This window comes from Lonchura striata, chromosome 9 (assembly GCF_050655825.1).
Source record: "Lonchura striata isolate lonStrDom1 chromosome 9, ASM5065582v1, whole genome shotgun sequence".
NCBI lineage: Eukaryota > Metazoa > Chordata > Aves > Passeriformes > Estrildidae > Lonchura > Lonchura striata.
Window position 1 is genome coordinate 31,020,217 of NC_140711.1, and position 121,896 is coordinate 31,142,112.

Consider the following 121,896-nt stretch of genomic DNA (forward strand, 5'->3'; position numbering starts at 1 on the left):
GGTGTAAATACTGATTGTATTTGAGCATTTTAAAGTCATTTGGGGGTAAACCTATCAACAAAGGAGATAAGGGTTTTTTGAGCCCCAGGTTAGGCTCAGTCTGATGTCAGTAGTTTGCAGTCTCAATAGCCTCCAAATCTCTTGCAATCCTTAAACACAAAGGCACGTTTTCTGATTGTTTTACAAGGGCTGCTGCTGTTTCTGGCTGGTCCAGGCTGAAGGGGTCATTGTGAGTGGCCTCTGATTGTGTCACCAGCCTAAGGACTGCTCCACCTCGGGGGCCGCAGCTGCCGGGCGGATCAAGGTGAGCCTGGGAGCGAACGGAGTCTTGCAACACGGGCCCTGCAGATAACCCCAGCAAACGGCACCACTGACTGATGAGCTCCGAGCGGGCAGGTAAGGCTGGTGGGTCTGTGAGCCGCTCCGTGTTGTCAGGCAGGGCAGGCAGGAATGCCGGTGTGACCCTCGGGGGTTTGGGTGAGGGCTGCGTGTTGTCACAGGCTGCCAGGACACAGGGCTGTGTCCCTGCGGGCTCCTCACTCCCTGGAAGCCCCTGGAACCCCCTGCTCGGGCTCCTGGGGGCCTCTCTGCAGGCCACAGTGAAATATGAGCACCCCATTTCCATTTCTGTGCACTCGTTTTGTCTTTAATAGTCCCCTTAAGGGGACACCACTGTCCACCAGCGTAGTGACCTCCCCTGGTGGCACCAAACTGCTCCCAGCAAAAAACACCCAGACCAGTCCTGTCATGGGAGAAGTATTGGCTTGTCATGTGCCAGAAAAAACAGGGTAAAAACGACTTCAAATACAAATTGGTTCTGTGGGTGCTCCATCACTTCACAAGGCTGAGGGACCTGCAGCAGACTCCCAGAGACAGGTCCTGCAGGTGGAGACTGACCTGGCTGAATGGAAGCAGAGCACTGTGCAGTCAGGAGCTGCTCCATACTGAGTGGGGAAGAAAACACAAGGCACTTTATTTACAATAAGCATATTTCCCAGGATAGAGTTGAATTCCACTTGTTTGTCCCGCTTGCAAACAGCCAACAAGATCCCTGATCCTAGGAGCTGTTCCAGTTAATCCTCCTAACACTGCCCTTTATTTTATTCTTGACTGCTCAAGCAGAGATGAACTTTGAGGCTCTCTCAGTATCACTGAGACAGATGTGGCATTTTAACACTGTCAGCAAGACAAAATGTCAGGATGGCCAGAGTTTCAGTTTTCCTCCTTGAAGGATTTTTGGCTGGTTTTCCCCCAGCAGCAAAGCCTGTAGGCTGCTTCCCCTGCCAGCAGATCCTTTCTGGGTAATGGTGAACTACAGTTAAAACTCGATGCACCAGCACAGATGGCATCCGGGCACAAATGTCTGTCAAAAACCAGTTTATCAAAATCACTGGACATTCTAATTCTGTTCTCCAGAGTGCTGACAGCAAACTTGATAGCATCAGCAAATTTTGGGTTTACACCCTGGTGTTCAAGGCACTAATACAAATACAAACCATAGACAAAGCTCTGGTATGTCCTTCAGTTTCATGGCAAACTATTGACACATCAGAAGTTTTAAACCAGGTTATTTATCTTCTAGGTGTTTTCCCAGGCTGTTTGATGAAGTGCTGTAGTGTTCAGCCAGGGCTGTGTGCTCTGAGGTGACTGACTAATGCAAATAGATAGCTAAGAGTCGGTTTTGATTTCAGTGTTAACAAGTGCCTTGGAACCTGTCTTTGTTCAGTAAACAACATATTTCATAGTTTACATCAGGTTGAATTCTTCTGCAAATATAAACAAATACATTCATCGAACAAGAAAGTAACCTCTGTGGCACTCATGGCTGCAGTGACTAATCAATTAAGAAGTCTTTTTATTGTTGACCATTTAAATCAAAGCCCTGTAGTGCAGGGCACGTAAAGCAAGAAAGGTTTGGTGTCTGCACAGCCTGGAGAAGTGTTTGGAAGAGGTTTCGGATCCTGTGATTCCTGGGATCTGGAAGGAATGTGTCAGTTCTCTGTGTCATGAGCTCAGTCTGCACTGTCATTGCTTAAATCATGATTTTAGAGCTGCTGTTAATCTTCCTGATGACAGATTCCTGTGGAAAGGCTGGGGGCTGAGCAGGGAGGGTCCCTGTTCCTCCCCCTGGGGAGGGGGCTGCCTGCTGCTGCTGCCAAGCCTCCAGCAGGCTGGGCAGGGCTTGGCACACGGGCACTCGTGGGCAGCGTGTGGGCTGTGCTGCCTGCCGGGTTCACACCTGGCAGCACCTGGAGCTGTAAACAGCCCCGAGCTGAGTCACCTGGAGCGGCAGCCAGGGCCTTTCCTGCCACCCAGGACTGGAGGCATGGCAGAGCTGGGACACCTGGCAAGGTGTGGTGCTGACTCAGCTCTGGCGGCTGCAGCCACATCTCACCATTTCCTGAGCAGTGAGCACGATGAATCAGTAGCAACCGAGAAAACCCCACGACTCCAGCTGCTGAGTGTCCTTCTGCCACGCCAGGAGAACAGCGAGCTCCACAGCCTGCAGCCAGCTGGGAGGGCTTGGGAGGGGCAGTGGCACACGGGGGCATGAGAGGATGTCCCAGCACTCTGCTGAACGTGCCCTGCGGCTTTGGGTAGCGCTGACTGGGAAAAGGGAGCCAAAGGCACCTGGAACATTGAAAACCTCGGTAAGTGGTAGTGTTGCCTCTGTACTGTGGCTGTACCAGGAGTCTGCAAGCAGCCAGCCTGGCTTCTTACTACAGTTACTTCACTTCTAAAATAGCATACTGGTAGCAAAAGTACAATTTCAAAGTAAAGTTTGGTGTAGATAAAGACCAAGCCACCGTTCCTACTCCTACTTACCGTATGGAGAAGCCACTCACTGACTGTTACAGCTCTGCCAATGACTGAGCTCACAGCACAATGAAACTGTAAATAGTGCTTCAGCGTTGACAGTATTTAAACATTTAACTCACCGAGCCTGCTGTGAGTACACTTTCTCAGCATTAGGAAACCTATTGCTTAATTAATGTTTTATGGCAGTTTTGCATATATAAAGCACTATATATGAATGCTGAGTATGATTCAGTTGTCAGTAGCTGAACATGAATTACATTTCACACAGGGTTTGGGAGAAGAAATTCCATAACATTAGGCAAAATGGCTCATGCATTCCCAGTAATTCTACATAAAATCTATTCATAGTGCCCATTGACTGAAAACAATATATGGGATTCTTTTCGTTGAACTACTTAATTCAGCAGATAGCCACTGCTGCTTCATAGTTCATGGATGAGAATGTAAGAGAGCAGCTGAGGCATCCAGCTGAATTCGATTCATGACAAAGGAACGTTTCAGAGGACAGAGGGGACACTGTCCACTGCACCCACAGCACAGCCAGGGAGTGCAAGTGACCACTGGGAGCTGAGCAGTAAAACCCGAGAGCTGATCCTGGCCTGGGGCTGATCCTGGGGCTGATCCCAGCCTGGGGCTGATCCTGTCCTGGGGCTGATCCTGGGGCTGATCCCGGCCTGGGGCTGATCCTGGCCTGGGGCTGATCCTGGGGCTGATCCCGGCCTGGGGCTGATCCTGGGGCTGATCCAGGAGCTGATCCTGGCTGATCCTGGAGCTGATCCTGGCCTGGGGCTGATCCTGGGGCTGATCCTGGCCTGGGGCTGATCCTGACCTGGGGCTGATCCTGGGGCTGATCCTGGCCTGGGGCTGATCCTGGGGCTGATCCTGGCCTGGGGCTGATCCTGGCCTGGGGCTGATCCTGGGGCTGATCCCGGCCTGGGGCTGATCCTGGGGCTGATCCCGGCCTGGGGCTGATCCTGGGGCTGATCCCGGCCTGGGGCTGATCCTGTTCCAGAGCTGATCCTGTTCCAGAGCTGATCCTGTCCTAGGGCTGATCCTGTCCCAGAGCTGATCCTGCTCCTGCTCCTTCTCCTACCCCTGCTCCTGCCCAGGAGCTCATGGGGACTCCTGCTCCAGCAGCATTTGGGGTATTTGGTATTTAACCAAACCACTCTGCAGATTTTCCCCATCCCCAGCCTGGGTCTGAGACCTCTGAGGGACAGCACCCACCCGGCCATGGCCTTGGAGAGGGCAAAACTCCTGAGCCACGCTGGAGGGAGCTGAACCCTGGAGAATTAAATCGTGGTTCTCCTCAGTTAGTTATTTCTTGTGCCTGTCTGCAAGTGATCTTGGGGTGCAAAGGAAGTAGACAGCAAGGAATGAAGCATCACTGTTTCTCCTGGCAGAGGAACAACTGAGTTTAAGGATGTCACATATATTTATATGTTTATAAACCGTAGTATTGTATATTTATATACACAAATTTTGAGTATATCTTTAAATATATAAATACAGATTATGTGTTTTTATATGTAATACATGCTACACATACATTTGTCTTTAATAAAATACACCTATTCCACATTAAAAATAGATCTAAAATTCTGTATTCTCTACAGTTTTTGCTATTCTGCCCTGGGAATTACAGGCACCATTCCCCCCACTTTACTTCCCAGGGATTCTGTGACCTGAGCCCACCACCCACAGTTCAGCCCACAGCCAGGCTGGCTGCCTCCTCCCACAAATCCTCTTTTTCTTTCTTTCTTAGATTTTCTGTTCCTGCTAAAATTGTTATTCCAGTTTCCAGCTCTTCCTAAATGACTTGCAGAAGGCAGTGACAGGTTGCAATTTGAAATCCACTTAGCGGGGTTTTTCTGTAAATAATCCTGGTGACAGGCTTTCCTGCCCTCCCTGCCTGTCATTAGGCAGGGCTGCAGGGGCTGGCTTCGGCTGGGACACAGAGAGGGGATTTTCAGCCACTGCAGCCAGAACAGAAACAACAGAACTGCTGTCTGGAGCCAGCTGAAAAGCAGTTGGATTGCTTAGATACCACGAATATCTACTAATTAATGCTTGAACTGACATTTCAGTATTGTCTTTGAGTAACTTGCTCTGTGAAAAGTTGTAATTTTATTCATATACTTTTTAACAATAATCTATTAGATATGATGAAGCTCTTTTTTGTTAGTGCTTATGTTAATGCATTCCAAGAGCAGGGATGGGGCAGCCACAGCTTCTCTGGGCAACCTGTGCCAGGGTGCAGCCCCTGCCAGGGAAGAATTGCTGCCCTGCCCATCTTTGGGAACTCGGAGAGGACAGCCCAAGGCCCGGCATGGCCTGGCACAGCATGGCACGGCCTGGCACAGCACAGCACAGCCTGGCAGGAGCTGTACAGAGCTCTCAGGGTCCCTCACTGCCCGCCCAGGGAGGTGAGGAGCTGCCAGGGTCCCTCAGTGCCCACCCAAGGCGAGGAGGAGCTCTGGGCAGGTGGCATCCCTGCTGAGCACTCCCTGGTGCCAGGGTGAGCAGGGATGGGCACGGGGATTTGCATTTGATGCCGTTGTGGGAGGAACCATCTCAGTAAAAGCTGGTTTTCCGCTGGGATTCGTGCATGTATTCTGCCTGCAGTGTCGAGCCCCGGTGAAGGTGGGTCTGCAGGCCAGAGCCACGTCCAGCAGTGCACAGGAGCCATTTCTCCCTCAGAGCTTCCCTGCCTGTGCCCGGGCTGGGTGTGCCCCTCGGACGGTGCCACGCAGCCCTGCGGAGCCCAGAGCTGCTGCCAGGCTGTCCCTGGGCAGGGGCACCAGCCCTGAGGGCCTGGCTGTGCACACCAGACCCCAAACCCGCCGTGGGGCGAGCCCGGGGCCCTTCTGTCCTCCCGACTCGGGCTGTGGCCGGGGCAGCGGTGCCCTGTGGCGGGACCCTGCCCTGGGTGCCCTCGGGTGGCCCTGCCCGGGGTGACCCTCAGGATGCTGAGGCATCAGGATGGCCCTGCCCGCAGTGCTCTGTGGCAAAGCCCTGCCCTGGGTGGCCCTCAGGATGGCCCTGCCCTGAATTGCCCCTCAGGATGGCCCTGCCCTGGTGCCCTGTGGCACCCCAGGGCCAGAGCCCTCCCCGGGCATCGGGAGCTCACTGCCAGCAGCAGCAGCAGCAGCCCCCGGGGCAGGGATCTGCCCCAGCCCCTGGACAGGGATCTGCCCCAGACCCTGGACAGGGATCTGCCCCATCCCCTGGGCAGGGATCTGCCCCATCCCCGGGACAGGGATCTGCTCCAGCCCCTGGGCAGGGATCTGCCCCATCCCCTGGGCAGGGATCTGCAGCAGCCCTTGGGCAGGGATCTGCCCCAGCCCCTGGGCAGGGATCTGCAGCAGCCCCCGGGACAGGGATCTGCAGCAGCCCCGGGACAGGGATCTGCCCCATCCCCTGGGCAGGGATCTGCCCCAGCCCCTGGACAGGGATCTGCCCCATCCCCTGGGCAGGGATCTGCCCCATCCCCGGGACAGGGATCTGCCCCATCCCCTGGCTAGGGATCTGCCCCATCCCCGGGACAGGGATCTGCCCCAGACCCTGGACAGGGATCTGCCCCATCCCCTGGGCAGGGATCTGCCCCAGCCCCTGGACAGGGATCTGCCCCAGCCCCTGGGCAGGGATCTGCAGCAGCCCCGGGACAGGGATCTGCCCCATCCCCTGGGCAGGGATCTGCAGCAGCCCCTGGGCAGGGATCTGCCCCATCCCCCGGGACAGGGATCTGCCCCATCCCCCGGGACAGGGATCTGCCCCAGCCCGAGGACAGGGATCTGCAGCAGCCCCGGGACAGGGATCTGCCCCAGCCCCTGGGCAGGGATCTGCCCCAGCCTGAGGACAGGGATCTGCAGCAGCCCCGGGACAGGGATCTGCCCCATCCCCTGGGCAGGGATCTGCCCCAGCCCGAGGACAGGGATCTGCAGCAGCCCCGGGACAGGGATCTGCCCCAGCCCCCAGCCGTGTTCCAGCAGAGATAACAGCACTCAGCAGAGCTGCTCTTCAGGCCGAGCCTTTCTGCTTGAATGTTCTCCCTAGATCCAGCCCCTGTGTTCTCCCTAGATCCATCCCTTGTGTTCTCCCTAGATCCAGCCCCTGTGTTCTCCCTAGATCCAGCCCCTGTGATCTGCCTAGATCCATCCCTTGTGTTCTCCCTAGATCCAGCCCCTGTGTTCTGCCTAGATCCATCCCCTGTGTTCTCCCTAGATCCATCCCTTGTGTTCTGCCTAGATCCATCCCCTGTGTTCTCCCTAGATCCATCCCCTGTGTTCTCCCTAGATCCATCCCCTGTGTTCTCCCTAGATCCATCCCCTGTGTTCTGCCTAGATCCATCCCTTGTGTTCTGCCTAGATCCAGCCCCTGTGTTCTGCCTAGATCCATCCCCTGTGTTCTCCCTAGATCCAGCCCCTGCCCTGCAGAGGTGCTGCCAAGCCCGTGACATTTTACTGCACATGGCTCCGCTGTGCCACTGCCCTTCCCAAGCCAAGTTCAATCTTTTCCCCTGAGTGCTTTTGAGAGGAGCTTTCAGCAGCTGCAGTGAGCTGGTGAGCACTGCAGAGCAGTGTTAGCTCTGGCCTGCCCAAACCATGCACGGCACACATTTGCGCTGCTGTGTCCCTTCACGCTGAAGCAGTCTGGGAAAATTAATTTATTTTGCTTCTTATTGATTCGTTTGAAAGGTTTTTACTTACACTGTGCTCTGTGAGAGATATAAAGCCAATCATTTTGAAAAACTAATGGGATTTTCCAAATTGTAACGGACACATTTGTTGCCATCCTATTTAAGAACAATTTGCCTCACATCAAATTGTCCAAGTAATCGGTGCATGCAGCACATTCACTTGGAGATGTTTATTATTCTGGAGGGGAGACAGGGAAATAAAAAAATAACCTCCTGTTGCCTCTTAATTGCTCATTTCCTGCTCGAGACAGCAAATGCCATTTGGCTGCTGTAGGAGAGATAAATGGGTGGGCCAGGTTCTGCCTGCACCGAGGAGCCCGAGCTTTGTTCATTTGTACAGAACCAAGTGGAAAAATAATCATTAGGAAAGCAAGCCAGAGGCAGCATTACTTTCTTAAGCAAGGAATAAATGCAGATTCTTTCCTCTTAATGCATTAACGTTCCAGAGCCACCTATGGTGGCCCTCATTGATTCAATTCCCTGTGTTGCTGCTGAGCACAGCAAGCTGTGTTAGATCAGTGGTACCGTGGAATCGTGGGGCTGGAAGGGACCCAGAGGATCATCAGGCCCAGCTGCTGGCTGCCTGTGGGGTGCACCCTCGCTGTGGGGTGGCTGGCGTGGTGCTCTCTGGCAGGGCAGCTCTAGCAGCCTACGTGCAGCCTCCGAGCATTTTTAGCACAGCAATGCCGTGAGTGTATTTTTGTTTGTGTTATAAAATCTCTGCCTTTAATTTGAGTCTGGAATGGGTTTTAGTTCAGTTATATTTAAAAATGAAACAGAACAAGACCCCACAAACAAGCTGCTGCTCCTCACTCAGAAATGGTAGTCAGGGAATCAAAAATGAGGGTCCAGTTTTAAACAACATTCAATACCCTGAACTAAGGAGCTTAACCTGCTGAGTTTAACAGAAAGATCATTACAGTAATTAGATCACAGCTTCCACCTGTAAGGGGAACATGAGAGGCTTCAGGTGTGCCTGAGCTGGCAGACAGGTGTGAGTTAGGACACAGTGACAGCAGCCTGGAGCTCCAGAGGGGGACAAATTTCACCAGCCGAGATAACCCAGCACGGAGCAGCTTCCTGAAAACTGGAAGGGGCCTCCTGTCCCTCCCGGGTTTGTGACACCAGAGAGTTTTTCCCTGTGGGAGGGCAGGGATGCTGGAGAAGTGCTCTGGTTTGTGGTATGGGGAAGGTCAGGCTGGAAACCCTCAGTGATTTCTTCTGGGTTTGCATTCCTTGAGTGCAAACTCAGAGTCCACAGCAAGCAGGAGTGCAGCCCAGGGTGCCTGGGCTAGCAGAGCAGCAGTGACATGCCCAGCCATGGCTGCAAGGTACAGAGCCCAGTGTCTGCTGCAGAGGTAAGGCCCTGAACAGCCCATCCTGGCGGGCAGGGCTCCTCAGCCTTGCTCCATCTTGTGCAAGAGGTGACGAATGACGTCCTGGGCCAGGAGGGGAGAAAGCATGATTGAACCAGCAACAAATCCTCGAGGTACTGAGGCAGAAGAGACACTGAAATCCAAGGAATATCTGAGCACCAGCCTGGTTTGTGTGGCAAGGGCCTTAAAGCCCATCCAGTCCCAGCCCCTGCCATGGGCATGAACACCTCCCACTGTCCCAAGCTGCTCCAAGCCCTGTCCAGCCTGGCCTTGGGCACTGCCAGGGACCCAGGGGCAGCCCCAGCTGCTCTGGGCACCCTGTGCCAGGGCCTGCCCACCCTGCCAGGGAACAATTCCTGCCCAGTATCCTGTCTATCCCTGCCCTCTGGCAGTGGAAGCCATTCCCTGTGTCCTGCCCCTCCATCCCATGTCCCAAGTCCCTCTGCAGCTCTCCTGGAAGGGGCTCAGAGGTCTCGCTGGCACCTTCTGGTGGGGCAGCACAGGAGGTGATGGCAGGGATGGATGGCCCTGGGCAGACCCGCTGCACGGTCCCCAGCCCCACTGTCCCTGTCATACTGCGCGCGGGGCCCCCAGCAGCATCCCCCCCCCCAACCCCGAGCATCCCCGTGTTCCGTTCTGACCCGTTCCCATCCCTCCCATTTCCATCCCGTTCCCGTTCCCATCCCGTTCCCATCCCGTTCCCATCCCGCTCCCGTTCCCAGCCTGTTCCCGTTCCCATCCCGCTCCCATCCCGCTCCCATCCCGTTCCCATCCCGTTCGCATCCCACTCCCATCCCGTTTCCATCCTGCTCCCAGCCAGTTCCCAGCCCGTTCCCATTCCCATCCTGTTCCCGTTCCCATTCCCATCCTGTTCCCGTTCCCATCCCGCTCCCATCCCGCTCCCATCCCGTTCCCATCCCGTTCCCATCCCGTTCCCATCCCGCTCCCGTTCCCATCCCGCTCCCGTCGCTCCGCTCCCGCCCCGCCGCCTCCCGGCGCTCTCCCGGCCGGGAAGGAGCTGCGGGCGCCACCTGCCGCTGCCGGGGCCGGCGGAGCGGGGCCGGGCCGGTGCCGCGGGGCTCGGGGCTAAACCCCGGGCACAGGGACTGCCACCCCCCGGGACCCCTCCTCGCGTCCCACGGGCGGGGGCAGCCGGGTGTTGTCACAGCGGACTCCGAAACCCGGGGCTCCTCTCCCAGTCCCGGTGAATGCTACAAGCGGGCACGTTCCTTCCTTCTCCCTGAGGATTTCTCTGCAGATGGCAGGAGCGGCCAGGGCAGAGCGTGTCGGGACCGCGCCTGGCCGCTGCCACGAGCGGAGGCCCCGCAGGAGCCACGGACCCCTGGGCTGGGGGTGACACCGGGGACCCTGCTCCGCTCCGGCCGCGGATCCGCGGCCGTGGCACCGTGCCCCTGGCCCGGCCGGAGAGACCCCACGGCGCCCGTGCCCATGGCGGCACCCCCGGGCTGCCCTGGCTCCGTGGAGCGGAGGTGGGAAGGATGGGAGCGGGGTTTGGTGGGATTGGGAAGGATGGGAGCGGGGTTTGGTGGGATTGGGAAGGATGGGAGCGGGGTTTGGTGGGATTGGGAGCGGGGTTTGGTGGGATTTTGGGAAGGATGGGAGCAGGGTTTGGTGGGATTGGGAAGGATGGGAGCGGGGTTTGGTGAGATTGGGAAGGATGGGAGCGGGGTCTGATGGGGTTTGGTGGGATTGGGAGCGGGGTTTGGTGGGATTTGGGAAGGATGGGAGCGGGGTTTGATTGGATTTTGGGAAGGATGGGAGCAGGGTTTGGTGGGATTGGGAAGGATGGGAGCGGGGTTTGATGGGGTTTGGGAAGGATGGGAGCAGGGTTTGGTGGGATTGGGAAGGATGGGAGCGGGGTTTGGTGGGATTGGGAAGGATGGGAGCGGGGCCGGGCGAGGGGCAGCAGAGCCGTGGGGACACGGAGCTGCCAGCACAGCGCTGAACCAACAGCCTGGCAAATGCCAGGGCCCCGCAGAGCCAGGTGCGGGCGCTGGGCTCCATCGGGAGCGGTCCCGCTCCATCCCCGCGGGCCCCTGGGCTCAGCCCACGCCCTCGCGTGTCTGTGCAGGATGTGACAAGCACCGCTTCGGCTGCCGGCTGGTTTTTCTCCCCCCACACCACGCGAGCATCCCTCGGAGCCCGGCCGCTGCTGCCTCGCCGTGGCTCTTCGCCAAACCTTACTCACCGCACGCTGCAAGACTTTTATATTTAGCCGGTGCAGAGACAATACCACCAACTTAAAAATAGGTATAAAAGAGGCTGCAGCTCTCATGAGCGGCTCCGGGGCGCACGGCAGGGGCCGTGGCCGTGGGCAGCCGCCGGGCAGGGCAGCGCGGTGTGGTACCAGCAGCACGGAGCGGTGCCCCCGGCAAGGCCAAAGCCGCCCGTGCCCTCGCCCGTCGGGGTGGCAGCGAGCCGTGCTGGGCGCTGGGGATCCGCCCGGCAGCCCGGTGCGAAGGGAGCCCCGTCTCCCCACGGGCCCCCTCGGGTCCCGGGCGGCTCCCGGGGCCGCCGGCGGAGCCTGCGCCGCGCTGTCACCATGGAGATGCCGGCGGCTCCGGTGCGCCTTCGGGGAAATGCGGAGCGGAAAGGCTGCTCTGCAGCAAAACTGCTAGCGGTAACTGTTATTTCTGTTTAAATCGCTATTTTCATTCTTCTTGTTCTTTGTAGATACCGGATATCCATCCCAGTGCTGCTCTGACCGGGCTCTGCAGGAGCCCTGCTCTGCCCTACACAGACCCACGGAGACAGGGCTGGCTCCCCTGCAGCATGGCACACGGGCAGCCTGTGCCAGGGGCAGACTCGCCTCAGCTGTGCCTGTCCCTCCCAGCCCCTCGTCCCTGGGCAGCTCTGCAGTGCCAGCCCTGTCCTTGTCCCTGGGGCAGCTCTGCAGTGCCAGCCCTGTCCTTGTCCCTGGGGCAGCTCTACAGTGCCAGCCCTGTCCCTCCCAGCCTGGGCAGCTCTGCAGTGCCAGCCCTGTCCCTCCCAGCCCCTCATCCCTGGGCAGCTCTGCATGCCAGCCCTGTCCCTCCCAGCCTGGGCAGCTCTGCATGCCAGCCCTGTCCCTCCCAGCCTGGGCAGCTCTGCAGTGCCAGCCCTGTCCCTCCCAGCCTGGGCAGCTCTGCAGTGCCAGCCCTGTCCTTGTCCCTGGGGCAGCTCTACAGTGCCAGCCCTGTCCCTCCCAGCCTGGGCAGCTCTGCAGTGCCAGCCCTGTCCTTGTCCCTGGGGCAGCTCTACAGTGCCAGCCCTGTCCCTCCCAGCCCCTCGTCCCTGGGCAGCTCTGCAGTGCCAGCCCTGTCCTTGTCCCTGGGGCAGCTCTACAGTGCCAGCCCTGTCCCTCCCAGCCTGGGCAGCTCTGCAGTGCCAGCCCTGTCCCTCCCAGCCCCTCATCCCTGGGCAGCTCTGCAGTGCCAGCCCTGTCCCTCCCAGCCCCTCGTCCCTGGGCAGCTCTGCAGTGCCAGCCCTCGCAGGCTCCACGAGGGCTGCTCAGGAGGGCAGGCATCCGGGGCCGAGAGCTCCTTCAGGCTTTGCACGTGGCTGTGCCTCCCATAAAGGGGCTGAATCTCCACAACAGGTTTCACAGCAATCACCTCTTTTTGGAACATTCTGTCAGGGGCTTTCACACCCCTCCCTCAGGCAGCCCAGTGCAAGGTGTTCGGCTGAGGGAGTTCACCGGGGGATTCACGCAGATCTCGGGTGCCATCAGACCTACCCACTGCTGTACTGCACTACATCTTCCAACCCGTGGCACGTTTGGCTGCAGCGGCTGCAGGAGGGAGCACCCCACCCTGTGCAGTGCTAAGCAGTGAAAATCTGAGTCAGGGCGAGAGCAGCTCCATGGAACAGTGGCACATGTCATTCTCTGCCCACGCTTTGAGGGAGATAATGCTGCCTTGAATTGTCCAACAGTTCCTGGGCTGCTCCTGAGATTCTGAGGGAATGAGAGTGCAAGTGGCACTCACAAAATAACCTGTGGATCCCACAGCTCCCTTACTGCAAAAGACAGATCAGCTTTGGAAGGCACAGGCCCATCAGAAACAGGAAGCCCAACTGTTGCCAAGCATCTGTGAGTGGTGGGCAGAGGCAGAAGGCACTCACAGTACCTGAGGCCCGGGAGCCCAGGGATGCATCAGCGTTCCCACAGGGAGTAAAACATCTCCACACTAAACAATGCTTTGTCATGAATTTGTAAATTGATTTCTGATGCGTTGTTTAGGAGCTCACATCATAAGACCATCATTCTTGTAGTGGGATTAGGAGATTGTTAAAATCAGGAGGAGCAATACATCATCTTTCCAAAAATAAAACACCTCATGATTTTAACGTGACTTCTTGTTACTGACACACGTGAGCAGCCCGTGGTACCAGAGCCTCTCCCTTCCCCTGCCGAGGTTCTCCCGGAATGTGGCATTTCCCTGCTCCATGCCAGTGGGTTCCTTCCACATGGGATGCCTGTCTGCTGAGCGTGCTGAGCTGCTCGAGCTCCAACTGCACTTCCCGAGCGACGGCTCCTCCTCAGCCCGCTCCTCCCTCCTGCTTTGGGGTGCTCATCCTCGTGCTGCACACGAGCGTTCTTCCCTGGTGCCCCCACGCTCCCAGGGCTTCTCCCCTCTGCTGCCACACGAGCTGGTGCCCACAGCCCTGCCAGGCCGAGGCTTGCAGCCCCTCTGTGCTGGGCTCTGCCAGCCAGGAGAGCAGAGGTCCGAGGTGCCAAGGCTGGCAAGGGCTGGGAGCTGCCAGCACCGTGCCCAGCCCATCCCGGGGAGCGCAGGGTGCTGCTCGTGGCGTATGAAATCCAGCACCAAGCTTTCATTCCAGCCCATGCGCTTTCCTGGCAGAGCTGCTGCTTCTGTGATGTCCAGCTGGAGAGCAGCAAAATCCAGGAGGTTTCGAAGCAGGAGAGACACAAAGCCTTCAGTTGTGCTAAGGGGGACTTGCCTAAACCAGCAGTGGGTTTGTGTCTGTGCAGGTGACACAGAACTGCTTTGACACCTCCTTGCTTCAGCTCCTTACAGCTGTGACATATTTTCCCTGGGTTTTTATAAATACCAAGTGCAGAACACACAGTGGTTGTAGAGAACTGGCTCTAGCAGCAAATCTCCCCTAATGATTTCAGCTCCCGTGGGAAGAGGGATTCTTATCCTCAATGCATTTGTCAAAGAAGCTTTGCTAAGATATAAAAATAAGCTATTTTTTTTTTCTTTTTAAATGGTACTAATCAGCTTAACACCGTGAAAGACACCGTGGAGAAGTTGCTTTGTAATTTCAGAAAACCTTGGAATCCTGACCTCCCTGTGCAATTACTCCAGGGTGCTGTCCCAAAGCTGTGTGTCAGCACTGGGAGCAGGAGGAGATGCAGAGGGACACATCGTCCTTCCCAATCCCTGCCAGGCATTCCCTGGGGGGGGGCCAATGCACCTGGGATGGCCGTGGGGACCCCAAGGTAGCATCCAACGTCCTGAGGTGTCCCCCCAGCACTGGGGGGTCCATCAGAGCTGACCTCACATCACAGCCAAGGGAAATGCTCCACTGCTGCCTTTGGGGCTTCTCCAGAAAAAGTTTTATGGTGAAGGCACATCAGTGCAAGAAGGGATGTGTCCTGGTCTTGGACTGTTTGATGCCGGTATAAACAGATAATCTGTTTCATTTAAGGAAAGTTTGCCCACAATTGTTCCTTCCTGAGGTCTGGACAGGAGCTTCTGTGTGCTCCCAGCTCCTGCCAGGGTCACAGCGTGGATCCTGTCCTTCAGCTGCAGTGTGGCTCTGGGAACAGCCTGGGCACTGCAGCAGCTCCTTGGTGGCCAGCAGAGAAACTCAAATAAAGCTGCAGATAAATATGGATATTGCAACGGATCAGCACCCGCCCCCGTCCTGTGCTGCTCCAGCCCTTCCACGTGCATTCCTGGCTCCTGGAGTATTTATAACCCCTGGAAACGTGCATCTCTGGGAAAGCAGGAGGCTGGTGCCAGCCCCTCACTGGTGGGCAGGGCTGGGGGCAGCAGGGCTCAGGCCTGAGCCCACAGCCCACTCGGGAACAGCTCTCCCGGAGTGTGAAGCCACATTTCCAGGAAAAGGGATCCTGCTGCACGCGTCTGGGAAGCATGAGGTGCAGGAGCAATTTCAGAGATGGATTTCAGGCCACAGGCAGTGCATGCCCCAGCAGAGCTGAGATGCAGCAGCTCAAAGACATATGGAAGGGAAGGGAAGGGAGAAAAAAGAAAGAGAGAAGTAAACCCAGCAAGATTCCTCCTTCCTTAGGAGGTTAAAAATGCAGTCTTTGGAGGCCCAGGGATGCTGATTAACTTGCACAGGCAGATAAAGACCTTGACATCAATTAAATACTACTGATGAGGTGAGGTCAATAGTAATTATAACCTGCTCATATCTTCACACATTAGAGACATGTTTAATCTTTTTATTGAAAAGCTTTTTACTGAAATTAAGTAGTATGATAATTTCCTGCAGTGTCCTGTTTCTGATTAAGTAGGTGGAAAGACAGTGGATTGCACTTCATCACCTCTGCTTCTGTTACATTTCTTCTGCTAAAGAAACACCTTTAGGGCTTGTTTGGTGTTTTGGCTGTTAGTTTTTTTATACAGCCTTTTAAGTGGCTTTGGAAAGGGAGCTCACACTGATATCAATATTTACACCCTTTCCAACAGGAGCCTCGGAGCCGGTGGCCGCGGCCGTAGGAGCCGTCCCCGGTGCCTGCCGGGGCAACCCCCGCGGTGCTCGGCCGCTCCGTGTCCCCGGGCACCGCGGGAGCGCCGCGGCTCGGAGCGGCGTGTCCGGGAGCTGCAGAGGGAGCTCTGCCCGCACCTGCACCCGCCTGGCACCTGCACCTGCCAGGCACCTCACACTTCTGCCCCGCACCTCTCACCTGCCTGGCACCTCACACTTCTGCCCCGCACCTCACACTTCTGTCCTGCACCTCTCACCTGCCCTGCACCTCTCACCTGTGCAGCGGCAGGAGCCATCACGAGCATCGCTGCTCTTGCTGCAGGCACAGGAGAGTCGGGGCTGTGCTGTGCCCAGGCTTGGGACCACGGCAGGGCTGTCTGCCACCTCTGGCCTTGTGGCATCATCCCGGGGCTGCTGGCCATGAGCAGGGTCCCTGCTCCCACAGGATGGAGCTCCTCTGCCCACCACGAGCTCCTGCAGCTGCTGCAGCAGCCGCAGCTCACACGCCCCGGGCTGGGGCTGGCAGCCTCTTGGCACCCCTGGCACCCACACACAGGATGGGCTAATGCAGTTTTTGGATCGTGTTCCTTTAATGGTCACTTGGCACCGAGAGAAATGTATTGGACTTGTCAGGAAGAGTTTCTATTGCAGTTAAGTGGCTTTCACAGACAGTGGATGCAGTTAGTGCTTCTGACTCAGTGCTTTGCTCCTCCACACTCCCACATGCTTTGGGGTGCCCCCACCATTCCTTGCCACTCTTCTGTCCTGATGGCACCATCCCCTGGGCCCGGGGGCAGCTGGGGGACAAGCAGATCCTAAAGGCACCAGGGCTCAGCTACAGCAGTGACCAGAGGAACTGAAACACTTGTGGTGGCTTTGGTGACCCTTAGGGGCAGGGAGAGCCCAGCTGGGCTCAGGGCATCCTGCAGAGGAAAATGGCAGTGCCAGAGCCTCATGCCCTCTCAGAGGTGTCACTGCCACCTGCCCAAAAAAGCACCTCATTCAACCGGATCCATGAGAGCAGCTCTACAGGTTTGGAGTCGATGAAAATGAGTGCCACACTTTAATCCCGTTCAAAGCAGAGCCCTTGTAAACCACTGGAGCCTGACACACCTCTCCAGGGGTTATGTAAAGTAACTGTTCACAGCACGAGCTGACAAATATCATGTACAGTAGCGAACAATTACACAGCACTGAAACATGACTCATTTGCAGTGACTCCATGTGGCTGCTGCTACCCTTACGATGGTGGGAAAGAAGAGCAGGAGCCTCTGGAGAGCCCCAGGCCGGCGTGTCCCTGTGCCCATGGTGGCTCTGGGGCACGCAGCCCTGCCCAGCCCCAGGGACCCAGAGCTGGGCTGCGGCCAGCCTGTCACCCGTGCTGCGGGGAGAGGGGAGCTGGGCTGCTGCTGGGAGCACCCTGCCTCCAAAATGCATCTGGGAGCTCCTGCTGGGCCCCTGTGGGGCAGAGCCCAGCCAGCGGGTCGGTCACCCGCTCTGCAGCCCGGCTGTGTGCCCGCAGGTGGGCAGGCAGGGCTGCTGCTGGCTGCATTGCCCAACCTGCAGAGAGCTCCTGGGCTTTGCTGTGCACATCCTGCCGTGGCTGAACTGCAGTTTATCCTAGTCTGAGAGGCAAATTCTTCTGTTTGCTATTTTAAACAGTTCAGCCAAAGAGGCAAAGTCCAGAATGCAGCCCCTCAGCTCTTGGCGCTGGGTGCTGGCGGGGACATCAGGGCAGAATGGCTCTGGCTCCTCTTTCCTTCTGGAGGTTTCCCACCAGTGGGAACCCACTGATTCATCTGGATCCCGAGTCTGGTGGGTACAGGGGCTTCACAGCAGGGGACAAAGGCCTCATCTCTGCACTGCCAGGGCATTGCGTTTTCTGCCTGCCATCTTTTACAGGAAAGTATCAGGAATTTGTGTAAGCCTTAGAGTGTTAGGGACATGTGCACACACACAGTTACACACCCCCCCCTTAGATCCATCTGTGTAGCTGATGGTGTATTTTTAGATGTGGTGTAAGTTGATCCTGTTCATGAGCTCTGGTCAGTGTGAATTGATCAAGAAAAGGAACTACTGAAATTTGTGTTTCTGTACATTCAATAGAGGGGATTAATATCAGAGGGTTTCCTTTGGACTCCTGTCCTGCCTGAGGGCAAAAGCAGGTGAAAGCCAGGGCCAGCTGCGGTGCCAGCCTGTGCACAGCAGGAGCTGCAGTGCTTTAGGAGACGCTCCTGGCTGACCTGCAGGGCTGGCTCTATTTCGGGTGCAGGTAGCTATACTTAGGGCTGAGTCATCCCTGCCACTATCACTTACAGGAGAGTTTTAATGAGCACAGCCGCTGGCCAGAGCCGGTGGCGGGGGCTCGGGGCCGCGCTGGAGCCTCTGCGGCGGCGGCAGCAGCCGCGGCTGGCCCGGGTACGGCCCCAGCCCTGCCCCGGTCCTGGGCACAGCCCTGGGCACAGCCCTGCCCCAGCCCCAGCCCTGCCCTTGTCCCCGGCTGAGCCCGGTGTGGGACAGGGGCTGAATTGCAGCTGGCAGCTCTGGGGGTGCTGCTGCTGCCCAGCTCCATCCCTGCTGTGGGCAGGGCAGGAGCCCACAGCGGTTCTAAAGGCAACGTCCCTCTGTGGAGCCATTCCTTGATGTCACCATCAAGGTGACAAGCTCTCTGGCAAGCTACAGAGGGCTGCTAAATCCAGCCAAAAATCAGCTCTGCTTCTCTAGGCACATGCAGTAAGGGCAGCTGCTGTCCCCCATTTCCTGGGAATGGGGCTCACTGGGATTCACTGGGATTCACTGGGATTCACTGGGGCTCCCTGGGGCTCGCTGCTGTTGAACCTCTCGGCCTCAGCAGCCCAGTGCTGACCCCGCAGCCAGAGCAGCTCTCGGAGCACGCAGGCAGGAACGTGCCCAGGGCTGTGGCAGTGCTGGATCCCGCTGCTGTGGCACCAGCCCTGCCAGCACGCAGCACCCAGAAATGTTTTCCTTGCAGATTTATCCCCATGCAGAAAAGGAAGGGTAGAAAACATTTTTGTTGAATCACAGCCAAAGAGACAAGTCAGCTCCTCCATCTGCTCCCTGCGAGGTTTGGCTGTGGATTTGCCTCTGCGGGTCTCTCTGGACCTGCTCTCGCCCCGTGTTCTACAGGACACCGGACACCTGACACACAGGACACTGTGGAACAGGTTTCTTCTGATTTTTCACTGTTCTCAGCTGTCTCTATCGAGTGACACTTTGTCCAGAGTCTGAAGGAGAAGAAACAAGCCAGAAACAAAGGAATATATTGGTGAAAAGCTGTTCTGATGGTAGTGAGAGATGGCTTGAAAACCCAGAGTTTTATTCTGAGTAGAGTCCCTCAAGTAATATCTGAATATTGGCATAATTTGTTTTTAAAAGTGTTTAACTTTATTTTTAGTGTGTCAATGTCAAGGTGAATGACAGATTTTCAGTCTTCCCTTGGCTCCTCCTGCTCTGTGCTCTAAGCTCAAATCTCCCCTCCACACCCTCCGAGGGACCAGGAGCCCTCCATGGGAGAGGAGGAGGAAGAGGAAGAGGAGGAAGAGGAGGGTAGTGCACCCTCCGAGGCCAGGAGGTGATCGAGGGGGGGTGGTGGGAAGGGGTGACCAGAGGTAAAGGGATGGGGGTGGTCGAGGTGATGAGACTGGCAGGGCAGGGGAGGAAGCAAACCTCCCAGCTCCCGCCCTTCCCCAAAGGACTTTGTTTTAAAACAAGTAGTCTTTTAAAAATCTAGGGCAAGTCAGCCTCCTGCCAAAATTAGTCTTTGTGCAGGAGCATGAGAAGGAATTTTAATGGGTAGCTGGTATGTGGGGATGAGGGGAATGACTGCTTTTACTATCTAAATGCTGTTTAAATAAGGCTGTAACATCAAACAGCTTTGCCACGCTCGCAGCTCTGTTTTACAGGAAGCATCACTGCCACCGCTCACAAATACACAAGAATGTTAAACAACAACTTTTTATTTGTGCCAAACGTGTCCTGACACATTGCTGAGGAGGAGGAGAGCTGCAGTGCCGAGGGAGCTCGGGCAGCGCCCGGCCCTGCTCCCCTGGCCCGGCTGCTGCTCCTGCCTTGGGGACTGCTGCAAACCCTGCAGGGCCACTTCCCTCTTGGGCCAGCCAGGAGGAGCAGGGAGAGGAGAAACCCGTCCTGTGCACCCACCTGGGGCCTGTGCAGAGCCCACAGCAGGGATGGGCATAGTGATGGGCCAGTAATACCAGACAAATAAAGGATTTGCCCTCTACAGTGGGAAGCTTTATTATCTTCAGTGTACAACTGAACTACTCAGGTGTTGTTACTGAGGATATTAAAACTCAATAGTCTGCTAAGAATTGAACTTCTGTGGAGTCTTAAAAGTACACTTTAATTCTGAAATTAGCAATAGCATAATATTTGTATAAAAACTGTGTTATAATCCCCAAGAGCTTCTCCCACCTGGGTCCCAGAGAGACCAAGCGAGCAAATCCTCATCCTTGGTGCCAGGGCTGTGCCCCAAGCCTCTGGCACGTGCATTTGGGATGCTTGGCTGCGTGCAGGAGCATCCCTTCCCCTCCTCTGCCAGTCCCTGGGGTCTGTTCGGGTGGTACCAAGGCTGGGTGCTCTGCACAGCTCCCCCACACCCCTGCCTGGCACTGACACTGTCCCAGCGCCCTGAGCCAGCCCTGGCTCCACGGCTGGGTCACTTCTCAGTCACTGTCTTGGATAAAAATCAGTTCCCCACAAAAGGCCATTATCCACAGGGGAAGGAAGGGCATTGGTGACCAAGCAGCCTGGCTTCCACGGGGAAATCTCTGCCAGCACACGCCTGAATGCCAGCACAGCACGGAGCACAGCCCTGCCACCCACCCGGACCCAGCCTGGCCGTGGGCACTTCCAGGGCAGGGGCAGCACAACCTCCTGAGAATCCCGTGCCAGGCTTAGAGCAGCTCTTCAGAGAAGTTAGGACAGGTTTTGGTTAAGAATCGAGCTGGAGCGAGGCGCTCAGCCTGAGGGGAGTCCCTGGGAGCAGCAGTTTGATGGATTTCAGCCTGCCCAGGTCACTGCCCCACTCAGGGAGGGTGTGGGGCAGATCCATAAACCGAAGGGAGAAGTCCTCTATGAATTATTAACATCAACAGCTCTGCTGTTCCTTGGCTGTGGGGGAATGCCAAGAAGGGTAAGTGGTGTTTCCTGCACTTTAAATGAGCACATTTCTGATCATCACTCAGGGATGCAAGGGTGCTCCCGCAGGCAGGCAGCATTCCCTCGGGACCCTGGCAGTGGGTTTCCTGCTGGGAGGCTCTGCCTGGCTCTCCTTTGGGATCTCCAGCTGGCACGGGGGCTGCAGGACACAGGGCTGGTGGCTGTGGCAGCCGTGGGTCACCCCCGAGAGCACAGTGTGGGGCGTGTGCCCCGGGGGACATAACCACAGCTAGCACCCCACTGTCCTCTCGGAGCCTCACAGGCACTGCTGCTGCTGCTGGTGACACCCATGGGCACCCACAGCCAGCTGCCACGGAGCTGGGCAGCCCTGGGTGCTGCTGAGGCTGGCACAGACACAGCTCAGCCCCGGCTGTTCCTGCGGTGGTTTGGAGAACCCCAGAGGCTGGGTAACCCCTCAGGATGTGATGGTTTGGGTAATCCCCAGGGGTTGGGTACCCCTCAGGATGTGATGGTTTGGGTAACCCCACAGCCTGTGATGGTTTGGGTAACCCCCAGAGGCTGGGTAACCCCACAGCCTGTGATGGTTTGGGTAACCCCCAGAGGCTGGGTAACCCCTCAGGATGTGATGGTTTGGGTAACCCCCAGAGGCTGGGTAACCCCACAGCCTGTGATGGTTTGGGTAATCCCCAGGGGCTGGGTAACCCCTCAGAACGTGTCCCCAGTGCTCTCTGGGCCCTGCCCAGCTCCAGCCCTTCCCCAGCTCAGCTCCATCCCAGCTCCGTTCCCGGCAGCTCCCAGCGGAGCCAGGGCCCGGTGCTGCCAGCAGAAACCCGAGCTGCACACTCTGAAAACCCCAATTATTTAATTATTTACCTCTTCCACCCGCTGCTTCTTGCCACAGGCTGGGCTTTGCTGTAAATTCAAGTTTAGAAGCAAATATCCCCCAGGTCTTTGCGCTGCCTCACCCCCCCCCAGGGTCACAAAGTGCCTTTGCCCACCTGGGCCAGGGCTAAAGGAAGCCTTTGTCATTGGGCTCGATGGCCCTGGAGGCCTTTTGCAACATAAATGATTCCATGATTTTGTGGAACCAGAGATAAATGCACAGCCAGCTCAGATTCTGAATCTGGTGCTCAGACACAACCAGCCCGAGCAGGGCCCTGCCTTGGAGCATTTGAAGCTTTATGTGCTGGGGAAGATGAGGCTTCGGGCCTCAGCAGGTTTCGGAGTGGAAAGGAAATTTTGAAAAGGCATGGAACAGCATGATTTGTTGAAGATGGGATTCATTTACTGCTAAGAAAATATAATTTTAATGGAATAATTTTAATGGTGAACCATTTGCATGAAGGGCAAAGATAAATCAAGAAGAAGAAAATGAAGAGAAAAGTACGTAAATCTTAAATCAGGTGAAATCAGTGAAGTACCAATACATACCCACAGCCACCCCACAGGATGAGGAGGGAACAGAAGGAAACTGCTCGTGGTGTGCATCTGGGGCAGCTGCAGGCAGCCAGATGAGACGATGGCATGGAAACAGCCCAGCAAAAACCTGGAATGCCCAGTGGCAGGGCGGGCACGGCTAACAGAGGGCTCCACGCTGCAGTGGGGTTTGGAACGTTGGGTTTGAGCTGTTTGGGAGGAACAGCCCCTCATCCTGAGGGAAAGCGAGGCACAGCCATTGCCAGGGGGAAAAGGCACTTTCTGCAGGACACATCCAGCTCTCGTGTGTACAGGGAGAGGGGCTGGAAGCAGGTTCACGTCTGGCTGAATTCTGGGAGTGGGAGAAGGCTTGGAGTGGGTGGGAATGGGCAGCAAGCCAGCCTGCTGCCCCTGCAAGTGCCCAGGTGTGAGCCTGGTCGGTGCCTCCTGCGGGCACGCTGACCCCAGGCATCACAGTATGGAATGGCTTGGGCTGGAACAGACCCTAAATGCCAGCCAGTGCCACCCCTGCCCTGGCAGGGACACCTCCACTGCCCCAGTGTCCAGCCTGGCCCTGGGCACTGCCAGGGATCCAGGGGCAGCCACAGCTGCTCCGGGCACCTGTGCCAGGCCTGCCACCCTGCCAGGGAACACTTTCTTCTCATATCTGATCTCTGTGTACCTGCCCTCAGCCTAAAGCCATTCCCCCCTGTTCTGCCTCCACACCTCCACATGCCTCCTTTGTCTTTGAAGGCTAAGCATCACTCATTATTCGCTTATTTTGATTCTCATTTAGTGCCTGCTTCCTCTCAAGGTTTTGAATTGCTACATATATTTTGCAAGCCTTTTATTACCTATTTTTAAAGACATATCACTGCCGGAAGAATCTCCTGGAAGCGTGAATTAACAACACAAAAGGCAGAAGGAGTGTTTCATAATGCTACTGGGGCGGCTCCAACACGAGTTGCTCGGTGCAGTGGGGCAGCACCAGCAACGCTGGGGCCGCGCTTTTGCTGCCGCTAAAAACAGTTGCAACTTCAAACCCAAATATATTTTTGTTAATTAAAATTATAGACAAATAAGAGGATTTTTTTGCTCTTCAATTAAAGCAGCTACATAATCTGAGCATAAATAAAAGGTAGCACTGTCCCTGCAGATGTTGCACTCAGCTTTCAGTTGTGTTTACAAAAGAATTGAACTTAACAATATTAAAATCACAGCACAAATAAGCATTTTCACATCTGCCCTTGGAACACACCATAATTCACAGCCACACACCCAGCAATAAGTCCTGTGCCTTCGGAGCATTTGAAATGGCTGTGCCAGGCAGCCGGGCTCCAGACAGCCCCAGGAGTGCCCCGTGTCCCTCCTCAGCCACAGAGAGGAGCCAGGCCAGGGAAGGCTCCCGAGCCCTGCTGGGCTCCCACGGGCGCTGCCAGGGCTGGGGCTGGGGCCTCGCTGCCCAGCGTGGCTGGGGGCAGAGCAGAGGACGCTCCGCAGCCCTGGCACGGCTGGCAGCCGCCAGAGCAGCCCTGCAGCTCCCCAGCCCCGGGCACCGGGCTCCCCACGCCAGGGCTCCCTGCTGCCAAAGAGGGCCAGGTCTGCTCGGACCCTGCTCAGGAGCTCCTTCATCCCGTGGTACATCAGCCGGCTCAAAGGTGCACATGGACAGACTGACAGACAGCCAAGGGACAGACTGACAGCCAGTGTACAGACTGACAGCCAAGGGACAGACTGACAGCAAATGGACAGACAGACAGCCAAGGGACAGACTGACAACCGCCCACCTGTGGGTCATGAATAGGAAAGAACATCACCCCATGAGCTGCAGGAAGCAAGCACAGCTCATGAATGGGAATTGGTGCTAGCGTGGATCTGGGAAGTGTTAAGCTCTAAATAACTGTTTACTTCAAACTTTGTGGTGTCTTAAGAGAATAATTTGTAGTTAGAAGATTCCCAAGCATGCCCAGGGGGAAAGGAGGTTACAGGCATGACCACAAAATCAGAACAGGTTTAATCTCATTTGCTAGTCCAAGATTGCGCAGCATGAGGGAAGGTGGAACTTCTAGTGGTCAGAGTAGAGAGATAATGAGCTGGATCTTGTCCCTAATAATCACAACCCATCGTTGCCAGCGATTATTAATTACCAGCCCAAAGGCCGGAGCCGCAGTTGCATTCTCCCCACATATTGGATGGATTGGAAATTCCAGGTGAGTGGCTCAGGGAAAGGCCTCCTCAGCTGCGCCCAGCCCTGAGGCTGGTGGATAATCACAGGGATCACCTTGGCCCCTGGCGCTGGTGGGCTGATGGCCTTCCATAACCACATCCCAGAAGGGCTCCGTTGGGGCCAGGCTCTGGCGGCTCCAGCCCTCACCCTGCCTGTGGATCTGCCGGGTGCCCATCCCAGGCTCTCCCAGGTGGGACACCAGCCCGCGGCTCTGGCGCGCTCCAGGTAAGGAGGAGGCGAGGGAGCAGGCAGGACCCCGGTGGGATTTTGCCAGGGCTCCAAGCGCCCCGTGCCAAACGCAGCGAGGCTGGGAAAGCCAGCGGGAGCCCTGCGGGGGCAGCGAGGCTCAGGGGCAGCCCCAGCGCTGGCCGAGACAGCCGGGAGCGCCGCGGGCTCACAGAGCGGGCTGGCACCTGCGCCGGCGGAGCCGCGGGGCGCGGAAAGCGCGCCTGGGGCAGCTGCCAGCGCCGAGCCCGCCGCGGCTGGGGCCGCCGAGCCGGGCCGGGCCGAGCCGAGCCCAGCCGGGCCGGGCCGAGCCGAGCCGAGCCGGGCCGGGCCGAGCCGAGCCGGGCCGAGCCGAGCCGGGCCGGGCCGAGAGGAGCCGGGCCGGGCCGAGCCGAGCCGAGCCGAGCCGAGCCGAGCCCGGCCCCGCGGCACCAGCCGGCTCCTGCACCGCTCCCTCCGGCCGGGCCAGGCCCAGCGAGCCCCGCAGGGAGCTCGGGGCAGAATGGGGGCTCGGGGCCAGCCGCAAGGTCCCGCTCGCAGCGCGGCTCTCCTGGCCTGGCTGGACCGGCGCTGTCCCCACCTCTGTCCCCGGCTCTGTCCCGCTGTCCCCAGCGCTGTCCCCGGCTCTGTCCCGCTGTCCCCCGCTCTGTCCCGGCTCTGTCCCGCTGTCCCCAGCGCTGTCCCCGGCTCTGTCCCGCTGTCCCCCGCTCTGTCCCGCTGTCCCCCGCTCTGTCCCCGGCTCTGTCCCGCTGTCCCCCGCTCTGTCCCGCTGTCCCCCGCTCTGTCCCCAGCTCTGTCCCGCTGTCCCCCGCTCTGTCCCGCTGTCCCCAGCTCTGTCCCTCTGTCCCCGGCTCTGTCCCGCTGTCCCCCGCTCTGTCCCGGCTCTGTCCCGCTGTCCCCCGCTCTGTCCCCGGCTCTGTCCCGCTGTCCCCCGCTCTGTCCCGGCTCTGTCCCGCTGTCCCCCGCTCTGTCCCGGCTCTGTCCCGCTGTCCCCTCGCAGTCGGCACCGACCGCGGCGCACACCCCGTGGAGGCTGCGCTGAGCCCGGCCTGGGGCTGCGCTCTGCTGGGGCTGCTCCGCACGGGCACCTCCGCTCGAACGGGAATTAGTGGAACACTTCGTTTTCTAACTGAACGCAACAAATTGACCACAAACGTTCGGAAAAGAACAAGATTTTTCAACACAGAGAAGCAGATTCAAAGAATATCCTATTTTTATGCTCCCTCTCCGTGTAATTCATCTGCCATTCCAAACAAGACGTGCCTCAGCTGAATGAAGCCTCAAATAATCACATAATAGGAGAAGTCATTTATTGTGAATCGGGCTCTTTCTGTGGTATATAAATAGTCGGTGCTGTTCCACAGGCTTTGTCAGTCAGGATTAATTAGCAATTGACCCTTGCTTGAGATTTTTTCACTACTTCTACATTTTTCATAGGGCTAAATGAGCTCTCCACATTGCTTTAAGAGGCTTCCTAAGCTGGAGCTTCATTTACCTCTAGGCTATAAATCAGTAGTTTAATTTATCACTAGGTTACATATCAGCAGTGAATAGTCAGGGTGGAATTGAGTTTATTATAAAGGTGTGCTGTTAGAAGACACGGTATTACACTGATTGAAACATGCTCTTCAATTTTCCATTAATGCCCAATCCTGAATATGACCACAGAGAACCACACTTTACAAACTTTACATTTAGCATCCTAATAAATAAGTTCAATAAATAGGGACTCTGCAGAGGAAGCCGTACATACAAACAGAAGCTGCTTAACAATGTCATCAAAAAATAACTACAGCTACTCTCATTTGTAACCAATCACTGGAATTGATAAGTAAAATATAAATATTTTACTCTTATGATGCAGACCAGAGGAACAAAGATGTGTTAAAAATCACCCTTAGGATTACATCGCACTTAATTTTGTACACTAAATTCATTATTCAGAGCATGCTTTTATACTGCTTTTAGCACAAAATCTTTTCAAATACATTTATTAAAAACATGAGAAATGAGTGAGACTGCCCATGTAGAATTTCATCTGTGCCTGATCACTAGCTCTTGTGTTACACAATGTTGCAGTCTGGCTAATTTTGGATGAACTATTCCACATTTGGAGAAGATCTATAGTAAAGGGCCGGATTTAGTCTGTAGTATAATGCAACATCTTGTTAATACAGTAATTTGTTTGTCAAAGTACAAAAAAAATTAATTCCCCCCAAGTATTGTTATATATATAATATATATATAATCCATTTGTATTATCCATTTAATAGTCACTGTTGTTGGGCCACGGCCCGTGTCACGTTCTGCAGGAGCAGGAGCTCCTGGCAGCCGAGGCAGGCACGTGGAGCACGTGTTCCCCGCCGGCCTCAAGGCTCAGCTGCTCCCTGCACGCCCATCTCGGGTTCCACGCGGTGCCAGCGCTCCCCGGCCTGCCAGGCCACGCCGGGCCCGTCCCCGCGGCGGGCACCGGGCACCGGGCACCGCCACCGGGCACCGGGCACCGCCGCCGGGCACCGGGCACCGGGCACCGGGCACCGCCACCGGGCACCGGGCACCGCCACCGGGCACCGGGCACCGCCGCCGGGCACGGCCCGGAGCCGTGGCCCCGCTCCCCACGCCCGGCGCCGGTGCCAGGGAGCCCTGGGCACCCAAGGGGCCAGCCCTGCCATCAACACCATCGCAATCCCAAAGCACAACCATGCACACACCAGCAAAGCCTACCTCGAGTAAAACACCGGCACTGAAAGAGGACTGAACCAAAAATGCCACCAAACTATCAAGTAATTATCAGCACTAGAAGTAGATGAAAAAAAAAAAAAACTGAAAATGGCAACTGCATCATGACTTTGATTTAAATCCTTGCGTACAACAGCGAGTGAGCAGAAAGCCTGGTCTATGGCTGAGCCTCAGAAGACAAGATACTGCTCTTATTTTTATTTCCTATTTTTAAAGACAGGCTGACTGAGAACATTTTCAAACGTGGGAGACTAAGTCATTAAACCAGATGCACTTGGATTGCTCTCCTCCTTTAGGGAATTTACTTCATTTTACTTTATCTGACAGAAGTCAGAAATAAATGAAACTACTGAAGGCAAGCTGAATTTTGACACATTATTTTCTATTAAAATTCTTCCACTGACTTAGTTAAGCTTTTCCTAAGACCAGAAAGTGAGGCTTTATCTAAAAAAGAATTTGAGACTGGTAGATTTCCCTCACACACTTGTAAGCCCTACAGTCTCCTACTGCCTCAAAGCGGAGGATTTTTTCGAACCGTTCCCAAATCTTCTGCATTCGTTCACAAACTGGTATCCCCGTTCTGTTTATACTCTGATAAAATATTGAGAGTCATGTCCTCGCTTTTGGACTGCACGTTGTGCTCGCTCCTTCTGGATGATTTCCTGGTGGCCCTGGAAAGGCGCCTTCGGAAGGTGTCACCTGCCAGGAAGTAAAGGATGGGGTCAACGCAGCTGTTGAGGCTGGCCAGGCCCCTCGTCACTTGGTAAGTGGCATAAACCTTATCGTTGAAGGCACACATATCTGGGGTTTGAAAATCCACCCTGGCCCTTAGATTTAAGGTCTTCATCACGTGGAAGGGAAGGTAAGACACTGCAAAAACCGTCAACACAATAATGACCAGGTAAATGGATTTTCTCCTGAGAGGAGTATTGTCCAAATCCTTGTAAATCAAAGCTTTCACGATGAGCCCATAGCAACCAAGAATCACTATGAAGGGGATGCAGAACATCAGCACGGTGGTGCACATGCTGTAAATGAAGTAACTTCTCAGGTAATCATCAGCTGTTGTGTCGTAGCACGTTGTGGTTTTATTTTTCCTTATCCCGGTTCCCGAGTAGAAGAGAATGGGAGAAATCGCGGCCACCACAAGGACCCAGACCAGGCTGCTGATGTACACCGCGTTCTTCTTCTTCAGCCTCCCCAGCGACTTCAGGGGGTGCACCACTCCCGTGTACCTGTGCACGCTTATGCAGGTCAGAAACAGGATGCTGCCGTACAGGTTCACGTGGAAGATGAACCTCTGCAGCTTGCACATGACATCTCCGAAGATCCAGTCTGTTTTGTTGAAGTAGTAAAAGATGAGGGCGGGCAGAGTCAAAACATACAAGAAATCGGCTAGTGCCAAGTTGAACATGTAAACCGAGATTCCACTCCAAGGCCTCATGTGGAAGACAAACATCCAGATAGCCACGCTGTTGCCCAAAAACCCAGTGATGAAGACCAGAATGTAGACGGTGGGCAGGTAATAGAACTGGAAGCCGGTTTTGGTCAGGGAGCACTTGGTGGTGACGTTTCCCGCAGACCAGCCGCCGCTGGATAACAGGTTGGGTTCAGTTCCGTTCAGAGCAGCAGAGAGAAGGACTTCGGTCATGATCCTTCCCCCAGAGTCACATAGGGCCGAGGCGAAGCAGCGAAGTCTCTACAGGCACAGAAACGCATCTGATAAAACAAGAGAGCAAAGGAAAGCTAGCTGCAAGGTGAGCCCTGCCCTGCTTTTCCTCGGAGGTTTCCAAGCGGCGGTACCGGGCCCCGCTCCGCTCCCCGCCCCGCTCCGGGGAGCCGCGCACGCCGCCGCCACCGCGTGCTGGCCCGGCCGGAGCGGGGACCGGGCCGGGGCGGCGGCGGGGCCGAGCGGGGCCGAGCGGGAGCGGCCGATCCACCCGCGCCCCTCGGCGATCGCCGCCGCCCCCGCGCTGCCGCCCGGTCGCCTCCGCCCGCCCGGTCACCTCCGCCCCGGCCCGCCGCACCCCAGCCCGGCTGCAGGAGCGCCGGGGCCGCCCCACCTGCCTCCTCCTCCTCCTCCTCCTCCTCGTCGTCGTCGTCGTCGTCGTCTCAGCCCGCGCTCGCCGCTCCGCGCCGCCGGCAGCGCCCGCCCGCGGGGGGCGGCGCCCCGGCCGCGGCTGCCCCGGCGCCCATGGCCGGGCAGGGCCGGGGCGGCGGGACGGGCCCCGGGCGGCGGCAGCGCCGCGGAGCGCGGCCGCTCGGCGGGCACGGCGCCGGCCCCGCCGGACTGAGCCGGGCGGGACGAGGCGCGGCGCGGCCCCGCCGCTCCCGCCCCCCGCGCCGCCCCCGCCCGGGCGGTGCCGCCGCGCCCGCCGCGCCGCGGGGACCGGACGGCAGCGGCGCCGCCCCCGCCCCGGGGCACCCGCGCACCGGGCTCGGAGGGCAGCCGCGCCCGGGAGGAGCCGGCGGCGGAGCCCGCGCGGTGCGGAGGGCGCGGAGCCGGGCACGGCACCGCCGTGTGACGGTGGCACCGCCCGGGCGGGCGGGACGGCAGCGCCGGCCGGAGGCACGGTCCCCTCATCAGCCCGCACGGGGACGGGCCAGGGTCCCCTGATCAGCCCGCACGGGGATGGGCCAGGGTCCCCTCACCCCGCACGGGGATGGGCCAGGGTCCCCTGATCAGCCCGCACGGGGACGGGCCAGGGTCCCCTCATCAGCCCGCACGGGGACGGGCCAGGGTCCCCTGATCAGCCCGCACGGGGATGGGCCAGGGTCCCCTCATCCCGCACGGGGACGGGCCAGGGTCCCCTGATCAGCCCGCACGGGGACGGGCCAGGGTCCCCTGATCAGCCCGCACGGGGATGGGCCAGGGTCCCCTCACCCCGCACGGGGATGGGCCAGGGTCCCCTCACCCCGCACGGGGACGGGCCAGGGTCCCCTGATCAGCCCGCACGGAGATGGGCCAGGGTCCCCTCATCCCACACGGGGATGGACCAGGGTCCCCTCCGCCCTCAGAGGGGTGCGGCAGGGTGGTGCTGCACCGAGGCTGAGACCTCTCTGTCGCACCTCTTTGCCACCGGGTGGGTGCCAAGGGCGCTGCTCCCGAGCTGCTGCCAGAGGCGGAACAGCCCTTCCCTGATTCTGCCTTCACTCAACCCTTTGAAATGTGCTCTGCAGACCAGTTTAAGTGACACGAACATGTTAATTGCTGTAAATGGAACAGCTGAGCAGAAATATGCTCTACTGACCTCTAATTAAGCGCTATACATTTGGCACTTGAGTCAGAATATGGTTATTATTTATTGTCTTGGCAAAACACAATCTGCTGGTTTCAGCCATTTCTTCCTCGTTCCCATTTTCGCTGTGTGTGGTGGGTGAGACATGAGCCAGTCAGAGCTGCTCTCAGCTCAAAGCTGTGTTCTAGACAGAGTGTTATTAGTCCTTCATGAATATGTATTCATTCCTCAAACTTTTGAGTCTGTTTAAATTATAAAACTTCTTTGCTGGAAAAGCTTAATTGGGAAATCAGCTGCATATTGTACCCCTGTGGGAATATGCAAGTGGCTGCAGATGGAGTCACCGGCCTGGCTTCACTTTTGGGGCAACTTAAGCTACAATGTCAAAGCAACAGCTTCAGTTTTGTAAATACAATACCTGTCCTTATTTTATGTTAGGGTTTTTCCCCCCCCTTCTATATTTATCCACTAGCAACTGCTTATTCAGTATTTTAAGATTCTTTTAAATTTTAATACCAAATGAATGTAAAGAGAAAGGAAAGCAAAAAAGGAGACAAGAAGTGTAACACCTATGTAATCCATGTGGTACAGTGAGCCCGATTTGGAGAGCTGTTCTGTGGTGCCCTCTAGGATTTGAGAGCACTGGAAAACGAATCCTGACTCTTCATTTTCCCAAAGCAAACACCAACCCACGAGCCAGACACATGGCAAATGCAGTTCAATGATATCAAGCCTACCACGCCAGCTTAGGGAAAAGCCATCTTGCTCCTCTGAGGATCAGCTGTATGACCCAAAGCAGAATTTATTTTAATGAAGGACTTGGATTATTGTGTATAAAAGTAATAAAATATGCAAACCGATGCTATTAGTAGAGGAGAAGCCTTTTAGTTTCTCTATCCCTTTGTAAGAGCCGTTTCACTAGTGACTTCTCAGAGCCACTGCTCGCTGCAGCTTCTCGCAGCAGCTTCCTTGAGTTTCCTGTCTTGAGCAAATTCTGAGTCACGCCGAAGCCGTGCCGATAGCATCAGCAAATGCACGCTGCGAACTCCAGCCTGCTCTGCTCCCCTCGGTTACCTGAGCAGCGCTGCAAATCCAAACTGGAAAGGCAAAAGGTTAGAGCAGCAATTCCAGGAACACACGGCTGCCAAGGCAGGAGGCACTCCTGGGCTCTGGAAAGGCAAAAGGTTGGAGCAGCAATTCCAGGAACACACGGCTGCTGAGGCAGGAGGCACTCCTGGGCTCTGGAAAGGCAAAAGGTTGGAGCAGCAATTCCAGGAACACGCAGCTGCCAAGGCAGGAGGCACTCCTGGGCTCTGTGCTGCTGCCAGAGCCAGGCTGAGGTGCAGGCAAGGCCGGGCAGGGAGCGGGCCCTGGGCAGCTGGAGGGTGATGTGCCCAGGGGTGTGCCCTGCCCAGGGATGTGCTTCACCCAGGGATGTGCTCTGCCCAGGGATGTGTTCTGCCCAGAGGATGATGCTCTGCCCGGGGATGTGCCCTGCCCAGGGATGTGCTCTGCCCGGAGGATGATGCTCTGCCTGGAGGATGATGCTCTGCCCAGAGGATGTTCTGTGTGTGCTGCCTTGCCCAGGCACCTGTGGGTCACACTGACCTCAGGGGGAATGCTGACATGACAGAGAGACACCCTGGGGAATCTGTGGCTGCATGGAGAGGTGACAGCTGCACTGGTGGGACATTCCTGGTGTACCAGTGTGTGCTGAAGGATGGATACAGAAGTGCAAACACCTGAAGGCAGACGTGCTCAGTATTGGATCCATCCTTCCCATTCTTCACCTGCAGTACTCTTGATCTGTTACTACATGCTCCAAACTCAGATTTATAATCTGGTCTGAGACCACAATTTATTTAGTCTTCGCTACCAGGGCAGGATTTTCCGAGATACCAGACTCATCCCTGTAACTTTTTTCTGAGTGTCATCTCATTTTCCAATGGCTCTTGGGAAGGGTGGGCCGCTGAACAGACTGGTTGTGACAGGGCTGACGGGGATTGCAGGCACCCAGCTGCCTCCCTGCCCGGCAGGGTCGATGGCACACCTGCACCCGAGCAGCCTGTGCTGTCCAGGTACTCCTCCCTGCTCGCACGGGCAGCCTGCTCCTCAGCACGGCCCTTCTGAGCCTGCTGGCCCTGGGAATGCAGATCCCACAGCCTGGCTACAGCACTTTGCACATTCTGGCTGCGCTGCTTCAGCTGCAAAAGGTCCAAACGGATGAGTAAAGAACAAGGCAGATTTTTTCTCAGCCACTCTGTTCCACGCCTTCTTCCACAGCCAGCAAACGAGTGCTTTCCTGCTTGCCACGCCGAGCTGTTCTTATTTTGGAGCACAACATGAAGCATGTTGCATTAGCACCTTTCCTCCATCGCTCCAGCATATGCCTGGAGCTGACTTGGTTTCTGTCTGGTAGAGCTGGAGCTGAATTCCTTCCAGCTCTGCCTCTTAATGCATTTTCTGCAAAATCTGGGATTTTATACCACTGATTTCCATTAAACTGAATGTTTTGTTCCGTTAACAGCCGATTGAACCCAAACGGATGATCTATCCCTAACGAGGAACCAAAGTGTGCTGGAGCACGAATGGAAATTCCCAGTCAACCCAATTAGTGCTGAGCTGTTTGGTGTGGGGGAGTGTGGAGGGAACAGGCTGCTCCTGGATCCAGCTGCTGCTACCTGTTGGTGCTGGTTGTGAGGAAGACTCAGATGCCTCTCTGCCAAGGGGCCCAGACCAGGAGCAGGCTGAGAGCTGGTGGAAAGGACCCTGGTCCATGGCCACCACACACCTGCCCGTAGGGAGGGAAAACATGCACATTGACACACACACAGAGGGTGTAAGGCACGCTGCATCTCACCCGGGAGAGCTGCTGGAAAGGACAGGTGAGCACAGAGCTCGGGGGCAAGTGCAGAGCTTGGAGATCGAGCTGCTCTCAACTCCCCACCACAGGACACCTTCCCTGCTGCAAAAATTCCTATTTCACACTTTACCTCAATTGCCTTGTGACCTACCTATTGGCTTCCGGAGAGCTTGGTTCGCCTTCGCCTTAGGAAATTCCTTAGGTCAAACATCAATTTACCACACTGTTTTCCTTCTTCAGTCCCTGAAGATTCTTTTATTCCTTTTTCATGTGCCACAGAAGACAACATCTCTTCCCAGCGCTCATTTATGCACCCTGCAGGCTTTCCACGGGGAGCCCAAAATACAATTTATTTCATTTTAAAATACTTCTGCCCTCAGAGCATAAAACACGTTACAATATTCCCTTTACAGCACACCATTCCCCTTTCCCCTTTTGAAGGGCAGGTTTCTAGTGGGCAGCTCTGCAGCAGCCCCAGGGCTCCCCAGGAGCTGCTGTGCAGAGGGGAGCCCGTGTGCCCGGGCAGCCGTGCCAGGGGAGGGGAGGGCAGCGGGAGGGGCCGTGCCAGGGCAGGGGAGGGCAGCGGGGCAGCCCTGCCCGGACCCGGCCAGCCCCAGCCCCGCTGTTCGCCCTGCCTCGGAAACCAAGCGGGAAGCGGCAGCTGCAGAGCTGATGAGGATAATGAGACGTGTCCGTGGCACAGAGGACACGCGGGATGCCAGCGGGATGTGCCCGGGGAGAACGGGAGAAAGGAGCTCGCTCCGCACGGTGCCCGGCAGGAGGGTGCGGCGGGGCCGGGCTCTGCTCCCGCACAACGGGCAGGACAAGGGGAAAGCGAACCTGGGCTGTGCCAGGAGACCCTGGACAGCGGGAAAATCCCTTCATCCGAAGGGTTGTGCAGCCCTGGCACAGCTGCCGGGGCAAAGCTGCAGTCCCCGTGCCGGAGGGGTTGAAAAGCCCCGTGTGGCACTGCAGAACCCGAGCAGATGGTGGCACTGGCAGCGTGGGGGACTCCGTGGTCTGGGAGAGCTCCTCCAGCCCGAGCGACTCTGTGGTTCTGTGACTCGGCTCTGCTGGTGTTTCTGCCCTGTGCTTGCTGTCCCTGGGCCTGTCCCCCCACAGTTTAGGGGGTGGCAGAATCGTGCTGTGCTCCAGCCCTGCCGGAGACTCCCCAGCGCCTGCTGTGGCCTGGGGAGCAGCTCCCTCCCCTCCAGCACAGGAGAAACCGGCTCCTCTCTGCATTTCTGTGTCTGAGCTGACATTTTGCTGTCTGGAAAACAAAAGCTGTTCCTGGGCTAATTAAGTAGATCTCACACAGCATGGAGCGTGTCCCAGGGAGCCAGAGTCCCACGGTGTGGGCTTTGGGAGGCAGGATGGCACAGTGTGGGCCCCTGAGAGCTGCTGAGCCACTGACCAGTGGTGGGGACGTGGGCAGTGTCTGGGGACATTGGCAGTGTCTGGGGATGTGGGCAGTGTCTGGGGACATTGGCAGTGTCTGGGGACGTGGGCAGTGTCTGGGGACGTGGGCAGTGTCTGGGGACATTGGCAGTGTCTGGGGACGTGGGCAGTGTCTGGGGATGTGGGCAGTGTCTGGGGACATTGGCAGTGTCTGGGGACGTGGGCAGTGTCTGGGGACGTGGGCAGTGTCCAGCACGGGATGTGGGAGCGCCCGGCAGGCCGGGCCAGTGGCCGGAGGGAGCCCCACAGTAGCTCCCCAGAGGGCTTTTTGCCTTATTAATGTTATAAACCAACAACGATAGCAGAGTCCCTTCTGTATTCCAGAGTATGCAAATGGTTTGTGACAGCAGTACAGCACAGCAATAATTGGAGTTAATGGAGGTGACTTATTAATCCTAGTAGAGCAACTACACTTCCAGAGCCTAAAGATAACACAGGATCCTGGAAAACTTGCTCTAATTACAGCAGGGAGCAATCTTGCCTTCTTCCTATATGGCCAATTCAACCTGAAATTACTATTTTCAGCAGAAAATCTCTTTTGTTCAGCTCCTGGCCAAGAAAGACAATTCTGCCGAGGCAGTTTGATGGCACATTAATACTCACATTATACAATTTCCTCAAATGCCAAGAAGATAAACAGGTCAGAACACTGACAATCTCATACCAGGGGAGACAAAATTAAATATTTCAATTAAGAATTTGCTACCTAATGCATAGGGGGATGAACGTGACGCTGTCTCTGAAGTGCTGTGACCAAAGCTATGGCCCAGCTGACTGGTAGGACACTACTGAGGCATCAGTGGGACCCTGCGAGTGTCTCCTTCCAGCCCTGTGAGGTTCCTCATGTGGCACAAATAGGGGCAGTAGCCAAGCTGGGACAGAAGAAGTCAAATACAGCTCAGAAAGCACCTGTCATTGCCTCAGCATCACATCGCAGCCATCATCTGCTGATGTTTAGCAAATATTAGCAATATGTTCATTTGGGTTTTCCATTAAATTTCACTATTGGTATTTCTTCATATATTTATTTAAATCCAAACCCCTGAGAGCCCTGTGGAGCTGCCGCCCCCGTGCCCCTGCCCCGTGCCCCGTGCCCGGCCTCTGTGCTGCCCCTGCCCGCGCCCGGCTCCCGATGGTTCTGCTGGAGTGGCACCGAGCAGGGGCACGTCCCGGGCACCCCGCACAGCCCCGGGCACCCCGCACACCCTGCACACCCCGCACAGCCCCGGGCACCCCGCACACCCCTGCTGCCCCCGCTGCCCCGGCCTCCATGGCCCGGGCACTCCGCTCTGCCCCGCGGTGCCCGCGGCTCCCGGAGCCGTCCCTCGGCATCTGCCTAATGGGTCCAAAGAGCTGCTCGGGCGCTGCTTGCACAGAGTACAGCAAACACAGAGCAGGGAGCTGCAGCTGCTCAGCCCTCGCTGCCAGGGCTGAAACCGAGTGGTGCTGGGAGGCGCAGCCCCCAGCCCTTGGTGCCCTTGGTGCCCTTGGTGCCCTTGGTGCCCTTGGTGCCCTTGGTATCCTTGGTGCCCTTCATGCCCTTCATGCTCTGGGTGCCCTTGGTGCCCTTCTTGTGCCCGTGATGCCCTTGGTGCCCTTCATGCCCTGGGTGCCCTTTGTGCCCTTCTTCAGGCCCTTCTTCATGCCCTTTGTGCCCTGGGTGCCCTTAGTACCCTTAGCACCAGCTTGGTCTGCCCGTTCCTCACATGGGTTTTCCTCTTTGCAACCTGCCCTCCCTCACTCCCTCCCATTTCTGCTTGAAAGGTCTAATTAGGGGAAGGAATGGCCTCGAAAATTCCAGTCCTGGAAGTGGGAATCAAATTGTTCCATTTAGCGCTGCCACATAATGAATCCTGGATTTTTAGCCTGATGCCAATTCTCACTTTTATTTTATTTCTGGAATATATGAAAATGCAGTAATGACAAAGAAGTGTCAGGAGTTTAAACCAAGCGTTAAAAGCCCCCTTTTCTGAGCTCCCTTCCAACAGGTTTGAAGCAGATGGGGGTAGGAGCACCTTGAGAACCACCTCTGCACTGCTATCTCCAGCCAGATCTTTTCATCCCTTCCCAGCTCCTGTTCCCTCCCTCATTATCCTGCAGCTTTCTCTCCCGGCTGCTCTGGCCTCCTTCCTCCCGGAGCTCTGCGGGGCACGGTCACCCCTCATTACCGGGGTGCTCTGGCCGTCCCTGTCCTGTGTCCTGGGACCATGAATGTTCTCCTGCCCCCTCTGCCCTGACCCCAGGACCTTTCTGGCTGCACATGATGCCGAGGGTGAAGCCCAGCAGCTCGCAGTGACGGTGAGGACGGAGGTGATGCCAGGGGACACAAAGACAAATCAGTACCCCAGATAAAAACCCCTAAAGCGAATCCTGCAGGACAAAGAAAAGCCAGCTCAGCCCTCACGGGAAGCAGACCCTGGCACTCCTCACCAAGGCCATTTCCAGCACAGGGGCAGCCTCTGAGGCACAGCTTTAGCTGGAGCTGCACAGGCTGCAGCTCTGCAGTGCTGGGGGTGGCCCTGCTGCAGGGCCCCTCTGTCCCCACATTCCCTCCTCCCTGTTGACATGCCAAGCACAAATAAACTCACCCGGCTGGCACCCTGAGCCCTGGGCCTCTGCACCCTGCGGTGGCACTGGGACCCCCCACCCCCGTGCAGCAGGACTTGGCACCCACACCTGGGTGAGGCCAGTGCCCGCTGCAGGCACATCTTCCCTCCTGCCCTTCAGCCTCTGCTCGTCCTGTGCTAATGCTTTCCATCCCTTAATGACTGATTGTTTATCCAGCTCTTAAGGGATTAACCTTTGTCTTTTCAATTTGGAGCTTCAGGAGCTTATTCCATGAGCCCGCTCTAAAAATGTACCAGGAAAAAAAAAATCACTGGCATAGATAATCCTTTTTATAACCTCTAGAATTTGACTGAAAGAACCCACTGCTAAGGAAAAATACATCTGTTAATGTTCAAACATGAGTGAGCCTGGTTTTTGTTGTACAAACCTTTTAAAACTATTAATGATTGATTTTAAAGTCTCATATTTAGTGGTGGGGGGGCAAGACCAGCACTGACTTATAACCAGAGCAAACTGGGCGGTGGGAAGGCAAAACCTCCTCTGTGAGTTCCTCTTTGCTGCTTTGCTTTCTAAATGAGGTAAAATCAATTATAAATGGGGCAGGTAACAGAACTGCACTCCCAGCTCTGCAGGGATGGCTCTGATGAGGATCAACACCAAACCATTCTGTGTCCTGGGGGTTTTCTTTGAGCAGCTCATCCTTCATGCCCAGGAGCAGCTCCCTGGCACGGAGCTCACTGGGTCTCCCTTGGCAGACTGATTCCTCTCTGTCTGACACTTCCACTGCAAGCTACGGATTGAGGTGTTTTATCTGTCCTGCTGAGAAGCCCGATGGACGGGCTGCCCAGGAGCTCAGCTCTAATCCAGCCCAAAAGATGGGCACAGGTGGGAGGAGCAGGCAGTGGCACCTCAGCAGCAGCAACCCCACCCAAGTGCTGCATCCAGCACAGAGAGGGCTGGAGCTGCTGGAGCAAACCCAGAGGAGACCACGAAGATGCTCTGAGGGCTGGAGCCCCTCTGGAGCCAGGCTGGCAGAGCTGGGGGGGCTCACCTGGAGAAGGAGAAGCTCCAGGAGAGCTCAGAGCTCTGCCAGCGCCTGGAGGGGCTCCAGGAGAGCTGGAGAGGGCCTGGGGACAAGGATGGAGGGACAGGAACAGGGAATGGCTCCCAGTGCCAGAGGGCAGGGATGGGTGGGAGATTGGGAAGGAATTCCTGGCTGGGAGGGTGGGGCAGGCCTGGGATGGAATTCCCAGAGCAGCTGTGGCTGCCCCTGGATCCCTGGCAGTGCCCAAGGCCAGGCTGGACAGGGCTGGGAGCAGCTGGGACAGTGGGAGGTGTCCCTGCCGTGGCAGGGGTGGCACTGGGTGGGATTTAAGGTCCCTCCCAAGCAGTCTGGGTCTCTGATCCCAGGGCCAGGCTGTGCTGGCTGTCCCAGAGGTGCTGAGCTGCCCCGGCTGGCAGCAGTGGCACGGGAGGGGAGGGCAGGGCTGCCAAGCTGCTTGTGTTCAGCCAGCCTGGTGTGCTCAGCTGGGTTAGCAGCGTGTGAGTGATGGGGGAGCGCCGGGCAGGGGCAGCAGGGCTTGTGTTTGTGCTGTGCCTGGCAGGAAGGCACACTCCAGCTGCCTTAATGGAAATAAATTCCTCCCTGGTACAGGTGCTAATGAGGCTTCATGTGTTTGGCCAAGGGAGCTGCCCCAGGAGCCCTGCCAAATCCCCTCGGCCTGGCTGCAGCCAAGGGAGTAGCAGCCACAGCTCGGGCTTAGTGCTGCTGTGAAGGGATGAGGAGTGGGATCAGCCTGCCCAGCTCACTGGCCACGTCACGAGATCACATCTCTCAAATCAAAATCCGGCGCTTCGGTGAATTAATTCCATGTAAGCTGACAGGTCGAATGGCTGGAGCCACTTCTGGGAGCAGTGGGGTGCCCATGCCAGCCCCGCTGCCCCGGGCTGCTGGGCACCACGGCGGGAGGATCCATGGATGGATGATGGATGGACGCTTCCCCACGCCTGCCCTGCATGCCAGGCCCCAGTGCCATGTGTTTAAACCTCATCCCTTTTCTGTGCTTTTCTCTGGTGGGAAAACCCGATTTTAAAAAATTGTATTTTAGCACTGCTTAATATTAAAGCACATCTCCTTAGGGGCTGTTTTAAAAAAATGAGCCTTTGGGCAGGGGGAAACACTAATGTGCACGAACCCACACAATTTAATTGATATTTTCCTGTTTAAATTAATGCAGAGTTTTTAAAGGATGCTTAAAGCCAGGGCAAAGAATTCTCTGGTGGTGTTAACTGGGCAACTTAGAGCAAATGGGCTTCAGCAGAGAAATGCACAAATAAATGTGCTGTTCTAGCAGTGCTCAGGGAGCAGGCAGCGAATCCTCTCATTGAAAGCACAGAGAAATGACAGGCTCGTGGTTATTGACTTTGGGTTTTGAAATGAAATTACAGCAATTATTTTTGCTCTCGTGAACAAGAAACGCAGAATTAATAGAACTGGCAGGAGATGAATATTCAGTGATCGGGCTGGGGGCTGCGGTGTTGTCAGGGTGCTAAAGCAGTGAGCAAACATTCCCCGGGAGAGCCGGGTCCGGGCTGGCTGCCCGGGGCTCCGTCCCTCACTCCTCGGGCCGGGCTGTGCCAGCCCCGTGCCAGCCCCGTGCCAGCCCCGGGGGCTTTGCAAGGACGAACTCGGCTGCTTGAGCCGCAGGGCACGGATTGGGCTGCCCGGGCGGGCTCGGGCTCCTCGGGCAGCGATGTCCTGCCCTCCCCACGGCCAGAGCCCCGCCTGGCACAGAGCCCAGGGTGCCCAGGGTGCCAGGCACAGAGTCCAGGGTGCCCTGGGTGCCCAGAACAGAGCCCAGGGTGCCCTGGGTGCCCAGAACAGAGCCCAGGGTGCCCAGGGTGCCAGGCACAGAGCCCAGGGTGCCCAGGGCGCCAGGCACAGAGCCCAGGGTGCCCTGGGTGCCCAGAACAGAGCCCAGGGTGCCCCAGGGTGCCCAGGAACACAGCCCCGGGTCCGAGTGACGAGGGCACTGCAGGGCACGGTGCCCACCAGCCGTGCCCAGCTCCGGGGCTGCAGAGCCCTGCCTTGAGCCAGCCGGGAGCCAACAACTCAGAGCCACCCCAGCCTGCCCTGCCCACCCCCCAGCCCCGCAGCTCCCCCACGGATGGAAATTTAGGGCAAGGCTTCTTTGTCCAGCTCACAGCTTACCTTGGGAAAGAAAGTATTTTCTGCTGCTAATGAAAAGGTATTGGTTTGGTTTTGGAAGCAACAAACTACCACACAGCAGAAACAAATGGGGGGAAATTATCTTAGAAACAGTAAAATGCACCAAAATTGGTTTATGCTGGTGCTTGCAAGGTCCTTGAGCAGCCTGTGTGTGCTTTGTCCCAGGACTGCTGATCCTCAGCGCTCTGTGCGTGCCAGGCCCTGCACGGAACGAGGACACAGCCAGGCCAGGAAGGGAGAACATGCAGCAGAGCCAGGCAAACCCTGTCCTGCAGGGAGGGATTAGAGATATCTAAATCTAAATCTAAATCTAAATCTAAATCTAAATCTAAATAAATATAAATATAAATATAAATATAAATATAAATATAAATATAAATATAAATATAAATATAAATATAAATATAAATATAAATATAAATATAAATATAAATATAAATATAAATATAAATATATGTTTATATCTACAAATATATGTTATCTCTATATATGTATATACATATATGTGTGTATATACATATATTTCCTATATATATGTTATTTTAGGTTCCCACAGCCTTGCAGAGGAGGCATCAGAACAGCACAAGCAAATGTGTTTACAGCTTCACGCTTAAATTTGAAGCGTGTTTCTAACCTGACATCTGTGTATTTTCAGCCCTTTCCAAAGCTCTTGTTTTGCTTTCTATGGCTTCTGCTTCATTATTCTAATTTAATAAAGCCGCAGTGAAGGCAGAGTGCCGACTCTTTGTGGCTAATGAAAGACATTGATTTGTTTGTACTTCTTGTTATAGATTTTACCTAATTACAGACATTTTTCAGAGGCAGTTGAAAAAATAAACCCGCAGCTGGTTTGAATGTGCAACCTATTATTGTATTTCCTAGAGCTGCAGAAGAAGTGCTAATGCTCACAGCGGGATGGTTTTCCATGCAGGAGGGCAGAAAAGGTATTTTCCAGGTGGGAATCCGCTCCCTTCCTTCCTCCAGTGCCGCTGCCAGGAGAGGCTGAAAAATCAGCTTTTTCTGTCACAGGAGCCCCAAGGTTGGCACCTGGGCTCTGCCGGGGAGCTCCCCAGAGCAGGGGCAGCGAGGAAGAGGAGCAGCAGCCCGGGGATGTGGGAGCGACTGGGAATGGGCAAAGGAGTGCCAGGGGCTGGGCGAGCACGATGGGATTTCGGAAAACAGAGCAGGAACTGGGGAGCAGGACACTGTTCAAAGAGAATTGTAACGGGGGAACAGAGCTGGGGTGAGCAGGACACTGTTCAAAGAGAATTGTAACGGGGGAACAGCCGGGGTGAGCAGCACATACAGAGAAAAGGGATGAGCAGAGAACAGGGAGTGAGCTGAGAACAGAGAACAGGGAGTGAGCAGAGAACAGAGAACAGGGAGTGAGCAGAGAACAGAGAACAGGGGTGAACAGAGAACAGAGAACAGAGAACAGGCGTGAGCAGCACACACAGAGCAAAGGGGTGAGCAGAGAACAGGGAGTGACCTGAGAACAGAGAACAGGGGTGAGCAGAGAACAGAGAACAGAGAACAGAGAACAGAGAACAGAGAACAGAGAACAGAGAACAGAGAACAGAGAACAGGGGTGAGCAGAGAACAAAGAACAGGGGTGAGCAGAGAACAGGGGGTGAGCAGAGAACAGGGGGATGAGGAGCACACACAGAGCCTGCCCAGAGAACCCCCGAGACCCCTGGCACGGTCTGTGGTGGCCACAGAGCCCAGCCTGGCACCACGGCACAGTGCCCTGCTGCAGGGACAGGGACCTGTGGCTGGCAGCAGTGGCTGCCAGGGGCTCTGGCACCCACAGTCAAAACCCGCTCCTTACAAATCCCGGGGCAGCTCCCGTGGGACCCACTGGCACCATCCACAAAAGGGTTTCCCTGAGATGCTGATGGGAATATGTCCCGAGGTACAGGCAGGCTTTTCTCTCCGAGCAGGGATGTTTTTCACTCGACAGGGTAAATTCCAAGGTACAGGCAGCCCTTGCACTAGGGAGCTCTGGCTGGGCAGGACCTTGGCAAACCCAAGGCAGCCCTTCCCTCCCACTGCTGCTGCAGCCTGGCCACTGCTTGTCACACAGCTCACTAGAAATCACACACGTGTTGCAAAAGTATTGCTAAACTCTGGAAACTCGTCCAAGTCCCAGTCCCTACACGTTTGAATCATGCTCCCAACAAGGGCTGGTTTTCCTGTGAAAACAAACCACTACACGCTTCTCCACCCCCAGGCAGGAGCAGCCGTGGAGGTGGCTTTGTTTGTTTGTTTGTTGGTTGGTTTGGTTTTTTTCTTGGAGGAACCATTTAAGACTTGAATCAAAACAAAGATCTATTTGGAGCCGGTTCTCTTTGCTAGGGCAAATTAAGAAAAAGTTGGATTTTAACCCAAACCGTTGACATTTTGCCCTGGCAATGTGTCGCGGAAGGGCACAGCACAGGAGTCCTGCCAGCACTTGGCAGCTCTGCCTCTTCCCTGCCCAAAGTTCTTTCAGAGCAGCAGCACTGCAGCACCAGGGTCAGGAACGCTGCTGCTGGAATTCCCTGCTGCCTCTGGGGCTGCAGCAAGGAGCCTCAGGCAGCAAGGAGAGCCTGAGAGGAGCAGAGGAAAGGCTGAGCTTTACCTGAAGGCAGGGCCTGGGAGCCTCCCCTCGGGCTGGGCCACCGCAGGACACAGCCGCGGCTCCCCGGGGCTGGAGGGCTTGCACTGCCCTGGGCTGAGCTGCAGCACCAGTGGAGGAGCAGGGGTCATTTTGCCAGCATCCGTGACAGAAGCAAAAATAATCCTGTCGCTCCCACATCATGAATTCCTTAGCATGATTCATTTGAAAGCAGAAAAATTATTCCAGTGGGGTTGGCCACGAATGCTGCTGCGATGGAGGAGCGGAGGCAGGAATGCTGTGGGAGGGCAGGAGCTTCCAGAGGGGAGCCCGGCCACTTGCAGGGAGCAAATCCCTGCACCTGCCCCTGCTTCAGCTTCCTGGTGAGCAAACGAGGATGATCCAAATGAGCCGCCCTGGCAGAACACCTGGAAATGCAGAACTGAGAGGGACTGTAAAAGACCTGAATCTATTGCTGCGAGAGTACTGAACTTTAAAACTCCCTTGTGATTGTTAATGAGCCCGGAGCTCAGAGCTGCACACACAGGTCGGGTCCCGTGGTGGGGCCTCGCCAGCCCCCAGGAGTCACAAAGGAGTCACAAAGGAGTCACAAAGGAGCGGAGGAGGAAAAATCCCCACAAGTCCGGTTTGAAAACAAGGAAACAGCATTGTTAGCTCGTTCAAACCCTCCTCGGCTGCCTCAGGGTGTGCGCAGCCAAACCCGCTGGGTTTCCTGCCAGGGTGTCAGCGCCCTTGCTGCTGCTGCTGCTGGGCATGAGCGGCAGGATGCAGTGACAGGACTCAGCTCTGCTGAAATGTTGAGAGAGGCTCCCTGAGCTCGCTCCCCACCAGAGCATCCGGATCCGCTCCGCTGCAGCCTGGCCGCAGGGGCCGGGCGGGTCCCGCTCCCCCGCAGCACCGCGTCCTGTCCAGCCGGCACCGAAACCCCCTGGGCTCCCCCCCAGACCCACGGGGTCTCGCACACGGGGTCGGAGCAGATTCCGCTGAGCAGCGCGGCCGGTGAACGAGCCAGCCCCGGCACCAGCAGCCGAGCCAGGAGGCTGAGCCGACCGCAGCGCCCATCCCTGTCCGCCCAGCGCCCCCAGGGTCCCGACCCCTCTCCCTGGATGTGCCAGTCCTGCCAGCCCGCGGCTGGAAGCTGCAGCTCGTTTTGCACAGGAGCTGGATCTGGCTCGGGTTCGCAGAGCAGCCACCTTCCTTCCCCCTGAGCCGGGTGAGCCTGGGCTCCAGCCAAGCTGGGAGCGCAGAGCCGGAGCCTTGATGCTCCCTGCTCTTTCCCTGTCATCCCAGGTGAAGGAGTTCAATGCCAACTGTTTGGGGTGGTGTTTTGTTTGGTTTGGGGTGTAAGCACATAGTTTTTATTGCTTAAACAATAAGGAGAAGATTGCACTCCTCCGGCAGGTGCCCATCCCCTCAGGGAGGGCAGGACGTGCCTCGGGCTGTGCAGCACAGCTCCCAGAACCTCGGGTGGTGCTGGCTGGGCCCTTTCACTCCAGCTCCCTCCCTGCCCTTCCACTTTGCCTCTGGAAGCTGCTCCTGTGCCACGGGCCAGGCCCCTGAGCCCCACGGCAGCGGGTGGCTGAGAGGGGCTGTGCTGACCCCCAGAGCAGATCAGGCAGTGGGGACACGGGGAATGGGGGCACTGGGGTGAGGCTGTCCCACCTCCCAGGCACCGAAATCAGCTTCTTCTCTCCCTGCCCGCAGCCCAGCCTCTGCAGCACGGCTGCCCTGTGCCATTCCTGGGTGAGCCGGAGCCTCACTGCTGCCCTGGGGGCTCCAAGGGAGAACCTCACTGCTGCCCTGGATGAGCTGAGCCTCACTGCTGCCCTGGGGGCTCCGAGCTGCAGCACAGCCCCTGCCCAGCACCCCGAGCTCGGCACAGGCTGCCCGGGCTCGGTGCCACAGGTGAGGAAGAGCAGGAGCTGCTGCTGCCCCCTCCTCAGCCGGGGTGCCTGGCAGCTGCAGGGAGTGAGGGCTCCGCTCCTGCCCTGCCCCACACGTGGGCTGTGTGGGGATGGCCGTGGGCAGGGGGCTGCCGCGGGGGCTGAGAGCCTGCAGCACCCCCAGCCCTGACACTGGGCTCTCTCTGGGGCTCACGGGCTGGTCAAACAATCCTTTCATTCCTGGAAGCTCCCAAATGGCTTTCAAGGCCTGAGAAAAGTGATTCTTAATAGCTCCCTTCTAATCAGAACTTTTGGCCATTCGTGCCAAAGCCTTTGTTGACATTTTGTAACTCTTTTATTTATAAATTCCCTTCCCTCCACCGCGGGCTCTGCACAAACAGCTGTTCCACACAAACAGCTTTGCAAGCGGAGCTCTATCTCCCGGACTCAGTTATCATACTTCCCCCAGACACAGGCCTGCTTAATAATTAACGACTTTTTAAATTGACTGGAGTATGGTGTGGATTCCTGCGGTGCACCGAGGAGCCAGCCCGGGCCCAGCTCTCGCTGGGAGCCGGGAGATGAGGCTGTACCCGGGCGTGGGCAGCGCCAGCTCCCGGGAGCCCCGCTCCTGCGGGAAGCCACACGGGGTTTAGAGATCGCCGCTTTCCCAGCTCTCAGCCACGGCAAAGCAGCCGATGTTTAAACAAGACACGAGCCTCAGAGCCAGCGAGGCTGGGCTTTCCGCAGCTCCTGCCCTCCTGGGTCTGCTGGAAACGCCAGCCTCACCTGGAGGTGCTGCCCAGCCCAGAAACCCCGAGGGATTTGCTGTCCCCACGAAGGGCTCGGGCTGTCCTGGGGCTCTGCCCTGCAAACCCGTCAGAGAGCATCAGCATTCCTCGTCCTGGGCAGCTCTGACATGTTTTGAAGTGAGCTGCGAAGCTTTTACATTCATAGTTGCTATTCACTATTTTGAGTCGAAATATTAATTTTTTTCACATCGAGCAGTGTTAAACCCAAAGTGCTGGAGCATGGCAGTGCTTCAAGCTGCTAACAACATTCTACTCTGAAATGTACCCATAAATAGGAAAGACTGGATAAATTATACTGTACAGCTCCATAAAACTGACATAAACCCATAAGCAAAACTAACAGGAAAGAAAACCTCTCCTCAGCAAAGCTTATCTGAGTCCTTTAATTCTCATCTCCAAGTCTTTCCTCGTTTAACCTTGGTTTTAAAAGACCTTTGAAAGTTTACATTTTTTTCCCCCTTTCTTAAAATAGTACCAGCTCCATGCAGTTTTGCAGAGTGAGTGACAGGATTTTTCATCTCTCATTGCATTTACTCTCCCTGCTAGTGACAACTGGTAAACCTGGCATTCAGCCTGGGTGGGGAAAACCGGCGGGGCAGTCAGGGCTGGAGCTGCCCTGGGCTGTCCCGCAGCGGGGCCCAGCAGGGCTCGGGGCTGCGGCTGCGGGGAGCGCTGGGTGCCCGGTGAGCATCCCCGGGTACGGCTCTGCTGCTGCCCCCCGGCCCCCGGCACCGGGACCGGCCCTGCCCGCGGCCCCGGGCACCGGGACCGGCCCTGCCCGCGGCCCCCGGGCCGGCCCGGCTGGAGCAGCCCGGGCAGAGCAGCCCCGGCGCCGGGCTGGGCTCTGCCTGGGGAGCTTGGCCGCTCTTCTCGTAGGTGTTGAGTTCCTCAGCTGCCTGCGGGCACAGCCGCTGTGCTCTTGCCCCCGAATTGCGAGCTGCAGCCGGGGCCGGTCCAGCAGCCCCTGGCCCCGGCCAGGGGAGCTCCCAGCCAAGGACAGATCCCCTCGCTCCCGCGGCCTCTGGGACCCAGCAGGAGCCTGACAACGAGCATTTAATTAAAGCCAGTCCCCACGTGTTTGAAAACAATTGTTTTTAATTACAGTGCATCAGAATTGTATTTTAATGAATTGTACGGTGCTGTGGTGATCGCCATTCACTTCCAAAGCTCAGGAGCACACAGATGTTCATTTTCTGATCTCTGTTTTTTCACCCTGCACAAACACACTAAGACAACAGCCTGCCTGCAGAAGCAGCCCCTGGCCGGGGCGGTGCCCACGGAAGGGCTCCGGCATCACGGGGGCCAGCACCGTGCGGGAATCCGTGCGGGAGCGCCCCGCTGGCTCCGTCCCGTGCCAGGGCTGCTTCCAACGGCACCGCTGCGGCTTTGGGGGGTCGGACCAGACCGCAGTGACCCGCAGCTCACCCAGCACTGAGCTCTGCCCGGAGAACGGCGGGGGCTGCCTCCGAGCAGGGCCCACCCTTCCCGCATCTTCTGTACCGGAACCACCCGGTCCAGCCCGGGAGGAGAAAAGGCACGAGAAACCCCGGCTTGCAAAGCCGCAGGACAGAGTCGCAGCTCCGCCGTGGTGTTACTGCTCCTCTCCTCTCCTTTCTGGGGTGAAGGCGGAGCGCAGCCCCGTGTCAGCCCCACCGAGGCGCCCCGGCAGCCGCGGCAGCCCCGAGCGAGCGGGGCAGCGGCACACGCCGTTCGGAACGGCAGCAGATGCGGGGGGAAGGCACCGCGCACGGAGGCTGGAGCCGCTCCCCGCCCGGCGAGGAGACAGCTGGGCCTCCTCCGGACCGGCAGAGCGGCGCTGACTCAGCCCCGGCGCTGCGGAGCCGCGCGTGGGGCTCCGTGTGCCCCGAACCGCGGGGCTCTGTGACCCGAACCGCGGGGCTCTGTGACCCGAACCGCGGGGCTCTGTGACCCGAACCGCGGGGCTCTATGTACCCCCGAACCGCGGGGCTCTGTGTACCCCCGAACCGCGGGGCTCTGTGTGTCCCGAACCGCGGGGCTCTGTGCCCCCCGAACCGCGGGGCTCTGTGACCCGAACCGCGGGGCTCTATGTGCCCCGAACCGCGGGGCTCTGTGCCCCCCGAACCGCGGGGCTCTGTGACCCGAACCGCGGGGCTCCGTGTGCCCCGAACCGCGGGGCTCTGTGACCCGAACCGCGGGGCTTTGTGTACCCCCGAACCGCGGGGCTCTGTGTGCCCCCGAACCGCGGGGCTCTGTGTACCCCCGAACCGCGGGGCTCTGTGTACCCCCGAACCGCGGGGCTTTGTGTACCCCCGAACCGTGGGGCTCCGTGTGCCCCGAACCGTGGGGCTCTGTGACCCGAACCGCGGGGCTCTGTGTACCCCGAACCGCGGGGCTCTGTGTGCCCCGAACCGCGGGGCTCTGTGTGCCCCGAACCGCGGGGCTCTATGTACCCCCGAACCGCGGGGCTCTGTGCTCCCCGAACCGCGGGGCTCTGTGTGCCCCGAACCGCGGGGCTCCGTGTGCCCCGAACCGCGGGGCTCTGTGACCCGAACCGCGGGGCTCTATGTACCCCCCGAACCGCGGGGCTCTGTGACCCGAACCGCGGGGCTCTGTGTGCCCCGAACCGCGGGGCTCTGTGTGCCCCGAACCGCGGGGCTCTATGTACCCCCGAACCGCGGGGCTCTGTGTGCCCCCCGAACCGCGGGGCTCTGTGTGCCCCGAACCGCGGGGCTCCCCGTGCCCCCCGAACCGCGGGGCTCTGTGACCCGAACCGCGGGGCTCTGTGTGCCCCCCGAACCGCGGGGCTTTGTGTACCCCCCGAACCGCGGGGCTCTGTGACCCGAACCGCGGGGCTCTGTGTACCCCCGAACCGCGGGGCTCTGTGACCCGAACCGCGGGGCTCTGTGTACCCCCGAACCGCGGGGCTCCGTGTGCCCCGAACCGCGGGGCTCCGTGTGCCCCGAACCGCGGGGCTCTGTGTACCCCCCGAACCGCGGGGCTCCGTGTGCCCCGAACCGCGGGGCTCTGTGTACCCCCCGAACCGCGGGGCTCTATGTACCCCCGAACCGCGGGGCTCTGTGTGCCCCGAACCGCGGGGCTCTATGTACCCCCGAACCGCGGGGCTCTGTGACCCGAACCGCGGGGCTCTATGTGCCCCCCGAACCGCGGGGCTCCGTGTGCCCCGAACCGCGGGGCTCTCTGTGCCCCGAACCGCGGGGCTCTGTGTGCCCCCGAACCGCGGGGCTCGGTCCCGCTCCAGTCCCGGGGACGATCTCGGGCCCCGGCTCTCGGCAGCGTCCCGAGGAGCGGGAGCAGAGCCCGGCAGGCAGCAGCTCTGCCAAAGGCATTCCCGGCTTGGCACGGGACCTGTTCCCCAGGCAAGAAGAGACACGAAGCCGCTGACACGTTTCTTCCTGTTCCCATTGAAACACCGAGAGAAATCATGCGCTGGGTTTAACAGATTTCTCCCAGAATGAGGCTTCGGCTCAGAAGGGGCGGATGGGAGGGTTTAAAAAATTAATACAAAATTCTGTTTGCCCCAGAGTACTGTCACAGCACGCTCGGACAGGCTGCCGGGTCCCTCACCGACTCCTCCTGGCCTGCAGGGATCTGAGCTGGTGCCACTCGGAAAGCAGCAGTTTGGTTTGTGTGATCGTTAATGCCCACTGCATCGGGAAAGGATTTACAAATCAAGTACAAGAAAATGTTGCCCATCTGTTACGAGTGGGAACCTTCAAAGTGCAGCATCACAAATTATCACCCAGGGCTGTGGAGAAAAAGAAAAGGAGGGAAGCAAAGGAAAAGGGTTGGAGGAACGTCCCCTCGCTGCTGCGTGTCCGGCTGGCTGCAGGCGGGGCACGCTGCGCCGCCGGGCAGAGCGGGCAGCGGGCACTGCCCGGGGCTGGGCTGGAGCTGCCGGGCAGGGGAGCCCTGCAGGGCCGGCAGCAGGGAGGGAGAAGTGCAGAACGCCAGGAAATCTCCGGGAAGAGGAAGGGCCCACGTTCCAGCAGGGGAATGACACGGGAGAGGCACAGCAGACACAGAGCAGGGCTCCGGCAGGTTCTAGCTCTGGGTGCTGCCCGTGGGTGCTGCCTTGCTCCTGCGTGTTAGGGCACCCCAGGGCGTGGGGCCGGCGCCATCCCATCCCATCCCATCCCATCCCATCCCATCCCATCCCATCCCATCCCATCCCATCCCATCCCATCCCATCCCATCCCATCCCATCCCATCCCATCCCATCCTGCCTGATCCCGTCCATCCTGTGCCGTCCCCATGGGAGGGTGGCAGCGCTGCCCCGACAGCCCCAGCTCCCGGGGCTCACGGCCCAGCTGCCCTGCGAGGGACCCAGGGCTGCAGGAGCCCAGGGGTGGCAGCCAGGGCAGCACCGGGGGCTCAGCAGCGGGCACAGGGCACAGCCCCGTCTCCCTTCCATGGCAAACGAGGGGTTCTGCCGGCATCTGCCCTGCGGCAGAGCCGCGTGTGTGAACTCGCAGCTGGATTGCGTTCTTGCTGCCCTGGAAGCAACGTGATGCCTGGATTCCTGAGCAAGAAAACAGATTGGGAAAGAGAGGATTGCTCAATGCACCTGCTGGTGAGTCAGAGGGCACAGACCCGGCACAGGGGTACCCAGAGGCAGCAGGGAACGACCCCGGCGGGACCAGCCCCTTGCTCTGGCAGACAATTGGTACTCCAGGCTCAGCTCTGGCCTGAGCCCTGCCCTGAACCACTGCCAGGGCGCTGGGCAGGGCTTGGCCAGGCCCCCAGGGCCAGAGCTGCCCCAGGCAGCAGCACCCTGCAGCCCCAGGCTGCCCTGGTGGCACAGGCACGGCCGGGGAGGGCTGCCACGGGCCTGGTGGCACAGGCTGCGGCCACGGGCTCGCAGGAACGGGGCTTGGCCAGGTCACCAGAGAAGGTGCCAGGCCAATGTCTGCCTCTGCCAACAGCCAGCCCCAGGAGGCTCCTCCAAATAAAGTGACATGGATAAACCCATGAAAGGGCAGCCAGACCAGGGTGTGCATCTCACAGCAGAGACACACGTTCTCCGAACAGCATGGAGGCATTTTGGAGAACAGACACCAAGTGGCTGATACCGGCTATGGGGAGAGGTCAATCCAGGCAGTCAAGGGGACCCTCGAGAGGGAATGTTGGTAGAGGCTCAGGGACCCCCCCAAAAGTTTCATAGGGTAAGTTGGATTTTGTGAATTCCCTCCAGCTCTCTCCTGTGAGCTGCTCCTCTTTCCTCTCTATCTGTGCATCTATTTTAGGATGAAGTTTTCACTTCAGCACAGATGTTCAGAACTGGGTTTCATGCAGTAACAATATGTTCACATCATTTTCCTTTTTGCACCAGAAACCACAAACCGAGGAGCTGGAGCCAGCAGCAGCTGGCAGAGCTGGTAAGTGACTCTGGGCACATTCCCCCCTCTGCTTACGGCTGCCGATGCCATGGGCACGGTGGCCACGGCCAGACCCCTTGGCCACCACGTGTCGGGGTCTCCCTGGCAGCAGCCCGGCTCCTGCTGGAGCCCAGCACATCCCTCTGGCTGCCCTGGCTGGCCCCAGACCCTGGCAGGGGGCTCAGAGACCCTGGCACAAAGTCAAAAACACCTGTGGCTTTGATTTTAGCCCGTGGAAAAAACTGCCAAGTCTGTGTGAGAAATTACAAGCCACAAGGGTTTGAGTAGTGTGATATTTGAACTAAGACAGGGTGAAAAAGTAGAATTTTGGGGCTTTTTAGAATGGGGTTCAGGGGTATAAGGTGGAGGGATATGTGTGTGTCCTGACCTTTTTCTCCTTCTCCTTGCCCTCCATGTCTTGCTGTGCTGGTGACACTTTTCTGTTGGTTTAAGGTACGGACACACTGCCCAACACAAATGACAGATATTGGCACGTTATTGCAAACATGGCACAGGCAGTTTTTGGTATAAAATGCAAACATCCCCTGAGGGCAGACAGAATGCCATGGCCGAGCTGCTGGCCAGAGCTCAGCAGGGCAGAGAGAGAATGTTCTAGATAAGGGAAAATAAACAGCCTTGAGGAGCTGACCCTGTGCATTCAGACTCCTTTGGCTCCTCGGGCTGGAAACGAGGACTTTTACACTCTCAGGCCATCCCGAGAGCCAGCAGGCACCGCTGGCACCCCTCAGGGCAGAGCAAATGTTAAATCAGGCAGCAAAGGGAGCGTGGAAGGCGAAGGCCAGCGTGGGAACAGTGGGAATGGGAGGGAAGGGAGGGAAGGGACCAGAGAGCCCCTCCACAGCCACGGGGCTCCGGGGCAAGACCTCAGAGAGGGGAAATGTGCTCTTTTAAAAATTACAACTAATATCTGGCTGCAAAAACACCCTCAGAATTATACTGTTTCCTCCTTCCTGCAACCATTTCCTGCCCAGGGAGCAGAGGCGACTCAAACTCCTCCCCAGGTTCCTGTTCCTCCCTCCCTGAAGGCCCAGAACCCTCCCCCAGTTCAGAAAAGCCTCCCAGCTGCAGACACAGGAGATGCTTGGAACAAAGTTTTATTACTTTGCTTTTCACAGCTGATACAGCCGTCATTGCTGCTCGCGGGGTTGTCACTGTGCTGGCCCTGGTGCCCCATCCCAGAGGGGTGCCAGGGGCAGCGAGGTACCAGGGGCAGCGAGGTGCCAGGGGCAGCGAGGTGCCAGAGCCGCGGCTCCACCTGGCAGCAGCTCCTCCCGTGGCTCTGCCCGGCATCCGAGCCGGCATCCGAGCCGGCATCCGAGCCCGGCATCCGAGCCCGGCATCCGAGCCGGCATCCGAGCCGGCATCCGAGCCCGGCATCCGAGCCGGCATCCGAGCCCGGCATCCGAGCCGGCATCCGAGCCGGCATCCGAGCCGGCATCCGAGCCCGGCATCCGAGCCGGCATCCGAGCCCGGCATCCGAGCCGGCATCCGAGCCCGGCATCCGAGCCCGGCATCCGAGCCGGCTCCTCGCCGCAGCCCCGCGGCAGAGCCGCTGCTCCGCATCCCCTCCCCAGCCCGAGCCGGGCAGCACGGACCGGCCCGGGGGTCCCGCAGGACGGGGGAGCCCCGGGACCGACCCCACCGCCGCTCTCCGCTCCAGAGGAAATCCAGCTGGGCTCCTCTTGCCAGCTCTGAACCGGCGCTGCTCGGCGCGTTGTTTTGTTTTTGCCTTGGCAGCTCAGTGTGGGGACAAATGATGCGCTGGTGTCATCCTGAGCACGGGACACAGGGAGTGCAGGGACTGGGTGCTCGGCCAGCAGGAATGGGGTGTCCAGGTGTGCTGGGCTGGGAAACGGTGCCAATGGACCTGCATGGGAAAGGCCAGTTCGTGCTAGGGGTCACAGGAGACACCCGGAATCCCCCCGGAAAACGACTGCCCTGAGGTGTTTCCTGTTATCAATTAAAGCTGTGATATTCTGATCAAAAATTCTGCTTATCGGTGATTTGTGGGAAACCGACGGAGGAACTGCAACACGTGGCAGCAGAGCTCCCTCTAATGTCAGCAGCCTCTGCCTCACCCGCTCCCTCACCGCCCTTCCCAGCTCCTTCCTTCCCTGGGCCCCATCCCTGGGCCCCCATCCCTGCACCTCCAGGTTTCTGCTCCCCATTCCTTCCCCCCAGTTCCATGCTCCCCTCACTCCCTCCACTCTGAATTCCCTGCACCCCCAGCTCCCTGCTCCCCATTCCCTGCACCCCCAGCTCCCTGTGCCCCCATTCCCTGTGGATCCAGCTCCCGCTCCCCATTCCCTGCACCCCCAGCTCCCTGCTCCCCATTCCCTGCACCCCCAGCTCCCTGTGCCCCCATTCCCTGTGGGTCCAGCTCCCTGCTCCCCATTCCCTGCACCCCCAGCTCCCTGCTCCCCATTCCCTGCACCCCCAGCTCCCTGCTCCCCATTCCCTGTGGATCCAGCTCCCTGCTCCCCATTCCCTGCACCCCCAGCTCCCTGTGCCCCCATTCCCTGCACCCCCAGCTCCCTGCTCCCCATTCCCTGCACCCCCAGCTCCCTGTGCCCCCATTCCCTGTGGGTCCAGCTCCCTGCTCCCCATTCCCTGCGGGGCGGGCCCAGGGGTCCCAGTGAGTCCCTGAACCTCAGAGGTGTTGCCACAGGAGGGTGAGGACAGCGGGGGCTGATCCAGGATCCTGGGGCTTTGTATTTACCCCCAGGATTTAACAAGAATATCCTCAACAGGTGCTATTTTACTGCCTGTCCTGTGGATGGAACGTGGGGGTGCAGAAAGCCCCAGTACCAAAAAAACTGTGGGCAGTCCCACAAGTGCTCAGGACATGTCCAAGCCTGCATAACGCAGTGGAGCCACTTTTAACCTGGTAAAGGATAATTAAGAAAGAGAACTTTTATTAGGGCAATTTCACTTTATTTTTTCCATACAGCAAGGTCAACTATAGCAGTAATAATAAAATAAGCATAAACCCAAATTGCAGCCCAGGACAGAGTACGTAACTGGAGCAACTACAAGCAAAGTAAGTCTGTGGTTACGTAAGAGCAAACCCAAGCGCCCGTCCTTCCAGCAGATGGCCCGGGGGCTGAGAGGCTCGTTAATGAATTAATTACTGATTGCTGCGAGCCCAGCCCCAGCCCGCTCCCAGCCTTGGCACGCACAGGGTGGCCGGGTTCCTGCAGCGCTTCCTGCCAGGGAACATCTCCCGGGCTGTTCTCACCTGCTGAAAGAACAGGAGCACTACAGCGAGAAAAGAATCCCCTACCTACAGCTACGGGTGCTGTTCCGTTTGCCTGTCCGTGGTTGAACTCCGTGAATGTCAGTATTCGTTTTGAAGAATCTTTTTTGTGAACAAGAAACCACTGAAATTGTCAGAAACTGGTTTGAATAGCATATATCTTTAATATATTTTGATACTTTAAACATGCAGTAGAATTTGAATAATGTACGGAATATCTGAGCCATGATTCCCTGGATGGGCTGAAGTACCTGCTTTTTTTTTTCTTTTTTTTTCTTTTTTTTTTCCTTTTTTTTGTTTCTTAATGATTTTCAGGCAGATTTGACCCAGTGGAGCTTCTGTCAGTCATGAGATCTCAGAAGGATGGCAGATCTTTCCAGCTGAAAAAATCCTGGCAAACTACAAGCTGTCCACATAAAGCAAAGCAACTTTTTGGAAGGGGGATGGAGTGCTAACTCTGTGCCACTTTTGCAAGCAATTTTGTTCAGCCTGTCATTTTATTTAGCCTTAACAAAACTCCTTGTAATTATAGACATTTTTATTCAAAATAAGATCTTACTATTATACAGGTTTCTCTCTTTTTTGACTATATACAGAAGTGCAAAAAGTCAACCTTCGCTCTCGACGTCCCAACTGCAGCATAATCAACCCTCAAGAGTTTGCACACACACACTAGGATTCTTGTTACGTAAACTTTGAGTATTTGGATTATCAACAAAAAGTCCCTTGATCTATTGATTATGCAGCTTATTTATAACAAGGCCTGATATTCAGGGATTTCAAAAAATATTTAAACAATATTTTAACATTTGAAATGGATACAGTAGAAAATAAATTTTATTCTAATATCTAGGAACTAGATTTTTTTTTTCTCATAATAACTAATTACAAACAAAATAAATCATCAAAATATTACTCAATTGTCTGCCAGGATTGTTGCCATAGCAACAACTTAACTTCTTACTTAGCAATGATTATATAATTATAAGATATCCATATAAAAGATCTTTGTTCTTTGAATGAAAACTAGACAAGAACTAACAATGACTGACATTCTTACATTGTCGTATTAGATCAGTAAAATAGAAATCATTTAGTTAACAATAATACGAATACTCATAAGACACTACATATAGATTCCAAACTGAGTATGTTATGAAGAAAACTACTTTTTTTTTTTTGTATTTTGAAAAAGCCATCAGTAAACTCTAATAAAACAAAATTCTATGAACTGAAATGGTATCAACTGATAATAGAAAATGAAAACGAGCTAATAAATGTAAGAAAACTACACTTTTAACAAGAAAAAAATAAGTAAATTCTCTATGGTAAGTCACTACAATAACATGTGAAGTCACCTATACTTTCTTAACACGATTGAAATTACATTGGTATGGGTTTTAACCCGTAATGTAATAATCTAAGGCTTTAATAGATGTACAGTACAATCAGGAAAATCAACACATCATTCTTGTCTATAAAGCATCTCTCTCAAGCATAAAAACTCGCAGTAAACTCGGAGTATGGCGAGTTCTACAACCGAACCCGCGCCTCTCCCTCCCTGCCCACCTGGGGCCTGGCCCCAGGCAGCCCCTGGCTGAACAGAGCAAAAATATCCTTTACTGGCTGCAACATCCAAACCACAAAAAGGAATTCCTTTGGATGAATCCATTCTTAGAACTTGAATGCACATCTATTTGTTTGTTTTTATTTTGTAAAGGCTTTCTAAGGCTATAAGCAGTTAATCTGAACAAAAAAAAAATCACATATAAAACTCACCCGAGTATTAACCCACCCAATTTCTACACTAACGTCTCATTTGTCCTATTTTGGTTTGTCATGCATCTGCTGTCAGTGCTTCTGCGTCTTTGTTTAGAGTCGCCGCGGACGCGGGACTTGATGAATTAAAGTGAAACCCATCTCTGCAAAGCATTTATAGTCCTTGTGACTCCTGACAGAGGCTATAAATAGAGCAAAAGAAGTTCCTCAAACATTTGTTACTGTGTCTCAGAAATGGCTTTTCCCTTTGCAGCTCACCTTTTACAGTAACTATGCATAAATAGGGCATACAACGCCTTGGGAGAGTTTACAGATAATGTTGTCCATAAGGGTTATGCACAGCTGGAGCATCTCTCTGGTGCTGCCCACTGGCTGTGAGGAGCAATTGGCCATTTCTGAGACAGCTTTGGTTTGAAACAGAACGGTGCCCTTTGACTGATCGGTACTCATCAAGTCAGTGAAAACGTGGTTCTGAAAATAACACTGCAGAAATAATACTCTGATGGATGTACAGTCTATGGCACTTCATGAGAATCCTTAACAACGTGGTACTTAAAGCCATTGATGTGCTTTAAAATATACACAGTTGTGGTTTTGCTTGGCACATTCATCTCTGTCAGATTCCTCTCTTCTCATTTCTTACAATCTATTACATTAAAAATATTACTCTTAAAACAAAAATTACTGTGCATGCACGCTCTCGTCTATAATGGCAATTTTAAATACAAGGTGCACCTTTGTTATTTGTAAACCTTGAAAGAAATAAACTTACTTTAAAAAATTATATCTTGGTCTACAGACGTACCAATACATAATAGATTGTGGCGCAGCATCGTCGGCCTTTCGGGCGGGCGCGGGGCTGCGGGAAAGGCGGACGGTGCTGCGGCCCGGACAGCACGATCACCTCAGCACAAATATCAATTCAATGTACAAAGGAGATAGGCAACAGTGTGCAGTGGAGTCCCACGGCCTCGCTTCGTCTCGTTAACATGCAATGTGTGATGTCACTGCTGAGGGGTTCCCAGTGCTGCTGGACAGTATTTACAAACGTTATGGCTAATGAGCTCGGCCTCTTCCCACCCAAATCGGCCTCTTCGCCGCGGATACCATCTGGGAAGGGAAGAGCACAGAGTGTTCTGGGCACAGCCAGGACGGTGTCACACACAGCAGCCCCAGCTTCACACGCGAGGCTGTGGCCCTGCAGAGCCCTCCCATCCCATCCCATCCCATCCCATCCCATCCCATCCCATCCCATCCCAGCCCAGCCCATCCCAGCCCAGCCCATCCCATCCCACCCCATCCCCTGCCATCTGCCCACCCTGCATCACTCCAGCCGTTCAACGATGGTTATGCTCAGCTGAAAGAGCCACCATGATTACCAACCCACTGTGGCCAGAGAGTCAATCCTCACCCTCAGAAATAATTCCATTATGGCCAAGGAATTCAATAAAAACACAGCAGAAATGGAGCACAGGAGAGAGGAAGGTAACTCAAACGAGGAGCCATCAAGGGGAATCTCACAACAGGAGAATTATGAGTTTCCAAACCCAGGGAATGCTGGGGTTCCAAATGTTGAGATTTAAAATTCTGAAGAGAACCTGATGGAATCACCTTCTCCCCAGGGCTACCCCTCAGCTCAGGTCAGTGCTGAGGCCACCACAGAGCGAACATAAACCTTTGTGAACCCCGATTTTGCTGGGTGGGCTTGTACAAATTAACATGATGTGGCCACTGGTATCTGTGGGATCTCCCCTTGGAGAGGAATGGCTCCTCAGAGGGGGCAGAGCCTCTGCCCCCAGAGCTTACTGGTTTTCTTAGAAAGAAGACAAAAACATTCTGTCCCTTACAGCAATAACCTGCACACATAAGGGTAAGAAAAAATACAGCAACAACACATTGGGAACTTACTGTTTGATGACCAAATGTCTACATCTGTGTAACATACTTGTGGCTAGTCAGATGTTCGGCAGATATTATGGGTATCTACAGGTAAGAAATGTAAACAGTGAGTGACAGGTGCAAGGAGCCCACCCAGAGGCACAGCATTTGCTACAGAACATCAGTTTGGGAAAGGGAGGATCAGCTGTGAGTTGGTGCATTTATATTGTAACTATAAGTTAAAGTCAACTGAAGTGCTACAATAGCAACTTATAACTGGAAAACACTGGGTTAATACTACTGGACAAATACAAATAAGTATTACTGGTTGTTCAGGAAATAGAAGTTAACATCTACAAGTCATGCAGTGCAGTAATTGAAAATAGCCCTTTTTGTTGGCCTACACAAAATTCTGTGCTTTCAGTGTCTCAGACGGTGAATTCTACAGTGGCCTCTCTCCAGTGTGATTTTGTGAAGTGCTCACTGCTGTCACTGTCACTGTCCTGGGTTCTGAATGCCAAGCCTACGATCCCTGGGCGTGATTACCATGGCTGGTGGAAGTGCGTGGCTCAGAAGAGCCCCGTCCTCCCCGCAGCGCTGCGGCACCGCGCGGAGCCGCCGGCACGCCAAGCCTCCCGAGCAGGGACCGGCCCCCAGCGTGCTCGGCTGCACAAGCAGCACCGGGCACGCGGCTCCAGGTGCCCCTCCAGCAGAGCAGGCTGCGCCGGGGCCAGCTGCCAGCAGTGCCACTGGCGGGTGACGCTGCGCCCTGGCCGTGGTCACGGCGGCACCCAGCCCCGCAGCGCCCAGGGGAGCAGGGAACCGCGCTGGGGCCAGGACACAACACGGATTTGCACAATCCCAAATGGCCGTGGCACTTGGAAAGACCCTTTTTCCTGACGGGCACCAGGGATGGCCCGTGAGTCTGCCCAGGCAAGACAATGGGGGCTTCTTCTCAACTAACTCCCTGGCAGGACCTGCTGCTGCTTTTCCACCCACGTGCCCTCTCCTCCCCTGGCAGCTCGCACATCCCAGCATTCCAACTCCACAGAAACGGGCTTGGAGCAGAATGAAGCTTCTCATACCATGTTTTCCTGCTGCTGCAGGACAGGCTGCGGCACCCGGCTGGAGCAGCATCAGGGGCAGTGCTGTCGAACAGACCAAGGACCTTCCGCACCAGCCCGGGAAGATGGAGGGCCACATCTTTAGCCTTTGGCATGCAGGCACACGGCATTGGGTGGCATTAAATACCTTCAGCATTGCTCACATGGCATATACATATATGGGCATATATGTATATATGGAGGTTTGGCTGCAGAACTGCACTAAGTGTGTTATGAGGCTCTGGGGAGGAAAGGCATGAAATGACCAGATTCTACAGGAGGAGGTTTTCCCTGTGATCTCCCTGGGAAGTGCATGGCTACTAACAGAGAGAGGATTTTAAAATAATGACTTTTTCTGTGGCTTGTCTTGCTCTCACAACCCTCAGGTCATGCACAGGATACAGAGACACACTGGAAGTAACTGTCTGGTGCAATAAACTACAATATTAAGAGACTTTGGGCATACAGGAGGTTGTTTGCTGAGGTGGCACATATGCAGAGGTAGCCCCACTTGTGAACTAGCTTTTCAAAACACAAATTCTTAGGCAAGTTTAAAGCCCTGAGTGAGCTGTTCGTTCAGCAAACATTTCTCAAGAGAAGAAAGTGCTAGCTGCTGAGCAGACTAACCTGGGCTGCTTTTGGAATTCTACAATATCCAGGTTCCTTTGGAGCTCGGGATGTGCACGCCTAGGTGTCACTGGTGTCACTGCAATGACGCCATTTGGGAATTGTGTTTTTGAGAGATGAGGAAGCAGACAGGTTAACGAGGGATGTACAGCTGGGGCAGCACAAAATGGTAAAGGTTGAAGCCAAAGGCCCTGGGGCTCACTCTGCAGCTCTGGTGTCCTGAGGAGCCACCTGTCCTGAGGCAGGAGCCGAGTGCATCAGGTAAGCCTGCCTTAACACTGGCATTTACCTGCACAGGAGCAGAGCTGCACAACGCTGAGGAGAAGCTGGAGCTCCCTTTCTAAGGGGTACACATGTGATCCCATTGAGCTGGAAGCAAGACCTGCATATCAGACCAGAACTGACAGCTTCATGGCATGGACAACTAACTGCCCAGCAAACCTCAAAAAATAATTAGCTTTTAGAAGAGGAACAGGAGAACTCTTTAAAACGTTTTTATTGTTGCACTTTCAGCCAGGCGTTGTACAGAAATCTGCTTTTCTGACAGCATCCTGTGCTCAGGTGCAGCTCCAGCCGCTCCTCTGGGCCAGGGACTCATCTTTACAGCATTGGTTCTGGCTTTCCTGGGAGGACTTCTAATCACTTACGTGGCAAAGCATTACTCTCATATTCCTGAAATACATCCAAACATGGCAATGACTGGGGTGGCTATTGAGAAAAAAACCCAGACTCTAATGGGCATTTTCTTATCTGAGCTCTGTTCAAAGCAATGGGCCACGCCAAGGAGAATCACAAGGCTGCAACAAAGGCTTCAAGGAAGTTTCTGTGTGGCCCATGCTCACAGTGTTTTGTTTTACGCTTGGAAGAGGAGAGTCAGAACATGTCTGGACTGCTAAACTCAGACTGGAAGAACCTGCAACCCCTCTGCACAAAGACTCCCCTGGCTTTCCCTGAGTTCTGCACTGAAAGGAGCTGTTGGCTCCACAGAAATGGAAATAAATCATGGGTTTGTGTATTATCCCTTGCTCTTTGCATCCCTGAGAGCAGAAATAAGCAGCATGGCCCATAAATGTCAAGACTGAGTCAGAAACCCTATTGTCAATTATTTTTAGCATCAGAAATGGAACTGCAGCACCTTTGGAGCACAGCTAAGGGCTGATTAAGCCGTGCTGCAGCTCTCTGAGAGAATGTGTAGGCCAACAAGAGGTCAGATCCAAACCCCCATGCTCATTAAAGCACCGATTTCGAGTCGTCTGTAAGGAACAAAGCTGTAAATTAGCAAACCTGGTTGGCTGTGGCTGTTGCAGCGAAGGGAACACTTGTGGCAGATGTTGTTGCTGCAGACACAGTGGCTGGCGTAGCACCGTGCACCATGGGAACTTTTGGAAGGAAAATCAAATAAGCAAACGTACAGAAGAGTGGAGCAGAATGGGACCAGAGCGCCACGTGGCAGGGCCATTGAGCATGGTTCACCACAGCGAGAAGCCCGAGACACCATGGCCAGCGCGTGACATGCAACCACAGTGCAAAGCAGGACAACATTCCGGGACGGGGGGAGGGAGGTGAAAGAGAAAAAAAAGGGGAAAACGCTTGTTACCATCAAATCAAGAAAATCGACACAAACAAGCTTAACCGTTTCAATATGAAAAACAACAGGAGAGTTTTTTTCAATGCCCTTATATTTACAAATTTTTGTCTTTTAAAAATTCAACCCAAATATTTACTGCTAGCAGAAATTAATCTTGTAGAAGGACAGAATACAGCTATGTGGCTATGGTAAGATACAGTCTTTAGTTAACACAAGATAGTTTCTAAACACTGGAACTCATAGTCCAGTCAAAATCCACCAAGGAACAAAGTGCAATTAAAAACTGCTGTACAAAATTAACATCTACATCTCCGTGTCAATTAAATAAAACAATCACATTTAATTGACAGGTGTTAGTGCAGGAGGCTCAGGGAGATGGACTGGCACAAGGGCTGTACATTAAATCTAGCAGTGGATTTTGAGGGTCTGTGAGCTGCACCACAGGTTTAAGATAATCAAGAAACAAAGCTGGCACCTACCAACACTTGTAGCGGGTGTCATGCACAATATTGAGCCTGCTCATCATGCATTGCAACAGGAAGGTGGATTTGGAAAGGGAAAAGAATTAAAACAACCCATCACACGTGTAATTAGAAATTTCATTGAACAAAGAAGAAAAATTGTTATTACGGGCACAGTGGCATGTAACTGTCAGCACAATCAAACCATACAATAGCACAGTGATCCGTCAGAACAAGGCCTCGGGGACAGGGCAGCACACAGAGCTGTGCTGGGACCCTGCTGGCCTTCCTCAGCTCCAGCTCACAGCTCCTGAAACCTTTCTGCCTTTTGACACAAGCCTTGTCATGGCCCTTGCCCTGCTCTTCTCAGATCAAAAGAGATGCTTCAAACTCACCCTGCCTGCGGTCCTCAGTGAGGTACCAGGGACCAGGCCCTGCTGTCCTTGTTGGAGCCATCCAGGCAGATGGACAGTGGGAGGTGACACCTCTCCTCTCCTCTCCTCTCCTCTCCTCTCCTCTCCTCTCCTCTCCTCTCCTCTCCTCTCCTCTCCTCTCCTCTCCTCTCCTCTCCTCTCCTCTCCTCTCCTCTCCTCTCCTCTCCTCTCCTCTCCAGTGCCCAGGGAATGTCTGGGAATGTCCAGTGAGTGGGCAGGCAGGGCTTTGGCTGCCCCTGAGCCCTGGGGCTGCCAGAGAAGGGGCAGTGCCCCAGCCTGTGCCCCACACATGCAGTGGCTGGATGGTCACAGTGCCTGTGTAGCTCCTGGTGACACCCCACAGCCCCTGCTCGGCCTTTTGCTCTGCGTTGTAGGATGTATTGTAAGCTGCTGGTGCTCACAGCCCCAACTCCCTGCACACACACACCTGGGCAGTTCTGCCCTGCAACCAGAGCCAGGAGCAGGAAGGTCTTTTTAGGATCATTCTGGCATCATTTTTAAGTATCACCAAGTTGGCAATTCTCTTTATGTTACACAGCAAAATGCCATCCACCAGACTAATCTCACAATCTTCCATTTCTGCTTCCAAGATGAAAAACGTATACTGACCTTCCAGAATATCCATTTTTAATAAATTATTTACTTTTTAATTTAACAAGTAACATTTATTAACACTGTTAATGATAAGTGGGAGAGCAGAAACGGAAATAAACTCTGGAATCTGGGAATGAGACTGCAGTCGAAATGGAAACGTGTTCTAGCAGGCTGCCAGAGGCAGCCAGGCAGTGCTGGCCTGTGACATCCCGTGGCTGTGTGGGGACAGGGAATGGCTCCAGCCGTGCCAAGCGCTGCAGGGGATGCTCAGCCCCAGGAGCATTTAAGTATGCAGGGAAGAAGCTGGCCAGTTTAATTACTGCTGGGGCCAAGGTTATCCTCTGTCACTGCTGTATCTGTACAGCAACAAGGGCAAGGGCATCATCATGCTTCCTAAGTACTCCTCTGTGCCATGCAAGAGACTGAGGACACTGGCAGAGGGTAGAGGGAGGGTGCCTCTCCTGACCTCCCCTGGCACAAATCACGGCTGAAGCCAATGGGATCACTTGCAAGATAAAAAATGGAGCAGAATTTGGGTAAAAAGCACAACCAGTAAGCAGAACTGCTTTCCTGGTCCCCCCCGTGGGCGCTCAGTGGGGCTCCAGAGGAGCTGAGCTGTGGCTGAGCTGTGGCTGAGCTGTGGCTCTGCAGGAGTGCCCTGCTCACACGCTGTGCACCCTGCAAGGTTCCTTCCCTCCATGCACCAGTGCCCTCCCTGCACCTGCTACATCAGCTGGGCATTGCAGCCACTCTGAAACATCCTGCAACGCTCTTCAGTTCAAAGCTCCACACTTCAGTCTCAATGAGCACCATTAACATTACAACCAGTGCACACAGTTTTTGAAAGGGAATTAAAGCAAATGAATGTGAGGCAGAAAGTAGAACGCTTGCTGGGGTGGCATAATGCCCAAACACAGATATTATGCTTTGTGACCCTCTTACCAGTAATAAAAATAATTTTTGATATGATCTTAATATTCCACTTGACTTCAGAAGCTTTGACTGACTGATGAGAACACATGAATAATGAATGTGCACTTTCAATGTTCCTTGGCTGTTCAGCACAAGGCAGAACTTTAATTTGAGGATATTCTGACTTAACTGACCATAACTTCATAAGCAGATTATTTTTGCAGCACAATAAAACTATTTCTATAAATATTCTAGGTTTACTGTTGTTTTATTTATTTATTCTTTTTTCTCTCCTGTATTATTTCCCTCAGCCTATTTTTTCTGCCCAACCTACTAAAGCCTAATTAAAAACAACACTCCAGAGAGCACAGGCGCTCCTGTGGAGGTGAGCAGTGGTGTGTGACCTTTCCCTCCCCAGTGTGTTGGGGGAGAGCAGTGGTTTTGCATAGGCCCACAGCCCCAGGGAGGAAAGTGCTTTAGTAAAGCCTCTGTGCATTGAGTCACAGGCAGGAACAAGGGAGTCTCTGGTGCTGAAGCTGGAGTAACTGAACAAATACACAAGGGGTTATCATGATGCAGCCTTTCCTCACTGGCTCTGGGGCTCAGCTGCCAGCTGCAATCCTGCCCCTTGCACTGCAGCAGGTGCCAGCTCCTGGGAGCATCCTGCCAGCCTGGCCCTTCCTCTGGAGGAGCTCGCTTCTCTGGCCACTCTGGTCCCCTGGGGACACACCTGGGGCAGAACAGCTGCACCCACACTCCTGAGGAGATGGGAGCACTGGAGGCACTGGAGGTCACCAGCTGCCCCCAGGGCACTGCAGCCAGGACATGGAGCAGGCGAAGGGCTGAGGACCTGGAGCTCTGCACATTGGCAGCAGGAGGGTCACCCACGTCTGCCGAGGTGCCCCAGCTGGCAGCCGGGACCCAGGGAGCAAACCCAGGCATGGCAGGGTTTGCAGGCCTGCCTCCTGCCTCGGCAGACTAACTCCCTCATCCCACCAGCACAAACGGTCCTGGTTCTCTCCTGCAGCACCCCTGAACTCCCCTCTCAGCCTGGGGACAGCTTCCAGCAGCCACGGTTTGGGGACACCTCAGGAGGAGGGGAGCTGTGCAGAGGGAGCTTTAGCTGGGAGAGCTGATATGAATGTCTGAAGAACATTTAATCACTTAGGGCGTGCTGGAGTGCAGTGTCCACCCCCAGGCATGGATGTTTCCTGGATGTGCTTCACATCCCTGGCACAGCCAGCCAGGACAATGCCTTACAATTCATAAGAGGTATCTGAGGCTTTCTGGGTTATCAGTGGGAGAACATGAGGAGTGAAGTGCCCTGCAGAGGGGAGGGTCCTGCCCAGCTCGCCCACAGGGGACCAACCCTGGGCACACCCACCCTGTGGAGGCTCTGCAGGTGTCCTGCCCTGCAGCCCTCCTGCACACTCTGCCTGGAGCAACTGGGAACACAAACAAGCACTTACACCTTGGCTGTTTGAACCTGAAAAGTGTCACTTTAATTCAGATCCCACTGAGCTGCCCTGGCCCTGCTCCGTGGCCGTGGAGCTGGGGGCACCCACGCTCTGTGCTCTCCGTGGTTTCGCAGGGACAGATGGAGAAACTCTGTTTCCAGGTGACTGTGCCCAAACAGGAACTGATCCCGCTTCTTTTGGAGCGGGAAAAACTAAAAAGGGCAAGGTGCCCAAGACACTTTTCAAACTTTTTGGAAAGTACTGGACTACTGGGAAGCTCAAACTGCAGCTATCTGAAAAATATAAAGAGAGAATTTATAACAGCTCAGGCTAAAAACTCACTTTTCTTGTGTAACATACACTAAACTTCAGTGGTCAGGAAAGGCCTAATGAAGCCTCAAGAACCACTGCCAAGCTCCTGGAGGCTTCAGTGGGGATCTGCTGGAGGAAGAGCTGAGGCAAGGTGTGTCACTGACATGAAAGACCCCAGTCTATGATGAGGTGCAAATGGGGTCTGGCACACACAAACCACAACCCCGGCTCCTGAGTTTGAAGGGGAAGTACAAAGGCAGCTCCAGCATTTCCAGAAACCATCCAGACCCTTGCTGCTTTCATGGAAGCTGGAAAATTGCAGTTTATGGACTCCACTGGTGATGCTGCGCCAAGAGAGATGTATGAATTGTTTAACATTCATGGGAAGGATTCTGAGTCTATCTGGATGGGGCTCTGAGCAATCTGGTCTATTGGAAGGTGTGCCCCCATGGCAGGGGGTCTGCAATGAGGTGGTCTTTAAGGTCCTTCCCAACCCAAACCACTCAGTGGTTCCGTGAGTCTGTGACTGCACATGTATTTTTATATGAATTTTAATGTGTGGGCTAAGGATCTGACCTGCAGCTTACCCATCCCATCTTGCTATTGACTCTAGCAAGCTTTGCAACATTTACTGATACGTTTCAGTAGCTGTAATTCATTTTTGCATTTTTAAAATGCACTAGATCAAGAAACGGAATTTTGTGCCATTTAAAGTACACGTGTTGGTTGCATGCCAGGTCAAGACACAACAGTAAAGGGCATTATACTGATCTCCTGGGAACATACTTGTCGAAGATGTTTAGGATAAAATCCTTTAAATTTCTGGGTAGGGACTGATTAGCTCTATTCCTTCCCCTTCCCAGTCTGCATTATGAAGGGCTGTCCTCACAGACTCTTTCCCATTTCTGAGTACAGATCTATCAGCTGGACACCTCCTGGAATGATGGTGCTGCTTTAGGTGTAACAAACTACCTCAGCTGTGTAACTGAGGGCAGGAGCTCCCAGGACACACTGGAGATCACTTCTCATGCAGTGCCATTGGCAGAACCAAAGCACAGACTCCAACTTTATGTCCCATCCCTAGTCCTCCAAAAGGTTTTCTGCTTGGTCCATAGCACAGGCATCAACTCTTCAGCGATTACACCAGGACTCTTGTGAGGACAAGCACTTGGCTTTCCTCAGTCCAAGACCAGCCCTGAGACATCAGTGGTGGAGGTGTGCAGGTTTGTGATTCTCCACCCGTGAGACTGCCTGTGCCACCTGGGATCACTGCACCCCATTAAAACCCCACTAAAAAACCCCTTCGTGTGTGTGACTCAGAGCCACCAGTGCCAAGGCCAAGGGGTCTTACAGGGAAACAAGCACGACAGCTGAGGGATGTGGAAGGAAGAGCAGTTAATCCAGGGAAAGAGGAAGGAGAGAGGAGATTTCAAATTCTGATTTGGGGTGACAGAGCATGGTGCTGATTTTGTGTTAGACTGGAAAACACCCACCCAGCTTCTGCGAGGAGCAGAGAGAAGCCAGCGCTGCCGGCAGCCCGTCCTGTGCCCAGGGGCACGGGGCACTGCTGTGCCCTGGCTGGAGGGGCTGCCCGTGCCTGCCCTCCAGCACACACCATGTTTGCACCAGCAACCAACAGCTGTGTCCTAGTGTGCTTTCCCCAGAAATCCCCCTGCTCCCGCCCCTGGAAAGGCACCAGTGATGCACTTACCTGGTGGGAGAAAGGCTGTATGCTGCTGTAACTGCATGTTGGCAAGAGCTTGCTGGTATTGGAAGATACCAGTGTTAAAGACTGCGGTGGCACCATTGGTTTTTTCAAGCGCAGGCCTCTTTGGTAAGGGGGGAAGTACAGCTTGAGGAATTCCCTGAATGGTGGATGGGTATAAAAATAAAGTCCAGTAACAAAAAGAAAAAAAAAAAAGGGAGGGGTGGGTGGGGTGTGGAGGAGGATGGGAGGGAGGGAAGAAGGGAGGAGAAAAGGAGAGAGAAAAAGGAAAAAAGAAAAATCAGTAGAAGGCAAAATAACCAGGCAGCACCATGTTTCTCCATGAGCAAGCAAGCGGCATAGCAGACTGAACTACCAAATAAAAGGCGAGGGAAGAGCTTTCCAGGGAGCACCATTTGCCTACACTAGAGCGGCACAGGGACCGGCGGGACAGCCGCCACGGGCACCGCATCAGTGCCACGCCACGGGAAAGCTTCGGGCTGGGCCAGGAGCCAGGCTCTCGGGGAAGCAGCACTGCTAGCTCCATGAGGATCACACGTAGAAGCCATGTTAATAGTCACCGCCTGGAGTGGATGGCAGGGCCGCGGTGACACCCCAGTCCCCGGGCCCCAGCGCTGCCCGGGCATGCAGAGCGCGCCGCATGCCGGCCCCGGCCGCCTCCGCGCCACCAAGCCATGCCAACGCCCCTGCGCCGGCACCCGGGAGGGGACAGGGGACAGGAGGGCAGGGGAGGGGACGGGAAGGGCCGGCAGGGCGCGGGGGCGGCGGGGAGGGCACCCGGCCTGGCCCACCGCCCGCATGCCCTTTCCGGGGACGTGGGGAAGGAAACCGGGATGTTCCATTTCTACACATTAACCCCAAACTCGACTCTACGATACAGCTACATGCCAAGCTAAAAGGTGAAAGGTCATAGTACCAGGTCAAAGGTTGCCTCGAGGGGTCGCTTCAGTGATTTGACAGCCGACTGAGTCTTAATTAGCAGGCAGCGAGCACATGATGGCAATGGCCAGTGGGGTCAAGCGCATTAACATAAACAGCAAGCAGAGGTGCGTCATGGGGGCAGCAGTGCATTTGGGGAGGTGAGAAAAAACAAATAAAAACAAATCACCGGATGCCGTGTACAACGGTAACAAGACTAGGCATGCAGGGCCCGACGGGCAGGGCAGCGGGGCGGCGGGGTGCCCACGGCCAGCCCCGGCCCCGCCAGGGCCACGCCGGGTGGCCGCGGGGCTCACGGCCGCGCACAGCTGGGCACCCGCGGCCACCGCCTCGCCCCGCCGGCCCTGCCGCCCCCACCGTGCTCCGCTTCCCACACCCACAGCTCAGCACAGGCGGGACCCTCTGCCACCACAGCCCCCCAGTGCTGCCCTCGCCTCGCCAGCACACCTCGGGGGCCCAGGTCTGGCTGCTGCCGCGACGGGCACGGGACAGCCACCGCCAGCCCTCGGGGACACGGGACGGGGACAGCAGGAACATGGTCAGTCCACTTCAAACTACACCTCTACAAACATGGACTTACAGAAACTAAACATGGATTTATCTAGCTGTGCACACACACGGACACACGGCTGACCAGAGACACAGGCAGTACAGACACGCACACACGCGTGCACGCACAGAGGTACGCACAGCTACTCCGTACGTCGGCAGGCAAAATTAGTCACACACCTCAATGGTCTGGAACTACTTCACAGCACATCTGCACCACATGCTGAGGAAGCTCATTGCACCGTGTAGTGACCGGGGTCCCCAAGCACACGCACCCTCCTCAGCGAGGACAAACACACATCCACCATTGCCTCTCCTCAGTGTACGCCTACGTCCAGAAGTGCTCCCACACTCACCATGGCAGCTGCAGTCGCTGCTGCTTGGGCAGCTGCAGCTTGGTTAACCTGGTACTGGGCAGCCTTGATCTTGGCTTGCAGGTGTGCAGGAGGGTGAAAATATTTGCACTTTTCCCGGGAGCACCTCCCTTTGATGTAATCCATGCAGACGGTGACCGTGTTGTCGTTGGTGTCGATCATGGCGCTGTCGGCGGGGTGAGCGAAGCGGCAGTCGTTCTCTCCCCTGTTGCAGTTCCCACGCTGGTACTCCCGACATACCTGTGACACCAGGAAAAGAAAGCCACTTACTTTGGGTGATGGGTGCTGCAGGCACGGCCCGGGGTAGACACAAACTTTCTGAAAGCCTGTGAGAGCACCATGAGGAGGGCTCAGGAACCTGGCAGCAGAGACTGGCTTCTCCAGAGCCTCTTCTGATGTCAAGGAGCATGAACCCCACCATGATCAGAGCCAAACACACTGCAGGTGTCATTCTGGTTCCCCTTTAGCTGCCCAGGGGGCTGTTTCTGTCTCCATATGCTGTGGCTGCTCTCGGGCACCACCCCAGCACCCCAAGGCGCCCAGCCATGCTCTGCTGTGACCTGGCTGTGCTCGATGTGCTCATTGAGGTGATGGACGGTGTGTGGCTGTCCCCAGCGAGCCCCACCGGGTGGGCACTCTGTGTCCATGTGCCCCCACGATCCAGGAGCCTGCCAGGAGACAGCAGCCCAAGGCCACGGTGGTGGCACAGGCGCTGTGCTGCCCAGCATCACCCCGGGGAGGTGGGGAATGGCTGTCACACGCCAGCAGCCAGCTGGGGCTGGAGGGCTCAGACGCTGCAGCTGCCTGGGTGACAGCCCCTGCAGGGTCCCCCTGGGCTCCAGCCAGCCCCGAGCCCACACAGACCCCAGGCCCCCAGCACCGCACACACAGACTGCCACCGGCATGACAAAACCCAGCCCCTCTGCACGGGTGCAAAACCCTGTGTCTGACAGACCAACGTGGGCTCCTGCCATGGTCACTTCTCCCCAGACTGCCACAAAAACAAAAACAACAAAAACACTTCACATTCCGGTTTTCAAAAGGCCATAGGATACAACGGCACAAAAGCAACCTGGTCTGCCCAAAAATAAAACCCTTTAGTAGATGGAACTTCCTGTTCAAGGTGGGTGCCTGTGAGCTTGGATCATAAGTATTTCCTCAAGAACCTTGGCTCTGATCGCTGCAACATCCCAGATTGGTGGTGGTTTGGTTTCCCTTTACCCCCACCAGCCCTCTGGCTGCCATTTACCCTCGTGCCACTGCCACTGCTCCCAGCAAATCCTCATGGTTATCAACTGCCCCCCCTGTAGGACCAGGACCAGGTTGAGTGTGAAAACATTTGTCCAGGGCCATTCCTGAACGTTCACAGGCTTTTTTCACGTGGTGACAGACTCCAGGTGTGTACTGGCACCTGAGCCAGGCCCAGCCCCTCCACGGCCCCTGCTCATCCCGTGCCCTCTTGCTCAGGGCTTGCAGAACAGATTCTGCAGCACACCAGAAACAGCTCAGGCAAATTCCTGGACTGGAAAAGAACCACTGGCCTGCCAAGTAATCCTGCAGCCAGATCCCTTCCCTGGTCCAGTCCCCTCCAGTGACACATGCCAGCCAGCACAACCCAGAGCTGACCAGCTCCAAGAACTTCTAAGCTGCTTCTCTCTGGCAAAACATGGCATGCAAAACCAAGTGAAAAACAGCTTGGCTGTGGTCATTCCTGACTTTGGAACACCTCTAATAGAGAATAATAGCATTCCAACAGAAACAGCTGTTTTTGGTAAAGCATTAGGCAATTCCTTTTTCTCTCACTTCCCTGTCCTTCTTGCTTCTTTTCTAGTTCACTGAAGAACCACACTTTGTTCAAGAGATTTCCAACAGGGGAGGAGTGTGAGGAGAGCTGTGGAAAAGCCCGAAACCATGACACTTCCATCCTGAGATGCAGATTCTTTACAGGAGTGGCTGAAAACACTGGACACCCGACACCTGCATGCTGTCAGTATGAAATCCGGATGAAAGCAGTCACCGACCTCACTTTACCAAGACTCACATTCATTAAGGAGACGCAGCCTGCCCAACACAGCTGTGGTGTCTGCCTGCATCCCTGAGAACCCCAGGTGTGCTTACTGAGAGCTTTCAGCCTGGGAACAGCTTGGGGCTGTATGCCAGAACGTGTGCTGACTTAATTTCTGCCAGTGTATATCACTCTTGAAAATAAATATTTAAAAGTCTAAGCAGAACCAATCATATTCCAAGATTAGATGCTAACATCATTGTGGTTATTTTTCTCCAGGACAGTTCATTCCAAGGGAGAGTGAGTGGAGCCTTATAAAGCTCTGATCTCGCTGTAACAAATGGCAATGCCACAGCTGCAGCCCCGGGAAGAGCAGGTAGGCACTGCTGGCTCCTCTGGAAGGCAACAGCCACATCATACAGAATCTCCAAAATCCATTCTGCATTTCTGTAGCCTATAAAGTACATTCAAATATTTTGCTGTTCATAAAAATTACATGCTCGATTAGTGTTTGGATACTAAATTTGGATACTCCAGATCAGATGACCACTGTGCTGGAAAGCATTTGCAAATTATGTTCTCACCTACACGTTTCACTGTTTAAATTGGATTTTTAGAAGGGAAAAACAGTATTGTGACCCTAAGAGTGCTAGTCTAGCATCTCCCTCTCATGCAGAGGAGTTTGGCTCAGCAGTGCACCACTTCTCTGAACAGCAATATCAAGAGAAGGCAGCTTCCAGAGGGCCCAATCCTGCACGCCGAGGTCCCAGGTGACATCAGCTCCCTGTGCACAGCGCTCACAGCCTGCAGCCAGCACCAGGGCTGCCCTGGAGGGGCACACAAAGGGGTGTCCCTGCTTTCCAGGGTGCCTGGGGACAGTGGTACATCCTGCTTATGACCAGGATGCTTCTGAGCCCTCATGTCCCACCCTGACCAGCCCACGGGCACTGCAGGGCTGGAGGCACAATCAAACACAGCAGCTGATCTTGGCAGCACAACTCAAGGGGTTCCCACCATAGGTATTCTCCTCTCCATACTAATTTCCAAATCCATTATGATTTATTTATGAATTTACCTAATTGCATTTTGGTTTTAATCCACCTCTGGCAGGTGTCCATCATGAAACACAGTCCTCAAGGGAAAAACATCCCTGGGTGATTCCAGCAGCCACCTGTGTGCCAGCTCAGAGCCCGGCATGGCTGCCTCCCCTGCAATCTGAGCGTGCTTTGGGGAACGCTTCCCTCGGGGAAAACATCTCTAAAAAGGGAAATGATGTGATCCCACAGGAGGGTGACCTGTGGTGAAGTGAGCTCTGAGAATAGTGACAGCAGCAGCGGGAAATGCTGGCTGCCAGATGATCCTCCACACTGCTCCCAGCTCGCCCCTTCTGAGCAGCAGCTCGTCAGTCAGGGATGCAGCTAAGGAAAAGGAATTAATTTCCCTTGGAAGGAGAGTTCACCCCTGCTAGTGCAGATGCACAGGCAGAAAGAACAGAGGTACAATACAGTAGGCTGCATAAAACAGAGATCGTTCTTGCTCCTCCCAGCGTGCTCCCTGAGCTTAGTGAGCAGACCCAGTGCCAGGAGGGAGAGCAGCAGCAGCCGTGCAGGAGGCAGCAGCCTCGAGCCCTCACCCCGCCGTGCCCAGCACACACCAGGCTGGCAGCAGGGCAGCCTGGCTGCTCAGCCTCCCCCATGGCTGCCTTTTAACCAGCAGACCCAGCTAGGGCTGCCAAGCACCTGCTCTCAGGCTGTGCCCACGGGCTGAGCTCTGTGCTCTCAGGCTGTGCCCCAAGCTCTCAGGCTGTGCTCCATGCTCAGGCTGAGCTCTCAGCCTGTGCCCACGGGCTGAGCTCTCAGGCTGAGCTCTATGCTGTCAGGCTGAGCTCTCAGGCTGCGCTCTATGTTCCCAGGCTGTGCTCCATGCTCTCAGGCTGAGCTCTCAGGTTGAGCTCTATGCTGTCAGGCTGAGCTCTCAGGCTGTGCCCACAGGCTGTGCCCCAAACTCACGGCAGCTGGCGGCACGTCCCTGGTCCCTGGCTCCCCGCCCACGCTGCCACAGCACCGATAAGGTGCCGAGAACACTGTCAGGCCTTTCAGATAAGAAAGATTGGGAGCAAGGGAGAGCAGCAGCTCGAGAGCACTGACACTTGTCAGGGTTGTAGCGAGGGTGATAAGGCAGGTGCGGGAGGCCGGCAGGGGAGCGTGGGCACGTGTGCCCGGAGCCAGAGGCCGAGTTATCTGCAGCCCAGCAGCTGCAGCTCTCTGCACTCTGCATCTCTCCCCAGCGCTCAGGGGCTGTGCCCCACCATGTTAGCACCTTCTGGGCACACACTAACAGCTTCGTGGCACCCTTGCTGCTGCCATGATCATTCCTCAATATTCCCATTTCCTTCTGCAAGGGAGGCTCAGAAGCAGACTGGCAGCCTGAACTTACTGAATAATCACTCAGTCAGATACAACATTACAGCCCAAGTGAAACCTGCATTATTTGCTTTCACAAGGGAGGTATTTCCTACCTAAAGACATAATAAATGACAGCACTGGTGAGAGTAAGTTGCACCACGCAGCTCCTACCTCCAGCCTGTCTGTCCTCATCAGCTTCTGGGCGGCGGCGGCGGCGGCGGCAGGGACGGGCACGCCGGGGTTTCCCGTCACCAGCATCGGCGCCGTGGGCAGGATCTCGGCGGGGACCAGGCCCGGAGACACCGGCCCCAGGTAGGGGTTGAAGGCAGCTGACGCGTTGGTGGCTAAGCTCGGCGCAACGGAGAACATGGGCTGCAGGGAGACAGGGAAAGACACGCTGAACTCTGCTGTGCCACGCTGTCACCAAAACAGCTCCCTGGCCGTGCCCTGCTGCTGAAGGAGCTGAGCTTCTGCTGCTGCCCGGACCAAAACAGCTCCCTGGCCATGCCCTGCTGCTGAACGAGCTGAGCTTCTGCTGCTGCCCGGAAAGGAGCACTTGTTGTGTTTGTGGGTCAGGGAACACCCGTGCAGTTGTTGCACGTGAGCCAGAGCACGGGACAGACGTTCCCTCCAGCCCCTGCGGGCTCTCCTCCTCCAGGTTCCCTGAACACTCGCAGCACGTGGCAGCTCCTGGAGCAAACTCACAGTGCATTCACCCTCCAGCAATGCCACACTGAGTAACAGATGCTCTGTGGGGTCACAGGGGACCTGGCCACAGCAGGTACAACACTGACTCTTGGGGAAAAGGCATCTGAGAGCCCTGACAAAACATCAACCACACTCGACTTCAGGCACAGGCAAAGCTTTTCTGACCCTGCTGCAGCTAGAGCTGGCTCAGGAACTCCGGGGGTTTCACAGCCACAATCCTCCTGTTTTACAGACTCCAGCAGCCTGGCCATGCAGATACTCAGACACTCACTGCATCAGGGAGATGCTTTAGTTAGGCTAAAACATTAAACCAGTGGAAGAAAGAGCACATGCAAATATGATTTTGTTTGTTTGTTTGCATGTTTTCAAAAAAAAGTCAAATGCCCTTGTGGGTGTGAAGAGCCCAAATAATGCTGTGAAAACCCAACACAGAGCTGCTACACTGCGGCAAGGATTAAATAACACTCCTGCCCCCAAATGCAGTGTAACTGCCAAATAAAATTCAGCCAGGAGTGTTTGTCTTTCACTATCTAAATAAAGTTACTCGAGGCATTTAGGTTATTTTCCCCAACTACTTTTTAGAGGGAAAAACAACTACAGATTTAACACAACTCTTTCTCTGTTTCATATCAATTTAAGGCAGACAGCAGAGAACAGCACATGTTTCTGTATTCCTGAGGAAATGACTGAATTGTCTGGAAGCAAGAGACGTTGGAAATAATGAACAAAAACATGCAGGGATTACTGGAGAAAGCAGAATGAGGGTTGTGTAAATGGGTATAATTTCTGCAATGCTTATGATTCTTCATCCATGTGAATGGGAAACAACCTGGCAAATATTACAGGAAATTAAATATTACTCTTAAATACACTATTAATTAACTGCACTTTTCATTACTGGTTTATCAGCTATGTAATAATGAACTTCAAAATAGAACCAGTCTGTTAGTGTGTAACTTAAGAGATGCTGGTGTTTGATTTCAGCCCAATACCCTCAGACAGACACCTGTGTGCCTGCTGTACGGCAAATAAGACTACCCCATTTATTTCCTACTGAGCTTATTTTCTAGCAATATAAATATCCTGCAGCCTTTTGACCACTGCAGAACAGCAGCAGCTATCAGAGCCAGCTGGCATTGCTCTGAAGCTCACAAGCACATTGTGATGTGCTGCACAGTCCAAGTGGGGATACCCCCTGTCCTCCAGCCCCATCTGCACATGGCCACTCTGGGCCAGGCACAGAGCCAGCCCAGCTCTCTGCTGCTGGGTGGGCTCATACTGACTGATGCACTAGCCATGCTCAAGCTGAGCCTACCTCCCTCTGAACTAAAGCTCAGTTCCAGCAAGCAACTCAATGGGAAAGTTCCCTTGAGTGAAGGGAAAACACCCAGTGGGCATCTTCTCAAAGCCAGGAGGTTCCTAGAGCACATAATATTGCAAAGGAAATGAAAATCTCATGCAGATCACTCACTTTCCAAACTCTGAGAATAAAGTCGTGAAAGATAAAATAACTCAAGATTACTGAAATTAATTAAAAACATTACTTCAGGCAAGGCAGAATTAAGCAACACAAGACATACAGAGGGGCATTTCAGTGCAGTTGGTTCCTCTCCCATTCCCAACCTTGGTGGGATTTCCTGGTGGGAAGCCTGTGCTTCCTGGACTCAGCCCCAGCTCCTGAGGGACCCCACGTACCACGGGCTGCAGCGGGGCTCCGGGCATCATGGCATTGGCCAGCTGCATCTGCTGGGCCAGCATGGCCATGTTCTTCTGCTGGATCAGGTTATTGCGGCCGTTGATCTCCAGCTGCGTTTTTAAGTGTGGTGGTGGGTGAAGATATTTGCAGTTTTCCCTTGAACATCGGCCCTGAAGAAGAGAATGGACACAGTAGGATTAGAAGCTGCATCTTTGTTCCTTATGCCACGAGCTAAAGCAGACACAAGCAGACACACTTACCACATACCTGGAAAAAGAGATCTTAAATGAGCACAATGTAAAAGTCAGAGCCAGTTACTGCTAAATGGGTAACATGGAATTACAGCATGTGTTGTTGGAATCAGAGCAGTTAACCAACCTGATTCTGAAACCCAGATTTAACTCAATGTCCTCATTTCAGTGCTGGGGTTAAGGCTGTTCCACAGCTCTCTGGATGAGATTCAAACCCTGGCAGTACGTGTTGTACACCCCAACCACTCAGTGTACTTCATACACTCAAATGCTTTACAGCCATAAAAAATCATTCCTGTGATCTAATGCAATGTCCTCTGGCTCCCAGGAAACAAGCAGCCTCGCTGCTTCCCTATTGAGACCAGCATTTCTATCCACCTAGGCGATGGTCTTTAAGGAAAGCTATTTACTCAAAGACTACCAGAAAACACCCCAGCCCCAGGTAAACCGTGCTTATGCTTTGCTACCACCAGCTACTACCAAAACACTTACATCCTCCTTGTTTGCATGTAGCTCTGGAGCTCAGGGCACCTTTAACCTTCAATCTTTTTTAATTTACAGATCTTAGCACATTTCCCAGAAGAAATGCAGATTTGTCTGTCTGGGAGCAGGGTTTCCTGCTTCACTTTTATTTCATGGACCTGTACAAATGGTGCACAGAGCGCCCAGGAGCTGGAAGCTGCAAGCCAGGGGCACAGATGTCACCAGAGCATGGGCAGCGCTCACCCCTTGACCCCGCAGCTCCCAATCACCCTGCCACCGGATCCTGCTAACTGCAGCCCGCAGAGCTCAAGGCAGATCTTCATCTCTCTGAACCTTCTCTGAACTCTCCTCCAATCATTACAAAAGGACTATTATAACTGAGAAAATTCAGAGGTGGCAGGGGATGCTGCAGTGGCCTGATGGGCCACACCAGCAGAGCAGGGGATTAACCCAATCCTACTGGACTGAAACTCTGGACAAATGCTCCCGAGGCTCCCCAGCACGCCCCTCAGGGCCAGCTGGGTGCCTCGGTGTCCCAGCAGTCTCACGGGGTGCTTTGCCCCAGCTCTGGGCTCAGCAGGGTCGGGCAGTGCCTGCTGAGCTCAGCTCAGCCCCTCTGGACAGCGCCGTGTCTGCAGCAGCTGCCACGCAAACTCCTCACTCTTATTTGAAGCGTGACTCTCCTTGCAGCAGTAAATCTTTTAATCTCATGCTGCCTCTCCATTTCTTTTTTTGGTGTTTATAATAGATTTATTTCCTGCTCTGTATAGTTCACTTTCATTGTCACAAACGAAAAAATGCCATCCACTCCGGATGGGAGCAGGACGTGCCTGACCTTGCTGTGTTCAGCCTCCTGTGACGCCTCATCGGGTGCAGCACAGGGCTCAGCATGGTCTGGTGATCAGGACTTGGACTGGGAGGATTTTTCACCTTGCTTTCAGGGGAGCAGGAACTTGTACCCATTCCCAGGCACCCTCCCACAGGGCAGAAGCATCCCCAGCTACTCCCCACAAAGCACAAGGTGCTTTGTGTGAACACTCAGAATCGTGGAAAACACAGCAAACTCGGACAAAAGAAAATGACCAATCACGCCTTGGAAAAATCATTTCCAAAATTCTACATTCTGAAAATCCAGGGTATTTCTAGAAGACTTGGCTTCTCTGACAGGTGTGTTGGATGATGTCAGTACATCTGGGTTTTTCAGACCTGCACACAGGTGAACAGGAGCGTGCCCATCTCTGTGTGGTCACCACCAGGCTCTTCCCCACAACACCAGATTTCTGGGAAGTATAGCACACCCTGTTTTTAACATCCCACAGTAAATGTTAGCAATACAACTGCAATTTTTGCTTTCTGATAATAATCTCCTTCCAGAAAACACCCTAATTGCATATTTAATAACACAAAAGCTTTCTTGGGATTCTCTTCTTAGACTGCAAGCTCCTTTACTCGCCGAGTCTGTGATTCTGTAATTTGAAGTGGCTATTCATGGTCAGACCTACAACCCTCTAACACTGAACGGCCTACCTCCTAAAAACAGAAGAAGAACCTCCTTGTGGCAAACAGAGACTCCAGTGAGCGCTACACATCCCAGCTGCCCTGCGTGAACACACCACCCCATCACTGCTGAGCAGTAATTAATGACTGGCAGAGCTGCCACTCACTGAACCACGTGGGGATGCTCGGAGGGTGCTGGAGCTGCGTGTTCCCTCTCTGGGGGCTCTGCGGGGGCTGCTTCCCCCGGGCTGGGCTGCCAGAGCTGCAGAACCAGCAGCCACGCTCGGCAGTGCAGCTGGAACACACGGCACGCTCCTGCTCCAAAACAAACACACAAACAGCTCCCTCTGCCAGGAGCACAGATCGAGCACAAATCCCTCCTGACCCGAGCAGGACGATGGATGGCTGCTGCGTACCATCAACCATTGCCTGTAAATGGTAAAACTATTCCTCCTGGCCCATGTGTTTTACCGGAAAACATTTAACTCCATGTAAGCTATGGTTTCCTTTTTAAAAATAAACTGTTTGCAGGCGTGTTGAGGCTGCCTGCCACGTTCAGAGAAAGCTTTTTAATGTATCCCAGGGCCTGCCTGGCTGCCTGCAGCCCATGACTTACACCTCTGAGGCAGTGAGAGGCAGGGCTGCAGTCACTGAGCCTCCACAAAGCTGATGCACAGCCTGTTTGCAGACAAGCCCAGCGCCTGCTGGAGGGGTCCCTGCACCCAGCCCTGCCCCTGCCCGACGCGGTGGGACCACCGGGGCCTCTCCCCAGAGCTGGTCCCACACCGTAACCAGAGCTGGTTCAGGGCCAAACCCAGAGCTGGGGGCAGTGCTCGCCCTCCAGACCCTGCAGCTCCCCCAGCTCACAGCCCAACAGCCTCCCATGGAGGGGCTCTGGGTCTGGACACTCCCAAAGAACTCTCAGAGCAAGCAGAATGCCAGCTGAGGGCAAACACACATCTCAGGGCAAGGAGGTGAGGGCATCACCCCTGTGGAGCCCCCTCAGCTCCCCCCAGGGCTGCTGCTGCGGCACAGGGATACTGATGGCAGCACTCCGCAGACAGTTTTTAAAGTGAATCCTTTCATGTGAAAACACACCAAAGTGACCACTTAATGACGTCTCTGTGTGCGACTCTTGTACATAAAAGCCTCAACCCCTCTAATGGATCATTTGGCTTGCACAGCTAATAGCACTCCTACCGGAGTTGTCCTACTGCCATGAAATACAACAGGATTTAAAAAAAGAAACAAAAAAGCAAACAGAGCAAGCAGACTGCCAGCAGGAAACAGAAGGAAAGACACCAGCTCAGCAGCAAAACCCTCCCTGCTGCTCCTGCTGTCTGTGGGTCCCTCCTCCTCCCCAGCCCCAGGGAAGCACAGAATGATCCCCAGTGCCACAACAGTGGCATGAGGATGGGGATGGGGACACGGATGCAGATGGTGACGTTCACACCTGTGCCACTTTTCTTTGCACCCACAGTGATGTCAACTCAGCACCTCTCCAGCCCTAGCCACCCTGACTCAGGGTAAGGTGGCTGCTAGGATACCTCTAATGACCCCAATTCTCATTTCATAACAGCATGAGCAAATGCATCAACTACATATGGGCATACAAGTACTTACATAAATTCTCTAACTTTTATACATTTTATTTATATTTATGTATTTTAAAATGTATGTGTTTTAACATTTGTATAAATATTCAATACAAGATGTGGTTGATCTTGGTATTACTACAAATGTTTGTATATCCCCATGTCTGTATAGACACCACATACGTATCAATCCATCAATATTTATATTGACACTCCCAGGACACACAAACTGTCGCCTGGGATTGAGCAACACTTCATTTCCTCCCACCTGCCCCTAGGCAGTGCTGTACCCCAGGACCCGAGGGAATTACGTTTTTCCAGGGGTGCAGAAAGAGCAGCCTCCCCCCAGCCCGAGGGGCAGCACGGGGCTCACAGCACCATTGGGAGCCACAAGCTCTTCCAGTGCTGCCAAATCCTTTTAGAGGCATCTCTGGTAACCCAAATGGTGCTCACTCAGGCATGCAATGACCCACAATTTAAGAGGAGATGACTACGACTTTCTGTCCGGATCAAGTAAAACACAGGGCAGATTTAATCTGTTTATCGGTGCAGATTGCCACGGTGCCCAGCTGCAAGTGGCCAGGACAGAGGGATGCTGAGCAGGCACTGGGATTGCTGTCATCCAAATCCTGCTCACAGCTGTAATCCCCTGACAGTGACCCGGCAGGCAGGACACAGAGCACTGCACAGAGCCCTCACCAGGAATTTGCCCTGAACAGACCAAGCAGATAAGCAGCAGGAGAGGGGTGAGGGCCCATCCATCAGTGTGCCCATCCTTCTGCACAGAGCTCGGGACTGAGCCCATCACGGGCACCCGCTGCACCGGGACCGCAGCTGGGCACCCCTGGCAGCTGCCTTTAGCTGCCAGAGACACCACATACCCCCAGCCTGGCATCCCCTGTCCCACAGGGCAGGACCCGCATCCCCCACGTGCACTGATGTGAGCAGGGACAGAACAACCCCCTCCAGATGTGCACACGGGCGAGGGGTGCACAGGCTCCAACGCAAGGACTGGGGGAGAGGGGCAGAGAGAAGCCCCCCTTAGTTGGGTGCACTGCCACCCTGACAGCAGGCAGGACCTTCAGCAGGGCATTTTCACTGCGGCGCTGTTTGACATCTCAGCTCCCGAGCAGATGGCACAGGGAGCTCCCGGGGGCTCTGTCCCCAGCCTGGCGTGAGCACAGCAGTGCCCGCTCCCTGCGTGCCCGGCGCACACCAGGGCAGCGCCGAGTGCCCCAGAATTACCGTCAGGGCCACAAACCGCCCGTGCTGCCACAGCACAGCACCGGCCTCCTGCAGCTCCGTGCCTGGCAGCTCTGATGTTTTCATGGCACAGAGCCTGCCCTAAAAGCACTGCTGAGAACTGCAGCCCACGCCCCAGACACTGGAAAGCACTGCTGCAACCCAGTCCTGAAATGCCAGCACATCCACACTTTGGGGGTTTTATTGACAGAGTTTATACAAGAATTATACCTCTCCTGATTTTCTTGTTATCCTTTTAATTATATTTTTTCCTTGTTTTTAGCAAGTACAGTATCTTGACATGCTGTTTTAAATACCATTTAAATATTATTAGAATACATTTGTCAGGAAAATATATTGACTGAAAAAAAATTAATTCCCCAACATCAGTGGGGAAAGTATCAAAATATCATTCTATTCAAGTGAAGTTAAATGATAAATTCTGACTGAAATTTGGGAAGTTTATTAAACTTAATTTCAAAAAAGGATTTGAGTTTACAACTGAGCACAGGTGAAACAAAGCACTCTGAGGGGAAAAGCTCTAATTGTGAAATTTCATAGCATCACAGAGTATCATTTCATAGCATCACAGAGTCACAGACTTGTCAGGGTTGAAAGTGACCTTAAAGATCACCCAGTTCCAATCCTGCTGCCATGGGCAGGGCACCTTCCACTACCCCAGGCAGCTCTGAGCCTGTCCTACCCAGCCTTGGACACTTCCAGGGTTCCAGGGGCAGCCACAGCTACTCTGTCAAGCTGTGCCAGGGCCTCACCAGACTCACCACCCTCACAGAGAAGACCTGGCCCTATCGTTACAGATAAGTTTTCTGAAGCCAGGGTCAGCTCAAACGGGAACTGTTCTGAGGATCAACGCCAAAGCCTGGAGATATGATTTCAAATGATCCTGAGCTCTGCTCCGAGGTGGCACTTTTCTCAGAATGTGGAAAGCAGGCAGTGAGCCCTCCCCAGGCGGACAGCACCAGCACAGGTACCTGCACACAGGAGCAGAGCAGGTCCATGGCACGGGGGAGCAGGGGCTGCTGGCACCTGAAGAGCACCAGCTGCGTTCCCAGCACAAGCAAGTGTACAAAGGAGCACACGTTTGAGCTGGCAGCATGAGGAGTGATCCTGACTCTCTTTCGGCAATGGCACACGGAAACCCCCGCGCTCTGCTGGCACCCGACAGAACAAACCCAGCACGTTCCCCTGCCGGGAGCCCACGGGCTGCAGGGCACCCTGTGACATCCCTGAGAGGAGCTCGGAGACGTGACCTGATTCCCAGGGACACAAACAGCTCCTGGTCCCCGACTGCAAATGGCAAGAGATGTTTTACAACACAATAACCTGCCTAAGATGGACAGATGCTGCTTAGTGACATCCAAACCCTTCTACTTAATTACTGCACACCTCCAGTACTGCCAAAGAACCCCGAGTGGCTGTGGAGGTGGTGGGAGAGCTGTCAGGACTGGGACAGAGGTTCTTGGGCATTACAGAACCCACAGCCTTTCAGAGCAGCAGGGACACTGGCGTGGGTGCCATACCCACAGACAGGCTGCCTCTGGCAGCTAGCTGACACCAAGCTCTGCCTCTGGCAACCAAAAATGTGACACTTCTGGCTTTTCTGTACAGTTTGCTTATATGATAAACAAATGAAGGCCATTCAGAGTACTCAGTAATAAAACAAAAGAGAGGCCAATACAGCACCCCTGGCACCCAGCACAGGCTGCTGCACGAGGCAGGGTGCACAGGGTGCGCTGGAGCAGGGCACTGGAGCTCAGTTTAGTCTGATGTCACCACACCACTAAACACGAAGCTTGGAGATCAATTTCCACAGGGGGCTGAGGGCCACTGAAGCCCATCACAGCAGGCAGAAGGTGGAAATCGAGACCCCTAGAGCAGCACAGGGCGAGCCACAGGTTTGACAGTGAAGGTCCCTGACTGTCACCACCACAGTGCCACTGACTGAGGTGTGTGAGAATGGCCAGTGCTGCCCTGCCTTCCCTGCAAACCCCAAGGACGAGAGTTTACATAGGAATGGAAGGAAAACAACTCAGAGCTTCCAGTAACAGGACACATCAGGCCAGTGGACACCTCTTCCAGCCAGAATCCCACTGTGACTGAAAGGACAAACCCACAAACACACTTGAGTAAGGCAGAAAGCACTGCTATTGTCCAACAAAAAGTTTAGGAACTAAATAAAGTTGAAGAATTTCTCTTTTGGAAAAAAAAAAACAAAACCAAAACAACCAAAGCAAAACCAGGGAATCTTTAACAACTTCTAAGAAAAAATTCCATCTGTTTTCCACAAGAGGGAACTTTTGACAAGACAGTGATTTCCTACAAAACACCCCTTTAAAATCAGTCAGCGCAGCTTCCCAGGACCTGTGGCAGAAAGGAGACCCTTAATCAGCAATTCAGGAGGAATCAATGAACCCAGCCACATCCACCTACGAGGGCAACGCACAAGCCCCAAGGCACCCCCAGCTCAGCAGCAGCCCCAGCACCATGGTGCCCACCCCAGGGCACTGCCATGTCCCACCCCGGGGCACCACCACATCCCCCTGAGACACTGCCAAGTTCCCCCTGTGTGCCCCTGCCAGGGACCACCACACCCCCCTCCTATCCCACACCTTGCCTCCTTCCTTCTGTTGGCTAGCAATTAAGTACCCCTGGTCACTTCGAATTTTTTTTTTTTTAAAGCTCATACTGTCTAGTTTCAAGTGAAAATCAAAGAACAATCATTAAAAGATAAAGATGAGGCTGACAAAAACTAACCTTGCATCTTTCCTTAAATGTGCAAGACAGACAAACACAGCTCTTCTCCCTTTACTCTCTACCATATCATAATTATCACGTAAGTTGAACTGTTAGCCTTGGCCTTCGTTTCTGCATGTGTCACCACCATGAAACCCATGGAGCCTCAAGGGGTACGTGCAAGGTAAAACAATTAAAATTAGTACTTGTAGTGATAAAGTGCCACAAAAGAGTAAAACAAAGGAGAGATGCTCTTTCCCTGGCATACCCAGCCCTGCTGTAGCCTCAGGGTCATGAGTGGTTTAATTCTGTGAACAAGAACCTGTTTTTCATGCTGTGACATTTATGTGTCAGTTTTCACACCCAATCTCTGCCAGGCACTATTCATTTCCTATGAGTTCTGTCCCTATTTGCTTGCAGATAAAGTTTCCCTCCCCACCTGTTGAAATTGCATGTAATTAATTGTACCTGGGCACAAGCACCACCCGAGCCAGCAGCAGCTCCAGCAGGACCCGACCATGTTGCTGGGGACCCGAGGACCTGGCGCTGGGATGTCTCCTGTCTGTGACACAGCAGCACTGTCCTCTCGGGACACGGGCACCTCCCGGGCCCCACTGGCACCGTCCCACCCTGCCAGCACCGGGGGAAGTGCCTCCAGCTGGTCCGAATGCCCAGGATGTCTGAATAAGCCCTCGGTGGCAGCGCAAGGCGAGGCCCTGAGTCAGCTCTGCATGGCCACCCCAATACACAAAAATAGCTTGTTTATTGCTCCTGAGGTGTTATTTTTACACCAGCAGCACTGGTGGCTGTTTGCTGTGCTGGTCCCAGCGGAGGCACGTGGTGGGGCCAGGTGCAGGAGCTGGCAGGGTGCTGGGCTGGGGACATCCCTACCCGCCTGCCCACCGTGCCTCGGAGCAGAGGGCTCCACGTGGGGCTGGGAGAGCTCCAAGACACCTCCAGCCACTGCCACCCTGCCACCGTGCCCAGCACGCAGGGACCATCACCTCCGCCTGCCCATGGCACCAGCCAGTGCCTCCAGGCTGCCCCCGGAGCTCCGGAGGGAAACCCTCTCCTGAGCAGCTCCTTCCATTCCCACCATCCCAAGGAAAGCCTGCCAAATCCTGGCGTGCCCGTGGCTTCCCGTCAGCAGGAGCAGCGCCCCTGTACACACGAACACGCCCATCAGCAGGAACAGCTCAGGGCAGCGCTGCGATGCCGCCCGGCTGCGCCCATGCCAGGCGAGCGCACATGGTGAACCCAAGTGCAGCTCTCCCTCCACAGACCAAACAGTGCCCAGTGCATTCCTGCAGCACCCAGGGAACGCTCTCCTGGGCTTCACAGCTCTTTACACACCCTGCCTTCAGTGGAAGTAAGTCCAACGGATGGAAAGCGAACATCCCCAAGGGCTGCAAGTAGCAAATAAAGAGGCAAGTGGGAACGGGACGGAGCACAGTGGGACAGCGGCAGAGGAAGCTGCTGGCAAGTAAATATTGCCCAACACGACAGCAGGATTGGGGAAAAACTGACAAAGTGGAATAACAGGAAGCTTAGTCACTTCTGGACAAAAAAAGTGAGCATGTGAGCGGGGCGGAGGGGAGCGGAGCGCCGGAACACCGGGATAGATGGGAGGGCTGGGACGGGAGCGGCGCTCCACTGGCAGGGCAGGCATGGACACCCTGCCGTGGGCACTGCCCTGGCCATGGGCACTGCCCTGGGTGCCCCACTGCACCAAACCCTGCACACACATTGCAGGGTCCTGCACAGGCAGGGCAGGCATGGACACCCTGCCGTGGGCACTGCCCTGGCCGTGGGCACTGCCCTGGGTGCCCCACTGCACCAAACCCTGCACTCACACACTGCAGGGTGATGCACAGGCTCCCCCAGGGGAACTGTGACCCCGTTAGCCCACAGACCCAGCTCCTCCTCAGCACAGGGAACACCCCAGCAGCTCAGTTTGGGGTGGACAAGAAAACACCAGCAACAGTCCCTCGGAGAACACGGTGCTGGTGATGGAATTGCCATGGTCTGGTGGCTCTCAAGCCAGCTGATATTCAATCACAGAGGCACTTTGCAGAAGCCTCAGGAGTGGGGAGGAAAGCTCAAAGGAAGATCACATTTTCCTGATGGCAACGCAAGCATCATTACTGTTGAAATATGGTCTGTCCGTCACTGATGAGGGCATAACAGCACTGGGTGTTAGTAAAGGGACTAGAAAAACAAACCCAAGATTTTACTACTTCATCCAGAGAGGCAAGAGAAAAGGCGAACTTGAAGTAATTAGAAGCTAGACAAAGAAAGCCACCAATACATGGCCAACTGATGACAAGCTTGAGTAATAGTTTACTGTTTAGGCAAGTGAGGGAAGAAAAGGATATAAATAACAAAGGGTATAGCAGAAGAGAAATTTAAGAAAACTTAAACTAAGTTTATAGTTCGAAAACTCATATAGGTTGGATCAATCTAAGTAATTCAGACTTCAGGGACAAAAAAATTATACCAAAAAATGTTGATGCATTCAACATCACAAGGTGAATGGAGAGTTGAAAGTCTTTAACAAAGAACAAATTGAAGCAAGCAAGGTAGGAAAGGGAAAGTGTCGTGGGTAAACAAAGGCTGACACATCAGGTGTGCATGGGGCCCAGTAAAAGCTTCCTAAGCAAATAAACACCCTTGGAAGGAGGGAAGGGCTGGAGGCCCCGCCAGCAGCACTGGGAGTCACACGCAGCACCACTGCCACTGTGCTTCTGGAACAGTGCTCAACAGGCCCTGTATCAGCACAGGCTTTTTTCTCATACAGCCCAGGAATAATTTCCTGCACTAAGTGCTTTCCAGGCCTCTTAACATTGATACTGCAGATCAATATTTCACAAAGCTGTCTGATGGACTTGCGTACTCATTTAAGCATCTCTAACAGGCAGTGCTGCTGTAACTACACACTCTGCATCCCTGCTACCTTCCACCCCAGAGGTTTGGACTCACTGACTTTCACATGAAACAAAATGATAGCAAAATAACAGAACAAAAGACCTACTGTAAGGCAGTGTGCAAATAAAGACAGTATCTCTCTGCTCTGTCCACACCAGTGCAGTGCAAATATAATTACAGCTACCAGGAAACATTGCTTGCTCTCAGGAGCTCTCCAGCCTCCCTCTGTTAAAGCCTCTGCATAGGCTTTACTTCTAAAAACGCAACTCCTTGTTAGAACAAATACTTAACAGAGCAGGACCAGGTGAGAGCCTCTGTGTGCTCAGGAATGCGGCTGCAGGGTGAATATTTGATGCAAAAGTCTGGAAAAGCTCAACTCTGTCAGTCACACACTGAGGAGAAAAACACTCAGAAAAGCTTATGAAATATGTGACAATGACACCGGAGGAGCAGAAAGAACACACAAACAGCAGAAGCTGCTTTTCAGTGTCTGTAAGGCCTCGCAGAGCTCATGGGCATGCAGAACACAGAGGTGCAGATCCACCTGCCCTCGCCACGCTGTGAGCAGAGCAGTACACAGGTGTCAGGATTTATTTTTCTAAAGTTAAATAACCACAAAATATGCCAAGCACTGCTCTGCGGTCAGAATTCCCTCTGTTTATTTTCACAGGGGCACTGACAGCTGCCATGCCCTGTCCCAAAGCAGGGCTGTGCAGACAGCAGCAGTGCTCTGCTCCTGCCGAGGGAAGCTCGGCTCCAGCACCCATCCCAGCAGGAGCTCACCCGGGAGGAAGGAACAAAACCCCAACGCAAGGGCACAAAGGAAAGAGGAGTACTGTTTTACAGATGCAGACTTTCTGCAGGAAGCAGCATTTCCAGGAAGAATTTCTTTTCAGAAAGGGTGGCCAGGCATGGGCTGCCCAGGGAGGTGATGGAGCCCCCAACCCTGGAGGTGTCCGAGGAATGACTGCATGCGGCACTCAGTGCTCTGGGCTGGGTGACAATGTGGGGATCAGGCACAGCTTGGACTCGATGATCCTGGAGGGGTTCTCCACCCTAAATGCCTCTGTGGCTTCTGCTCCTGGCAGTCTGATGTCGCTGTAGGACATTTCGGCAGTGTCACTAGCTAGGCACACGCTGAGCTACAGGAAATGCCACCTCTGCAGATACTCTGTGTGTGTGTGACCTGAAGACTCAAACGCTCGCACTTCAAGTGTTCAGCCACATAGCTGGTGGGAAATGAAAAACTTTCCATGTGTGGGAGCCAACAGAGCTGATGAAACAAACAGGAACATTCAGAGGGAGGACTGGCGTATCATGATCTCATTGCAGAAGCACTTTTTCCCCAAGTTCAGCATGTGTGAGGCAGAATCAAAGCTCCAGAGATGAGAGCAACAGCCTCGGGGCTGGGTTGCAGGGCTGCCTTACAGGTGCTTGCTCTTCAAAAACCTGAATTCTCTTTTAATATATTTCACTTAGATCTGTGAGAGGAAACAACTTGTTTCTGAGTATTAAAAGGAGATAAAACAAATATTGAATTGCTCTATTTTGCTTTTTTTACGTGAGACCTGTCTCACTCTAAAAGTAGTAAAACAGCAAAGTAGTGAAATAGAAAACGAGAACTTTCTACCCCACAACCTCCCTACAAAGAACAAGGTGACAGGGACAGCTTTGCTCACCATTATGCCCAAGAGCTCAGAACCCCAGCATTCCAAGGCGCTGGAGATGTCCTGTTCCCAACAGCTGATCCTGCTCTTCTGTGGCACCACAGCCTCTGGGAATCCCTGCCTCTGCAGCTCCCAGGGCTCAGACAGCTTTTACACAACATTAAGGAGCAGAAGCTGAACCAAATAATTTGTCAGGTGATCAAACAGAACTTGAGCAGTCACTCAGTAACACTTAATTATTTGTCATTTAAACAAAACAGAGAAGAAAGAATGGAACAACCACAGATGGTGCTGGACAACTGACCTCCAGAAAATGATAAAATCCAGCAATGCTTTCCAGATTTTAAATATTAAACACGAGTGTATCTTTAGCAACTACAATTTTAAATTTTTTTAAGCATAAAGTAGCTTCTTAATTCACAAAAGGTCTTTGTAGTTCTGAATGCTCCTTTTTGCATACAAACCAAAAGTCAACACACAAAACACACAGCCTAAAAACACTTGGAGGAGTAATATACATACAGACATATATATAATATACTAGCACACACACACACACACCAATAGCCTACAGTGTGTGCAGAACTGAGCAGAGCAGAACAGTTGACAAGTATAACAAGTAATTTCAACCTTCCACTGTTGCTACTTTTTCAGTGTCTAATTCCTTAGATATCTAAAATTACCGGAAACATCTAAACCATAAATATGTGACAAATGCTGCGCAGAAATATTTTATATTGTTACAAACATTGGAATGTGTTTAGCCAATGGACTAAACATGAACAGGAGACTCCACTTCCCTTCTGATTTTCAGTGCCGGACTTAATGAAGCCAAATGCCAAAGGATTCCAAGGCAAAACGAGGTGTGCTTTTCTTCACGGTCGAAAAAAGAAAATCCATCTGCAAATGTTATTTTTCTCTTCAGATATATTTAATCACACCAGCAACCATGTTTGGAACTAGGTGCAAAAGACCTGTTGCAAAAAGCTGGCAGAACGTGGGAATAAACACACTTTGTCAAGGAATCTTGGAGCCTGTCAGCACACATATATCTCTGGTATCGCCTGATCTCCCTGGCTTGTGTTTCCCCTTCCCCTCCCATGTGCTCACACACTTCAGACAGAGCCCTCTCTCCTGTGTTATCTGCCAGGTGCTAAAACAGCATCTGACCTCTTCAGCCTTTTGTCTCTCTTCTGTCCCACACTTTAATTTCTTTCTCTCTTCTGCCTTGTCTTCTCTTCTAGTTAGAGACTTAATCACCTTTTTCACTTTTTCTCATAAAAAATCCCCCGTTTCCTCCTGTTCAGTGCAGCCATGGAGACAAACCCAAACCCTGTCGTGGCTGCAGTGAACTCACTCTGTGCTGCACGTCTGTTTTGCCAGCTGCAGCTCCACACACCATCACTGCTGCAACAAACGCCCAGCCTGGTGAGGTGTTTCCTGGACTGACCAACCCCCCACAGCCTTCCAGTATCACCTGGAAATCCAAATCACAAGTTAATTTGTTTACTATGATACGATTCCTTGTGTTCCACTGTCAACAAGAACTTTGCATTTTAAGGTACTTTACTTGGAATTGAAGTTGCCATATCCATCCATCCATCCATCCATCCATCCATCCATCCATCCATCCATCCATCCATCCCTTGCCCAAGGGAAGCACCTCATTCTACTCCACAGACACAAGGTGCAAAAAACAACAAGCAGACTCTTCTGTTAGTAGACTCTTCTGTTTCCTCTAAGGAGTGTTCAGTGAGCAGGAAGTCTTTAACCCTTTGGTTTGCCCAGCCAGGGGCTTTCCCAGCTCACCTGCATTTTTATTTGGTTACAGCCACTGTAGACATCCAGGCTGCCTCCTGACTCAGCTCACTGCAGGGAAAATTTTACCAGGGCACCAGACAAGCAATGGTATGTCAATGCAGATGATTTTCTGAATGCACTCTACAACCAGAAAGCAAGCAGAATTCCAGGAACAATTTCCCATGCACAGCTGGCTCTAAACACTGACTCACTGTAAGGAAGGGGACGGGACAGCAGAACCAGCAGCCTGTGCAGCTGCAGCTCGGCCTGCCTCCGGTGGCACAATGTACTCTGAGCTGCTGCCTGCTGACGCCGAATTCTACACAAATTCTCTCTCCTGAGCCAGACAAGGCTGGAAAGATGCTCTAAAATTAAAAAAAACACAACCTCCTCCTTGCCCAGTATTGAATAGCAGCACTGAACCTGTACAGGTTTTTAGCCTGAGTCCCACCAGGATGAAGAGCGAGCAGAAAACAATGAGTATTACTCCTGCAAAGTGGTAGCTACCTACTACACCTGCAGCTCCCCCAGCTTTGCTGCCTGCCCCAGGACTGCAGGGTTTTCCAGCATGCCCACACACAAACCCTGTCTCCCAGGGACACCACAGACCCCTGGAGCCGGAGCCAGCTCCTGCCCATGACCCACCCCAACCTCAGACTGCCCTGCTCCAGCTCAGATTCCATGGAATGTTTGCTCCTCCTGGTCCCACAGGTATATCCCCCAACAGAGGTGGCCTCACAGCCACCCACCTCCACATCCTCACAGCTCCCCCTCTATGTGAGCTGCCTCCTGGTCCCCTGAGCACACGTGGGCACTTGCCCTCCCACAGAGTGGGCAGTGTGCACACACACTAAGGACAATTTCCATACTTTGCAATTCCTCCCTTTCAGATTTAAATCTCAATCTCACAACCATTTATTTCTCTATGGAAGCCTGGAATTAACCCATACAAATTCAGTGAAATCGCACCAATGCTTTCTCCCAGAAGTGCTCCTCTTTTCAAACAGCACTCTTTCTCTTTTTGCTAAGTCTCTGTACTATTTTGCCAAGTAAGGAATGGTCCAGAGAAATCTGGAGCTGAAGAGAGTCTTTCCAGGAACTTGACAGGACTTGAAGTGCTCTGAGATGAAGCTGGATCCAGACCTGTTCCCCAGCCGGCCCCTTCCCCACTCCTGCTCCCGTCAGCAAACTTGGGAAGATCAGCATTCTCCCATCAGAGCCCACCATCCCCTCTCTGAACAGACAGAGACCTTTTTGGGATCTCCAGGGCTGAGAGCTGAGAAGTTTATCCAGTGACTGAAGTATAACAAAAAGGCAATCTGAGGAATCAGCTTGCTAGTGCCAGGGCAAAGCCCTCCAGAAGCACTACACTGGATTTCTTCTTTAAAAATCCACTTCATCAGATGTATTTTCCTTTATTTCATCAAATATCGCAGTGCTTTCAGCTACCTCAGTGTGTGTTCTGCATCAGTTAAGTCCTGAGATGTTTCCTAATGAAGAGGATAAGTCATAAGTATTTCAATAAATTCAACCGTGAACCCAAGGGTTTTCTTACTCGCATAATCCTGTGTTTCAGGACCTGCCGATTCACTGCCAACTTAAATCTTATTTCAACAGCAGTAATCCTCCTAGTGGCACTGTGAAACGAGGGACAAGGCAGACCTCTGGATCAGGATAAAAGCAGCTCCTGTTATTTCCTAGGGGCTGGCTGAGTGCTGCTATGCAGCCCCGGCGCAGGAGCAGCCCCAGCCCGGCCGCCGCGAGGCTCTGCCAGGAGCACAGCCCAGCACGGAGCATCTGACGGGCCTGACCCTGGCAAAGCCCAAAGCCCAGAGCCCAGAGCCCTGCTGCTTCCCTCTGCAGGGATGTGTGCACCTGGAGGAGGGCTGTGGCCTCGCCCTGGCTGCGCCCGCTCACCTGCAGCAGAGGCTCCTTCCCAGGCATCGGACACGGGAGCAGCTCCTGGCACGAGGCGCAGACTCCTAAGCAGTAGTTCCTAAATAACATCCAGCTGGGCTAACAAGGCTCTGCAGTCCCAACAAAGAAACACCAGCATTTCTCCAAAGTCAAAAAACAGATGTGATCATTCGCTCTTGAATGTAATTTGTTGCTTCCAACAAATTTCAGTGAGCCTTGGCAACAAGGCATCTGTATTTGGAAAAACAGACACTTGGGGTCATCCTGGGAAGGAGACAGGCCTCACAGGCTGCTCCTGATCACTCAGTTAACACTTGGGACCAATGTCTGAATGTTCTGGACATGAGGTTTTCTTATTTTATGCTTCTTTACATCTTCCCTGCACAGCAGTTCAGAATTTTACAGATTTTGACTATGCCCAGCAGAGTTCCTGACTGTAACAGGAGCCCACGCTGGTTTCTATTATGCGCAGCCTTTAAGAAATGACAGCGCAAATGCTGCAGTGCAATGTTTTAATTTCTACTTAATTTCTTTCTGCCAGAAAGGCAGAGCTGAAACTGTAAAATGAGCTGTGAAGGCTGTAGTTAGTTGTAACTCCTCTGTCCAAAGACCTGATAAGATTTCAAAACACCATCTATCTTCCCACAGAGGAACACACGTGCTTTCAATTGTTTGGTTTGCTAATGGACTGTTTGCCACTCCACCTAACAATTGCCCCATTTTCTCGATGTGTTTGCCACTTTTCCCTTTGCTTCCTCTTCTGGAGCTCAGCCTGCTGGCAGACACGAGCTGGAGAGGAGAAAAATGGCAAATCAGACCTTAGGAATTTGAACATTGTTTATGTTTTCATTTTTTGCCAAGGGTTACTGCTTTACGAGCTTCCTTGGAATCAGCCATGTGTCCATCTGCCTCCCAGCCCTGAGTCTCACCTCATGCCTGCACCCCGAGTCCTGCCACCGCCCCACGCTCCAGGGATGCCAGATACCACACAGGTAAAACTGCCCAAGAATCACCTGCTCAGGTGTTCTGGGGTTCTTCTTTTGCCTTCAGTGAGGAAGAATCAGACCCATGACCTGCCATTCTCAACATGATTAGTGCAATAAGCTCACGGGATTTTCTTTTCTTTGTATTAAATGAAATAGAGTTCTTACTCTGCACCCTTAGGTAAATGTCACACAAGGGAGAACAAGTCCAAAAAATCAGTCTTTTTTTAAGTAGTGACAAAGTAGAGAGACTTTGGTAGAGAGATTTGAGTAACTAACAATTACATCTCTGAGGTAGATGAAATAAGATGCTCATTAATTTCAGCAATAATAATAATAATAATAATAATAATAATAATAATAATAATACACTTACATATTTTTAAGCCTTCTTGGTAAAAAGTGGCAGTCACTTTTACAGAGTTCAGGTGTTCTATTTTAAAAAATAAACATTTCTACATCAAAAGATAAAATACTATCATACCAAGTGCTGGTAGGTCTCAGACACTAGGCACCAGAGCTTCAACCTCAGACATCATCACTGAAGTGACTTACACTTTTGGATTCCAGCTTTTTCTTATAATGAAAAAAAAAAAAAAAAAAAAAAGGCAGAGATATGTGGAAGTTTAAGACTTTCCAGCTGTTACAGAAAGAGCAGAAAAAGCTTTTACACTTTATTGGGACACCCAGCTTGAACATGAAGGAGCTGCCTGAGCAGGAGCATAACTTCAGAGACCAAAAGCTGACTTGGAAGCGCAGCACCTGTGGCACACCTTATCTCCAAAGCCACAGGCTGGGACTCGTGTTTGCCACGGCCACCGAAGCCACGTGAGGGTCAGATCACTTCGAAGCAGCAGGTTTGGGAACACAGCAGCCCCAGCAAGCACAGCGGGGCAGTGCCAGGGTAGCACCGGGACAGCACTGGGGACAGCAATGGGACAGCAATGGGGACAGCAATGGGACAGTACTGGGACAGCAATGGGGACAGTGCTGGGGACAGAACTGGGGACAGCAATGGGGACAGCACTGGGACAGCAATGGGGACAGAACTGGGGACAGCAATGGGGACAGCAATGGGGACAGCAATGGGGACAGCAATGGGGACAGCACTGGGACAGCAATGGGGACAGCAATGGGGACAGCAATGGGGACAGCAATGGGACAGTACTGGGACAGCAATGGGGACAGCAATGGGGACAGAACTGGGGACAGCACTGGGGACAGCGCTGGGGACAGCAATGGGGACAGCAATGGGGACAGCACTGGGACAGCAATGGGACAGTGCTGGGGACAGCAATGGGACAGCAATGGGACAGTGCTGGGGACAGAACTGGGGACAGCAATGGGGACAGCACTGGGACAGCACTGGGGACAGCAATGGGACAGCAATGGGGACAGCAATGGGACAGTACTGGGGACAGCACTGGGGACAGCGCTGGGGACAGCAATGGGGACAGCAATGGGGACAGAACTGGGGACAGCACTGGGGACAGCACTGGGACAGCAATGGGGACAGCACTGGGACAGCAATGGGACAGCGCTGGGGACAGCGCTGGGACAGCCGAGCCCCTGCCCCTCCGCTGTGTGACACTTTCCCCAGCACAGGGCTGGCAGTGGCCATGTGGCAGCCTGGCTGCAGTGACAGTGGCCTCGGTGCATCTGCAGCTCCCACAAGATTTGCATCTGACATCCATCTCCCCATTGTTCAGACATCTTTATCTCAGCTTTCAGGAAACGCGGATGACTCATCTATCGGAACATCTGACGAAGCTAACGTAATTTCAGAACGAGTTCTACTTCGGCTTATTTTTCCAAGAAAAAGAAAGAAGTAAAAATGTTTCAAAATTATGGTAAAAATCAAATTTCTTTTGCAAACCAGCTTCCTGATTTAGGAACTTGAGATTATTTTTGCTGTAGACAGTCTAACAGGCTTTTAGGCATCCAAATTTAGGAAAAAAATCCTACGGCATTTAAACAAGGCAGAGCCAGAGCTGGAGCTGACTCAGCCGCTCCAGCGCATAATTTGAATACACTACATAATCATTCTTGGTTTAAAATTATCTTCCTAATATCTAAGGGCCAGATTATCCCACACACATTCATCTTGATTCACGGCTGCCCTAGGCCAGCCCCGCAGGTTCCATTAGCGCTAATTAGGCAGCGGGATGATAACATCTCCTCGCTGGGGCTGTCCCAGCCCTGACCTCCTGCAGCACCTCGGAGGTCACAGGACAGCCTGGCTGCCTTTCGCTCGCCCCAGCGGCTACTGGTTCTGCTCGCAGGTAAGAAGCAGCTGCAGGTGTGCCCACAGGACGTGTCTGCAACCAGAGAGGTGTCCAGAGCCCAGTGCCAATTCTGGTTCTGCTCGCAGGTAAGGAGCAGCTGCAGGTGTGCCCACAGGACGTGTCTGCAACCAGAGAGGTGTCCAGAGCCCAGTGCCAATTCTGGTTCTGCTCGCAGGTAAGGAGCAGCTGCAGGTGTGCCCACAGGACGTGTCTGCAACCAGAGAGGTGTCCAGAGCCCAGTGCCACTGCTCCACACAGCACAGCAGGAAGCCTCGGGAGGCAGCACAGCTTCCCTGGCTCTAGCCCTCTACAGTTTGTGCCTTCATCTCACAGGAGGGGGAAATGGTGATTTAAAAAAAAGCGCTTTACCCAAGCTGCAAGTTTCACTTCTGGCATCTATTTTTGCCTCTCCCGGCAGGGCAGGGCAGGGCACTGGAGTCTGGCTGCGGCGGCTGCGCACTCGGTGCCTCTGTCCCTGTGCCCGCAGAGGACGCCTGGGCCAGGGCCAGCGCCGAAGGGCACTGCCACTGCCCAGGGTCCCCTCCGAGGACCTGCTCCGCCTGCCCGTGTTCCGAATACAGCCGAGCACACGGGCCATCTCCAGCTCGGAGGAGTCCTGCCAGGGGCTGCAGCTCTGCAGCACTCACACCTGCCTGACGTCAGCTCACACAGCAGTCGCTCCTAAGGCACACCAGGTCTTGGAGTGACACATCACAGCATCACACAGCGGGCTGGGCTGGAAGGGACCTTAAAGGTCACCTCATTTCAACTCCTGCCAAGATGCAGGAGTCTGTACAGAAAAATTCAGTGACTAAGTATCTGTCTTATGTTCAAGAGATAATGCAAGAATAGCTGTATAATTAATACTAATATTATATACACTAATAAGAAATCAAATATTTTAACATTAAGGTCAATTTTTCAGCGTGCTGCTATTTTAGTAAAGAACAAGGACATTACATATTGAATTACTGAAAAATTAAAAATTACTTTTGAATATCCAAACCAAAAATCTTTTTTAATCTGTACTGAAGTATTGACTGACCTTATAAGGTCCAGACAGAGCTGGTGCAGCATCTCCCTAAATTGCTTTTGCAGAACATCTGAAGTTTGGGACATTGCAGCAAGGTAACTCAATGACTGGACAGCACACACCAAAACTGACACAGCTGAAACAAAACCAAAACTGAGCAATGGCTTCAGCAATGGCGATTGGACTGGGAATTCCCCAAAGGGAGATATTCCATTTTCTATTTCCCCGAGGTATTCTGGTACATGGTACAGCTGCTTAACTACCCACCCTGCCAGGGGCTGGGGACCGCTGGCAGCTGCAGGCGCCGGGCCCACGCCGGGACACCGCGGGATCCTGCCCCGGATCCCCAGGAGCCTCTCCAGCACACAGCAGCTCAGCCATTGGCAAACCTTTCAGCAGGAGCACAAGTAAACAGCTCTGGTCAGCAGTGTATTTTTAAACAGCAGATTCTTTCCCAGCTCCCGGCTCAGCCCCTGCACTGACTCCACAGGGCAGCAGCACACTCCTTTCCGAGGATCCGCAGCAAGGCTGTAACGTTACCCACGGTTATCACCCACGGACCTTGCTGCGCTTGGCAAAGGTCAGCCTTAGTTCCTGCATTGAAAAAGGAAGCGAAGAGCCCTGCTGACGGCAGCAGAAGGGCCAGTCACGCTGCCGGGGCTGGGGAAACCAGGCCAGGCCGCGGTCCATCCTCCCTTCCAGACACCAGCTCACGCTGCCGCCCGGCTCCAGCACCAGCAGCACCCCCGTCCAGCACCGAGATTTTAAGGCACTTTCAGCGACCACTGACATCGTGTCCGGGTGGCTCTAGCAGCTGGCTTCCAGCCTTTCGGCCAGATCCTCACGATGACAAGCGGCAGGCCAGCGGGGTCAGGCCGCGGTGGCCAGACGCACGTTGCTGGGAAACCAACCCAGGCACACTGCGGGTGCTGCTGCACCAGCAAAGCCGTGGTGGCAGTCACAGCCCCTCGCCCACAAACGGGTCAGAGGCTCTGGGGCCAGGCCTGTGCTCTGGCAGCACCGCCATCCCCACGGTGCCACCGCGCAGCCGCCGCCGGCCTCGCCGACACGCGGTGCCACCGCGTCCTCGTGGTGACACCGCGGGGCTGGGACTCCCCCCTGGCACCGGCAGCCCTGGCTCTGCTCCTACCTCCAGCACGTGCTTAATGCATAAAAACATCTTGTTTTCACCTTTTAAAATTAATACCCTGCATGCATGTAATTGCTGTATTTAAAAATAAATTGAACAACAGAGAAACAAATCCTTTCAGTATCTGCAAGGGAAGCCATGGCTGGGGGTGATGGAGCATCTCAGGCCTGAGAGCACTGTAGAGCTTTACCCTGATCCCTGACCAGAGACAAGACACACTGCGAAGCTCGGGACGCTGAGGATTTGCAGAGGCCGCCGTAAGCCCCTTCCTGCCCCACGCACGCTGCGCTATCCCGGCTGAGCCACGGGCTGCAGGAGCTGCTCCAGCTGCCTCCCGAGCACGGGCCACCAGCAGCCAGCTCCGCTTCCCGGGGCCCAGGAGGAGAACATCACACTGCAGAAGAAGCTGACAGACAAGTACACTTCTGCTTCCGAGTTTTGATTTTTTCATTACTCTGCTGGATTAATTCTGTACTGTTTGTGGTATGAGTATTTGACATGTTAGGTTACTTAAATCATGAAAAACCGAGGGAAGGAGCTGGGACCTGCACATTTAACACCTGACACGGCAGCTACAGTGAAACAACAGCCCTGTATTTATGGTGCCTAGCTGGGATGTGCCTCCTGAAAACCCTCTGTGCTCCTGCACATCCAGAGGCACCTTGCCTTCTGTTAAGTGCTGTCCTTCCCTTAAGCCAGCGCACTTGGGAAAAAGATGGGATAACCACGCCAGTGCCAAGCACAGAAAGGCAAGCAGGGTTTTCACAGGCACCTGAATAACCCAGGCAGGAAAACACTCTTCTAAGGTTCACTATCAGCTGTCCAGATACACCAACAACCCGCTGGTAGTTACGAGATGGAAACAAATCCTCATATTGCTTACGTGGTTTGTGCTATTAAAAACAAAGAATCCTCACAGTGACTTTGCTGTTTCTACGTGAAGTGCCCTTTATTCCAGCTACAAGCAGGGAATAATTTGGAGGCAAAGAATGAGCCCCTGTAGCCATACTGGAGAATTTGAGCCCTGCCAGACGTATTTTCCCTTCGTTCCCTATATCCTTCCCCTTCCCCTGAGGAGAGCAGCAACACAAATCAACAAGCATCAATAAAATAAAAGCAGCAAAACACTCCACTGCTGGCAGCCAGCGCTTGCTCCTGTTCGGCTGCAGGATTTCTCTGGCTACAACTGCTTCTTTCATTAACCATTTATCCTTGAAAATAATGTAATATTTACTCACTTTCAATGAGTCAAAGCAGGCGATTACGCGTCCGTTTTCAACTTGGCAGCTTTTCGACGGGTGTGCAAATTTACATTCCGTGTCTGGTCGTGAGCAAGTCCCCCTTTGGAACTCCCTACACACTTCCAGCGTTAGCCATTTTGTGTCCCGGATCGGTGTGACGCTAACAGCCATCTTTAGATTTTACAGGTAGTTAAAATTTCCAATAAAAACGGGCACACGAGTAGCTGAACTGATAAACTGGAAATTATGGAGGTGCCACCTCCAGAACGCTTTTTTTTTGCCCCGCTCCCTATTTTAAACTGAGTACGTGTCAGGCTGGGTGGCTGCAATCTCGAGGAGGGCTGTGTCAGCGGAGTCGGAGCGCGGCGCCGTTAGCGGGCTCGGAGGGCCGGGCCGCCGGCCGGGTGCGCTGCGGGAGCGTGGCCGGGACTAGCCCCGCGCGCTCCGCATCCCGGCCGGAGCGCGGCCGCGCGAGCACGGGGAGCCGGCGGGCTCCGGCAGCAATCCCGAGCGGCTCCCGGGGCGGCGGCGGGCAGGTGCCTCCAGGCAGCGGGCTCGCAGCGGGCTCTGCGGTGCGACCGGGATCGATTAGTTTGGCATAGACAGATGCAGCAGTTTAGAGCAACGACCGACACCGGGCTTAGGCTGGGGTTTTTCTCCTCCTCTCCTTGGCTTTCGGGCAGCAGAGCTCTGACCTTCGCGGCACACTTTAGTGCACAGTGCAGCGGCGGCGGGGGAGCGGCGCCGGACCCTCCTCCCGGCGGGCGCGGGGCTGGCAGCGCCGGAGCGCTGTCGTCGCAGTCTAGCTGGCAGCAAGCAAGGCAAAAGCAGCGGCTGCTCTAGAAGCGGTCCCAAGCAGCAGCGACGTCAGGAAAGGCACTTCTTAGTACCAACCTGTGGAGAGAAGAGACACGTTACGAGCGGGCGGCGCGGGCGCCCCGCGAGCCGCCGCCCCGCGCAGGGCACTCACGGCTGCGGGCGGCGGGGCCGCGTCCCCGCGCGGGGCCGGGCGGCAGCTCCGCCGCGGGCCAATCGCGGCGAGCGTTGCAGCGACACTCCGGGCAGGGAGCCAATGGCGGGGGCCGTCTTATGAAAGGTCGCGCCTGTCAGACGCCGGCCGCGCCGCGCTGCCCCGAGCGCGCCCGCCGGGGGTCGCGCGTGCGGCCCGGCGGAACGGACGCGCGAGCCCGGCGGGGAACGGCACCGGGAACGGCACCGGGAACGGCACCGGGAACGGCACCGGGAACGGCCCTCCCCGCCGCTCGGCCTGACCGCCCGCCGCCGCTCCCCGGCGCGCGGAACGGCAGCGGCACCGCCCCGTCGGCCCGCCCGCCGTGAGCACCGAGCCCAGACACGCTGACCCCGGAGCGGCTCGGCCCCGGCGGAGTCCGACCGCCCGCTCGGACACGGCCAGCGGCACCGGGGCCGCGCCGACAGCTCGGGGAACACCGGCCCTGCCCGCAGGAGGAGCGCTCGGCCCCCGGCCCGGCGCGGCGGCAGCTCCGGCCAGCGCGAACCCGGCGGGCAGGAGGACAAACCGGGCAGGAGGGCAAACCGGGCAGGAGGGCCGGGAGGGCAAACCGGGCAGGAGGGCCGGGAGGGCAAACCGGGCAGGAGCGCAAACCGGGCAGGAGCGCAAACCGGGCAGGAGGGCCGGGAGGGCAAACCGGGCAGGAGCGCAAACCGGGCAGGAGCGCAAACCGGGCAGGAGCGCAAACCGGCCAGGAGGGCCAGGAGGGCAAACCGGGCAGGAGGGCAAACCGGGCAGGAGCGCAAACCGGGCAGGAGGGCCGGGAGGGCAAACCGGGCAGGAGGGCCGGGAGGGCAAACCGGGCAGGAGGGCCGGGAGGACAAACCGGGCAGGAGGGCAAACCGGGCAGGAGCGCAAACCGGGCAGGAGGGCCAGGAGGGCAAACCGGGCAGGAGCGCAAACCGGGCAGGAGCGCAAACCGGGCAGGAGGGCCGGGAGAGCAAACCGGGCAGGAAGGCCGGGAGGGCAAACCGGGCAGGAGCGCAAACCGGGCAGGAGCGCAAACCGGGCAGGAGCGCAAACCGGGCCCTCGCTGCCCAGGCGGGCTGCACGGGCTTCCCTTCACGCCGCGCCCCAGATGCCCAGCTCTGCCGCAGAAGCCTGGTGCCACCTGCAAATACAAACCACTCTAATGAACTAAGGCTCCCGTCCCCCCCTGAGGATCACAGTGCCCAGAGCACGGAGCAGAGGGACCCTCGTGGCACTGCCTGGCACACACTGACAACACCAGCAACGGGGATTCTGCCAGCACTGCAACCCCGCAGCATCCTCCACCTGTGCTACGGGGAACACTATTCCCATCCTCATCTTTCTGAAGATGCTGCTTCACCATCTTCCTATTTCCCACCCCTCCCATGCAGGTCACTGACACAGCCCCCAGAATCACACCCTGGGAAGCGATACTCTCAGCGTGCACGCAAACCAACAGATGAGAAAAAGCCACAGTCTTTTTCTAGGGACACAGTGATCAGAACAACCAACTCCAGGGGAAGGAAAACACACCTAACAGAGCTAATGAGATTACAACAGGCACCGTGAGTTCTTTGCCAGGACACTTGAAATCATGCCACATTTTTAATCCTTGCTACCAAGAGACAAACAACTACATCATTACTTGCAAGCACAGGTTAACAACTTCGTGTCTGTGTAGTAAACACAGATACTCATTTGCTTCAATTGCCTAAAGCTCTGAAGGTCGGGGTCATCCTGCACCAGCAGTCACTACTCCTCAGTGCTTGGGATATTGAATTCTTGGGTCTTGAAAACCTGTTCTGTAACAAATGTCCAGGCAAACCAGTTTGGTTCGTGCACTTGTGCCACGCTTCCCAGCCATGACAGACTAGCACCTAGAGATCTGAAAGCAGAGGATGTGCTGCTGGGTCCACCAGATCCACCAGGCATCCCTGCAGCCCCGTGCAGGAATACCAGCACATCAGAGCGCTTTTGGAAGCCCCAGCACATCTCCCAGCCTTCAGTCAAGGTGCACTGCAACTTGTCCTCTGCAGACAAGAGCTGGATCTGCGTCCTCCCACCTCACTCCTGCACTACACAAAGTGACCTGAGTTACTTTGTTAGGAGCATCTGTTCCCTGTGAGAGCCTCAGGACAGTGTGCTGCAATGCCAGCAAGAAGGGCTCTACTACAAAGCTGTGGAACAGCTCTAAGCAGGTTTTCTCCTGTTCATCAGCTTGGTAACCAATCCATACCAAGCATTGATTTTTCCAAACACCGAGAAGAGTTAGAGCAGCAAATTGATACATTTTATATGCTAAAGCCAATGCAAGTTAAAGGCCACCGCTTCCAAAGAAGATATTTCACTCTCATTACACAAGCAGCCACCCCTAACAAGAAATGAAAGAGAGATGAAGGCAGCAACCAAAATGAAAACAGATGAAAAACTAACTTTTGTGCTCTCATGTACTCAGAGGAGAAATATTCCTGTAAGGCTCCCCAAACTGTGTTTTACTCCCAGGTTTGTAATAAGTTCTGTTAGGATTTGGACAGTCACCCACTTGGAGAAAAATCCTGCTCCTGCTGAGGTCAGTGACACACTTGTGACTGCACTAACTGAGCCTGAATTCCACCCTTCCTTCTTCAGGCTGCCAGCCACAAAAAGAAAAGCATTACTCCAAGGAGCTGATGCCTCAAAGGTAAATCTTTGGAACACAAAGAAATACTAGATGTGTATTTTGTAGAAACAGTTTGTTGTCTACCTGAAAACAGCCAGAAATGTCAGCTTTAAAAATAGCCTTTGAACAGAAATAAAGCCTGATGTCAGACCAGAGGTTTATCTTCAATATTCCCACTAAAAAAAGGAAGATGTTAACATAGAATCATCCTTTTTTATCTGCATAAACTATTTTCCCATCACTTGGAAATTCTCTTGTGATACTCAGTCACTAAGGAGTCCCCAGTAAGCTCCACATGCTAGAAGATACACTGTCTGCAAAACCCAGTCGATAGGACTGTAACAAATCCAGTGGGAGAACCCTAGGGACAGGACAGGAAAAGGATCGAACTTTCTATTTTTCATTTCATTAAAACTGATTTAGGGGTTGACAGTTTCTAGACCCCACCTAGCAGAGCAGTCAGTACTAAAGATTCTTGTGATCCACAGGTGGATTTTAAAGTTCACTTTTTGAAATTTGGAAGCATTTGCCACTTGTCTTGAGAATATTGAAACATTGGTTAGGCCAAGGCAGAACCTTGCCTTCACTGAATATCAAGATACAAGGATTGAAAGCAAATTAAACAGTGATTCTCAGAAGAGACAGTAGAGAGAAATAACACTGAGAAGTCATTCCTTAGAAGGGTAACAGAGATGACTTAGTTGTCTCCTGAGCTGGGTCAATGAAAATGATTAAGAAACAGCCTCACAAATCAATGGAAAGGTTATCTGGAAATGTCCAAGAAAGTGAATCTGACGGAGAAGAGACTCCTGTTACTGCCCCTTATTACTATAAAGAAATGTGCAGACAGATGAACAATGTGTTTCCCCCCTCAGTACAGTCTCTGACACAAAAATGAGGTAACTGCCTGCACTGAGAATCGCCCCCAAAGAGGCACAGTTTCCACTGATCCTGCACCTGGCTTTGCTGGCCATCCCTGTTCATCAAATCCACACAGGGCTCTCAAAGAGCTGGGCAGGCAAGGAGTGCAGCACTGAAGGAGAAGATGGCAGGGAAGAATGCTATTTTTATGCGTAGAGAAAGTAGAAGCTGAAAACACCAGTCTCAGTGACATGAGAACTGTCAGCAAGAACAGATAATTACACAACGTGAATTCATCCTCATGACAATGACTCTAATGAGATAGGAAATGGAATAAAATCAATATTCTATTTACACTGACAGGGCAGTCTCAAAGCCTGAAATTGCCAAATGGCTGTCTTTTAAATCAAGGAACACAAAATTACTGACTCCTTACAGTATTTTCAAAACACCTCTGCCAAACTCAAAGTTTACCAATAACATATCTCAATATAAAATTTGGAACATATACAGCAATTACTCCACGGCACAATTGAGGGATATAATTATAGCACTGTCACAAAATTAAGCTGAAACAATGAGCTAATTAGCATCTTGTCACATAACAGCATAGGATTGGATAAAGGAAAATATTCTTCAGTAAACCACAGCTGAAAAACCCAATTGTCTCACACTCTGGGCTGCTCCCATAGGACAGCACAGAAAAGCAAGATGATTCCTCTTACAATTTTGTACTTTTGTATATTTTGAGAAAAAATGGGAGTGCAAAGGCAGGAGCAGAAAGCAGCCAGCTCTAGAGCAGGGTCTGTAGGCTGGGCTGGATTTCACAGCTCCCCAGCCCAGCAACCTGGGCCTGGGAGCCTGCTAAAACTGCAAGCACATGTTAGCTTCAACTACTAAGTGCCACACCAGATTAGTAAAAAAACTGCTAACACTGCTTCTGTGACGCACATATTTTGCATGACATACATAGTTTTAGTACTACTACTAGTAGTAATGTTTTAAAGGCTTTTTCTGTACTGTTTTAGCTCTGACAGACTTTCCTGGTGCAACCTCCCACTGACTTCAGTGGCTCCTCCAGCACATCCCCATCAGATGTAGTTTAATCTTGAGTCTATTTCACAGTTTCTGAAACTGTTTTAGCAGAACCACCTAACTGTGACATTCCATATGAATTTAACACACCCAAGTGTACTCAGTTCATGAAAACTTGATAAATAATGAAAAAACAGGCAGCATGTTGTACACTACATGCCCCAGCCACATGCAGAAATCAGGTATTGCCCCAAGATTTCCATCCCTAATCAAACTGCAAACCAATTCCCACCAGCAGCGCATGGGCACTGACAAATCCCACAGCTCAAGCCTCTCTTACTTTAGATTACAGTAATGCTATTTTCAAGTCAGAAAGCTACACTGCAAATTCCATAAACCCTCTTTCCTTTAAGGAGCAGACGGTTACGGATTAACTGCTCTTGCTGTAATTTAAAAAATATTAAAGTCAAGAAACATGCCTGTTGGGTTTTTTTTTAATAACCTGGGATATATATCAATCTCTGTTACAAAATTTGAGACTTCAGGGACACATGGCATTCACAGTTTGACAGCATTAGCTTGATGTCTATTTATGAACAGGCACAGGCCAGGCCCTGTCTCTGAACGAGGATGTGGCACACAAGCTGTTATTCTGTTCTTGCAACTTTGAGTCAGGGACACAAAATGGGCAAGGACTACTCTGCCTTTAATCCACTTTTCATCAATTTATGTATTACAAAGCATTTACATATCCATCCCCACCCACCATTGAAGTCGCAAATACTGTTTCTGGTAATAAAATCATATTCACACCGTAATTCCTTTGCCATAACATGCACACAATGCATTTTAGAAAGGGGAAGTTCTGTATTATCCTGGCACTGGGGAAATCCAGCCATAATAGAAGTGACATTGTCCAAGCAAGCCTAAAGAGAAGTTGTTTATCTTCAAAAATAACAGTAATCTAGTTATTTAAATTAAAATTCCAATAAATAACAAACTGAATTGAAAAAAGCAAAACCTGCTTTATTAAAATAAGTTTTATTTTCTTGTTCTAATAGTAATTTTAAACATGTTGTTTCTACACAAAGGCTTTTGAGAGGGCATAATAAATCAACTATGCACCCTTCCAAAAACTACAAGCTATTTATTAATCCGACTCTTGCACATTTTGTTTGATTAACTGCAAGTGTACACAAGCCAAGCAAGGCAGGAGAGCAGCAGGATGACCACGGCAGCGGGGTCAGCGCGGGAGGAGCCCCCAGCCCTGGCGTCTCCCCGGGGCAGCACAGGCTGCGTGAGCCGAGCACTGCGCTGTGAAAGCTTCCCTGCTCTGCACCCTGCAGTGTGTGACCCTGCTGGCTGTGTCCTCAGCCACAGCCAGCAAACCCAGCACGAGTCCCACAGCCCAGGCTCAGAGCTGGGAGGCACCTGCAGCAGCAGCAGAGAGGCAGAAACTGTCCCCAGCGACAGGCGATTTCCAGCTGCACACGTGCGTATGAATTTATATTAAACACCATGATTAGCATCATCCACAAGAAGAATCCCTACAGAAAAAAAAGCCACGTCCATGACTCAGCAAGGGAAGGAACTGCTTCCCTCTGACACCAAATTCCGCTGATGCTGATGGTTTCAGAAGTGACCCGAGGAGCTCTCCCTGGTGAGAGGTGCAGCAGACACCAACCCCGGCTTCCCAGGGGTCTGATGCCTGAACATCTCCAGCACTGCAAGGGAAAACAGAGCAGCACCTCAGTCCTGCTCAGGCTTCCACTTACAAACTGGTTTCCACTTCCTAATGCAGCTGCCATGTGGCCCTGGTGCAGAGGGGGCTTTTCCTTCCCCAGAGACAGCTGGATAAAGCAGTGGGCAGAGGAGTCCTGTGGACCACTGCAGACAGTGCCTGATGGGTCAGGACATACACATGGCCACTAAACTTTATTAATTTATTAATAGTACCACTTCCTCCAGACAATAAACCCCTCCCCTTGGCCTCACTAACTCATCCCTGGCTAGGCCACCCCTCCCACCTTCGTCCACATCAAAAACTCCAGATTTCAAATTCAACCATGACAACCACTTTGTTAGGACAACAATTTCAAGTCAGGTGTGTGAATGCAGCCACCATATCCCTGCAGACATGAAATTAACTAGCAAGATTAAATCTAAACCTAATTACCAGGAATAGAACAGGCCATTCATGTCGCCTGCTCCACACTGGTGTGCGGTCCTGCTCCCGGTGACAATGCCAGCAGCTCTGCTGGCCCTGAGGACACGTGGAGCACAGTGGGGCACGATTCCATGGGGGACGCCTTGTTGCTCCCTGCCTGCTGCAGAACAGGCTCACTCCCAGCCAGGCCCATGGGAGTTATGGCAATCATGGATTGCTTCATCTTGCATCTGACTTGAGAGCAGCCAAAAAGGGCCGTGAGTCCCACTCACGAGGAACTCGTCACACCGAGTTCTGCTTGCAGCAGCTCTCAGAACTGGTCACCAGCTCAGCCATGGCGAGCTATGGCAATGCAGGGACACCCACATGCTTCTCCCCAGGGAGCAGAAAACTACCTGGGAATGAGGGACACAGAGTAGGTCCGTTTGGACTGAAGGACTGCTGCCGAAGCGGCAAGCCAGCGGCCTGGCTCTGCAGCACGGCCAAGCAGTGCCAGGCACAGCGCCCCGAGGAAGGAGCAGGAGTCCCACTCTGGAGCCACGGCGGCATCGCAGAGCGGCAGCGCTGCCATGCTGGGACACCGGGAGCAGGGGGAGGCACTGCCAGCTCAGCGCGATGACGACACCGCCCGACCCGGTCACCAGCATGAATCACGGCAAGGACAGGCCTGGAAAACGCTCCAGCATCTGCTGCGAGGCAGGAGACACAGCCACCTGCATTTGCATTCACAGCTGGCTGTTTCTCGGGAACCTCAGATCCAAAATAGAGCGCTTGCAGTGCTTTGATTCCTCCTAGCCTTACATTTAATTTATGTTTATAATCACATCCTTCCAGGATAAGAGAAACTTGTACAACTTCTCAGAAAATACAACAAATCGATAGAATTTATTTAATTAGTTACATAAGAACCTAAACCACAGAGAATGGGATTTTTAGTTCTCTCTGCCCTGTCACCACCTGAGGTATCAGAGATGACTGTTATACACCAAATATAAAATGATTTTTCCATACACAGCAAAACTAAACCAGTTTAGGAAACGCTTTCCTTGACATAATAGAGATCCTTACATATACAGTGCTGAGCAGCACAGAAACACTGACTGATGGGATCAATTTTGGATTGTGACCAATCTCACACAAACTAAACAAATACATGAATCTTCAGATACCAAGTAAAAGCTTCAAATTAGTCACCGGTATTAAAAAGAAGTAATAAAAGCAGTATTACTTTTATTTTAGGAAGTAAGTAGAAAATATCTTTGAGACAAGTTTTTAATCAGTATTTGCTTTAGCATAGTTATGCTTGTTCATTTTGAATTATGACGAGTACACAGCTAACAGCAACCGTGAGAAACAAGGCTCTAGGAGCTCCTGTTCAGAACAGCCTCCTGCACACGACCTCAGCCAGCAGAGCTCCCCCACAAGGGGCACAAGTCACAGGGGGCTCCTGAGCTGGGCTGGCTCCTGCACGGCGCAGCAGGTGCCACTGACACTGGCCCCTAGGACTTCTCACAGATTTCTCCATCCTCTGTTTGGGTTCTCCTCGATGTGTCCCCTTTTCCACTAACATAGCAAGCTACCCAAGTTAAATGCAATGAAGGAATTTTGGAAAGACCTCAAAAGATCACTATTCGCCTTGTATTTTCCTTCCTACCTCTAAAAGCCATTTTAAAACACCAAGAATGAAAGCTTACATTTCTACTCTTACACAAAGAAAACAGAAATGGGGATATTGGAAAACAGAAACAGGGATATTTGGAAAACAGCTTCTGAAATAACTTAAGAAAACCTAGCTTTCATGAAAATGGTGATTAAAGGCAGAAGTTGTAGAATGCTCAGAAGCTGTAGAAAACAAACCAAATCCAAAGCAGTAATTTTGTCAGTCAAGCAGAAAAATCGGTGAAAAAAGTTCAAATGCTAGTATTTCTGTTCTACCATTACCTGTATTTAATTAGAAGAATTGAACAGAGCTGCATCTACTTTTCACAATAAAAATCACATCATTAAAGATTTATTTATTGAATATATTTGCACGTAAATCCAGGAGCTCAATAAAATGTTGATAAGCAGCAAACAAGAGATTTGCCCTGGGACTACCTTCACAGCAGCCTGCAAAGCTCTAGCACCACAGCAAGCGCCGCACTCCCAAAACAACATTTTTAACTGCTACACATCAGAAAGCTGAAAAATACATAATTACATTATCAGGATCATGGACTCACTACCTTTGATTTTTCTGCTTGAAATGAAAGAAGGCTCAAAGTCCACTGAAGTTGTGCCTACATTTGGAGCATGGAAGGATTCCCGTATAAAATTACAGGTAAAGAGCACCAAACTTCACTGAAAACCAGAGGCTGCCACACAGAGTCAGGAATGCTCCCCAGGTACTAATAAACTCTTCCACACACTGGAATCAACATTTTCATTCCGACTTGTTCGGATTTTATTCCACGCTTTGGAGAGGCACAGAAGAGAAATGGGAGAGCTCATTTCTCCCCAGAAAAGCAAGTGCAGCTGACGGGACCTTCCTTTTCTGGGAGGCAGCGGCCCCGAAACTCCACTGAGCACGGCCCCGGGGAGGGGCGAGGAAGAGGAAGGGCGGCTGGCCCGCTCAGCACCCTTTATATGGCCTGCACAGCACCCTTTACATGGCCCATGCAGCACCCTTTACATGGCCAGCACAGCACCCTTTACATGGCCAGCTCAGCACCCTTTACATGGCCAGCGCAGCACCCTTTACATGGCCAGCGCAGCACCCTTTTATATGGCCAGTGCAGCACCCTTGACATGGCCCATGCAGAACCCTTTATATGGCCTGCACAGCACCCTTTACATTGCCAGCTCAGCACCCTTTACATGGCCAGCGCAGCACCCTTTTATATGGCCAAGGCAGCACCCTTTTATATGGCCAGCGCAGCACCCTTTTATATGGTCAGTGCAGCACCCTTGACATGGCCCATGCAGAACCCTTTACATGGCCAGTGCAGCACCCTTTACATGGCCCATGCAGCACCCTTTACATGGCCAGTGCAGCACCCTTTACACGGCCAGTGCAGCACCCTTTACATGGCCCGCGCAGCACCCTTTACATGGCCCATGCAGCACCCTTTACACAGCCAGTGCAGCACCCTTTACATGGCCCGCGCAGCACCCTTTACATGGCCCATGCAGCACCCTTTACATGGCCAGTGCAGCACCCTTTACATGGCCAGTGCAGACCTGCCGCTGTGCCTCGGGCTTGGCAGCCTGCTTGGAAAGCCTGACCCACGCGGCTGCTGCAGCGCACTCGGGGAGCGTGGGTTCCGAGCCTCCACACCGGGCCACAGAGCCACCTGCCACGGCACAGCTGGGCTCCACTGAGCGGGGAAAGCTGATCTCCGGGAGCGCCGGGTACCGTCACTGCAGTGCAGATAACGCCACTGCAGCACCACGGCTCCGGCAGCCCCGGGCCAGGGGGCTCCAGCTGCCTGCAGCCCATCCCTGCCGGGGGCTCCGGCTGTCCGCAGCCCATCCTTGCCGGGGCTGGGGGGCTCCAGCTGCCCGTAGCCCATCCCTGCCGGGGGCTCCGGCTGCCCGCAGCCCAGCCCTGCCGGGGCTGGGGGGCTCCGGCTGCCCGTAGCCCATCCCTGCCGGGGGCTCCGGCTGCCCGCAGCCCAGCCCTGCCGGGGCTGGGGGGCTCCGGCTGCCCGCAGCCCATCCCTGCCGGGGCTGGGGGGCTCCGGCTGCCCGCAGCCCAGCCCTGCCGGGGCTGGGGGTCTCCGGCTGCCCGCAGCCCATCCCTGCCGGGGCTGGGGGGCTCCGGCTGCCCGCAGCCCAGCCCTGCCGGGCCGCCAGGAGAGCCTGGCTCACACACCACACACGGCAGCGCCCAGGGCCCTGCCACACTGAGCTGGGCACTTCTGACTGCTCTCCCTTTTTTAGAAGGAAAAAATTCCAATTAACTTCTCTGGAAGCAGGATTGGGCCCAGAGCCCACAAATGCTCTGGGTTCCCAAGTCCTTACTCACTGCTCGCAGTTGGACTCGCTGGCGCGGGAGACAGCGAGGCAGCAGGAATGCGCGGAGCTGCTGCGGGAGGATTTGGGAGCCGGGGCCCAGCCCTGCTCCTCCAGCCTCCAGGCTCCGCCAGGGCTCGGTACGTGCTGCAGTGAATCCTAGCCATGCACGGTACAAACGCTGCCCTCACCCTCCCGGGCCATCCGGAGGGGAATGCAGATGCCAACAGACACCTCCTGTGCAGGCTCTGCAGCAGACCTGAACCCACAGCCACCCAAGTCAGGACACACTATTTATAATGCTTTCAACATTTCACTTTTCTCTGCAAATAATACCTGCTCCAAGTTCAAGTCCAAGGCATATTTTGCCTTGCCGGATGATCTGCGACCGTCTCATGACTTATTACATTGTTATCGCTGCTAAGCTGAGCAAACAGGGCTGCTAAGTCTATTAATCTTCTGAAACACGAAGTCTGAAACTGCAGAAACAAAACATCTCACTACAAGATACATAAAATGTGCTATAGAGAGATAAGGGGGGAATTCAGTGCACGCTCTGTTAAGGTTTTTCAGTGCCACTGCAAGCAAGACTGACGTACTTTTGCAAGAGCCGACTGTGGATGTAAGACCAACAAGTTACATAAGGGAAAAGAAATCCCTTTACAAGAGCTGCCTGCCCCAGGGCGGCCAGCGAGGCACACTTCCCGCAGGAAAACCTGGCCACGCCGCAGGCGCCGAACTGCCACCTGTGCATTCACGAGGAGGGCTGATAAAGGCAGCCCGGCCCAGGCAGGCTAACCAGGCGGGCTGTGCAGGCAGCAAAAGGACTGCACATAATGCAGCCTATCTAGTACTTACTGCTTTTTTTCTGTGGAAATTCACTCCATTCAGCTACGCGTATTTATGTACCGAAATATCTTCCTGAGAAAACAAGTACTTGGCCTATTTGCCCAAAGCAAAGGTCCCAGGAGCACACAGGAGTCATACATTTTATCAGAGTGCTCAGACGAGGGCATCTCCAGGGGGCAGTGAGGCTGTGGAAGGACAGACAAACCCAAGCTGAGCTGGCCCATTCCCCAGGCTGGGCTAAGGCTGGTCATGCACTTGCCTCATGGGAATTACAGTCTGGCTACACAAAACTCAGGCCCAGCTGCCTCAGTTTTCCTGCACAACCTGTACATTCAAACCAAAATGAACTCAAACTGCAGGATTTTGCACCCTTGTGACAGAAGTGCTGTCACCTTACACACTGCTGCTGCTCTTACTAATTTGTACTACAGCAATTTTCCGTCCAAAAGCTTAATCAAGTTGAATTGTGAAAACTTGAGTCATATTTTACTGAGGATAGGTTATAACTATTGCAAACATTTTTTCTTCCTAGCTAGTAAAAATATATTTTGGATAAAAATATTATTCTATAACAATTACATGCACATAATCTGAAACATGGACTATTTCACAGGGTAGAAATTGACAGAAAGTGCACGTTTAAAAAAATGAATTGACCCCTTAGGAAAAGCAATTCTTCTGATAGTGGGATTTCACCCTGAGGTCAGCACACATCAAACTGCCCAATGGGCATGGGAAACCTCGTATCTGTCAGCCTGGCCCAGCTCAGGGTGCTGCTGTCATTCTCCTGCTGCTGCCTCTGAAACTATTGAAGTGACTTCCTTCAGAACAGCAGAACCTGCTGCTGGTTTTGAATGCACAGATCAGGGCAAGCCAACATTTGTCTCTGGCTTTTTACTCTGAGCAAAGTACTGACAAGGACATTCCCCCTGCACAGACTGTGAAGGGAGAGTGGGCTCCAGAATCCTCACAGGAATCACACAAAGCCTTCACCTTGCACCTCGGTATATTAACTGTGTTTTCTCATCTTAGGATGTATTGAAGTTTCATCACAACTACAACGGGGTTTTAATAGTCCCTTCTCTTTCTTTGTTACCTGCTGGGAACTCTCTTTGACACTAATGGAATTGCAATTGCACATATTCACAGCAGAGCAGGCTCCAAATGTCACCAAGGACAACACCCAAACATATTTACATGTTTATTCTTTTGCTAAATAACTATGGGGTAGGAGGAAAGAAATGTTGTTTACTTTGCTGCATAACTTGGGAAACAGTTTACAGTAAATAATTGTTGATAAAATTAAATTTTAAAATAATAAACATAGGCAACTGCTGTAATCCTTAAGACACACAAACAGCGGAGACCACAAGTCATGCAAGGGAAAGGAGAGCCCCCTGTGTAGGGCTGGGCACAGCAGGACACACTCAAGTGTAGGAATTCCCAGAGAAGCAATTGAATTCTTCCAGATCCTCCCTCTCCCTTCCCTCCTGGCAGGAGTAGTAACAGGAATTTGCTGATAAACTCATAGTTGCAAAAATCATCCTTGGCATGAACATAAATCATAAGGAATGGGAACAGAACTTTTCCTGCAGTTTTACCTTAAGGAGCTGGCCTTAGCTGGCCTGTTTACAGCATTCCCGTCGAAAATATGTCTAAGGAAAACACCCATTAAGCCTTTGAAAGTAACAGAGTTACCACAAGGCCTTTTACAACCCAACACGCATGACTTCCTCAGTGTCAGAAAATGATGTCTGCAGATTATCCACCAGTTCCTGAGCAGGAATCATCCACTATTTAGGAATCAAGAGGTGCTGAGGCTCATCCCCCAAATCACAGGCGTCCCTGCGTCACTACCACCTCCCCACTGATGCTGAAGCAGAAGAATAAAACAAGTACTCAAAGAAAATAAAAACAGAGAGGGAAACCTATGATTTAATCTGAGTTGGCCATTAGATCTTCATCTACACCACGTGTAAGAACCTTCCTGTGGCCACAGAAACCCCCCTGGACAGTGAGAGCAAAACCATTTGGATTTACAGCCTGTCTGCTCTGGGCAGCCAGACCCTGGCCCTGCAGGGCAGCACCTCCCAGCAGCCAGGGCGTGCTCCAGCTGTTTGCTGGCACCTGTCACCATCTCCTGGACGTCACCCTTCCACACCAGGCTTCCAGCACAGGCGGCTGAGGACAGGGGAGTCAGAGCAGCACCCGATGCGGGGATACAGCAGGACACAGCTGGGACATTGCACCAACACGCAACGGGACATTCACCCGCCCTCCACAGACCCCTCAAGGACAGACTGAGGGAGCACACTACAGATCCCGCTACCCAGGAGAACCAGGCTGGAGGCAGCTGTGGGATACACCCGGACTGGCCACTACCCATGCCTGCTTTCAGCCCAGACTCCCAACGCCCCTGGTTCTGCAGTGGCACATCCCAGCCTTCCACATGCAGCAGTCCTGTCACCATTGCAGTGAGAACGGGGTTAGCAAGCCTTTCATTTCTTCCTCTTTTATCTACTTTAAATTATCATAATACTGTTCTATGCCAGCGGGCCTGCCCAGGGTCAGTGTCACATGCAGCCAGCCCGAGGGAAGCCTGCAACCTCGCCTCAGCTCTCACCCCAAACTTCCCCTGCAGCAACAAGTGCCATCGGTTAATTATTCATTATGTAAATAATTTCCTTGTCACTTTGGAATATGTTGTCATTTCATTAGAACCCCTTCTCCATAGTGCTAAAAAAGATGTACCCAGTTAAGTTATTTACCATTACTATTCATTATTTCAATCCCTCTTTCCCATTACATCCCTTCCCTGCTCTCCTTATTATATCTGTCACCCATGTCCTGCTTCTCCCTTTCCCAGGGGCATATATTCCCTACTTCAAAAAAATCACCGAAAGAAATTATTTTTTTTTTTCTAAAAAAAACCAATCACACATTTTTCCAAGACAACCATTTAACACAAACATCTCTGCGTTTTTCTCTTCCACTGTACCACCGTCGTAACAAACTGACTAGCTTGCACCTGCCAACCGAAGTTCTGAATTCAAGAACTTTCTCCAGAAAGGAAACAGAAACCTCTCTTTCCGTCAGGCTACGGCGGCAGCTCCGGGGCCAGGCCGTGCGGTGAGAGCGCGCGGGGCGCTGCCGCCCGCACCGCCGTGTGCTGCGCCCGCACGGCCGGGCCCGCCCGCCTCCGCCGCCCCCGCCGCCGCCCGGCGCTGCCGGCCCCGAGCCCCGGCCGAGCCCCGAGCCCCGGCCGAGCCCCGGCCGAGCCCCGAGCCCCGGCCGAGCCCCGAGCCCCGAGCCCCGGCCCCGCGCTGCCGAGCGCCCCGCGGCCGCGGGCTCCGGGCCCCGGCGGGGACCCTGCCCGAGGGCCGCGCCCCGGCCCCGGCGCAGCCCGGCGCCTGTCCCCGGCCCGCCGAGCCCCCATTTCCCCGGGAGCCGCCCCGGCCCCGGCGCAGCCCGGCGCCTGTCCCGGCCCGCCGAGCCCCCATTTCCCCGGGAGCCGCCCCGGCCCCGGCGCAGCCCGGCGCCTGTCCCGGCCCGCCGAGCCCCCCTTCCCCGGGAGCCGCCCCGGCCCCGGCGCAGCCCGGCGCCTGTCCCCGGCCCGCCGAGCCCCCATTTCCCCGGGAGCCGCCCCGGCCCCGGCGCAGCCCGGCGCCTGTCCCGGCCCGCCGAGCCCCCATTTCCCCGGGAGCCGCCCCGGCCCCGGCGCAGCCCGGCGCCTGTCCCGGCCCGCCGAGCCCCCCTTCCCCGGGAGCCGCCCCGGAGCGCCGCCGCCGCGGCCCGCGGGCCGGGCCTCACGCCGCACTCACCCCGGGCCTGCCGGCGCGGCCGTGCCGGCCCGCCCGCCCGCTCAGCCGCTCATGCTGACGGCGCCGCCGGCGCGGCGGGCGGAGGCAGCGCGGCCCGGGCTCCCCGCGCCAGCCCCGCGCCCGCTTCCGCCGCCGCCCCCGCCCCGCCCGGAAGCGCCGCCCGGCCCCGGCCCCGCCGGCAGCCCCGGGCCCGCGGGGAGCCCGGCCCGGCCCGGCCCGGCCCCGGCCGGCCGCGCTCACCTGCTCCCGGGGCGGCCTCCGCGCTCCGGGCACCGCGGGAGCGAGGGGCAGGCGCGGAGCGGGGCGGCGGCGCGGCGGGCTGCCCTCCCCCGGGGCCGCCCTCCCTCATCCTCCCCGCGGCGGAGCGGCCGGCGCCTCATGAGTCACCGAGCCGGGCCCGCACACGTGCCCGGCCCCGCCGCCCGCGGCCGGGGAGGCGCGGCAGGGGCGGCGCTGCCCGGCCCGGCCGCGCAGCGCCCAGCGCGGCGGCTCCAGAGCCCCAGGGCCGTCCCGGGGAGCACGGTCCCCCAGAGCCCCAGGGCCGTCCCGGGGAGCACGGTCCCCCGAGGACCCGCTCCCAAAGCGGGCGGCAGGATCCTGCTCTCCTCCTCTGAGCCACAGCAGCCGTTGCAGAGCGGCTGGTTCTGCCGGCTGCCGCGGGGGCTGGCACGGCTCCCCCGGCACCCACCAGCAGCGGCTGCACCGCTCCGGCCCTCCAGAGACGCAGCCCCACCGCCCGGGCGACAGCTCGGCTCTGGCCCTGTCACAGGGCAGGTGTCGGTCCGGCCGTGTGGCTGACACCGACGGCAGAGTGCACAAAGATTAGCCAGAGGTGTACCAAAGTGTCCCCTTGCCACGACACGCACACGGGGTCATGTGCAAAGGGCTCATCAGACCACCGTGGTGCTAACCACAGTTTAGGAAAGACAAACTGAAAAGAGACAAGGAAAGAGACAGGGAGTTTATCTCCAGTGTCACGTACTGTTAAACGTCTTTTAACACAGACACCTAAGCAGAGGGTTGTTTTGTGAGATGAAGTAATGACAAATAATTCCTCACTTGACTTTGGGAGACAGATTTTGTTAGCTGGTCTCTAGATCTAACTCCAGCTGCTTCCTTCGTAAGGCTTTTTGTTCTGTTACAAGCCTGGAGGGGATATAATTAACTTTGCTTTTCTTGTGCTCTAATCGCCCCAGCAGCGGAGCAGGCAGCACTTTGGAAACAGAATGGATTTAGTGAGCATCCCTCCTCAGAGCTGCCCAGCCTGGGCAGCATCCAGGTGTGCCACATGCCCGAGGGAGTGCCGGCACCTCAGTGGCTGGGAGAGCTTTCTGATACCTGCTGGTTAACTCTGATGGCTTTTTGCTAGAAACGGGAGGCTGAAAGGACAAAGAAGCATTCCATTTTCTTTCAGAAAAATGTCATGTTCTTACACTTTTGTTTCAATGAAGTTTAATCCAGAGCAGAACAAAACTCATGACAACTGGTATCCCATTGTATTTTCTATTTGCCTGCCTCGCTGTGGTGCACCGCAGATGTCCCCCAGCCAGAGCAGCCCTGGCTGCACAGCCCCGATGGGCCCTGGGAGTGAACATTGTACTGGGCCACTTGTGCTCTTCCTGTTCCCGCTCAAGCACAAAGAGCTCCCGGGGCCATTTCCTCCCTGAGAACCGACATCACCGCTCTGGGCGTTTTCAAAGCACTTCTGGTCACAAAGTTTCTGTACAAACTCCTCCCTGCCCAAATTCTTCTTAAATAATGGCGTGGAACAGTGTCTTGGCACTGGGAGACTGGAGCTGTGTCCTGGGCACAGTGATGGCATTTCTCACAGTATCCTGGAAAGTGAATGCATTCCATTCACACTGCTTTATGCAGGTTACAGCAGATCAAACCCTGAGGCATGGACGTCGGGCACAAGCTCATAGCAGAATGTCCAGGCACGGCAGGGTAAAGAGGAAACCGTAAGGAAATTTCAGATGCAGGGGTCTCCCAGGTCATCATCCAATGCCAACAGCAACCACCACCTGGGATTCCAACAGACTAATTGTCTTACAGCAAAGATAAAGAAATGTGTCATAGCACACTGCATCGTGCGCCACTCAGCCCTGAAGACATAAATCGGTACTTGAGGACAAAGAGAAACACTGTATGCTAAGAAAGTTTTTTGAGGGATACTTTGTGTTTTACAGTCCCTGTGAGCTATTGCACGTGGAGCAGGAAGAGGAGCTCTCCTGGCTGAGTCAGGGCAGCCCTGGCGCTGTTGAGGGGAGAGGCTGACCAGTGGAAACGGTGCCAAGGTGCCTGCCCTTCCCTCTGAGCCCAGCAGGCAGCAGGGCCAGTGGTCACCCGGAGCATGGACACCAGTGTGTCCCAGAGCCTGACACGAGGGTGCCTGTGGGCATCCTCATCCCGGCTGCGCCTCGAGCAGAACAAAAACACTTCCTCGCTGCTGGGCTCCCACCTGTTAGGAGCATGGGGGGCTCCGTACCCGGCCTCACACACAGACAGAAACCACCTGAGCTCCAAGTGTGTCTTCATTTTATCTCACCAAATAGCTGCAATACAGCAGTCACTAAATCAACCTATACTCTGATTTTCCTTCTCTCCTTGAACCTTCATTAAAGACAGACACACGAGTTGCTTCAAACCCGAACTGAATATGACTGCAACCCTGGAGAAGCCGTTTGCTTCCTGATGCCCTTATTTGTGCAACACTGGTGAAGCTCAAGTTCCCCAAAAAGGTCTGACACAAGCTCCAGTGCGGCTGCCACGGAAGGCCCTGCTGCCTCCCTGCTCTTCCGGAGCCCGCTCCCGCGGCTGCTGCACGGCGCACGCAGCCACCGCTTCCCGCCAGGCCAGAGCACATTTGTTTCTGGTTTAATGATCTCATCTGCATGTGCATTTCTGTAAATATAGCACACAAATTTATGACTTGGCCCTTACACTGTTTTGTCCTTTTATTTTAAAGCCTCCTGCAACTACTGTGTGATAGCATTCTTGTTGAAAGCAATAAGATACTTAGAATCTCTCCTAGTCTACAAGCACATAAATGAGAAAAATCCACAGCGCAATTCCTAGCAAATAATTGTGACAGACGTTATAGCTTCTGCCTTTTCTGCAAAGGCAATTTCTTTCCTTCTCTGCAGCTCATGCTGAAGCCCCTCCAGCAGCACCTGGTCACAGCCCCAGCCCCACGGGAGCAGTGTGGGTGCTCAGCCCCACGGCTGCTGCGTGCGATCCAACGTGGTGTTTAGTCACGGAAAACTGGCGGGACATTCGCCAGCAGCAGCAGATTTCACGGTAGGAAGCTGAGGGTCGCTCTCAGAGGATTAATGTCATTTCAATCTCCCATGCACTTAACCAACAGCCCCCTAGAGTGCCGGAGAGGGGCTGAGCAGCAACGTGCCCGGGATGGACACCCACCTGCCTCGCCCAGGGCCGGCAGGACCCTGCGGAGGAGCAGCACTCGGCCCCACGGGGAAATGCACCCAAAGTGGTGCAGGGCTGGCAGGACCCTGCAGAGGAGCAGCACTCGGCCCCACGGGGAAATGCACCCAAAGTGGTGCAGGGCCGGCAGGACTCTGCGGAGGAGCAGCACTCGGCCCCACAGGGAAGTGCACCCAAAGTGGTGCACAGCATGGCGGGGGTGCCTCACCAGCCCTGTGTCCGCTCTACTGCCAGAACACAGCAGATGTTAAACCAGCTCACAGGGCTCTTGTAAGCATGCAAAAACCTCTCTAGCTTTTCCAGCGCAGTAAGCACCACAGGTGATGAACGGATAAAACGGTGGTAAAAGCAGAAGAAAGAGAAGTTGCACACACCGGCGCCATGGCAGTGGCTCCTGCGCCGTGTTTGTTCCACGTGTCCCTGGGAGCAGGCTGCTGCCACTCAGGGTGCAGCTCCACACCACAGGGGTCCCAGTGGACCCCCAGCACGCAGCACAGCGGGTCTATGATGGGCCTGACTGCAACTTTTAATGCTCTTCAGAACCACAAAGTTTTTTACTCATGCCCTGCATAAAACCATCTTGCATTTAGTGTTAATTTCTCTACTAAATTATTGAAGTCTTCACTAACTCAAGATAGCGAGGCACGTACGCGAAAGCGCAATGAAAGACGGCAATGAAACCGTCCAGCTTTGTGAACGACTCACCGTCCATCACGACAGCCGCGCTCTCCTGCTGCGCTCGGCGGGCCCCGCGCTGGGGCCAGTGCCTCCGTCCCACCCGGGGCTCCTGCGCGGCGCACGGGGCGCCGGCAGCGCTGCTGGCACAGCCGCCGCCCCGGTGCCGCGGGGCCAATGACAGCCTGCTGCTCTCTGCGACCGCAGCACGCCGGCCCGGCCGGGGGAAGCGGGGACAGCCCAGAGAGTGACACTTACCGAACCTATGAGGCCGAAGCGAGCCCTTCGTGCAGCGCTAACCACGGCCACGGGCTGGGCTTTGCACATCTATTTTCTTAAGGAAGCAAAAATTACTTTCTGCTAGTAAAAAAGGACACGCCAGAGGAAGTGCTTTGCATGGCGCTGCAGCCCGGCTCGCTGCCGGGGAGCTCGTGGCAGGGACACGGACACGCGGCTTGAGGCACTGGCAGACGTCTCCCTGCGAGCCATTAATCTGCCCGCTGGCAGCTGCTGGGGAAACGGGCTCGGGCCGCTGACATGGGCCATGGCCCGAGCTCCCTGCCTGGAAATGGGGCAATGCTGGGGCGGTGGCCCCGACTCCTTCCTGCTGCAAGCCGCAGATAACGGCTGCCTGGCCAGCGCCGGCACCCGCAGCGTGGCTGGCCTCGCCTGCCAGGCACTTTCGGGCCCACTTTTGCTATTTCTGCTGGGGTTACCACCAACTCCAGGCTTCCAAAGCCAGCAGCCCTTCCACCCAAAGCTCTCAGAGCCAGCTGGAAATTCCCCTCGCTCAGCCCGGGGGGAAAACGCCATGGTGTCCTATCCTCACTGGCCGTGCCAGCTTTGGTAAACCCGTGCAGTGGCTCCTGCCCGGCAGCGGGCATGGTGGGCACGGCCCAGGGCAAGGGCTCTGTGGGCCGTGCTGCAGGGGAAAGGCCGTGTGGCTGCCCTCGGCTGTGCCAGCTGTGCCCCGCAGCCGGAGCAGGAGGCTCGTACCCACTGCCCCCGTGCCGGGAGCGGAGCCACCTCCCCGGGACCCGGCCCTGCAGCGCCCGAGCTCGGGGCGTGCTGCAGGCGTGCTTGGAGGTGCAGCACGCAGCTGAGCAGCCTGGAAGTGCTGCTGCGGGACGCTGCAGCCAGCACGGCCATGCACAGGATTTCCTGTTGTTTCTTTCCGCTCCTGCACCGGTGTGTCCCCCTCTGCTCCTGCCCTGCAGCAGAGCGCTGCTGGATTCACCATCCCACCCCACGGGGTGTTGCAGGAGTGGGGGGAACAGCTTTCCACGAGTCCCTGAGCCTGGCTCGTGGCAGGTACCAGCCAGCCCCGGCCTGGCACAGCCCCAGCTTGGCCGCAGCACCAGCAGCGGAGTGGGGGAGCACGTCTCTGTGTCTGCACGCTTCCTCACTGAGCCTGCTCCAAGAACTGCCCTGTGGTGAGACAGACAAGTCCCGAGTCCTGATTTCAATCGCTAATAAATAATAAAATCAATTACAATAGTCACCTGAGAATTATCTTTCCTATTACAGAATTTTGTGTGTTTTGGTGGGGATAGGGATGCTCTGCACTAGGGATCTCTTCTCATCCTGAAGCCTTTTTCCAAGCAGAGTACAGGCACTGCAGCCATCCCAGGTTTCCTCCAGCCTTGCAAACACTCAAATCTATCTTCCTGTCTCTTCAGGAAACCTTCTCTAGAATTCCTAGCGGTTCTGTACTTCGGTCAGAGTAAAACCCCCGATAAGGGTGAAAGGTACCCAGAAATTTCACCCAGAGAGATACAACAGATAAAATTTCCCATGGGTGTCAGCTATCTGTGCAGAAACCCAACATCCTCAAGGCCTCCATCAGAAAAGAGGCTGCCATGGAGAGGGGCCCAGGTCTAGTGTGAAAATCTCGGCTGCAATGACAGATTTTCTCCTTTCTCTTGGTACAGCTGTGGGACTGCCAGGCACAGTGAGCTAGCAAACAGCCCCGCTTCATCTGACGTGATTGCCCGGGCTGCAAACAGAGAGCAGAGCCCACCCGCCTTCCCTGTGCTGGCAGACATGCAGCACGGGGACTCTTCATGCTCTGATGAGTAACACTGCTCACCAAATACTCACTACAGACACACATTGTCACTCAGGCCATGGTGTGCTTTGTGGCGCTGGTTCTGAATTGAGCTGAAATGTGTCGTCGACCTCAGACTGCACAGGGTGAGCAGTCGCAGTGAGACAACACTGCCCAGCTTTTTGCCTTTTTTTTTGTTATTATTCCTGAAGAGTCCAAAGCCTGAAGGTTTTCTTAGGCTGCAATTATTAAAATAATGAGTTCCTTCAGAAAGGCAGCGA

At 54.4% G+C, this 121,896-nt stretch overlaps 2 protein-coding genes across 29 annotated transcripts; both read right to left on the bottom strand.

Annotated features, from left to right (window-relative positions):
* Window positions 1-26,182: 26,182 nt before the first annotated feature.
* P2RY1 (purinergic receptor P2Y1) lies at window positions 26,183-29,593 on the bottom strand. Of its 3 annotated transcripts, none has more exons than XM_021547506.3 (2): window positions 29,431-29,593; window positions 26,183-29,086 (listed from the first exon to the last, which is right to left on the bottom strand). In XM_021547506.3, exon 2 carries the CDS (start codon window positions 29,016-29,018, stop codon window positions 27,927-27,929), a length of 1,092 nt encoding a protein of 363 aa, XP_021403181.1. In that variant the 5' UTR covers window positions 29,019-29,086; window positions 29,431-29,593; the 3' UTR covers window positions 26,183-27,926. The 3 variants fall into 3 exon arrangements, with proteins under 3 accessions (XP_021403181.1, XP_085444213.1, XP_085444212.1); XM_085588087.1 differs by having other exon boundaries at window positions 26,183-29,066; window positions 29,431-29,584; XM_085588086.1 differs by having other exon boundaries at window positions 29,435-29,559.
* Window positions 29,594-54,347: 24,754 nt separating this feature from the next.
* On the bottom strand, window positions 54,348-120,127 carry MBNL1 (muscleblind like splicing regulator 1). Of its 26 annotated transcripts, none has more exons than XR_014957432.1 (12): window positions 119,827-120,119; window positions 99,059-99,955; window positions 76,166-76,408; window positions 74,006-74,206; window positions 69,407-69,664; window positions 68,479-68,532; window positions 67,548-67,701; window positions 62,146-62,181; window positions 61,363-61,457; window positions 59,434-59,558; window positions 58,379-58,453; window positions 54,348-57,580 (listed from the first exon to the last, which is right to left on the bottom strand). XR_014957432.1 is itself a non-coding variant. In XM_085588088.1 (11 exons), the coding sequence occupies exons 2-10, from the start codon at window positions 99,230-99,232 to the stop codon at window positions 58,397-58,399; spliced, it is 1,272 nt and encodes a 423-aa protein (XP_085444214.1). In that variant the 5' UTR covers window positions 99,233-99,955; window positions 119,827-120,117; the 3' UTR covers window positions 54,348-57,580; window positions 58,379-58,396. The 26 variants fall into 26 exon arrangements, 15 of the variants coding, with proteins under 15 accessions (XP_085444214.1, XP_077641892.1, XP_077641893.1 ...); XR_014957438.1 differs by having other exon boundaries at window positions 76,238-76,408; window positions 119,827-120,117; XR_014957435.1 differs by lacking the exon at window positions 119,827-120,119 and adding an exon at window positions 119,599-119,707.
* Between the last annotated feature and the right edge of the window lie 1,769 nt (window positions 120,128-121,896).

Excerpts from the sequence above, each read along its gene's own strand:
- P2RY1 (XM_021547506.3), bottom strand. The coding sequence starts at position 29,018 with ATGACCGAAGTCCTTCTCTCTGCTGCTCTGAACGGAACTGAACCCAAC.
- MBNL1 (XM_085588088.1), bottom strand. The coding sequence starts at position 99,232 with ATGGCTGTTAGCGTCACACCGATCCGGGACACAAAATGGCTAACGCTG. Across the intron at positions 76,409-99,058 it reads CCTGCTTTGACTCATTGAAA|GGCCGATGTTCAAGGGAAAA; the intron begins GTGAGTAAATAT and ends TCTCTTCTTCAG. Across the intron at positions 58,454-61,362 it reads CAACAGCCACAGCCAACCAG|ATACCCATAATATCTGCCGA; the intron begins GTTTGCTAATTT and ends TCTTACCTGTAG.